General features: G+C 38.0%; 2 protein-coding genes across 5 annotated transcripts; one reads left to right on the plus strand and one right to left on the minus strand.

The window, feature by feature from the left end:
* Positions 1 to 16,613: 16,613 nt before the first annotated feature.
* On the minus strand, positions 16,614 to 78,240 carry NGLY1 (N-glycanase 1). Of its 4 annotated transcripts, none has more exons than XM_010346549.3 (12): positions 78,060 to 78,240; positions 63,857 to 63,971; positions 61,482 to 61,727; positions 50,719 to 50,884; positions 36,235 to 36,454; positions 34,013 to 34,134; positions 32,671 to 32,816; positions 30,177 to 30,287; positions 28,691 to 28,855; positions 25,175 to 25,360; positions 17,749 to 17,926; positions 16,614 to 17,314 (listed from the first exon to the last, which is right to left on the minus strand). In XM_010346549.3, exons 1-12 carry the CDS (start codon positions 78,188 to 78,190, stop codon positions 17,139 to 17,141), a joined length of 1,962 nt encoding a protein of 653 aa, XP_010344851.2. In that variant the 5' UTR covers positions 78,191 to 78,240; the 3' UTR covers positions 16,614 to 17,138. The 4 variants fall into 4 exon arrangements, with proteins under 4 accessions (XP_010344851.2, XP_074261843.1, XP_010344852.2 ...); XM_074405742.1 differs by lacking the exon at positions 78,060 to 78,240 and adding an exon at positions 77,548 to 77,887; XM_010346550.3 differs by lacking the exon at positions 28,691 to 28,855 and having other exon boundaries at positions 78,060 to 78,235.
* On the plus strand, positions 77,955 to 91,103 carry OXSM (3-oxoacyl-ACP synthase, mitochondrial). Its single transcript, XM_003936043.4, has 4 exons — positions 77,955 to 78,080; positions 86,515 to 86,760; positions 87,589 to 88,599; positions 90,661 to 91,103. Exons 3-4 carry the CDS (start codon positions 87,620 to 87,622, stop codon positions 91,061 to 91,063), a joined length of 1,383 nt encoding a protein of 460 aa, XP_003936092.3. The 5' UTR covers positions 77,955 to 78,080; positions 86,515 to 86,760; positions 87,589 to 87,619; the 3' UTR covers positions 91,064 to 91,103.
* Positions 91,104 to 144,179: the final 53,076 nt, after the last annotated feature.

Raw genomic sequence — 144,179 nt, forward strand, 5'->3', positions numbered from 1 at the left:
GCACATTTTAAATAAGTTTAAAACAAGCTAATTTCCTACATTTCTTCCCAGTCTTTGGAATGTGGGCAATTTGACACTCAGCCTACAATTAGAAAATATAGCGTGTGCAATCAGAAAAGCTAAAAAAGCTTCTATGAATCAAAGAAATATGCATATTACACTCAATTATTCAGAAGTTAATCATCCAGAATCATCCAATATTAGCCCGAACCATTCAGATCTTCTTCATTTCCCTCATTTTCAGTCACTGATCAGCAAGCTGTGCACATCTTCCAGGAGTACTTACAAAAATTAAGCTAAGAGACTTTCTTATCAGATAGTATTTAGGACCCTAAAACCTAGTTAACGAAATAAGCAGTGGTTATCAACTGGGGTAATTGAGAGGATGTGATACCTCAGAGCACCCTAGGAATTGTCTCTACCAACTCATTTGTTTTGTTCAATTTGTAAATTTGACTACAGGAATCATTTTAATCTTGGCTATATAATTATTCTAAAGTGCATATTAAGTCTTGCTTGAATTTAATCACAATTTTTGGAAATCCTAAATGGGGCAGTGGAGAAGAGGAGAAAATTCTTTCAGTCCAAATGCAAACATTTAACATTTCATTGAAATTTTCTCTTCAATATAAAGTGATTAAACTGTATGCTCAATGTATTCAGCTGATTCACAAACATTAATGCTGCAGCCAAAAACCCTGACGTTACAATCCTGTTTGGTAATGGTCTTACCCGTGGGCAGCTCACAGACAGATGATTGGCAGGTCGGCTGGGTCTAAAAATAAAAGAATGAGAAGAAGAGTTGAGTATCCACAGGGAAGTAGAAAATAAGAAGACTGATTTTCCAGTGAGGGTTATGGAAATCAGTATCTTCTATTTAAAGACACACATTGTGAATGATCTAAGTTTTAATTAGGTGCAAGTTAGATTGTGACTGTGAATTATTTCACAAGACAAAAGTGTAGTTAAAGCTTTAATCACCTCAGTTTATTTCACTGTCAACAATCATTTTACAATGCCACACAGTGCATTAACAGTGGAAATGAACACGACCCAGAAGAAATACAGTACCACAGTGATAAGTTCAAACTTACAGACTCACATGAGTGAGCTAAAACAAAACAAAAATGTCACATTTTGAAAACCAATCAGTGGTTAGCCCATCAGGCACTCAATGTTTCTGGAAGACCTACTATGTGCTAAGAATTAAACCAAGATTTTTCTTGTGGAGAGTGAAGGGGGAATTTGAACTAAGGATGGATCTGATTAAGTAAATATTTATAGAAGATTACAGGTCACTTTGCAGTAACATGTAGACTATATTGGAAGAAGGTGATATTAGAGGACAGAAGCCAATGAGGAAGGGATGAAGAATTGGGCCATGTTATGGGGATAGAAAGGAATGAGTGGGCTGGGCGTGGTGGCTCATGCCTGTAATCCAAGCACTTTGGAGGCCAAGGTGGGCGGATCACCTGAGATGGGGAGTTCAAGACCAGCCTGACCAACATGATGAAACCCCATCTTTAAAATAAAAAACGTGGGGGGGTCGATGAGTGGAAGATAGAAATATTTTTAAAGAAGAATAATCAAGATGGACCTCATAAGAGTTCATGATGTAAATTGGCATTATTGATAGAAATAGGAAAGACAGGAAAGGGAATCCCTTGTAGCTGAACAAGTAAATTTGGCCTGGTATGGAATCTCTTCCATTTAAGATGATGGTAGTTCATCAAAATGGTTGCTGGATCGATTTAATTTACCATAAGAATCCAAAGTATATGTGATTTCTTAGCAATGTCACCTACTATAATTTTATGCAGTCATGAGGCTGTTTGAATAGATGCAATCTATTAATCACATTTTTACACATTTGCCTTCTATTAATTAATACTAGTCAGATAGAATACTTATCACAGAAAGCTGAGATTTAACTGTATCTTTGAAACCTACTTTCTTATACAATGAATGTTGTCTACAGCTTGTCAATATATGAACAGTAAACAGATTCAAACTTTGCCTATGTTGACAACTTGCCAGGAGATTGGGGGCTAAAACTATTTCGCACAATATTGAGTTAATCACAGCATGCCATAATCTTTAAAACAGCTCACAGATCCTAGTGTGTTCAGCTCAGTGTGGATCTCTAAATTCTATACTTTCATGTAAACAAGCTATACTCCAGAACCACCAGGCCTGCACTTAGCCATTGAACTCTTATTTTAATCTCACTTCCCCTTCAAAATTACTGTCTTTCTGCAATGCCAAACATATCTGTCACATATTACAGAAGTTCTTTCCAATTCTCCTGATATTCCTTTGTCTTATGGTACATGAGATTAAGCAATAGATTACTTTTGGTTTTTTAAGCACACGGTAAGTAGGAAACAAGGAGATCAGGAAATGGTGTATTTGATGGTCTATATGTTTAGACTAGTTAACAAAATTGAGATTGAAATATAAAGAACATCTTGGCCAGATACAGTGGCTCACATCTGTAATCCCAGCACTTTGGGAGGCCGAAGCGGGTGGATCACCTGAGGTCAAGAGTGCAAGACCAGACTGGCCAACACAGTGAAACTTCATCTCTACTAAAAGTACAAAAAATTAGCCAGGCATGGTGGTAAGTGCCTGTACCAGCTACTCGGGAGGCTGAGGCAGGAGAATCACTTGAACCCAGGAGGCAGAGGTTGCAGGGAGCTGAGATCACGTCTTTGCACTCCAGCCTGGATGACAGAGCAAGACTCTGCCTCAAAAAAAAAAAAAAAAAAAAAAGTAAAAAACAACAACAACAAACTAATAAAGCCACTAAAAATCCAGCAAGCTATTGGTTTGCTTCCAATTATACTGCATCTAGTTAGTTGATTACTATGCAGTCATAAATAACAGTGAAAAATACATTATGATTCACAAACATTTAAATTACAGAACATTATGCATAGCAGAATTTTATTTTAGTTTGCAAATATATATTAACTTAAAAATTGTTCTGTTGTAAGATAAATACATATTTTGGTAAAGACACATACCCGAAACCAATTGGTGATTATCTCTGAGCAATGGGCTTACAGGTGATTTTATTTATTTTTATTTATTTACTTTTTTACTTTTTTTTGCAGGTGATTTTTAAAGTTTTGCTTCTCTGTATGTTATTTTTTTCCTATGGTAACATGTATTATAAGAAAGATAATTATAAGAAAAAATAAAAATAATTAAAATTAAAAAAAATTCATAAACCCCAGAGTCACAGCTGCATAAAATAAGTTTTAATTGCTTTTAAGTTAATATTTACTGAATGTTATTTGGGACTAACAATTTCTTCAGAATCGGATTTTCTTGTTACATTTTTGGAAAAAACTGCAAATTTACAAAGACAATGCTATAGTTGGAGCAAATATGAACGAGAAGGAAGACATCTACACAGGAGCAGCCAAGACTGAATTTCTGGAAGATGAGGTTTGACCAGGTCTGGCCGTCCAGTTAGAGAGAAGCTCAGTCACAATGACCACCACCATTCATTGAATCTGACTGTATCCAAGCATCATGCTAATGCTTTTCATATAATATCTCTAGTCCTCACTACACTCTTGAAATGTTGGAGTTATTGTCTCATGTGTCATATAATAAAACAGACTCTAGAGAAGAAAATTACTTAAAGCTATAGAACTATTTAATGAGGCAACACCACTAGACCGGCAGGACATTAGTGAGATCAAAGCAAGAAGTCAAATTGGTCCAGGGAGAGATGGAAAGATGCTGAGAAGCCCTCAGTTTCACTTTAACATTCCTCCTAATCAACGTTTAGTACAACGCTACTTGGCCAATGGTTGGTCCTTCAGTAACCTCCAACTACAGGTAGGGTCACAGTTAATATCACCGACACAACCCATAGGAGAGCAAAGTATTTCGTATGAAGAAAAGGTGCATTTTAAAAGGTTTATCCTGATGACACAGTGGTGGGAGGGCAACCAGTGAGGGAGAGAGGGGGATGCTTGCAACTAGCTCCAGGAAGTGTGCAAAATGCGTAGCCTGTCTAAATTATTCAATACTTAGGGTGAGGGATGGCAGTGAATGGTAATGTGTCCTCCTTGTAACCAACATTTGGCAGCTAGAGGTGAGCATAGACAATAAAGCCACACCAAACTGTCAATCATTTCACTGTTACTCTCTTTGGAACTTGTCACTATCTAAACATCTGCCTATCACTATGTAAATACGTGTGTATTTTGTTTAAAACTCATCTCTCTCTCTCTCCAATATAAACTCCATGAGAACAGGGGGTTTTGTCTATTTTATTTATTGCTATATTCCTAGTACTTAGTTCTTGACACAGATTAGACTGCCAATAATAACTGAATGAATATTATGAATATGGAGCTGGCTCCTACACGGTTGTTAACAAGAAGATTGTCATTTGAAAGACCGGACTGTGTTTGAGAATGGCAGTAGAATATCTGCATGGAAATGGAACCCAGCTGGTCAGAGACATGAAACTCAGACATCACTGAGATATCTGCCAGCCTGGGATTGAACTGTGGGAGTCATTTATGTCTAGGCTGATCAGTAAAACTATGAGATATGTTCAGTTTTATAAAAGGCATAGTGAAATTAGAAAGAACTCTCAAAACTGAGCTTTGGTAAAAGGCCTCAGACAGGAAGAACTGAAAGATAAGAATTGACCATGAAAAAAAAAGTTTTAAGAAAGGTGTGGTATGTGCACTGTTGTCAAGCTATCCCAGTGATGATTTGAACCATAAATTTTAATTGAAATAACACACATGACAATTTTAATGTAACACGATCACTTGTTCAACTGATTAGGGTACCAGAAAGCCAAGTTGAATTATGCTAAGAGATTCAATCAGAAAAGGAACCAGAATTCAGGCTGAGAGAGATCTAGTCCCCCTGACTGAGGGAGAATAAAAAAAAATCCATGTATCTTAAAGACTAACACAAAGAAGAGCTCAAAAGCGGATTTTCAATAACATTTCATGAATTTGTACAATAATCTACACCAAAGTGGATGCAAATTTTTTAGAATTTGTCCTGGAGCAAAACTATTAAATATACCCCAAAGGAGTCGCAGCTCCCTGGAGAGGCAGGGAATCCACTCTGGGTTCTTTTAATTCTGTAGTTTATCTGCTTGCCGTTTGTTGCTTCTTACTATGTCTCTCTTGGGTGCTGTGCTTAGCATAGTAGGGACACCAAAAAACAAAACAAAAACAGAGCACAGTCCCTGAGGGGCTTGTCATCTTGTGTTTCAGCAGAGTGAATGAGTAAAAGACAAACTGCAGTGAGTTCAAGATGAAATAGGATGCAAAGAAATGCGCACCGTTCATCCAAGGCAACATTTTTCTTTCTCTCTCCTTTCTTTCCTCCTCTTCTTTCTTTGGAGGTAACCTTCTGTTCTAAATGAGTTGGAAGAAGAGAACCAGAAAAAGCTGAAGCTACTTTTTTGTTTTTCAAGTTAAAAAAGCAGCCAGCACATAATGACTGAAGGGAAATTACAACAAAACACACAAAAACCCATGTTAGTAAAATACTGGTAAAAATGAGAATGAGACAGGTTAGCAATTAGAGACACTTCCAAATATCAGGCACTGGTCAAGGAATTACTGCCTTGTGTAACCCTGGTCTGTGTCTTAACTCTCTGACCTTCAATTTCCTCATTATAAAAATGTGAGCATTAAGGTTGGAACAGTTCTCAAATGTTTGTCCATTTAAGAATCAGGGACTTGTTAATAAACTAAATTCCCTAGTTTCAGCCCAAGGATTCTGACTTGAAATCTTCTATTTGAGACCCAGAGTCTGCATTTTAAACACATCCCTCATATGGTGTGATGTGTAGTCCTTGTTCTGGAGAACACTGCTTGAGAGATGATGGTCTGTGCAATGCTCCCTTACAAAAGGAAAATAGCAGAAATATTAACTACACATCTTGTAATTTATTTTCCTTCTCTTTCTATTCATGTATTCCCCTTGTAATACATTCACAAATAGTTTACAGGAGGAATTATTTCAGAAATAGAAGTGTAATTTAATCTGTATGCAATTTGGCATGAAATAAAAATTGTGCTTTTATCAGAAAATGCGGCTTAAACACAACACTGCATTCAAACTGAGAAAAATAATTAATTTGCACTCACAAAGCAAAATGAAGTTTCCAAAAGATTTCATGAGTTATGGTTTATGATGTGGAGATGAGAGTTCGAGATATCAAATGGAAAATGTTTTCATTCTCCCACTGAAAATATGGTTTAGGAGTCATGGTTATTTAATATGCATATATTAGGCATTCATGCAGCTCCTGTGGGCATCCAGGGACTGGCATGGAAGTTTCTACAAAGAAGTAGAAGGAGGGCAGGAAGTGAGACGTCCTGGTCCTTGGAAGCCCTGTGACTGCTTCAGTGTAGATGTACACTCCCATACATGGAAAAAGTGGTACTTGAGTTTGTGCCTTATCCTTTGGGTAACTTCTCTGCCACCTGGTATTTTCAGGCTAATAGTATTTTATTTTGAAAAATACCACATTTCCCCTTTGTGGCAAAGATACACGGCTTGATTGCACGACCATTCAGTGCTAACACTCCTCATTCTGTCAGATGATTTGGATCCAAGTGAAATTATAGTCCTCATTTCCTCAGCCATGAATTTTTTGAAATTCAGCTACTTCATGATTCGTTTCACAAAGCTCTCCTGCCATCATTCCCCCTCAGCATTTAATCTGTTTCAAATTTAAGTTTACAAGGAGTTCAAGAGCTTTGACAGTTCCATAATTATTAAGTGAAGATCAAAGACTCTCTCTGCTTTTTTAAGTATTTTTTTTTTGCATCTGAAAGGGATGACATACACGTCAGATGATAGTCTTTCTGCCCAAGGAATTCAGCATGAGAATACCTCCCTTTTCAAGCATTTACTTCTCTCTAAGCCTAAACATTTGCCAAATTATAAAAGCATGCTGCCATCAAACATAAAATTTTATTCACTGTTATGTTTCAAGGACTTCAGGAATTTAGCACACCATTTTTTTTTTCTACCAGAAACCACTGTCCCTTTTCTTTCCACAAAGCCCTTTTTCTAATAAGATTGGTTTCAGTGCTTATAAAGAGGTACAAGTCAAAGGTTATCTTTCTAAGTAGATCTTGTAGAGAATATGGCTTTGTTGTGTTGTTTCTGACAAAAAATCATCAATGAATTCAAAAGATGGATAACATATGGAGAAAATATTATAGAAATATATAACAGGCAAAAGATGAATGTCCAGAATACAAAAGGACCTCCTAAAACCAACAAGAAAAGGACAAATAATACAAGGGAAAAGAAAGCAAATATCTGATCACGGAACAGAAAGCCCAAATGATCAATAAGTGTGAAAAGATACTCAAACTCACCTATAATCAGAAAAAAAGAGTAAGTAACAAATACCATTTTACATAGATCATACTGGCAAAGATTATAACATTTAACAATACTGCACATAGGCTAGGAATGTAGAGAAGCAGGATTTGAGTAAGTTAGCATTAAACATCTTGTAGAACAACTGACAATAAATTTGAAAATACACATATCCTATGACCCATCAGTTCTATTTCTACGAATATATCCTAGAGAAACTTTGCACTTCTCTGCAGGAGGATAAAGCATTAGCTGTATTGTAATAAAGGATAGCATTGTTACAACTACTTGTAATAAACACTAGGAATATCTTAAATGTCCATCAAGTTGGTAAGGGAGAGAGAAATTGGAGCATTGTTACATGATGGAATCTATGCAGCAGTTAAGAGGAGTTATCAAGACCTATATGTGTCAACATGGACATAGAAAATGATTAAAAAAGCAAGTTTCAGAACCTTATGTACTATATATATTTATGTAGACTTAAAACCATACAAACCAACATTATATATTAGTTAATATATGTATATAGCAAAAGATCATAGAATAAACAGAATTCCCGATTACAGGTGCCTCTGTGGGAAGTAGGAGAAATGGGACTGAAAGAGGGTCTGGCCAGGCATGGCAGCTCATGCCTGTAGTCATAACACTTTGGGGAGGTTCAAGACTAGCCTGGGCCACATGGTGAAACCCTATCTCTACTGAAAAATACAAAAATTCACTGGATATAGTGGCGCATGCCTGTAGTCCCAGCTACTTGGGGAGCTGAGGCAGGAGGATTGCTTGAACCTAGGAGGTTGAGGCTGCAGTGAGCCGGGATTGCGCCACTGCACTCTAGCCTGGGTAACAAAGCAAGACCCTACCAAAAAAAAAAAAAAAAAAAAAAAAAAAAGGAAGAAGGTTGATACGGTTATGCCTTGTGTCCCCACCCAAATCTTATCTTGACCCGTGATGCTCAGATGTTGAGGGAGAGACTTGGTGGGAGGTGATTGGATCATGGCTGTAGTTTCCCCATGCTGTTCTTGTCATTATGTGGGAGTTCTCATGAGATCTGATGGTTTTATAAAGGGTAGTTTCTCTTGGGCTTTTTTTGGTGAGACGGAGTCTCACTATGTCACCCAGGCTGGAGTGCCAAGGTGCCATTTCAGCTCAGTGTAACCTCTGCCACGCAGGTTCAAGAGATTCTCCTGCCTCAGCCTCCCAAGTAGCTGGGACTACAGGTGTGTGCCACCATGCCTGGCTACTTTTGTATTTTTAGTAGTGCTAGGATTTCACAAAGTTGGCCAGGCTGGTCTCGAACTGCTGCTGGCCTCAGGTGATCCACCCGCCTAGGCCTCCCAAAGTGCTGGGATTACAGGCATGAGCCACCTCGCTCGGCCTCGCTTGGGCTTTTTATGCTGCCTCTCAACTGCTGCCATGTAAGATATGCCTGCTTCCCCTTTCGCCATGATTGTGTTTCCTGTGGTGTCCCCAGCCATGCAGAACTGTGGGTCAATTAAACCTCTTTTCCTTATAAATCACCCAGTCTCAGGTAGTATCTTTATAGTAGTGTGATAACGGACTAATACAAGGGTCTATAGGACTAATACCAGGGTCTCTAGGACTAACGGACTAATACAAGGGTCATCTTTATACGTGCTGTTTTGTTTTTCATTAGAAGATGAAGCAAATAAAACAATGCTAATATATATTACTTGAGTGGAGAGCGCACTGGTTTATATTATTCTTTGTACTTCCCAATATTTTGTTTTTTAAAATGAAATAATAGCAGGAAGTAACTGGGGGAAAAAACAAAGATACTAATGACAATTCTTCTTCTTTTTTTTTTTCATAGAGTCTTGGTCTGTCGCCAGGCACCAGGCTGGAGTGCCGTGGTGCGACCTCGGCTCACTGCAACCTCTGCCTCCCGGGTTCAAGCAATTCTCCTGCCTCAGTCCTGAGTAGCTGGGACTACAGGTGCATGCCACCATGCCCAGCCAATTTTTGTATTTTTTTTTAGTGGAGATGGGTTTTCACAATGTTGGCCAGGATGGTCTCGATCTCTTGACCTTGTGATCCACCCACCTCAGCCTCCCAAAGTGCTGGGATTACAGGAATGAGCCACCGTGCCTTGCCTACAATTCTTTTAAATTAAGAGAGTGCTATGGTGGAGCTAGCTAGCTCTGCAGAGCTAGTTTTACAAAATGCAGTGGTAATATTTACAAAGCATTCTGAGAATTACTCCTTGCAAAAATCCAAAGATAACTACAAGGACTGAGCATATTGGCTTCACAGAAAATTGAAAGTTGAGAAAAGGTACAAGTTATAGAAATTAAGACATCCAGATTGGTGAGTCTTGGTCCTATATTTTGTTTGATAACAGTAATGAGTCCTACAATTTTATATAGCTTACTGATGGAAGTCTTTCTATCAATTCAAAGACAACAGCTTCCCCGAAAGCTAATCAACATGTCAAATCATCTTAAGAATTTGTAATATAAAACATTATGTTAAACTTGACTAAAATACATACAAAACAGTACATTCCTTTATAGGCAGTCACAAACTCTAACATGTACAAACAGATAACGTTCATGAGTGAAGTGATTACAGGTGAAAATAAATGAATCAATGTGTAAATAAAATCATTCAACCAATTTAGTCTATCTTGGATTTTATAATCTTGATAGACATGGGAAGAGAGGAATATTTCTCTAAGAACAGTAGTATAAGTCTTGGGGTAAATGGTGACTGACGCTAAGCTTCAGCACTGGAGCCAGAGACAGAGGTGTGGGGTTTATGGTGAATGGGAAGTACAGGTCCTATACTGGTCCTGTCTTAAAGGGGGCATGGGTACTAGTCAGGCTAAGCTAACTGCTTCCATACAGGAATTATGAACCACAGTGTCGTTATATGATCCAATTTTTCAATATTAGCTAAAAATTCCAGATTTTATGTTAAATCTTGTAATGAAATATTAGTTAAAAAAAACTGAAGTCAAAATGTAAACTCTGGCGCGCACTGCATTCTGCACCACACGAGGATTCAAAGACCTAAGAGTGAACAGTGGGGGACAAAGAAAAACACAAAGACAGACATAACATAGAAAGAGCTGGGCCAGGCGGTCCAAGAGATGAGGACGTCATCTCTTTGGTCCCTACCTGTCTCAGAGCTCTTTATTTTGTGTGTTCATAAAGCACATAGCAGAGGGAGGGTGCAGTTATTGAGAACAGCCTGTGAATATTATTCTCATACTTCAGTTAATGTACTTTAGCTAACAGCTATCTTGCAGCAAGGTTTGTGAAAGCTGGTTGTCTCTCTAGGCCTGTCTCTGTTCCACCCCGAGACATACACAACCTCCTATTATGGTTTCAATTCTCTGGAGTTCACCCGAAGTTCACAGCAGCCTTGCTGCTGATCCCCCCAGAGGGGGTGGGCTACTTTGGCTCTCTACAGTGAATTATTATATATTGAAAGAAATATTACACAGCTGTACAAAGAATGAGGAAGCTCTTAAAATACGGACGTAGCATGATTTCCATAAAATACTAAGTAAAAAAAGGCAAGGTGCAAAACAGCATCTGAGTACAGATTAGTGCCTACGGTGATAGAAAGGGGGAGAAATGCTTTTTGCTTTTATTTTCAAAATGGGAAAGATGGAAATATAAATTCAAGCTAATGAATGTGGTTACACATGAGGGTGGGGTGGTTGGAAGAAGGAAGCACAGAAAGAAGAAAACAGAGATGGAAGCAAAACTTCTGCACTTATTCTGATACACAGTTATCACTTTGGAATTGTGTGTATGCTTTATGTAAGAAAGAAGTAATAAAGAAAATCACCAAAACAAATGAAGCTAAGTATTGCGCAGGGAGTGATGGGTCTGAGAGTCCGTGTACCAGATGCCCAGGAACCCCCCAGTGAAGCTCATGATTGGCATGCCATGCCCACCACTTATACTCTAGCAGTCAGCCCTCCCACCCAAGGGAGGGGTCTGGCAAAAAAAAAAAAAAATCATGAGTGAGAAAACCCAGGCCAGTTACCTGTTAATATAAGTTTAGTCCTTAATTATAAATATAGTGGATCAAACATTTAAGGAAAACATAAGAGAACAAAGGTGAACAATGTGATATAATTCAAGAGAAAATAGAGACATTTCAGTAACAAAAGAGACTTCTAGAATAGTTCTAATTAGTAATCTCAAGAGATGGAGAAGATAATTACTCATCAATCGCAAGCTGATGTGAAGAAAAGCAATCATAAAGAGTTGGATATTAAACATGATTATCAAAGCAAAGAACCCATCCAATAGAAAAAGGTATGAGTGTGTTTACATATAAATTCAATTTTATATATTGTAAATATATTAACATATAATTTTATATATACTACATAAATATATACAGAAAATTTATATACAAAACAAAAATGGCCAGTGAACATTTAAAAACTGTTTAACCTCAAAAGTAAACAGGGAAATATAGACATGAAAATCCATAGGAAACCTTTGGAAGGACACATGCAAAATTTTTGGCAGTTAGCTTGGAAAATAATATAGAGCATGGGGAGAAGAGGCAGTACTTTTGCTTTATAATATTTTGTTATATGATTATAAAACAATTTTGTTAATTCCAGAGCAAGTCTTTAGAAAACTAAGAGAGACGAGAGGAAGGTCTCAACTTCTGAGTCTGTTTTTACTGTGGCTTAAGAAATAGGAAAGGTATGTTGAACACACAGGCATTAAAATACTGGCTCCCACTTAACTCCTCAGTTTCATCACCTATAAAATGGGGATAAGATACAGTGCCTACTGTACAATGCCATCATGATAAAATGAGACACTGAAAGTCACTAGCACTTATTAAAAACTCTAAACGTGGTGACTATAGGTTTAGGTCTATTCTAAATCTCTTACCAAAAATAAAACAGTGTTTTAGTCAATATGAAGAATATAACTGAATATATGCTAAGAGAAATAAAACCAATCATGACCTGTATTGGTTTCCTCTTCTTCTTCTTCCAAAAGGATTTAAGGAAGGTACCCTACCTGGATCTGCTATTAGTTTATGAAGGTGTACTTGCTGATACTACAAAATCAAAACACAACTTGTTGTTGTAGAGGAAAAAAAATCTTTAGAAAAGCTTAACTATAGTTAGAAAAATCAATTTAAATTGTGACAGCTTCTCAACTTGAAAATTTCTATTAAAGTTTCTGTATTTCAATATTAATACCTTCTAATTTCAATTGTAATACCTTCTCAACTTGAACATTTCTATTGAAGAATCTATATTCATGTAGCACATACTAAAACAGCAACCCGCTTGCCGGCCTGATCCTATAACCTTGCAACTTGATGTAGAAATGAATCTTGCCTACACCACTGTTTCACTGAATTTTTAGGACAGGTCATTTACCTTCTCTGGGCTTGAGTTTTCTCCACTGAAAATTAAGAAGTCTGGGTTAAATTATCTCTAACAACCCTTTCCATCTAAAAAGTGTTCTATAACAAAGTGTTCTCTGGCCCTCCTTTAATCAGAAGCACTTTTTTTCCTTGTAAATTGATCAAAGCATGTTTTACTTCTTGTTCACCACGAGAATGTGGTTTTCAGCAAAGGACTTTCTTAAAAAATAAAACACTGCAACAACAGCGGTGTCTGTGGAATTCATCATGACAGGATCTGACCTGAAACCACGGTATAGATTCTTTTTAAATAACGTGCAATGGCAGTGGAAAGTTTATCAATCAGAAGATCCTTAATGAAATGTACGTTAATATTGGTGGCTCACTGAGGGCTCTGTACTTAATCTGCCATTCTTTGCCTAAGTGACTTTTGCCTTACCAGCTTACTGTCATTAGACTTTTCACATTATTGAGAACTGTGTTGTCCCATACCTTCTGTATCATTTCCAAACTTTTTTGTATGATGAAATACCTATTAACACATATTGGGTATGCTCAGGGTTGAAACTGATGAAATACATTTAAGAAAAGTGTTTTACATTTTGGTCTTTAATCTATCTTAATTTTTGTACAAGGTACAAGTTTTAATTTTCTGCATATGGCTAGCCAGATTTCCTAGCACTATTCATTAAATAGGGAATCCTTTCCCCATTGCTTGTTTCTGTTAGGTTTGTCGCAATGGTTATAGATGAGGTGTTCTTTCTGAGATTTCTGTTCTGTTCCATCCGTCTTTACATCTGCTTTGGTACCAGTACCATGCTGTTTTGATTACTCCAAACTTGTAGTATAGTTTGACGTCAGGTAGCTTGATGCCTCCAACTTTGTTAACCATTTTTCTTAGGACTGTCATGGCTATACGAGCTCTTTTTTGGTTCTATATAAAATTTATTTTTTTCTAATTCTGTGAAGAATGTTAATGGTAGTTTGATTGAACTAGAATTGAATCTATAAATTACTTTGGGCAGTATGGCCATTTTCATTATATTAATTCTTCCTATCCATAAGGATGTTATGTTTTTCCATTTGTTTGCATCCTCTCTTATTTCCTTGAGCAGTGGTTTGTAGTTCTCCTCGAAGAAGTCCTTTGCATCCCTTGTTAGCTGTATTCCCAGGTATTTTATTATCTTTGTAGCAATTTTGAAAGGGAGTTCATTCATGATTTGGCTCTCTGCTTGTCTACTGTTGGTGTATAGGAATGCTTGTGACTTTTGCACATTGATTAAACCTAGGCAATACCATTCAGGACAGAGGCATAGAAAAAGCCTTCATGATGAAAATGCCAAAATCAATTGTAATAAAAGCAAAAACTGACAAACTGGATCTAATTAAACTAAAGAGTTTCTGCAGAGTAAAAGAAACTATCATCAGAGTGAACAGGCAACCTACAGAATGGGAGAAAATTTTTGCCATCCATTCATCTGACAAAGGGCTAATATCCAGAATCTACAAGGAACTGAAACAAATTTACAAGAAGAAAACAAATGATCCCATCAAAAAGTGGGCAAAGGATATGAATAGACACTTATCAAAAGACATTTATGTGGCCACTAAACATGAAATAAAGCTCAACATCACTGACCATTCAAGAATTGCAAATCAAAACCACAATGATACCATCTCATGCCAGTCAGAATGGCAATTATTAAAAAGTCAAGAAACAATAGATACTAGTGAGGCTGTGAAGAAACAGGAATGCTTTTACACGGTTGGTGGGAATGTAAATTAATTCAACGATTGTGGAAGACAGTGTGGTGATTTCTCAAAGATCTAGAACCAGAAATACCATTTGACCCAGCAATCTCATTACTGGGTATATCCCCAAAGGAATATAAATCACTCTAATATTAAGGCACATGCACACGTATGTTTATTGCAGCATTATTTATAGTAGCAAAGACCTGGAACCAACCCAAACACCTATCAATGACAGAGTGGATTAAAAAAAATGTGGTACATATACAGCATGGAATACTATGCAGCCAGAGAAAGGAATGAGATCACATCCTTTGCAGGGACATGGATGAAGCTGGAAGCCATCATCCTTAGCAACCTAACACAGGAACAGAAAAAAAAAATGCCACATGTTCTCACTCGTAAGTGGGAGTTGAACAATGAGAATACATGAACACAGGGAGGGGAACACACACCTGGGCCAGTCATGGGGTGGAGTACAAAGGGAGGGAGAGCATTAGGACAAATAGCTAATTCATGCAGGGCTTAAAACCTAAATGACAGGCTGATAGGTGCAGCAAACCACTATGGCACACGTGTATCTATGTAACAAACCTATACGTTTTGCACTTGTATCCCAGAACTTAAAGTAAAATAAAGAATATGTATATATATTGAAAAATATTCAGAAAAAAAGTGTGCAACTACCTTTTCTTTTTGACAGTTTAACTCTATAACGACATAAAACATTTGGACTCCAATCATTTTTTTCTGCTTAAAGCCACAGTAAAAGTTGGAATGCATCCATTCAGTTGAGTTCCTACATTCTATGACCATCCTTATAAAACTGCTTGAAAAGTTCTAGGTTTTCTCAGGCCAGTTAACAGGATTAGCCCATATGATCAAGATACTCACTGTCCCAATAGATACCACAAGACACGTAAGTGTCAGGTCTCTCCAATCTTAAGTACTTGGCTACTATAGGCTAAAATAACTTAGAGAGTTCCAAAAAACGTTCTTATATTCAAGACCTATTAATAATTTCAGATGCATACATTACTTCTTTTGAAATATAACTTTTAAGCAAAAAGTGATTCTAAACAGAGTTTTACTGCAATCACAAAGCAAATATAAGCTGGAAGCAATGGTGCATGCCTATAGTCTCAGCTGTTTGGAAGGGTGAGGTGAGAGGATGGCTTAAGCCCAGGAGTCCCGAGCAGCCTAGGCAACACCGAAGATCTCATCTCTAAAAAGAAAAAAAGAATAAAGCAAATGTAAGACTTTCATTTCAGCATCTTATTTTGTAATACATGTCATGTTCTAGGTAAGTGGCACAAGGTAAGACTCTCTGAGGATGTCCTTTTCTTGTATAAAGAGTTAAGAACTCACTTTGCAGAATATCACAAAGGATTTTGGAGGCTTGGGGCTGTGTCATTTTCACCACTGCTTCCTCTATAGTGCTATCACAATGCTTTATACATAAATGCTTAATAAATGTTCACTAAACTTAAGAGGTTATATAGAACATACATAAAAACTCTTGATACAGTATATACTGTATAATATAGTTACATAGTTTTAAAGTCAAAAATATTTTATTCAATGAGGTAAAAATATAACTCAAAGGCGGCTGGGTGTGGTGGCTCACACCTGTAACCCCAACACTTTGGGAGCCCAAGGTGGGTGGATCACAAGGTCAGGAGACCGAGAGCATCCTGGCCAACACAGTGAAACTCTGTCTCTACTAGAAATACAAAAAAATCAGCCGGGTGTGGTAGTGCATACCTATAGTCCCAGCTACTTGGGAAGCTGAGGCAAGAGAATTACTTGAACCTGGTAGGTGGAGGCTGCAGTGAGCTGAGATCATACCACTGCACTCCAGCCTGGTGACAGAGCAAGACTCCATCTAAAAAAAAAATAAATAAATAAATATGTATTTTTCAAAGGTAAGGCATTTTCAAAATGTCCACGTATTATGAAATTTAAAATGTACCTTTTAATTTATGCTATTGATGTTAAACGTTTTCATAACTCATATCTATTCAAGTATTTTTCAATGTTCAGCAAAAAGTAAAAAGTTTTATTTAGCCAAAATAACCACTAAAAAGATGTAAGGCAAAATAATTCATTTTATTTCTTAAATGCCTACATATTTACAATCATATAAATTTTCATGCATTATATAATTTATGAGATACTATACTTTCACATTAAAAATTAAAAATATTAGGAGACTCTAACTCAATCACTTATGAAGAAATTAATGGCTGATCAGAAAATGTCAAATTACTATTATAAGCCCAAGATTTTATCATAATCATGAATAGCATTTAATCATGAATACTATCATTCAACTTTTAAAATCATACTTATAGTTTTTATATTAAAATCCCATATTGTGTCAACAAGACTTTACTCCAAATTATAGTCACATATGGAAGAAAGACTTTTAATTCAGGATTTTATTATAGTCCACAGTATAAAGATAATTTTTCATGAGGGTTACATGATGGATAGCTAGCAAAAGAAATATGCTAGCACAGGGTGGTAATTGCCAACTAAGCATGCACTGAACCAACAGACTACTTCAGTAACTCCTTGATTACTGCCAGCTTTTTTCTATAATGTTCAAGTTCTCAAAGGTCACTGAATTTTATAATTATCTCCAAACAATTTTCTTCATGGTCATTTAAGCTTTGTCTAAACAGCTGGGTGTGCTGCCAGGCGATATCACCATCTCCTCCGCTTAATTCTGCTTCCAAAATAACTTCAGTGGCACCAGAAAAATCAGCATAGGAGTGAAGATTTTTATCTGTTAGAGGGAAAAAAAATTAACATTTTGCTTTTGGTAATTTAAAGAACACAGATAGTTTTGAAATGCATTTTATATAGGCTGATGTATAAGTTAAACCTTTAAAAATATTTAAACCTTTTAAAAATATTTAAATATTTTAAAATATCTAAAAAATTTAATTATTCTTTATGGAAGAAATACATCCTTTGAAACAAACAAAAAAAAAAAAAAGATTTTTTTCCTTGGATTGTATTTCACAACAGAAAACATCAGCCTTTCTGTTACAATGGCATCACACAGGCTTTTGTTAACTTTTTTTTTTTTTTTTACTGAGATAGTATCAATAAGTCTTGGGTATGAAAAAGTTAGCGCTACATTTCAAGTAAGTACAATTAGTCTTCAGATTGGTAAATATATATATTTCATGATTAATTCTCTAGTCAAATGCTTACCTCCTGTCAGTTCTACTCGTGCTGTATCAGATCGCAATTTCCACTCTACTGTTCCAGTCTGAAAAGTTTGACTACTTGTTCTAATAGAAATGCTATCTACTTTTAGGCCAACCGATCCACACTCAAACTTCCAGGAAATATAAGCAAAAGATGATCCTTCCTTTCGGGCCAGATATACCTATAAGGAGTAGGGATGGGGAGAAGGGAACTGTCAGAAATAATGAAATAGTACAGAAAACAAACTTAGTGAAGACTATTACTGTCACAGGGGAGTATACAAGTGGTTATTTAAAAACTAACTTTTCCCTGTTGAAAAGGTTCTTACTGCGAACATTTTTTTCTGACAATTTTTCCCGTGGCATCTTTTGCCCTAGAAGAAAGGTATTATTTGAATGCAGATGTCCCCAGTAAGCGTAGCTCTAAAGGACTGCATACTAACCAAATTTTCAAAAATCATATTCTTTTATATTAAGAAGTTCAACTCTTTAAAATGAGTTTTATGATTAATCCTGCTGAAAAACAAAGAACTCTTTTAAATGCAACTACTCCTTAATTTTTATTTCTTTTCTAAGTTTGGATTTTCATGTAAGCTTTCCTAGCATGAAATATAGCCTCTAAATCAAGAAAATACCTCAGCCATTGCTAACTAATGGTTTAAAAGGTGATATCCATGCTCACTTCTATAAATTCCATGTTCTCTGTGCCTTCATTAATGCCCTTTAGCACGTTAAGTGTATGCTATTTAAGGCATCTAAGTCTACTGGCTGTTTCCAGCTCATCCTCTCTCTTACTTTCGTCTACAGTCCTCAAAACACTGTCATGGAAACTGACATCCACAGCCTTGGTCTTTCACAGGTCACTCTATTCAACCATGCTCAAACCCCTAAGACTATGACTCTTCAGCTGTGCATCCTTTATGTCTAAATTTCCACAAAAATCTATGTATTTTTAAAAAATAATTCTCGAAAAGAAACTACTTATTCACTACTAATGCACTTACTACTATAGTTTGAACCTTACACTCAAGTGTAATCATAGCTCACTGCAGCCTCGAACTCTTGGGTTCAAACGACCCTTTTGCCTCAGCCTCCAACCACCATGCCTGCCTAACTGAAAATTTTTTTAGAGATGACGTCTCTATGTTGCCCAAGCTGTTTTTGAACACCAGCCTCAGTCTCCTGAGTTGCTGAGATTATAGGGGTAAGCTATTGTGCCCAGCTCTAATCAGACTAGTGTTTTAAAATCCCACTTTCTTTGTCTGCCTGGTTTAAAATGTACAGCAAGTACCTGGCTATTGCATTAAGTCGAATCTATTAGCTTTAAAAATCCTCCTCAATTTCATCCCACCTTGAACTGCCAATGGCCCTTTATATTCTTTTATACTATACTGTACCTTTATACTGCCAATACTCTGACCTACCTTCAACAAATCATAAGCTCTCTGGGGGCACAGTTTCTGGATTCATAAAAGCATTTAGGGCCAGGCGTGGTCACTCACACCTGTAATCCCAGCACTTTGGGAGGCTGAGGCAGTTGGATCACTTGAGGACAGGAGTTCAAGACCAGCCTGGCCAACATGGTAGAACCCTGTCTCTACTAAAAATACAAAAATTAGCTGGGCATGTTGGCACACGCCTGTAATCCCAGCTACTCAGGAGGCTCATATATGACAACTGCTTGAACCAGGGAGGTGGAGGTTGCAGTCAGTGAGATCGTGCCACTGCACTCTAACCCGGGCGACAGAGCGAGACTCTGTCTAAAAAAAAGATAAAAATATTCAGTAAATATTAAGTATTTATTAAGTATTAAAGATCTGTATATACGTTAGACTTGATCTTTTTAGAAATATCTAACTCATACTCTAGCTCGGAGGCAAATAGTTGAAAATACCATATAAAATACATCTGCTATGGAATATCCTATTACATGTACTGTTCTATATTCTGGTCTTTACTCATCAAGTAAAAAATCAATCACTGATAGTATTCTAGTCACTATCTATTTGACAAATAACCTATAGCTATTTTTCTTCCAGGTGTGCCCATTAATCTTATAGCTGTTTGTAAGGAAGATGTGGGACTCAGGACTCCACCAGTGTTCCCTGGGATTCATTAGTTTCACCCACCCTAAACTATCAGGCATCTGGGTTATGCACAGGTTAATTGCTCCTTTAAAGGAGTGGCTAGCAAAGGGGGATATCTGAGAAAGAAAAGTCAAACAGAGAGGTTACTGGAAGAAAGGTGAACTAAAAGAAATAAAAGACTTGAGCAAAGTAATCTTAAGACAGAAATATTAAGAGATACACTCCAATTTATGTTTCAGTATCCATTACTGTATCTTGTATATTTTCAGAGCTCACTAGTTTCAGATGTCCCTCAAAAGTGTGGATCTAAAATATGATAGGTTGAAGTTAGGTAAACTTCAAATATCTAGCTTACTCCAGTAAGTGCCTTAATTATGAGTGGGTCTGGGGCAGACTGCAGTTTTAACTGCAAGAGAAGGTTTCTAATAGCTGTTGAACATGCCTGAGAGCATCTGTTAAAGACAAAATTTTCAGTCCTAAAGGCATCATCAGCTTTTAAGACAAGAAAGTTAAAGAATAAGACAGAATTTATGATTCAATACTTAAATGTTTAAACATTCAAACATACTATGAGCAAAATAAAAAAGGTCTCATGTTAAAGAAACAGTATACGGAGATAAAACAGACGCGATTTATACAGAAAATTCGTATCATCTTTTTTGTACAATATATTCTGTGAAAGACTCATTTTTAGAGGTGCTAGAAAGTTACCAAGAATACGTATACTCAGTTGGTAAACTAAAAAGTACCAAAACAATAGGTTTTTTGTTTTTTGTTTTTTTAAGAGATAAGGTTTCTCCATGTTAGTCAGGCTTGTCTTGAACTCCCGACCTCAGGTGATCTGCCCACCTTGGCCTCCCAAAGACCCACTGTGCCCTGGCAACAACAGAATTTATAAAAAACCTCCAACTGGCTGGGCGGGGTGGCTCATTCCTGTAATCCCAGAACTTTGGGAGGCCGAGGCAGGCAGATCACCTGAGGCCCGGAGTTCAAGATCAGCCTGACCAACTTGGAGAAATCCTGTCTCTACTAAAAATACAAAATTAGCTGGGTGTGGTGGCACATGCCTGTAATCCCAGCTACTAAGGAAGGCTGAGGCAGGAGAATCGCTTGAACCTGGGAGGCAGAGGTTGCAGTGAGATGATACCGTGTCATTGTACTCCAGCCTGGGCAACAAGAGCAAAACTCCATCTCAAACAAACAAACAAAAAAACCTCCAATTGTGGTCCTGTCTATGTATAATACCAACACAATCACAAATAAACTATAATTTATTTAAAAGGAAAAAAAGCACTCACTCACTTATCTGGTGTAGAGAAAAAAATTTTTTTTTACCACCACTGATTGTTCCTAATGTTGTGAGTTATTTGATACACATTTTTGCCTGTTGGTTTTTAAAAAAAGTTTCAAGTGTATTGTGTGCATTCTATAATCTTGGTTTTGTAATCTGCAGGTCTCTAAGAGGTGAGTGTCGCTACCCAACTTAAGCAGGAGTACTAGTAAAGTCAGAAATCATGGATGTTTTCTCCTGTATTCTATATATACCACTCCACTCCTCCTACCACCAGTGACCCACTCTTGCTCCTTTTCGATGTCGGTAAGCACATACAGGCATATACTTCTGCATGAGAACAAGACCTGTGTGTCTAGGGTAGATCATGTTAGAACTGATTGCGTTAGAGGTCACTCAGCTGGTTCTACTGCAGAACTGCTTGCTTGCTTGTTTTGGGGAAACCCCCCTACATATTTGGTCACAGAGGTCTGAGCTGATTGTTGTAAAGAGAACAGAAAAAAAAAAAAACCACACACTTGAAGTATGAGGTATTTTTTACTACTCAGACTCAGGGTGTTAGTGGCTCTTGTTTCTGTCTTCTTTCCCTCAGTAACATAAATAAACACATATTCTTCTACCATTTACCCCATTAATCTAAACAGTTGGCCCACATGTCTTTCACTTATACCAGCTGCTTGAGGCTTGCCTCTTAATTCATCATTACATCTGATGCCAAGCACAATATTTGACAATGTCTGTATTTGCTGAGTGCTGAATGAATTCCTGACATAATGCCAAGCATAAAAAAAAAGCTAAAATGACTGTAGTGACAAAGAAAGGAGTAAAACTGATCAAAACCAAAAAGGATCTAAGAAAGTGTTTACAGTGCTCTACATAGCCCTAGGGTGATACAGAATTTACGTCACATACATTTCTACATTCACCAATCTTTAATACTAAACACTTATTATGTATCAAGCACTAATGCCAGATATACGAACACTGAGAGTACAACAGTGAGTAGAAAAAGACAGGGTCTCTCCCTGAGAACTGTTTACAATCTAATGGGAAAGAGGCAAGTAATTTATTCTCATATGTATTTGTTGAATAAATGTCATTGAAGAGAGGTACATGGTGAAAGGAATCTATAAAGAGGGAAATGGATTCAGTCTGCTGGGACCTGCGGGAGTGAGGCTTGGGCCAAGTGGTGAGGTTAGGAATAAATTAATCCAAAAAGAGAAGTAGAGGAGGTTCTGTGGAGAAGGGAGAAGGGGCAATACATCTGCAATGCAGAGAGCAAGGGGTAGCACAGTGCAAGGCAAAGCCAGAGGAGAAGGCAAGGATCAGATTTGGAAAAGACTTGGAGCTATGTCTTACTCTAAGAGCGGTAAGTTAAGGATTAAGGTTTTGTAAAGGTTTCTTTAGTGATAGCATAGATCACAGCTTTGAAAGGATTAGGGCAGATGGAGGGAGATTAGTTAGGAAGCTATTCACATTGCTTTCATCAAGGTGTTATCACTCGCCTCCCAAAAAGCTTACCGGTTCTCTTGATTTAGTTTTTATATTCTTTTCATTTCAGATATTACCGAACAATGTTATTTGCTAAATACTGAGAGGTGAAGAATCTGTTCTAAAACTCTGAAAGCAGGCTGCATGTGATCTGTCACGATACCTAGTTGGAGATTACTGAGAAAAGGTGTGGTGAGAAATAGCTTTACTATTCAACAGAGCCAGAAAATCCCTAATTGGGGGCGTGCTAGTACAGAACCAGAAATACTGATTTAGACAGAATATCCAAGTTATGACAACTGTTACTTCCAAGTTATCATTCTCTATAAAGTGTCTAGTACTTTTCATTTGATACTAAATATTGTAGCTAGAGATGAATTAATCCAACTTAAAAAAATGGTACCATTCATAAAAATATATCAAGACATAAGTTTACTTGAATTGGGGTGTGTTTTCTATTTAATGACCTTTGTCTCTCATTTACATTATTCAAATCTTACTCATACGATAGATCCTCTCTGGCTGCAATGGTCTATTTGGAGATCTCGAAACATGTCACATACCCTATACCTCTTTTGTTTGTTTGTTTCCTTGCCTGACGAACACCTACTCATCCTTCAGCATCCAGCTCAAATGTCATCTGCTCGTTTGCCCAACTCCCATAGCCAGAACTAATTACTCCCACCTCGCTGTTTCCATAGCAATGTGTTGATATCCTTATTATAGCACTCTGCATCATGGTTAAGATGGCTGTTTATGCTTTGGCTTCCCTTGTTAGATCGTGAGAGCAGGAATCATCTTTTTGTCCATGTAACTGAGAACAATGCCTGGCGCAATAGTACCAGTTTGCTGATGAACAAATGAGTGTATAACACAAAGAAGAAATACTCTATAGAGTAGCTCTGTTTCTTGGCATATCACATCTTCTGTAACACATCACTGTTTTTCCCATCATTACTACTTTATTAACATTGCTAGTTAGGAGGAAACACGTGATTTTTCTCCATTTCAGCAAGTATAGACTAGCCATTGGATAAATAACACTTTTATTTTATCTTGCTTTCTGTTCAGAGAAATTCTTAGGCTACAGATAGCCTTCCAGAAGATGTTCATTCTCTCTCATCTCTATACAAACGAATTACACTTATCTTAAAATTTTTTTTTTTTTTTTTTGAGACAGAGTTTCGCTCTTGTTACCCAGGCTGGAGTGCAATGGCGCGATCTCGGCTCACCGCAACCTCCGCCTCCTGGGTTCAGGCAATTCTCCTGCCTCAGCCTCCTGAGTAGCAGGGATTACAGGCACGTGCCACCATGCCCAGCTAATTTTTTGTATTTTTAGTAGAGACGGGGTTTCACCATGTTGACCAGGATGGTCTCGATCTCTCGACCTCGTGATCCACCCGCCTCGGCCTCCCAGAGTGCTGGGATTACAGGCTTGAGCCACCGCGCCCGGCCTGATATCTTAAAATTTTACATTTTATTTTTATTTTCATGCATTTCTTTAAAGGAAATTCCAAAATTTCTAATAATAATAATCCTGTAAGTTATTCTTTAATACCAAAAGACCTCAGCTTTTTTAGTATTAGGCAATGTAATTTAAACGGAACATTTCTATGTTTAAAAAGCAAGTTTGGTTTTGGAACAAAAACTTATGATTGAAAAAGAGAAAAGCAGAGACCTTCCCACTGTATGTCTTCTGTAATTTGATTAATGCCTAGTACAGTGACAGCATATAATAGATGCTCATAAACACTAGCAGCTGTTTATCTGTGACTCAATTTTGTAGTCTAGCTAATATATTTCACAAATGAATAACTTCCCACTCAAGTAACTTGATAAATTAACTTTAAAAGCTTCCTATAAGTTAACTAATTCCATGAAAATCTATCAATATGATCAGATCTACTGAGGTCATGTGAATAGCTTTAAGTTTATTTTGGTGTGTTTCTAAAGAGCGCGTAGTTTTAAAGCTAAGCCTCTTATTTGTTATTGTTAGCATGTGACTGATGACAATATGCAACTTGGTATAAGAGAACTGCCATGGTCCTAACCTCTTCTTATGTTTTTAAGATACAGAGAAGAAATAACTATTACTGCTGCTCAATCACTCACATTCTTTGAAGTGAAAGGCTGTTAGATGTTTAACTTATTGAAATTTTGAACTGAATCTATTATACTCCCTAATAGCCTGCATTTAATGGGCAATCAATACACATCTGTTACAGAGATTAAGAAGGACTTAATTAGCAATATACTATATATATATATTCATGCAAAAACCAGTCACATGGATTGATCATACATTTGATTATTTTTCCCCATGAAAGAATTAAATTCATCCTCTTTGATGAAAACAGATACTTCCTTGATATAAATGTAAGAATTTCTAGTGGACTTTTGATTACACATTGGGGATAGAATTTTCCTTCCCAGGTTAAAGGATTACTGGAAATAAGTTTGATATATCAGTTTTCACATTTTGTACAACTGAAAAAATGCAGCCAATCTGTATTTTTTTATACCATGACAAAAGTTTTAAATGGTTTTATGCATTAAATTACCATGTGCCAGTCGGTTTCAACTTTTCTGAATATAGATTCCATTTTCCACACGCCATTCTCCCATCCAGAAATGGTTTGATTGTTATTTGAAACTCGAACATAACAATCTTTCACAATATTATAACAAAGGAGGAGCTGTTTAGAAATCTTCTCATTTTCAGAGGGAATAAACGAGGTTTCTTTTCTCTTAAAAAGAAAGCAGAATTAGTTTTTCAACATTATGAAAGATGTAAAAAAGAAAAAGAAATTACTAAGTAGAGTTGTAAAAGAATCCTTCAAATTGAAAAGAAAAATTGGTGCCACTGGAAAATTTGGAAATTATTTTATAAATTAAATATAACCAGTATGATGTTGTTATAGCTTCAAACATTACTAGGGAGAAAAACAAGAAGTATGAGCTCTGACTTAGGTTTCTGTGATTTTGCGCTCAATTAATTCATTAATTTTTCTTCTTTTCTACCACCACCACTACCTCCTACTTGGACTTCTACAATTGTCTCCTGAGGCTGACCACCAGTTTTCAACTCCTGCCTCTCCTATCCATGATCCATATAGCAATGAAAATGATTTTTGAAAAAATGTACACTGGGATAAGTCACTTTCCTGCTTAACTCTCTTCAGTGACTTCAACTCCAAGCTCTTTACCAAGGCTACCAGTCCCTATAGGTTCACTCTGCTTGCTTCTCCAACCAAATTTCCTGTTATTCTTCCCTTTCATTTCTACACTTACATCATATTGCTTTTCCTTTAGTAAAATCCAGTTCATTTTGCCTCATGACCTTGACACATGCTGATTCCTTTGTCTGGATACTGTCCTTTCTACTCTCCATATACTTGACTCTTCCTCATCCTCAGTCCTCAACCATTTCCTCAGTGTCCTTTCCTAATTCCCTAACTGGGAGAGCAGCTGAGAGGTATAGCTTGTAACAGTCTTCTGCATGTGCAAAATTATTACAAAAGCTTGTATTTTTACCTTAAAATTCCAGGCAATCTTTGCATTCTAGTCTAAAATAATATTGATATTTCATAAAATATTTTAATTCTAAGATCAAAATAAAACTTTTCTTTCTGGAAATGACATAACCGATGTTCTTTCTGTTTCCAACTGATTGCAATATTTAGTTCCAAAAGTTTTTAGATTAATGTTTTTCTATTTACTTTTAAAACAAATATCCATTTCTAAAGGAAAAAAAATGATTTCCTTTTAAATCCATGGCCCTAAAATGGTCTTTAGCAATTAAGAAACTTAACAAAAATTTCAAAAGGGAAAACAATGTGGTATATAACCCAATTCACATTTTTAAAGTTATTCAACTTCCATGCCATGCAAGACGTAGCACTCCCATTCATAAAAAGAAGTGAAGACCTGGCTGGGCACGGTGGCTCACGCCTGTAATCCCAACCCTTTGGGGGGCTGAGGAGGGTGGATCATGAGGTCAGGAGATTAAGGCCATCCTGGCTAACAAAGTAAAACCCACATCTCTACTAAAAATACAGAAAACTAGCCAGGCATGGTGGCACGCGCCTGTAGTCCCAGCTACTCAGGAGGCTGAGGCAGAGAACTGCTTGAACCCAGGAGGCAGAGGCTGCAGTGAGCCAAGATCGCACCACTGCACTCAGCCAAGATCGCACTACTGCACTCCAGCCTGGCAACAGAGTGAGACTTTGTCTCTCACACACACACATACATACACAAACAAAAAACAAAACAAAATGAAATAAAAACCTAAATGATAACCATGTTTTAAATTGAAGACAGCTGTGAATTAAATTGGTTCTTTTTAACTGCCTGTATTTAGATTTATACTTGTAACGTACTACATCGGCAGTGATTTGAATTCTTTGTTAAATTTAGATCTTGTAATCCCATGACTGAACCAACGCTTTTAACTGCCTGCTACAGATGATGGGATAAATTAAAAAGCAAACATAAGATTTATTAGGGATAATACACTCCTTTTAAACATATTCTGTTACTAGAGAAAGGAGTTGCAACAATGGCAAAATTTAGAAAAAGTAGATAAATAAAACTTTAGTTTGGAACTGCTTGAGACTGATACTGTGATGAGTTATTTTCCTTTCAAGCATTTTTTCATTGCATATTTCCTAAACATTTACATTAAATGCTCACCAGTAACTCAACTTTAGCTCACTAAGGGCAAAGGACAGTCTACTATAATGTCCTAATGCCCGTTACACTGATTTTTACCTAGACTCTTAACTTTAGGACCTACCTATAGAAATAATATTTCCACTGTCATTTAATTTTGGGAGATTAATCATGTGATATCTTAAAATAGGTTTTAATATAACAGTAATCATACCACCAACAGTAATTTCTAGCCAATACAGATATATGCAAGCATATACCAAGAAATATAGACTTTCATCAGCTGAATTATCAAAATCCTGTATTTTCCTCGCTCTATAAAGTTCTCATCTGGCGAGGAAAAAAGTAAAACAGCATTCTTCTAAATGCATTAGAATCTCATTTTAAAAGACCTAATTAAGCGCTTCACAAGAGGCTATCCAAAAGTTTAAAGAACAGGTATTCAACCTAATTAGTCATTACCAAAACGCAAATTAAAATCATGATACTACTACATGCCACCAGAATTGCTAAAATGAAAAAGACGATACCAAGTGTACATAAAGATGTCAAAAAATTTCATATACTGCTGGTGAGAGTATAAGCTGGCACAATCATTTTGAAAAATTGTTTGGCAGTATCTACTAAGGCTGAATATACTCATACTCATTACCTAGCAATTTCACTCCTAGGTATATATCCAACAAAATGCCTGAACATATTAACTGAAAACATAAATCTGAATGTTCGGAGCAGCACAATTTACATCAGCCAAAACTAGAAACAACCTAAATAGCCATCAACAGTGAAAAATTACATTCATACAGTGAAATATTATACAGTACAGAAATGAGAACATACCATACATGTTACAACATATATCTCACTGACACAAAGCTGAATGAAAGAAGCTAAATACAAAACAGCACATGCCATATGATTCCATTTATATAAAGCACAATAACAGGCAAAACTAATATATAATGTTAGAAGCCAGCATAATGATTATTTTCAAGGGTGTAAGGCAGTGACTGGAAAGAAACTCACGCTTCTTTCTGTGGTTCTAATGATCTATTTCTTATTCTGATTGGCAATTTCATGGCTGTTAAATTTGTAATTATTAAACTGTACACTTATAATTTGTGTATTTTCCTGTATATTCTTCAGTAATCATTATACTGCACTAAAAATTTACATAAGGTTAAAAAAAAAGTTAAATCTCATTTTAAAAACTCTTTGCTAACTCTTACACAAGATTATGCTATGTTAATCAGTTATTGATTCTCTTCAAATGTATGCATCTTAAAATAATTACTCTAAAGATAACTGAAAGGTCATAGTCAATGCAGTTGGAGCACAGTATAGGAATTGCATAGTAAAGTAAGCACGAAAGTAAAAGGATCATCATGCTAGAATGAATTCAATACCTCTAGACCCATTTCACCTCGGGCTACTCTCCAAGCCACTGACCCAGATATTCTTCCACCAAGTTCTCCAGGTTTAGGGGTTTTGGGAGAAATAAATTCAACAAGCTCCACAATTATCCTCTGGAGAAGTTCTTTCCTTCTGTTCTCTGACAAAGATAGTTGCCTCTGTAATTCATGTTTTTAAAAAAAGTTGTTAAGATTAGGGGAATGTATAGGTCCATCTCTAAGCAGGAATATACTTAAAACACTTGCATTTTAAGAGGTCTTGAAACAAGTAATGAATTTTATTTTCAAACATATATTCAGAAAATAAAAAGGACATTGTGGAAAACTTAAATAATTTTATAAATTTTACATTGGGAAATCATTTAATGCCGATTTCCAACTCTCCATGACCTCTACTGTCCTAGATTTATTTATAATGAAGGTAGCAACTTGTTTCTGGATAAGATAGACTGGCTTGTGTCAGAATGTCTTGTGGAGAAAAGCTAAAAAGCTAGTGGAAACACACACCAAGAACACTCACATATAAACACCTGTTTGAATGCAACAGAAAACTACCAAGGCAGCCAGAACTTGAGAAGTCAAGATTCCAAGAGAAGAAATGAATTGAGGTGAAGGGTACATACTGCACTTCTTTTCCCTTCTAGTCATTTGTCAATTTTTAAGTGGCGTAAGAAGAGGCCGGGAAGCCAAGCACAAAATGGTGACTAAAGTGCTGGAAATCAAAGCAGAATTTGTAGCTGAATTACAGCGCTGGAGTAAAAATAAACTGAGGGTCAGGGTCTTCTAAAGCAAAGGGTACTAGCAAATACTCCAGGTTTTCAGGTAAAGATCTCTGAAGGGCTACACATTAGGGGTAAGAGCAAATTCAAAACAGACTGAAACCTCCCTGGAATCATAATTACTGATTGGATTCATGTGCTCTGCCCTGTTCTAACTACCTGTGACACCAAAATTCATAGCTTATTAAGTTATTAAAAAAACCAAACATACAGAGTTAAAATTTTCAGTACTATCAAGGAGGTATAAAATAAAAATTGAACCTTTCATTTTGGAACCGCAGCTCCTCTCCTCAGAAGTAGTCATTGTTAATAATTTCCTGTGCCTTGCTTCAGAAATTTCCTCACGTGGATGTGTGTGTGTGTACATACATACTACATAAATATGAGTGTGTGTTATTATATCCAAGGCACAGTTACATTGATACATAAGACAACACAACATACTTTTTATGTTGGGTACTATAAATATTGAAATTTTGTTTCACAGAATTTTGAGATGAGACAGTTTAATCCGAAATAACTCATAATATTTAAAACGAGTCATCAAAATTTCCAATGAACAAAAAGATATAACGTATTAAAATATGCTTGCTTGCAAAATAATGCTACTGCTTTAAGAATTTCAATGGGCTAATAAACGGCTATTCTCGATTATATAAAAAATGTCAACACTTCTTTCAAAAATGACAGCCACCACACACCTGCTTATTAAGCCCATTAATAGTTTCTCGAAGTAATGCTTCTTTAACCTTAGTTCTTCTGGCAATCACCTCTTCGTGTTTACAGGAATACCGCCAAGTGACATCGACTACCTAAAACAAATTTCAGAATACAAATGCTTAGCAAGATTACAACCATCAACCTTTACTTATTAAATATTTTGAATGTACGTAATTTTTAAATGCAAATTTTTTTTTTGAGACGAAGTCTTGCTCCGTTCCATAGGCTAGATAGAGTGCAGTAGCACGATCTCAGCTCACTGCAACCTCCACCTCCCAGGGTCAAGCAATTCTAGTGTCTCAGCCTCCCTCCCAAGCAGCTGGGAGTACAGGCACGCACCACCATGCCTGGCTAATTTTTGTTATCTTTTAAAGTAGAGATGGGTTGGCCAGGCTGGTCTCAAACTCCTGGCCTCAGGTGATCCACCCACCTTGGCCTCCCAAAGTGCTGGGATTACAAGCATGAGTGTCGTGCCTGGCCTTAAATGCAACTTTTAAAATACTATCCTTTGTTTAAAATTTAAAAGCCATGGGGCCAGGTGCAGTGGCTCATGCCTGTAATCTCAGCACTTTCGGAGGCTGAGGTGGGAGTATTATTTTAGGTCAGGAGTTTGAGACCAGCCTGGCCAACATGGTGAAACCTCTCTGTCTCTACTAAAAAAAGTACAAAAATATTAGCCAGGTGCGGTGGCGAGTCCCTGTAATCCCAGGTACTTGGGAGGCGGAGGTAGGAGAATCGCTTGAACCTGAAAGGTGGAGACTGCAGTGAGCCGGGATTGCATCACTGCACTCCAGCCTGGGCAAAAGAGTGAGACTCTGCCTCAAAAAACACTAGTTTTTTTTTTAAATAAAAATAAAATAAAACAAAATTTGAAAGCCTGTAAAAGAAACTGAAGAGAATATATCACTTATTCATTCCTAAACAGTGATAGTTTAACAGAAACACTTTAAAAAAAGTGAAAATTTCAGAACATTACCTTTATAAAATTTGCCTGCAAATCTGATTCCACAAAATTCAACAAATCACAATTTTATCCATTTTTATTGTATTAAATTATAACATTAATTTTATAAGTTTATAAGTTTTATAATATAAAACTGATTTTTTATACAAGTAGAAAATTCAATGGAGAAAAAATAATCTTTTCAATAAATGGTGCTAGAACAATTCATTATCCATATGTTATTTAAAAAAACTTCATACCTTGGATCATACAAAAAAATTAACTCAAAATGAATCACAGACATAAGTGTGAAACTAAAAATATAAAACTTCTAAAACAAAACATAGGAGAAAATCGTTGCGACCAAGGACTAGGCAAAATTTTTATTTTCTTTTTTGTTTTTGAGATGGAGTCTTGCTCTGTCACCCAAGCTGGAGTACAGTGGCATAATCAGGGCTCACTGCAACCTCTGCCTTGCAGGTTCAAGCGATTCTTCTGCCTCAGCCTCCCGAGTAGCTGGGACTACAGGCATGTACCACCATGCCCGGCTAATTTTTGTATTTTTAGTAGAGACAGGGTTTCACCACATTGGCCAAGTTGGTCTCAAACTCCTGACCTTGTGATCCGCCCACTTTGGCCTCCCAGTGTGCTGGGATTACATGTGAGAGCCACCACGTCCAGTGAAAAATTTCTTAAATATAACATCAAAAAGCGCAATCCGTGAAAGAACAAATAGGTAAACTGAACACAAGTTTCTTCTCTTCAAAAGCCATTAAGAGCATGAAAAGACAAACTATGGATAGGGAGAAAAATCTTTGCAAAGCACATATCTGATAATGGACTTATATAAGAATATATAAAGAACTCTCAAAATCTAACAGTAAGAAAACACAATACCCAATTAAAAAAAATAAGCAAAGGGAACATACAGATAGTAAACAAACATATAAAAAGATACTCAATATTATTTGTCATTAGGGAAGGTACAAATGAAAACCATAATGAAATGCCACTACACACCTATTAAAGGGGACAAAATTAGAAAGTCAAATCATACTAACTGTTAGCAAGGACATGGAGAAACTGGAAACTCTCATGTACTGATGGTGAAAATGTAAAATGGCACAATCGTGTTGGAAAACAGTTTAGCGGTTTCTTAAAAAGTTATATGTATATCTACCATATAGTGCAGCCATTCTACTCCTAGACATTAAGCAAAGAGAAAAGGCAGCATATGCCCATAAAAAGACTTGTATGCCTGAATGTTCACACCAGCTTAATTTGAAATCATGAAAAAAACTGGCAACTACCCAAACAGTCATTAACAGGTGACACGGTCAACTATGGCACATCTATACAATGAATACTGATGGGCAGTGATGATTTTGGTCTATACAAATGATAAAACTTTTCAAATTGTACAATTTAAATATATGCAGGCTATTGTATGTTAATTATACATTTATAAAATCGTCAAAAAAGAAAAATATATATTTTATTTTTAGAAAAAGTTTTTTTCTTTTATGCCCTACCTCATCTTTAGAAAATGCTATTACATAGGAAAGCTTCTTGCCCCATCCTATTTCATAAAGGAGTGGCTTGTCACAGACATCTTCACACGCATCACAGTGCAGCCACCGCTGCTGAGAGGGAGAATAGACTTCTGTCCAGACATGGTCTACTCAAGTAAGAGACAAGAGAGCAATGGAAAAAAGGCAATGAAACCAGAATGACTATCAATAACTATATAAAAACTCCTAAGAATCATAGAGTAATGTGTAATATCTCTAAATTTTAGTTAGTAAGTGAGCATTTTGTGGCACACAGGATTTTAGAATACCTGCATTAATTTCTCTGTCTCTTTGAAATCCTTAAAATGTTTTTCCAATCTCCTTTAATTTGGTCAGTTTTAGGCTTAATGTATGCTATAACTCTTAAGAAGGTAGACATATTGGACAGCAGCATAAAAAAAATCATTCTGCGTTTACTATCATGAAGGAGTTAATGCCACTTTTGCAACTGTAGTCTCTCTGGACTTTAAGAACCAGAACCAGAAGGAGGTCTAACAGAATCTTCGGTCAATATATGCTCTATATTTGATTTTAAGAGAACACTAACTATTAAGGGAAGGTTTCATTTAATTCTTTAGAAAAATGGAAAGACAAGGAAAACAACTTTTAAACATGTAGACCACACAAGTCATTTTAAAATAAGGATAACACAAATATCACATGACTTTTATTATATTATTTTTGTATACTGTGATTTAAGTTTACTAAATCTTTTACAGTAATTTCTATAGCAATGAAGATTTTTTTTTTTTTTTTTTGGTATGGGTTTGAGTGAAGCAATGAAGATCTCTGGTACATAACATGTTTTTATCCAGATATAAACAGCATCACTATAAACACCATGGTAAATTGCTAATGAACAGACCAATAGGGTGTTCATCGTTCACAATAACCTACTGGATATTTCATAATAGCTAAAAGAAAGTAATTCAAATGTTTTCAGCATAAAGACAAATATTTAAGATGGCAGATATCCCACTAATACTGATTTGCTCTGTAGAATTTATACAAATGTATTATTAAATTATCACAAGTACCCCCTCCCCCACATATGTGTATCTATTATGCATCAGTAAAAATAAAATAAAGAGAAAAAAAGAATATTTACAGTGCAAAGCACCAGGCACAGTGCTCGGTGTTTTATAAAACTCTTGTGATCCCTTCAAAAAACCTGGAAGGTTGGTATTATTACCGTTTTACACAAGGCAAATGGAAGGTCAGACTAACAACGCTGAAAAGTAACAGAGAATGATGGGGTCAGAATGTAAACCCAAATCTGTAAGCCTGCAAAGCCCTACTGTACCTGTGTAATCCCAAACATAGCGAGCTTCAAACCCTAAAGCTCGGCAGCACAGTGTAAAACAATTGGCCCACTCGCCACACCGTCCACATCTTGTTTCCAAAAGTTTCTCAGGGTTATTATATCTGGTTTGAAAAAAAAAAAAACAACTTTGATTTATGATCAAAATCAATATTTTTAAGAGAAATTACATTACCTCTATGCTAAACAGAAATGTTTCTTAATTTGTTTTTAAATATTGATTTAGGAATCTAGAATATATGAGGTACAGTGTTGGAATATTTGGTAAAGAATAATTAAACAGTAGTTCTGCTTTAGCAGTGTTCACAATCCTGAGAAAAGAAATGAACACAAATAATTTTAATATATGGCAGAATGTAATTAAACAATACAACAGATCAGATTTAGTGTTATGTGAAAGTGGCTGGGGAGGACAGCTTATATTTGATCTGGGTTTTGAATAACATAAGATCTGGACAAGCAAAATCTCTAGGAAATTTGCCTAAAGCATTAGCACTAAAGTGGTGTAACTAGCTCACTGTATTTAAAAGGTAAACAACTTTAACAAATCACTCAACAAAAATTTTAGCTTAGTTTAATTCAATTTTATCTAAAATACTATTTTTCTAACAATCAATTTGATAAAAATTTTACTCTTTTGAAGTATTTAAAGGTGCCTGCTAATTTGGAGTTGTTTTTTGGGATTTATTTGTAACACTCTTTTCAGAAGTTACTCCAATTATAAAATTAGCAGATAATTCGAGAACACTAAATTTTGTATTTTGTGTTAAGATGGGTTTTGAACTGATACAGCTGAGCAGGAAAAGTGCTGTAGCTGAGCAGAGAGGTCAGCCACACACTTTGGAAGGAAAGAAAACAGTGAATGGGCTCTGTAATGACAAGTCTGTTAAGCAGAGGCTTAACAAAGCATTTAAGCTAAATAAAATGAATTTAGAAGTTAGGTAATTAAATAATTTTTTTTTTTTTTTTTTGAGATTCAGTCTCACTCTGTAGCCCAGGCTGGAGTGCAGTGGCACAATGTCAGCTCACTGCTACCTCAACCTCCCAGGTTCAAGAGATCCCCCCTGCCTCAGCCTCTTGAGTAGCTGGGACTACAAGTATGTACCACAATGCCCAGCTAATTTTTATATTTTTACAAGAGATGGGAGTTTCACTATGTTGGCCAGGGTGGTCTTGAACTCTTGACCTTGTGATCTGCCCACCCTAGCCTCCCAAAGTGCTGGAATTAGAGGCATAAGCCACCTTGCCCAGCCAATAATTTTTAAAAGTTGTAAATTCGCATTACGGAGGTAGAATTAGAGCATCCTATGCTTCTACCTTCTATGTATACTACTGGTGTATACAAATCAAAGAACCAAATTAGCTTCTAATTAACAGTGTTCATCATCCCAGCCCCATATAGGGAAGAGCTAGAGGTTAAAACAAGCACATTATTAGAAAATATGTCCCTAAGCTAAAAAAAATTAGGTATTTTTAAAACACGGTATCTTTGCTTGACTGATAATACAACCAAACTTTATAAGCATCACCAGTTCAGAAAATCTGACAACAGGCTTATAAATTAAAGAATGGAAATTAATTTAAAATTTAAAATTTCTTTAGTTTAAAATTTAGAGATACGAGGAGTAGATTAGGTTGGGCACGGGAAGCACCTAATTAAACTTCTGTGTTTAAAAAGAAAATAATATAATCATACTGAAGTGTACTTTTACCTTCTATATTATCATCGAATGATTATTTTAAATATAATTGTATTTACTCTCACAATAATCAGTATTATCATTATTAGTTATAGGACAGCTAAAAATTAGGTATCAAAAACGATTAACAAGACTTATAGCATTAAACATGTATGACTATACTCAAGTTATACTTTAGAACAAGAGACAACAAATTTCTTATAAAAGACAGATGGTGACTATTTCAGACTTTGTGGGTCCTATCATTTCTGTCACCATTATTCAATTCTGCTGTTGCAGCATAAAAACAGATCATAAGCAAATGAATCAGCATGGTTATGTTCTAATAAAATGTTACTTACAAACAGGACGTTGGCTGGATTTCAGCCACAGTTTGCTCACCTGTGTTTTAGAGGAATATATTTCTGATAATTAAAAGAAATATTTAAAAGTTCATTTAGTAAAAATTCATTTCTAACTATTTCACTAAGAGATTGCTCTGACTTTACTGTCCAGGACACCCACCTTGGGAATCGATTGCTGAACTGGCAGGCATCGCAGTAATGATCTTCCACATTGTTTGCACCCCACTTCAGCTCATCATCACTGGGCAGTAATCTCTCTCTGGACCTTGTCTGTCCACCACATTTGCTGCACAAAATGTTATTCACCCAGTGAAAAAATTCTTCCTTAAACCAGTGTAAAAGCTCCAGCAAAAGAAAGTCCTCATCACTTATATTAATACCTGAGAAATTAAGAGAGAACCAAGTAAGATCTAAAGCTGACAAAATCTAAAAATACCCACACATATTTATTCTCAAATACAAATCTGAGAAATATGAAAATGTAAGATGATTTTAGAGGTTTTCACTAATAAGAGGCAAGAAAAAACTGTCAGTTCATTGTGCACTAGGCTGAAATACAATGACATGAATAACTGCACATCAAAAACAGTAGAATGTTTACCACTTTATATATATTCTCTAACTGATATTATGCATTAACAAATGAGCTGAACACAAGGACCTCTTAGGGAACGACAGTCAGTTTGGAATTGATCCCAAAGTACAAGGGAGGTAGAAACACAAATCTGACTTTGAAAAACATTTAAAAATGGGATACATTATCAAAACCTAAAATGCAATTAAAAAAAAATAGGATACATTAAATTTGCTATCAGGTATATTCACAAGTAAACATGAAATGATCACAAAAGGCAGAAATCACAGAATTCCAGATATATAAAAACATCATACTATTAGCTTTTCTATTAGGGCTTCAACTGTACAATATAATCTATCCATGTATACTCATTCCCAATCACATAAAAACACATCCATATCTCTAGTATATATAATAACCCTAGCAAGTTAAAACATGACAGATAATATTATACCCACTTTTCCATAAACAGATCTCTCTTGATCTTATTCAAGACCATGGTATCTCTGGGAAGAAGGGAAAATCAACTTAAAAACATATATGGGGGTTCTCATTTCTATCTTTAATGCTTTATGAGTGATAAAACATAAATATGAAGGACATATATAGCATAATGTTAAAATCTAATGAACCCTGATGTTGGTCATAGGCATTTGATATATTATACTTTGTTCTTGTATTTATGTTTGATGTATTTCAAAATAAAAAACTATAGAAGAAAAACTACAGAGAACATGAAAAGGCCAGAAATATTAATGCTCCTGGAGGGAAAACTCCGTATGTTTAAAGTTGTTAACCTTCCACAAATTAATCTATAATTTAACATAATCCCAATTAAAATTATAAAATATTTTGTCATAAAATTTGACAAGCTAGTCAGGTGTAGTGGCTCACATTATAATCCCAGAACTTTGGGAGGCCAAGATGGGTGGACCACCTGAGGTTAGCAGTTCAAGACCAACCTGGCCAACATAGTGAAACTTCGTCTCTACTAAACACTACAAAAATTATCTGGGCGTGGTGGTGGACACCTATAATCCCAACTACTTGGGAGGCTGAGGCAGGAGAGTCACTTGAACCTGGGAGGTGGAGGCTGCAGTGAGCCAAGGTTGTGTCACTGCATCCAGCCTGGGTAACAGAGCAAAATGCCATCCCCCTACCAAAAAAAAAAAAAAAAAAAAAAAAAAAATTGACAACTACAAAATCCTATGTGAAAGAGAAAATGCACAAAATAGCCAACACAACTTTGAATAAGAATCATGAGGTAAATTTGCCTACAGTGTGTCAAGATGTATTATAAAACTCTCATAATCAAAACATTGTGATATTAGTGAAGAGTAACAACAAACAGATCAATGAAACAAATGAAAGAGTCCTGAAAGACAGATTTCTAAGCAAATGCACAGTATTTAATAAAGTTAGCATTTTAAAGCAGCTCTAACAGGATGGACTGTTCTATAAATGCTCTTGGGACAAATAGCTATCTAAGTATCAGATCCCTACTACACTTCATTAAAAAAAAAAATCTATCTCTCTGGAATACTATAAAAGTGGTAATAGAAGTTTATAGGTGAATATGTTTATGTTTTTGCCATTGGGTTAGGGAAGGTCTTCTTAAGCAAGATGTAAACTATAAAATCAATAACAACAAAAAATATATAAACTTTTGAATTTCAGAAGTTACCCTAAAGAACCCTGAGAGGAAAAAACTGAACATGTCTAACAAAGAAAGGATAAATTTCTAAATACATAAAGAACTTCTACAAATCAGTGAGACCATTAAGAAACTCATTAGAAAAATTCACCAAAATCCACAAAAGAAATTCAATACTTTCATTACATGGAAACAAATACTCTTAGACACTTCTAGTATAAATTGGAAGGCAATTTGGCAGGATCCATTATAGTATAAAAGTATTATACATACTTGACATTTCGGTATCTATCCAAGAGGAACACTTGTGGATGTGTGCCAGGAGACATGCTTTACAAGAATCTCCACTGTGGTAGAATTTAGAACAGAGAAAATAGGAACAACCTCTATGTCCATCAGTAGAAAATTGTATAAATAATAGTATATGTATAATCAAAAACACTATGGAGTTAAAAAGATGTCCATCAATAGGGGATTATATAAATAATAGTATATGTACTATCAAATACTATGGAGTTAAAAAGATGTCCAACACACATTTGCAAATGAAAACACCAAGGAGCTGAATATACCTGAGATGATAAATTTTATGTAAACCTCACACAACTTAAACTATTTTTATAGATAATTATTAACAGGTATGAATACCCAGGACAAGGCATGAAAAGGAATATAACTGAATGGCAGGGGAGTCTGGTCTTTCCCATATAATATGAAAGTTTTTCAACAGGAAGATATTCATGAATTACTTAGATCAAAAACAAAGTTTTAGAAACAGACGACTGTCATTCTCCTCCTCAGTCTAGTACCTACCATGCAGCAGTTAGAGTGGTCTTTTTAAAAGCACAGGACAGATTATATGATGCAAAAAAACCCTCCAATGGATTTCCATCTTGTTGCGAATAAAATTCAAAGTCCTAACTCTTGTTCTTTCAGCTGCCCTCTGTGGTAGGCAAAAAACTCAAAAGATATCCATTTCCTAATCACTAGCCTATGAATGTAGTTACGTTATGTGGCAAAAAAAGAAAGGTCTTTGCTGATGTTATAAAGCTAAGGATCTTTAGATGGGGAGATTATCCTGGAATATCTGGATAAATGCAATCACAACCTCTTAAGAAGGAAGTAAACGGAGATTTTACACACTGAGAAGACAGTGTGAAGATGCAACAGAGAAAGATTTGAAGATGCTGAGTTTAAAGATGGGACTGATGCAGCTGCAAGCCAAGGACTGCCAGCAGCCACCACTTTCTCCCCTCCAAAAGGAGCGTGGCTCTCGGGACACTTTGATTTCCCCCTGTGATAATAATTTTGGACTTCTGCCTTCTGGAACTTTAAGAATAAATTCTTCTTATTTCACCAAGCTTGTGGTCATTTGTTATGGCAGCTCCAGAAATCTTAAAATACCCTCTTACCTCTCTGACCTCAAACCCTATCTCCTGTCTTGTTCACTGCCTATAGCCACCATGCTCTCCCTGCCATCTCTTAAACTTGCCAACCTCACTCCCACCTCAGAAGGCCTTTGCAGTTGCTCATGCCTTCTACCTAAAAGGGAAATCATTGCTTTTTGGAAAAGCCATTCCTAACAATCCTATATCAAACAGCATTTAACTAGTCACTCACTCTCTGTTGTTATCCCACTGGTCTTCCTAACACTTTTTGCGCACGTGCACGTGCACGTGCACGTGTGTGTGTGTGTGTGTGCGTGCGTGTGTGCACGTGTTTGTCTGTCTCTCCCCATAATGGTAGGTGCTTATTGTTCACTGCTATATCCCCAACACTTTCTGTTTGTTATACACTAGATGCTTAGTAAATATTTGAATGATGAAGGGACTGAACAAACATGCCTCAGAATATTACTTCGGACTGTAAATGTTCACCAGATAGTCATTATCAAGACCAAGAGGAAGGAAAAAGAAAACTGCACATTTCTACTTCTATGTTACATACTCCAGGTATAAATCAACATGTTTCCCGCTGGTAGTATGACTATCAAACAGTAACACCCAATTAAGGGTCAATGTTCCTCATTTAAGCAATATCCTTCACTAGGTGCTCAGAGAAATAAAAGTAGATTCCTAAACAAACAAACAAAAGTAGATTCCTGTATAAGAGCTCAGAAGTCTCACAGATATGGAGGTTAAACAGTAGTTTGACTTAGATGCTAAATTCTGTGAAGATAATATTTGGGGTTTATTTCAAAAATGTAAGAATTCACATTTCTAAAGTTAGCATCTTCAAAAATACCATATAAATGTAGATTTCTAGTAACTTATAAGTGACAAAATAAAATCAACAAGTTTAAACCCTAACTCTGTCCTCTGAAAACCTCTTCAATGTACAAAAGAAATAAGAAAATAAAAACATCAGTAGAGGTAGCCTCATTCATGTTCTCCATCTCATATCTTCATATACAATTTAGTAGGCCACCATATATTTTGTTACCAATTTTCCAAAATGGGTTCTTCCTCCTCCAAAAAGGTGTTTTACCAGTATCTGGAACATGTAATCACGACAAACCTTCAGTCTACCAGGGCAAAGCTATCAATCCATGCTTCTCTCTCACATTCAGCAGTGCCACAAGGTCCCTATTGCTGCATCAAACCAAAACACTTTCCCCAGTTCACAGACCCAGAATATGATTTTGTCTGGAAAGGAAAAAACAGCCCAATGCATTAATGAAGAAAAATCACCAACCTGGCCAGTGGGGACTTCGTCATCATCTCAGTGCCATTCACTCCCCGCGGCAGAAACGGATGATGACCATATAGTATCCACTTGCCACTTATTTTTCATTTATAGAATTTCAATTTTGGAGGGATGACAATGCACCAGCTAAAAAACCTACAGATCTCAACTTCCCTTGTGGCTAAATCACTAACCTTCATGTGACTACTAGAAGGCTACTTCAAGAGAAGAAGCTCAAATTAGAGATAAAGCCTTTATGCTTTTTCTCCATTTCTTCTTCCTGATGCTTGGTCTGCAAATGCAATGGCTGCAGCTGCAGCAGCTGTTTTGGACTATGAGATAATGCAAAAGATGAAAAACATGTACATCAGCGCCAAAAGACAGAAGGCACCTATGTCTTTGATGATAGCTCACCATTAGCACCACACTGATTACCTCCATAATTTCTTACATGAGAAAATAATCTCTAAGCCACCAGTCATTTTACTTATAGCACGATCTAACCCTAACTAATAGATTCATTACGCCTATCATACCACTTATTTCATTATATGTTTAAGTTTCCTTCACTTGTTATTCTTCCTCTTCCCATATCCTGTTGTTTCTAAAACATCACCATCTGATAGAATTTTCAGTAATAATGGAAATAATTCCTATTTCTACTGCCCAATGGGATGGCCACTAATCACTTGTGGTTGAGCAACTGAAAAGTGCTGAATTCGACTGAAGAACTTGATTTTTCATCTCACTTAATTTAAATGTAAATATCCACATGTGGCTAGTGCTACACTGTTTTCTAGAACCTCTGTAATCCTACCTCTCCACCCTGTCCTCTCAATTTTAGCAATCTCATTTACTTGCATGGCTTTACCTATCATCCGAAAGTATATTTCAAGGCTTGACTTCTTATCAAAGTTCCAGGCCTATGTTTTCACTTGGCAGTCCAGATAGTAGGCACCTCAACTCACTCTTTCTTTCCCTTCAAAACCTGTTTCTACTGACTCCCTGAATTTCCTGTTGCCTAGATTCAAAGTTACCCAGTCACCTTTGGCATCTTCTTTATATATACATGATGCCTTATCCTATTGACTGCAAATACCACATATTCTATAACCCCAACAACTTTCACATATATCTTCTCCCTTGTAATCTCAACCTTTGTTCACCCTCTTATTCCTCTTACGTAAATTTGATTACCATTGTGTTTTAACTGTTCTATCCTTGCACTCTTCTGATTTTAATTCATTTTACAAGCTATTATTAATCTTTCTTAAATACAGTTTAATGTCACTCACTCTAAGCTTCAATAGTTAATCCTGCTGAATTACCTACTCAAGAACACCTGATTTCCCTGAGAAATCATTTCCTGCTTTCTGACGAACAAGGTTATATAATAGTTCTATGTTCATTATAGTAACAATATAACATTAGTCTTTTGACCAAGACATGTTTCTTTTGAATTTATTTGGTCTTTACTATTTCAAACCTTATTAGAAATATGCTTTGTTTCATTTTACCACTAATTCTTTTTGAAAACATTTAAAAATGAACTCAGTATACACTGCTGTCTGAAATTCAATGTCAACCAAAATATGTTTCAGCCTACTTGATCTTCCACTGCTTTATATACACCCTACCCTTCACACAGTCTAACCGCATTACTCATTGTTCCCAAATAGAGCCTATCTTTCTCTGCCTCTATGCATGTTGATCACTACACTTAGAAAATGCCCTAACCCTGTCTTTGCATGTACTTTGACATATTAGGTTATAAATCCTACTCATCCTTCATGGCCTTTAAAAAAAAAGCCCAATCTTTTACAGATTTTTATAATTTTCACTACTAATCTGCTGTGTCCTTTCTTTCGTATTTTAGTTAAAACTTTTTAAGTGTGAAAGTATACATAGATCTTAAAAGTCATACTCTAATGTGATGAAGTTATTGATAGTTATCTTCTCCCTATTTTCCAAATTTTCCACAACCCATGTAGTATCTTTATAAGTAGTAAGAAAAAATGCTGGAGCAAAAGTCAGCAGGGAACATCAGCAGATTTTTAAGGGAAACGGCCTTTAAGCCTTAGCTAATGGACTTGAAGGATTCTTGGTCCATTGATAAGATCATTCCCACTGTGAGGACAGATGGACAAATGCATCAGGATAAACAAAGCATTCACCTCACCAATGCACTTTATTGTAGATTCTTGTTCCTCGAGCAATTTCCTGGTTATTTGCTCAGAGAGAGAGAATATGATAGACACAAACAGGAACATTCTGTGTCTATGCTATTTCTCACCGCAATTTATTCACTTAGCAACACAGTATTTTAAAAATTATACTTCATACATTATATTTGTGAGACTCTGCTTTACACTCAATTGATCTGTATTTTTTTTTTTTTTAAAGACAAGAGTCTTTCTCTGTCACCCCGGCTGGAGTGCAATGGTGCGATTTCCGCTCACTGCAACCTCTGCCTCTTGGGTTCAAGCAATTCTTCTGCCTCGGCCTCCCGAGTAGCTGGGATTACAGGTGTCAGCCACCATGACCGGCTAACTAATCTGTGTATTTTAATTCTTGTCTTCTATTCAACTGCTTAAGGCAAGGTTATATTATTATACTGTGTCTCCCCTGCAAAAGTTCCCTGTTAATTCAAAAATCTGTGCTATATCTTATCTGAGTGACTGATCTTGCTGAATGACTCTGGTCCAATGCATGTTTTGTCTCTTCAGAATTTTTTTTTTTTTGAGTCATTTGAATCATTTATGTTCTTATGTTCAAGTCATTGGCTGAGCCCAATGATTCAAACACACAACATGCTCAGTAAGTACCTGATAAAGAGGCATTTCTATAAGGCATCATATAAAGGAGCACAGTACTTTGAAGCTGGACAAGGCCTGTATAATCACATATTAATAAGCATTCTTATTTTAAACACAGAAAAAAAAAAACTACAAGAAAAGATTAGCAGGCCTGTAGTAGAAGTACAGTAAGTCTAAGGCTCAAGCAAGTCATCAAAAATTTAAAAATGCATAATATAACTCTTTTAAAAAGACAAAAATTGGCCAGGTGTGGTGGCTCATGCTTCTAATCCTAGCACTCTGGGAGGCCAAGGTGGGTGGATGCCTGAGGTCAGGAGTTCGAGACCAGCATGGGCAACACAGTGAAACCCCATCTCTACTAAAAATACAAAAAAAATCAGCCAGGCATAGTAGCATGTGCCTGTAGTCCCAGCTAGTTGGGAGGCTGAGGCAAGAGAATTGTTAGAACCTGGGAGGCAGAGGTTGCAGTGAGCTGAGATTGAGCCACCACACTCCAGCCTAGACAACAGAGTGAGACTCTGTCTCTAAAAAAAAGAGACAAAAATACAATGAGTAGTAAAATATATAAATGACGTGAAAATTGATCAAATGGTTAAAAGAGAGAGAGAGAGAGAGAGAGAGAGAGAGAGAGAGAGAGAGAAAGAGAAAGAGTTAAGCCTTCAGAGGGATTTCTGATTTCAGCTTCCAGTTTCTACAAAGCAGAGGTCAACATTCCCACCTTTAAAACAATTAAAAGCTGAACCACAATCAGTGACTTTTTTGGACCCATTAGAGAACTGAGGTCACAGAGTGAATCATCACCCCAACATCCAAAAAGACAGATGTAGAGAATCACAGCCAAAATCTGCTTACATGTAACAGAAATCACTAGAGCCATACACTGGTAAGGACATTTAAATAGCAATTTTGACAAACTGCTGGAAGCTACATAGGGACTACCTTGGAAATAAGAAATTCAGTCTTGGGAGAGGTCTCCACACTTTTGTGCATTTTGCCTGTAGGAAGCCCAGCAGGTTTTCACAATGAAGAACCAAGAAAAATCCCTTTGTACCTCTAGGAAACAGGGAAAGAGTAACAATTGCAAGGTATACATACCCAGAGTGTTCTCCTCAATTAAGGCCTACTCTCCAGGGAAAAATATTTTACCACTCTTCTCTGAACTGGGGGAAGGACATATATTTCCCTGATTCCAGCTCCTTATAGCCTTCCTGTCTCACCTATGTGAGTAAAAAGGCTAACAAACACTTGAGAAATGCACAGGCCCAGAGACATAGGCCCCCTAAAACTCTGAGATTTAATCAAAAGATTATAGAACTTTCTCCTTGATAACTTATCATCACATCAATAGGGTTCCGGTATTAATAACAAGGGATTACAACTAAATGAACAACAAGCAAGATAAATGCAGACTCTAAGGAGGAGCTCTTAGGGAAGCCTAAAGACAATGAGGGATGGCCGGGCGCGGTGGCTCAAGCCTGTAATCCCAGCACTTTGGGAGGCCGAGGCGGGTGGATCACGAGGTCGACAGATCGAGACCATCCTGGTCAACATGGTGAAACCCCGTCTCTACCAAAAATACAAAAAATCAGCTGGGCATGGTGGCTCGTGCCTGTAATCCCAGCTACTCAGGAGGCTGAGGCAGGAGAATTGCCTGAACCCAGAAGGCGGAAGTTGCGGTGAGCCGAGATCGTGCCATTGCACTCTAGCCTGGGTAACAAGAGCGAAACTCTGTCTCAAGAAAAAAAAAAAAAAAGACAATGAGGGAGACAGGACAACACTGAAGGAATTTACCTATGACTATAGCAAACACCAAAGCAACTCTAGTTAGATTAATTCCTAGCTAGATCAGCATTAACCTCATATGAAAGGCCTGTTTACCTCAGTTCCTATTATCCAATACATCAGGCCCAGCTTTTAACAAAAAATTTCAAGGTATATTGAGAAGTGAAAAAAAAAATCAGTCTGAAGAGATGAAGCATGCATCAGATCAGAGTCATTCAGCAAGGTCAGTCACTGAGATATAGCAAAGATTTTGGAATTAACAGGGAACTTTAAATATGATTACTAAATTAGGGGCTTTAATGGAAAAAACAGACAACACGTAAGAACAGATGTATAGTATAAGCAGAAAGATGGAAATTTTTTAACACAAAAATCTAAAGGAAATGCTAGAAATCAAAAACATCGTAACAGTAACGAGGTCTGCAAGACCTTTGATGGTCTCATCAGCAGACTTGACATAGCTAAAGGAAAAAAGTTGGTGAGCTTGAAGATAGGTTAATAGAAACTTTCCAAACTGAAATTCAAAGAGAAAAGGCCAGAACAAAAGAACGGAACATTCTAGAACTGTGGGGAAATTTCAAAATGGAATGGAACACTTAAGAACTGTAGCAAACTGAGTCGCAGAGCTACACAAAAGTAAAGTAAAATATACGTTGGGACATCAGAAAGAAAAGAGAGAAGGAAGTAGATAAAATATTTAAGTAATAACGTCTGAGAATTTTCTAAAATGAATGCAACATCAAACCACAGATCCAGAAAGCTCAAAGAACACTAAGCACGATGAATACCAAAAATTCTTTAACTAGGTAATACTGTATTCAAACTACAGAAAACCAAAGACAAAAAGAAAAATATTGAATAAGGAATAAGTATAGAAAGTACAGTAGATGGGCCGGGCGCGGTGGCTCACGCCTGTAATCCTAGCACTTTGGGAGGCCGAGGCAGGTGGATCACGAGGTCAAGATATCGAGGCCATCCTGGCCAACACAGTGAAACCCCGTCTCTACTAAAACACAAAAATAAGCTGGGCGTGATGGTGGGCGCCTGTAGTCCCAGCTACTCGGAAGGCTGACTCAGGAGAATTGCTGGAAGCCGGGAGGCAGACGTTGCAGTGAGCCAAGATAGGGCCACTGCACTCCAGCCTGGGGCCTGGTGCCGGGCAAAAGAACAAGACTCTGTCTCAAAAAAAAAAAAAAAAAAGAAACTACAGCAGACTTTTCATCAGAAACAATGCAAATAGGAAGATAGAGTGAGATACTTAAAGTTTTGAAGAAAAAACCCACCTACCTAGAATTCCATATCCCAGTAATACTGTCTTTTAAAAGTGAAGAAGTACTTTCTCAGGCAAACAACAACTGAGGGAATGCACCTCCGGCAGACATGCCATAAAAGGAATGTATTACAAGAAGTTCTTCAGGGAAAGGGAAAATGATATAGGACAGAAACCCAGATCTACATAAAGAAAGAAAGAGCATCAGAAAAGAATAAATAAAAGTAACATGAAATATTGTATTTTTCTTATTCTTTCTTAATCTAAAAAATAACTTTAAATAAAAACAATAGCAATGTGTTGGGTGATTACCATATATGGATAGGTGAATGAATGGCAACAATGTCCTAGGGACAGGAGGAAAGAATTAGAACAATTCTGTTAAAAGGTTATCTGCAACCATACATGAAGCCCTATAGTGTTTTTAAAGGTGGACTTAGATTAATTTAAAATGCTTATTATAAACTAGGAGAACTATGAAAAATATTTAAACAATGCCCCATGAAATACAGCATTAAAAAATGACTTCTGGGACAAAAACCAATTACATAAAAATTCAAAGTAAATACTATAGTTGGAAAAAATTAACAACCGAAATCTTAAGACCATTAATAATAACAATAATAAATAATTACTCAGTGAAGAACTAGGCAGGTATTATTCTGATTTGTTTAAACGTATTATTTCTTTCTTTTTTTTTTTTTTTTTGAGACGGAGTTTCGCTCTTGTTACCCAGGCTGGAGTGCAATGGCGTGATCTCGGCTCACCGCAACCTCCGCCTCCTGGGTTCAGGCAATTCTCTTGCCTCAGCCTCCTGAGTAGCTGGGATTACAGGCACATGCCACCATGCCCAGCTGATTTTTTTTTGTATTTTTAGTAGAGACGGGGTTTCACCATGTCGACCAGGATGGTCTCGAACTCTCGACCTCGTGATCCACCCGCCTCGGCCTCCCAAAGTGCTGGGATTACAGGCTTGAGCCACCGCGCCCGGCTGTATTATTTATTTCTAAAAATTATCATTCTTATTTCTGCAGGAAGAAACTGAGTCATAGAGATTAAACTGCTTGCTCAGTGATGCACAGGAAGTAGAAGAGCTGAATTTATACAAAGATTTGTATACATTTGGCTCCAAAACCTACTCTTAATCAATAAATAATGTCTTTCTACCTTTCTACTCATAAAAGTGAGTCGGGCGGGGCACGGTGGCTCAAGCCTGTAATCCCAGCACTTTGGGAGGCTGAGGCGGGCGAATCACGAGGTCAAGACATCAAGACCATCCTGACCAACATGGTACAACCCATATCTACTAAAAATTCAAAAATTAGCCAGGCGTGGTTGCATGTGACTGTAGTCCCAGCTTCTGGGGAAACTGAGGCAACAGAATCGCTTAGGCAGAGGTTGCAGTGAGCCAAGATCACGCCACTGCACTCTAGCCTGTTGACAGAGTAAGACTCTTTCTCAAGAACGAAAAGTCAATGGTCTAACCATGTGGATTAATTCTGAATACGGTCTCTGTTAGAATCACATTAAAATTCACGAATTCCAATTCAGTAATGATGCTATCATATATTCTGTGGGCTAAAGTTCTACTTTACCTAAAAGTATTCACATACCAATGATTAAACTGCAAATACATATTCAGTTTTTAAAAAAAGTTTTTAAAAAGAATGTTCAAAAGAATAAACATTTCTCTAAAGAAGATAATCAAATCATCAATAAACACATAAAAAAATGCTCAGTATCATGAATTAGGAATGCAAATCAAAACTACAGTGACATACCATTTCATTTCCATTAGGATGGCTACTATTGAAAAATGAGAAAATAGTAAGTGTTGGTAAGAACGTGGGGAAATTAGAATACTTGTGCACTGTTAGTGGGAATGTAAGATGGTACAGTCCCCATGGAAAACTATGGTTGTTCTTCAAAAAATTAAAAATAGAATTGCCTTAAGATCCAGCAATTTCACTTCTGGGTGTATACCAAAAATAAATGAAACCAAGATTTCACAGTAAAGTATGTGCACACCTATGTACATAGCAACGTATTCACAATAGCTAAAACACTGAAACAACCCAAATATCCGAGAATGAATGAAAGGAGATGCAAAATGTGGCATACACATACAGTAGCATATTATTCTGCCTTAAAAGGAAGGCAGCTCTCTCTTCCTCGAGGCTGCCTAGGCAGGTGGCAGCCATCTCCTCCTCGGCATCATGGTCACCTTCAGACCCCTTGTAAGCCCAAGATTGTAGAAAACGGAACCAAGAAGTTCCTCTGATACCAGTCTGATCGATATGGCAAAATTAAGCATAACTAGCAGAAACCCAGAAGTATTGACAACAGGGTTCATAGAAGGTTCAAAGACCAGATCTTGATGCCCAACATTGGTTATGGGAGCAATAAAAAACAACGCACATGTTGCCCAGTGGCTTCCAGAAGTCCTGGTCCACAACATCAAGGAGCTGGAAGTGCTACTGATATGCAACAAATCCTACTGTGCTGAGATTGCTCACAATGTTTCCTCTAAGAACTGCAAAGCTATCATGGAAAGAGCTGCCCAGTTGGCCATCAGAATCACCAACTGCAATGCGAGGCTGCAAAGCAAAAAATAAGAGTAGGCAGCTCATGTGCACGTTTTGTGTTTAAATAAAGCTGTAAAAACTGCCAAAAAAAAGAAGGAAATTCTGCAGTATGTTACAACCTGGATGTATTAGTTTATTCTTATACTGCTATGAAGAAATACCTGAAACTGGGTAATTTATATAGAGGTTTAACTGACTCACAGCTATGCATGACTGGGGAGGCCTCACGAAACTTACAATCATGGCAGAAGGCATCTATTCAGAGGGCAGCGGAGAGAAAATGAATGCAAGCAGGAGGAATGCCAGATGCTTATAAAACCATCAGATCTCATGAGACTCACTCATTATTACAAGGGCAGTGGGGAGGAACCACCTCCATGATTCAATTACCACCAACTGGTTCCACCCTTGACACGTGGGTCCCACCCTTGACACATGGAGATTATGAGGATTACAATTCAAGGTGAGATTTGGGTGGGGACACAGAGCCAAATCATTATCACTGGATAAAAGACATCCAGTGATGAAAGACATCACAAAAGACAAATACTGTATGATTCCACTTACATGAGATAGAATAGTCAAAATCACAGCGAAAACGTAGAATAGTGGTTGCTGGAAGCTGGGGAAGGGTTATTATTTAGTAAGTATAGTGTTTTCGGTTTACAATCTAAAAAAAGCTATAGATGTTGGTAATGGCTGAACATTATGACTATATTTAATAACACTGAATTATAAACTTAAAAATGGGTAAGATGATAAATTTTGTTATATGTATTTTACCCCAATTTAAAAACTGAAAAAAGGTTTCCAAGTCATGGCACTAAACAAAAAAAAAAAATTGAAAAAAGGTAATATGTGTCCATGAGGTATATGCAATAAAATTATACTATTATTGCACTTCTTAAAAATTCAAATTGAAATAGGTTAAATATTTATAATGCATAACATTGTAAACAATGTAAAAGAGCAAAAGGTACTACAACTGTCCCTTAGTATATGCCAGGGATCGGTTCCAGGACCCCCACCTATACCAGAATCCACACATACTCATGTCCTACATTCAGTACTGCAGAACCCACGTATATAGAAAGCTGACTCTCTGTATATGGAGGTTTTGCATCCTGTGAATCCACATTTGGTTTAAAGAATCCACACATAAGTGGACCCATGCAGTTAAAACCCGTGTTGTTCAAGGATCAGCTGTATTTCAGTATTTCTGTTTATTTAGCAATGATTTACATTTAGCAGTAAGTGATTATGTAAAGCTACTACCTTTATCCAATTTTCTAGCTCTTGATAACTTTTCCTGTGATTTCCTTTTTAGTTCTTGGACTGGAATACAAGCCAATGCTTTCTCCTGAAGAGCAGGATTTTCATAGACCAGCACATGTTGAATGTTGGACTGAAGAACTGCTAGAATGGCTGAATCAGCAGTAGCCTAATAGGAAAAAAAAACCTGAAATTAACTTTTCACTATATGCTACAAAAATAATATATAATAAAACACACTATAGTTTTATGGTTTTACAGATAGAAGGGAATGTACAGATTCACTTAAATACAATAATTATACCCACAACCTTTATAACATTACTATTAGGAGACAGCCACATCTGTGTCAGAGCCTAAGAACTATCTATTTTTTTTAACCTTTGTATATACTACTGAGGATATAAACAAGGATATGCAGAATTCTTGAATACAAGCATAAATCAATACATTGCTCTGATCTATGCGTCCAATGGCCCCTTCCACTTTAAATCCCTGTAACGTACAACATTAGCAAAAGAGGTGTGCTTTTAAAAGAATTGGGAATTTTGAAAAATTCCTGAAAGAGAAAAGGCAAATATGAAAGGACTAAAGGAAGAAACCATGGCAATATACCCTCTAGAGATGGTGGTGATGAAAAGTAAAAAAAGTTTCCAGAATAATCCCCAAGGGCAGAGAAGCCACAGGATCTACAGAATAGGAAGTGTCCTCGGAGCAAGCATTAGGGAGGGTGGTTGGACTCTGGAGGAACAGTTAATTATTTTGGCTTCTCCCTCCTTGTCACCTTATCAACAAAGAGGTCTGCTTTTGAGCTGTGAGTGTGCATGCTCAGAGTACCAAATGAAAAGGGGAGTAGCCACGCTCAGAATTGATGTCTCTGGCACATTCCACTGTTCAGCAGGTACTGCCTTTCCCCACAGTTGTCAGAAGCAAATGCAGTATTCACACATAAGCTGGCAGGATCTCTCAAATGCATATGGATCTACAACAACTGTGGAGGGGATGCATTAGAATCAGTATCAGGAGAACTAATCCTGTAGCAAGGACAGCAAATACAGAAAAAAAAAAAGAAAAAAAAAAGATGTTTCAGTAGTATACTGTATTCAGAGGAAGACTCAACTATAGATCTCAGATACAAAAATGTAAACATTAAATTTAAAGAAGCAGCCAGGCACTTTGGAAGACCAAGCTGGTGTGCCTGCTTGAGTCGAGAGTTCTAGACCAACCTGGGCAATACAGCAAGATCCTATCTCTTAAAAAAAATTTTTTTTTCTTAAGTAGGTGGGCATAGTATTGTGTGCCTATAGATAGTCCCCGCTACGCAGAAGGGTAAGGTCGGAAGATCGCTTGAGCCCAGGAGGTCAAGGCTACAGTGAGCTGTGATTTCACCACTGCACTCCAGCCTGGGAGCTGTGGTCTCAAAAATAAATAAAAAATATAAAATAATATAAAATAAAGAAGAGAGCATAGATGGTGTCAAGCAGTAGAATAAACATGGCTAGTGTTCAGTCAATTAGTAAGAAAAGACATTTTCTGAGAATGAGGCATAAAAAGAACAAATAGATATTAAGGATAAATCCAAAACTTCTCAAATCCAGTTAACAGAAATTTCAGAAAGACAATAAAAATAATGGAAGAGAGCAAATGCTCAAAAAAATAACAGAGGCCGAGTGCGGTGGCTCACGCCTATAATTTCAGCACTTTGGGAGACCAAGGCGGGTGGATCATGAGGTCAGGAGTTCTGGACCAGCCTGGCCAAGATGGTGAAACCCTGTCTGTACTAAAGATACAAAAAAAAAAAAAAAAAAAAATTAGTTGGATGTGGTGGCACGTGGCTGTAAACCCAGCTACTCAGGAAGCTGAGGCAGGTGAATCACTTGAATCTGGTAGGCGGAGGTTGCAGTGAGCCGAGATCATGCCATTGCACACCAACCTGGGTGACAGGGTGACACTCTGTCTCAAAAACAAACAAACAGACAGACCAAAAAAACCCAGAAATAAATTTCTCATAGCTGAAGAGGTAGAATATATGGAAAACAAAACAAAAACAAATTCTAAGCATATAATGGTGACATTTTATGACAGCAAGGCTAAAAACAAAATCCTAAGTCTTTAAGAAGAAACATTAATTACATATAAAGAAAAAATAATTTGATGTCAGATACTTCCTTAGAAACAATGAAGCAAATTTTTTGAGAATCTGAGGGAAAATAATTAGCAACACAAAACTCATCCCCAAACTAAGCATGTAGATGGGCAAAGTAAATACATCTTCTGATACGTAACAGTACAGAAAGTATATCACTCTCAAATCCTACCTAAAAGAATTGTTAGAAAAGTTATTATAGCCAAGAAGTATAATATAGCCTACATAAATTTTTAAAAATCAACACATACTCAGGAGGAGGATAGAAAATAAAAGCAGTGGTGTAAGTTTCGATTGATATAAATAATCACAATTGTAAAACAAAATCTCAATTTTTTCATAAGGAACGCAGCAAGGAAAGGAGCAGAACAGAGGTTTTTGTCTTATGGTAAGAAGTTGGTAGAAAAATACAAAATTAAAAATTTGCATTACAGAATCCAGGTCAATAATTAAAAGACTAAAAAGATTACATTTAACTTCTTAACTCTTAAAGGGATAAACCCTATTATAGAAAAAAACTTGGTCTAAACAAAACAAAAAAGGGAGAAAAGAAAAAAAAAAGCAAGGATATAGACAACACAAAATAAGATATCAGAAATAAGCTAAACATATTGGCAATTAGAGTAAATGTGAACGGGTTAAATATTCGTATTGCAAAGAGACAGGTTGAATAACAACCCAAAAAACCATTACCAAATACTTACATGTCAGGTACTGTATTAAGCACTGGAAAGGGTGCGCAAGACAGACATGATCAATTAAAGGTCTATGAGGAAAAGGTATTAAACAAATCATGACAGACCCACCACAGTAACTCAAAAATATTTGTCTGTGTGTGAATGTGTTAGATACTGGAAAAATAATGGAGACCAAAATAGACATGGGCATTACCCTCACACAGCAGGTAGTCTAAGGATATAAAAACAAGCAAATACTGATAAACAATGTTCATTTACTCAACTATTTATTTATCCTTTATTTGCTACGTGCTGGCGATATAATAGTTAAAAGTTTAGTCATAGGCATGGTAAGTATTATTAAGCAAATATACAGCATAAATGAGACTTTACAACAAGGTCCTTGAACCTGGACTTTCTTGAAGAAATATTTGTGACAGCATAGGAAAGATGAGAAGAAGCTAACAAAGAGGGAAGGAAAAGACCATTCCTGTCAGAAGGAACAGCATAAAGAGAGCTGGGGATTGCTTAGCATATTTTGAAAGATCAGAGATGGGTGTTTAGTACCCAGAGAACCAAGGTGAAAACAGTAGAGAGGCAAACATAAGGATGACGCTGGGCTAGTAAACAACTAGATCTTTCTGGTCTCTTTTCATTGCAATAATTGGTAAGGCATTAAAGAGATTTAAGCAAGAGTAAAATGATCTGATCTGTTTTCAGAGTATCACTTTAGCCATTATGTAGAGTATGAAACGAACTTAGGAAGTAAAATCATAAAGTTTTGGTGACTATACTATCAAGTCAAGAATATTTGGAAAAGGAGAAAAACACATTAGAGATGAGTCATTTTTTTTTTTTTTTGGATATGAGCAACTGGGTCAGCACTTGAACCACTTGCAGCAGAAGAAAAACCATGAAATGACCAACTCAGTTAAAGACTACCAAACAGTAAAAACCAAGTGAAAAAAGTCAATTAAATTTGCCAACATGGAAATTACTGATCTTAGTAAGAATACAGTCGCACAACAGCGTTAATAAAGAAAACTATTTGCAAGAGACTGAGTCATATAAGTGATGTGCGACAGTGGGCTGGCTAAGCTGTACCAAAGGAGGATGTACGAGATGGTCCACGGGGACACTGACAGTATGAGAACTTCTATTTATGTTGTTTCTTGTCTGATAAATAAAACTATTAAGTTATAATACTATTTACTCTCTGGATTAACAATGCCTCCCTCACAGACTGAAGAAGGTACCCTGAGGTAAGACAAAAAATGTTATACAGTCAAAGGGTTAACAGTGGCACCCTTACTCCTACTTCTGCAGCTGTCATGTGACAAAGCTGTGCAGTTCAAATGCGCTGGGTTAAATGGAATTACAGATTATATTGTTTTAACTAAATTAATCCTCAATTTGTCTGAAAAAGTTTAAAAATAACTCTAGGCACTGAGGTTATTACTAGTAATAAAAGCACACGTTAACAAGGAGAAAATGGCAGGGCAAACACATCATCTGCTTTTTTAACAAGAGCCCTTCAACAGCTACATTTTAAAATGTAAATGTAAATTTAAATGCAAAAAAAGAAAATCACTAACAATCTAATGAGATCTAACAAAGCCCCCTAAATTCAAAACTATCAAGGCTATTTTAAATATGGATTTGTCTGCATTCATTAAATAATATACTATTAATAAAGTTTTTGGTGGGGTGTGGTGGCTTATGGCAGTAACCCTGGCACTTTGGGAGGCGAAAGCAGGCAGACTGCTTGAGACCAGGAGTTCCAGAACAGCCTGAGCAACATGGCAAGACCCTCATCTCTACAAAAAATAAACATTAGCTGGGCTTGGGACACACACTTGTAGTCCCAGCTACTTGGAAGGCTGAGGTGGGAGGAGCGTTTGAGCCCAGCAGGTCAAAGCTGCAGTGAGCTATGATCATGCCACTGCATTACAGCCTGAGTGACAAAGCGAGACCTTGTCTCAAAATAAACAAATAAATTTTTTTGAATTAAACATATTATTTACTGTTTAGACCTTTTACGTTGTTTTATAATTTGTACAGTATATTGCCATAGTAGTACATGTATATAACTTACAAATAAACGAACAAAAATATATTGAGAATATATGCTCAAAAATATTTTACTGATAGGACATATAATTAAAGTATGGAGACCCACTAGAAAAGTATGTAAGAAATAAAGATTCAATAATGATTACTGGAAAAAGGGAGTGAGAAATACAGGACATGGAGGACCAGGGATATTTGTATGTTGCCTTGTTTCTAAGACTGGAAAGCTTAAAGGTAAAGTTCTTAAACACTGCTTGTTAAAAACGTAGATTCCAGACTTCATCCCCTTCCATTTTGATTCAGCCGGACTGGAATTATGTTCAGAAATCTGAATGTGATGCCAGTGGAAGAACCTTAAATGAAAACTGGCCTAAAGCAAGGTTTAAATGCCACTAGAAAAATTCCCAAGAAAAGAATAGGTCCAGGACAGGGCACCGTTCATGTGAGATTCCACAGTGAACAGAGTAGAATGGATACAGGGACACAGGAGCAACTGGCCTTTATTAAGAGCAGAGGTGTTGCCTCCATTACACAAGAGATGGGTGCAACAGCTGATAGAAGAAATGCAGAGCTGGTGATGACAAGACTAGGGAATTCGCCATGGAAACAAATATGCTCCTTTACTAGGATTAATATAGAGACGCACAAAAAATGAACTATCTCCATTTTTATTTGAAAGAATTCATATTAAAATGAGGCACTTATAGTGCCTCATTTTCTTTTTCTTAAATGCAGACTTTCATTTACCAAGAAAGTAAGAATTCATCCAGAGTATTTTTATTTTCAATTTAATTCTTTTCAATCTGGAAATTACCTCATTCATTGTAGTTTTAATGGCACTCAAATGATCTTAAACAATAAAGTTTATTTTCTTGACTTATTTCCTTACATATTCATTGGCACAACTCTGAAAAAACTAAGTCATAAAAATAGAAAGTTGCTGATTACATGGCGATTACAGCAGCTGGGTAACCATGTACTAATGTGACATAAGGCAGCAGTTAATTGAGAGACTAAAGTTACTTGGAGTACAAATGCAAGTCTAAAATGTGAAATCTGTTGGTTTTAGATCAAAGAATTTTTTTCTTCACTAATCACACTTCCAATTATTTTGATTTCTGATGTAAGATATATTTAAGACTCTTCATAAGAAAAAAGTACAATGTGTATAATTTTGTCAAATCTTGGGAATTAATCAGTGGAAGCTGAATTAGCAAATTCACTTCTTTAGTAAAAGAAAAAAACAAATCAAGGGTTAAGCCTACTTGCCCTCTTTGTAACTTTATGCAACGCTTTATTCTGAGGCTTTAAAATTTAGAGCCTGTTTTTAGACATAAAAGTTCTGTTATTTTAAATATGTTTTAATCGACTTGTGAATTCAATAAACTTATTTCTTTAAAGAAAAAATTTTCTATTTATAAAAGTAATACATGTTGTTGCAGAAAACACTGCAGAAAATATTGAATAGTATAAATAATATGAAAGCATCCATAATTTCATCACTTAGAGTACATTATGGTTAAGATGTCTGTGTATGGTTTCTGAACCTTTAAAAACATAAACATATATATGTGTATGTGGTTCTAATAAGAAATAATCAAAATATTACATATATACATACAACATATGTTGTTTAATTTTGGAATTCTCAGTTTACCTTTTTTCCATATAATAATGTTCTTCATGTCAAAACAGACCACATCTTCATTTTTAACAGATGCTAAGTATGCTGATATAAGGATGTAATGTAATCCCCTATCAAAAGGCATGTAGGTTATTAGTTAACCTTTAAGAGTGATAGGTTCACCAGGTGAGGTGGCTCACGCCTGTAATCCCAGCACTTTGGGAGGCTGAGGCGGGTGGATCAACTGAGGTCGGGAGTTTGAGATCAGCCTGACCAACATGAAGAAACCCCATTTCTACTAAAAACACAAAATTAGCCAGGCATAGTGGTGCATGTCTGTAATCCCAGCTACTGGGGCAAAAGAATCGCTTGAACCCAGGAGGTGGAGGTTGTGGTGAGCTGAGATAGCACCATTGCACTCCAGCCTAGGCAACAAGAGCGAAAATCCATCTCAAAAAAAAAAAAAAAAAAAAAAAAAAAAAAAGAGTGATAGGTTCATGAAGAAGAAACTGGATGCTTAAATCTTAAGTTCAAATAGCTTTCTTCTCTTACAAAGCTCACAGATAGATCTAGACTAACAGGTTGCCTTATTGTTGGTTTATCAGAGAAAATTAGTTTTAAAGTCAACCAGCTCATTTTATTATTTAACATTATCTAATAATATGACTTTTATAATTTCAACGAAATAATCACAAATTACGATAATTGGTTCAAATAAACACATACCCATATATAAACTGGTAGTCATTTCTAGAGTGATAAAGAGTTGATGAAAAGTTCCTAACAATTTCATATATATACTCAAAGTAGCCATGTGCTAAATAAAAGCATACATTTAGATTAGCTGAGTAAAAAGTACTGAATGCATACTTCAAGCATATCATGCTTCAGAATCACATTTTCAACCTAGATGAAGTTGTGAAGCTGGAAACATAATGCTTCTAACATTCTGAAGTACCATGTCATTAAAAAACTGTCCTTGCTGTTTTGAATGCTTTTGGAAGGCAAAGGGTATAAAAACAAAGGATTATCAGAAAGTTATTTCCATTAGGAACACTAAACACTTAGTATGTACAACCAGCAAATTTGAAATCCAATTCAGTCATTAGGGAAATGCAAATTAAAAACCAAATGAAATACTACTTAACAACCACTAAAATGGGTATACTAAAGATAGTAACAATAGTTGGTGAGGATACTGAGAAATTGGAAGCCTCATGTATTTCTGATGAGAAAGTAAAATGGTACAATTTTGGAAAACAGCTTGGTAATTTCTTAAAAACATAAATATAAACTTACCATACAACCCAGTGGTTCCACTCCTAGGAATCTACTCAAGAGAAATAAAAACATATGTCTACACAAAATTTGTATGTGAATGTTCATAGCAGCATTATTCATAACAGGCAAACATGGGAAACAACCCAAACGTCCATCAACTGATGAATGGAAACAATATGTGGCATATCCTTAAAATGGAATATTATTCAGCAATAAAAATGAACAAAATACTGAAATATCCTACAATATGAAGAACTTCAAAAATATTACACAAAATAAAAGCCAGAAAGAAAAGATTCATACTATATAAGTCCATTAATATAAAATGCCCAGAAAAAGTAGCAAAATTAACTTTCTAACAATTACCACCATTATCACCATTTTTTGGGTATCAATATATTCCAGTGCCTTGTATCTTAAAAGAAAAACTTACTGGTCGGGTGCAGTGGCTCATGCCTATAATCCCAGCACTTTGGGAGGCTGAGGCGGGTGGATGATGAGGTCAGGAGTTCAAGATCAGCCTGGCCAAGACAGTGAAACCCTATCTCTACTAAAAATACAAAAATTAGCTGGGCACGGTGGCAGGTGCCTGTAATCCCAGCTACTCAGGAGGTTGAGGCAGGAGAATCACTTGAACTTGGGTGGGGCAGAGGTTGCAATGAGCTAAGATCACACCACTGTACTCCAGTCTGGGCAACAGAGTGAGACTCCATCTCAAAAAACAAAAAAATAGAAAAAGAAAGAAAAGCTTAATGGCAAATGTCAACATCAGTGATTAAAATCTGGACTCATACATCAACATTTTACTTGATACAGTTTTATCAACAACAACAACAAAACTAGGATTCATCTAGTTTATACACAGGTTAAATGCTTTTAAAAATATTTCTCTTGCTCCCTGACTTTGGTATATTTTAATTCTTAGTATCCCTACTTAAAATGGGCAGGGTAGAAGAAAATTGTCAAACTCTGTAGTATAGCAACTAATGATGTTAAAAGCATAACTAACAAAATATTTCAAAAAAATACGCATATTCCTGTGATCCATGAATAACCAAGAGTTGTCTAAGAAAAACAAGATTCATTCTAATTTCTCTCAACTTCTTTAAGAAATATAGAAGAAGATACTTCATTTGAAGGACTAGAGTAGTAAGAATGATATATACTAGCCTATTAATAGCATATATCTTTGAGAAAGTTTATTTTCCTCTACACTAGAACGTGTTTTGGCAATAGAATGACATTCTGTTTTTAGTGTAGTGTCTAGAGGCTTTCTGGTGACTGACAGGATTTTAAAGACTGAACTATATCTGAATTGTAAGATTAAGAACTAAAAATAGGGCTGGGCGTGGTGTGGCTCATACCTGTAATCCCAGCACTTTGGGAGGACCAAGGGAGCTGGATCACTTGAGGTCAGGAGTTGGAGACCAGCCTGGCCAACAAGGAGAAAAGTCTGTGTCTACTAAAAACACAAAAAATTAGCTGGGCATGGTGGTGGATGCCTGTAATCCCAGCTACTCAGGAGGCAGAGGCTGGAGAATGTCTTAAAACCAGGAGGCGGAGGTTGCAGTGAGCCAAGATGGAGCCACTGCACTCTAGTTTGGGTAACAAGAGCAAAACTCTATCTCAAAACAACAACAACAACAACAAAAGCAAAAATTAGCCTGGAGTGATGGTGCCTGCCTGTAGTTCCGGCAACTCTGGAGGCTTGAGGTACAAGAACCACTTGAACCCAGGAGGCAGAGGTTACTGTGAGGAGAGATTGTGCCACTGCAATATAGCCTGGATAGAATGAGACTCTGTCTCAAAAAAAAAAAAAAAAAAAAAAAAAAAAGGAGTTTAAAGAAGATGTAGAAAACGTGAATGGATTTCCTGAGCCAAAACACTAACAAAATACTTAGCCCAGGAAAGAGATATTTTGTAAAATAAAATGTTTGCAATGATTTTTGCAGATTGGTTAGCTATGTGCATTTTAAACTGTAAAACTACAATTAAAAAGATAAAGTAGGACATCTTAAAAAACATATTCTAACACTGTAATTGGAAAACTTCTAAGAAAAGGTATTAAAAACCAAGAAAGATGTAGAGTGAGCTTCTGTAATTGCACCAACCTTAACTGGAAAACTGATGCAGACCTAAGGTATTCAAAATGGAATGCACATGATCTCAGGGAGGGACATGATGCACTGAGGTGCTTCTTAGAGTTACAGAAATATCGCAATAATTTTTCTGACAGTAAAAATTTAGGAGAATACATAAGGACCTTGGTCAAAAGGGATTTTTGTAAACAAGATAATTTCCTATCAAATGGAATCATAGGTTTACCAAGAATGCCTGTAAGTTTGATTTTAGTTCTTCACAAGTATATATGGTGTATACTAATAACAAAATTTCACTAATTTGCTAGCATCCACTATCAGTAAATTAATCCATTCTTAATTACCTTAAACCTAAAAAAGCTACCTTTTTTTAATTGAAGTAAGTTTTTGATAATGGTTGTGCTCTTGGAAATAATAACCCCACAGTGAATGGCAGCAGGTACAATTTAGATCAGAAGTATCAATGCAGTAGAGAAAATTTACTAATTTGATGGCCATACATACACCTGTTCAAAAAGTCCATTATTTGTTTTAGGTTAAAGATATATGCTAATCTGCATAACTGATGTAAGTACCAAGGCAACAATTCATTCAAAATGACTAATTAAACATAACTCAAGTGGCCTCAGAAGCAATAAGCCACAAACTAAAATTAAACAATATAAATAAAAGACAGCCATTTTTCCTCCTTTTGCTAAAAATTTGACAATTTTTTAAAGAGCTGAAGAAATCTGCATGTGTTAGAGTGATAAGAACCAAGAATAAAATATGGGGCATAAATTCAGGAATAAATTATAACACATTCCAAAGTTTTTGCTGTTTCAACACTTTGAAAAAAACAGTTAAAGAAGGTTTAATTCTAACATTACCGTTGAAGCAGACGGTGGATTTGATGACTGCCCTTGATGGTTCCTTATGTGCTGGTTTAACCCACTGGGATTTGAAGACGGTGTTGTAAGAAGCTGGCTACTGGCTGCAGGTTGCGAAGATGACTCTACTTTGTGGGTCGTATTTGAGCCATCCAATCTGCTACTTCTCTCTATGGCAATCAGGTCACGAATTTTTTGCAGCTGCTCCACTGAAGCTTTTTTAGGAAAGATGAGATGCGTTTCTCCCTGGAATTTATAAAGAAAAAAAATGTGAACCTTTGCTTTATGCAGTCATTCTTTTGTACACAGACACACACACACACACACACACACACACACACACACACGGTGGGGGAGGGGGAGAGGGCGAGCAAGAGGGAGAGGGAGATGGGGGAAGAGAGAGAGAGAGAGAGAGAGAGAGAGAGAGAGAGAGACAGACAGACAGACAGACGGACAGAGAGGGGTATAATGAAGCCAATAGTATAGAATGCATATTTCTACAATCATACTGTTTTCTTACCATTATGGTACTTTTTAAATACAGTCTAAGGTAAATAATACCTCAATATAAACCAGAAAATTAAGAAAATATATTTCCTTTTTAGTATTTAATCCTTAGCCTATTTAATGGGGTTTAAAGGACCTTCAAGAAAAAATATTTGATTTTCTAGGAACAGTTAAGTCAGAAGGCCTCCTAAGAGTTGCAAAAATGCATATTCCTAATCTCTCTGCAATAGTATATGACACTACTATTCTCTATGAAATTCCCTATAAAATAATAAGTAGAGATACAGCCACACAAAAGAATCCAGGGTCACATAAAACCAACAAGAAGTTAAATAACGGCCGGGCGCAGTAGCTCATACCTGTAATTCTAGCACTTTCAGAGGCCAAAGGGGGCAGATCACGAGGTCAAGAAATTGAGATCATCCTGGCCAACATGGTGAAACCCCATTTCTAGTAAAAACACAAAAATTAGCTGGGTGTGGTGGCGCATGCCTATAGTCCCAGCTACTTGGGAAGCTAAGGCAGGAGAATCATTTGAACCTGGGAGGTAGAGGTTGCAGTTAGCTGAGATGGCACCACTGCACTCCAGCCTGGTGACAGAGTAAGACCCCATCTCAAAAAAAAAAAAAAAAAAAAAAAAAAGAAATAAAGAAAAAGAAGTTAAATAACCACCTTTGAATCTTCTTTTTTTTTTTTGAATCTTCTTAATCTGAGTCTTTTTTTTTTTTTTCTCAGAGACAGGGTTTCACCATGTTGGTCAGGCTGGTCTCGAACTCCTGACCTTGTAATCTGCCTGCCTCGGTCTCCCAAAGTGCTGGGATTACAGGTGTGAGCCACTGCGCCCAGCCTTAATCTGAGTCTTTAAAGAATAGCCACATGATTAGAAGTCTGTGTATGGGGTCCACTAATTTTTCCCAAGATAACAAAAAGTACACCCCGATAGTGAATCCAAAACCATGGACAGTTAACAGAAACAGGAAGGTCATCCAAACAAAACAAATAAAAACTGTATCTTTGAGTAGCAATTCATTTAAATAATAACTATAAGATGCTAAGAATGCTTTAAAATAAAATGCTACAACAAATTCTATAATGTAAAACAGTCAGTAAATTATAAAACAAGAAAAAAGGTGAAATGACCATGTATTTGATCAAATTTCCAGGTATTGAGAACAAACAATGTTAAAACAGTAATTTCTCCAACTAGAAATGAGATAAAACGTTGCAGCCCAGTGCTCACACCTGTAATCCCAGCGCTTTGGAGGGCGAGGCAGGTGGATCATGAGGTCAGGAGTTCAAGATCAGCCTGGCCAACATGGTGAAACCCTGTCTCTATTAAAAATACAAAAATTAGCCAGATGTGGGGGTGGGTGACTGTAATCCCAGCTAATAGGGAGGCTGAGGCAGGAGAATCGCTAGAACCCAGGAGGTGGAGGTTGCAGTGAGCTGAGATCATGCCACTACACTCCAGCCTAGGCAACAGAGTGAGACTCAGTCTCAAAAAAAAAAAAAAAAAAAAAAAAAAAGTTGCTACATCATGTAGCACACAGACCTGCAGATCATGAGCATTTAAATTAAACTCCACAACTGACAGTATTATTGTATTTCCCTGATAATGGTAGACCTATAGGAATCAACAGAGCAAGACATTACTCAATGACATGAAAGTCAATTCCATCCGAATCCTTTGTAAATTTTAAACTATATTGACTGTGATTTTTAAATGTCCAACTGGTGAAGGAATAACTATTTCTATAGATTCCTAAAATGAATTAATTAAAAAACATTATCTTATTCAATTATTCACCAACATGATAATGACTGCTTTGTGAATGAAGAGGGGAGGGGAAATCCTTGAACATACTTACCTCTTCAAAGCCCATTTCAAATAAACATTCAACAGCTCCTCTGACAGGCAAGAGTCTAGTAGAAAAAGCTGTGTTTCCAATCCGGATGGATCTATATTTTTCATCATTAGGATTTCTGACAAAAAACAAATATAATGATTTATATTTTTCAGTGTTTTTGTATTTTAAATATTTTATTCTGACTACATTCGTACATGGTAGCATACACTCCAACTTCAAAAAACAGGAAGCAGTCTGGAAAAGTAGTCCAATTTTGTGACTCTTCAGTACACATCTAGTAATTTCACACCTGATAATATTAATGCTGCCGTAAGGAAAATCGATGTGACAACTTAATTCTGTGCTGTTAAGGCTAGACACCTTTATGGGTCTTTTAGTTTGTTTTAAAAAAAAAAATCCATATAATCTCTGAACAGGGGCAAAAAATTTAATCTGTTTTGTTGTGATGAATCCTCATCATATAGAATGATGCCTAGCACATAGATAGTGGTTAACAAATATTCGGGAAACAAATGAAAGAAACTAAAAAGCATATAAAAACAGGTTGGCCAGATGTGGTGGCTCATGCCTGTAATTCCAGCACTTTGGAAGGCGAAGGCGGACAGATGATGAGGTCAGGAGATGGATACCATCCTGGCCATAGTGAAACCCCGTCTCTACTAAAATACAAAAAATTAATGGGTGTGGTGGTGCACACCTGTAGTCCTAGCAACTCAGGAGGCTGGGGCAGGGGAATCACTTGAACCTGGGAGATGGAGGCTGCAGTAGGCCAAGATCGCACTACTGCACTCCAGCCTGGTGACAGAGCAAGACTCCATCTCAAAAACAAAAAACAGGACATGGCTGGGTGTGCTGGCTCATGCCTGTAATGCCAGCATTTTGGGAGGCTGAGGTGGGTGGATCACAAGGTCAAGAGTTCGAGACCAGCCTGGCCAACATAGTGAAATCCTGTCTCTAATAAAAATACAAAAAATTAGCCCAGCAAGGTGGTACACGGCTGTAGCCCCAGCTACTTGGGAGGCTCAGGCAGGAGAGTTGCTTGAACCTAGGAGGCAGAGGTTGCAATGAGCTGAGACTGCATCATTGCAATCCAGGCTGGGCAATGGAGCAAGACTCCGTCTCAAAAAAAAAAAACACCAAAAAAACCAAAAACCAAAAAACCAGGTCATAGGTCTTCAAAGACTTTACTTTCAACAAATATGACCTAGGCATACCTTTATAGTCACTTGATTTTCTTCCCTACACCAATGACTGTTTATACTGTAAAAGTTCTGCTTCAGTTTAAGACACATTATTTATTTATTTATTTTGAGAAAGAGTCTCACTCTGTCACCCAAGCTGGAGTGCAGTGGCATGGTCTCAGCTCATTGTAGCCTCTGGCTCCTGGGTTCAAGCAATTTTCCCATGTCAGCCTCCCAAGGAGCTGGGATTACAGGGGCAGTGCACCAGGTCCAGCTAATTTTTGCATCTTTTTAGTAGAGACCAGGTTTCACCATGTTGGTCAGGCTGGTCTCAAGCTCCTGACTTCAGGTGATCCACCTGCCTTGGCCTCCCAAAGTGCTGGGATTACAGGCATGAGTCACTGTGCCTGGCCCAAGATACATTCTTGACACAGAAAGTATCGCAAAAGGAAGATATAAATTTCTTTTATCATAATTAAGGTTTTGAATAGTACGCTTGGGACAAGTAACCAGCACACAAAAAGCTTTCATTTGAGATTTTTAATTTCCTTGATAAATGAGAAAGATTGTTTAAAAAAATCATTGAAAGAATGTAAGGTTAAGATAAAAACAGTATTATATTCAAAGACCCTCAGAACATAGTTTAGGATGATAAGTTTCATATCTGACACCAACTGCCTTAAAGTGATAGTGACTTCTTTAAGCACTATGTTAAGAAGGATTCTGAGGTAGTGTCTGGGATCCATAGGAAGATGTACTTCCATAGGAAGACATCTGCCTGGAATATGGCATGGTGGGTGGGAAAATGCTAGCAAATGACATATCAACTTGTCTTATCCACACATATTCTCTAGGTATCCTGACATAAAAACAAAACCAAAAACCAAATATTTTAATTGCATAAGTTTTAACAAATTTTGCATTTTTCAACAGTCAACTGCCTATTGCCAGTGTCATAAATACTAAATGAACATTTTTAAACTTTTCCCTAGTTTCAAAAATCATACAAGTTTACTACAGAGTATTCAGAGACAAAAGTTCTAAAGAATACTATTCAAAATTTCCAGATTGGTGCTAATCTACAAATTATTTGCTACCCATACACAAGAAATACAGATTTTGTTTGTTTGTTTGTTTACAAGGGCATACAACTGAAACAAGAAGTATAGAAATTGAATGTTTAGTATATAGCAATTTGATATTGCCATGAAATTTTCAGTGTATTTTACAAAAGTTATAGGTCCATAAAGGACTGGAAATTAAAAACAAAAACATGTTCTTTACCATATGTAATTTGAGAATCAAAAATGGTTGTGAAACAGAAAGAAAATTTTATTCTCAACTCTTTATTCTGTGTATTAGATTAGGGTTTCTCAGTCTCGGCACCATTAAAATGTGGGGCCTTTATTCAGTGGAGATTCCCTGTGTACTGCAGAACATTCAGCATTCCTGGCTTCTATGCCACACTGAGTTACAACTGAGCCTCTCTTTCTTATAACTTAAGAAAACTGAACTATAAAATAATCCTGTATTTATCAAAGCTAGTTTTAGGCAAATGAGGCATGTCTTTTCCTGACAATGTATTTCACAGGGTGATAAACATGTCAGTACCACCAGGATGATAATATCTTACTGGTTCAAAACTGCTTGAGCTATTTTAATCTATTCTTTTCCCAACAGCTTTCAGATCTCTACATGCTCAGTCTTTCTCTGAGCTGATTTTCTATTCTTATAAAATATATATCAGTTGTTCGCATATAGTTTGTTTTTTAAAAAACAAAGTCTTGCTCTGTCACTCCAGCTGGAGTACAATGACGCCATCACAGCTCATTGCTGCTGAGAACTCATGGGGTCAGCAATCCTCCTGCCTCAGCCTCTGAAGCAGCTAGAACTACAGGAGAGCTACCACGCTTGGCTAATTTTTTTTTTTTTTTAAAGAGATGGGGTCTCATTGTGTTGCCCAGGCTGCAATTCTTCCACCTGGGGTGTCCTAAAGCCCTGGTATTACAGATGCGAGCCACTTTGGCCTTTGTTGTTCTGATATACGTTGTTTCAATTTAACTATTGATATACAGTACAGTATAGATTTTTCCCTTTAGTTTCTAGTGAGCATTCTGTTGGTTTGTTTTTTATTTTTTAGACAGGGTGTCACTTTGCTATCCAGGCTAGAATGCAGTGGCATGATCATGGGCTCAAGCAATCCTCTCACCTCCACCCACCTAGTAGCTGGGACTACAGGTATCTGCTACTGCGCCTGGCTAATTTTTTTATTTTTTGTAGAGATGGGGTTTTGCCATGTTGCCCAGGCTCCTATCCTCAAGCAATCCACCTACCTTGGCCTCCCAAAGTGCTGGAATTACAGGCATGAGCCACCAAGCCCAGTGAGCAATTTTATTTTTGTATCATCTCTGGACCTCACATTAATCTATTTTTCTCAGTAAAAGTATACTGCGAACAAGGTCAAGCAATGACAGCCACATCCAGATCTTCAAATTTTATCTTTTTCCTATTAAATATGTTGAGTAACCTGACCATGGTTTTGTGGACAGACTGATACCAAAGGCCTGACCGGGAAGCCCTCAAAGATTTAGAGGGCTGTAGGGACATTAGACCTCAAACCCGTCATATCCTGTTTCCTATCCTTGGAAAAGCAACACAGAAATACTTTCTTAAACTCTTAACTTCTCAGCATTATTCCAGTGTCCACTATCCTTGAGCTCACTGCCACACTCCTTATCTTTCAGAATCTAAGGAAACCCTAAGAATTACCTTCAGTGTGACTTGATCTTCTATTTACTTTGCTATCTAGAACTCTCTGTATTTGCTATAACACTTTGCTATGCTTTCCCCCCATTTTTACTGTCCATTAACTATTTCTGCAACCTGTAATATTTGTCTTGTTAGCAATTACTGTGTAGCACATTTGCTTGGGAATTTTTGTGAGTTGTTGATGATGTTGAATGCATGGGGTCCTGAAAGAACAGTAAAATTTCCTGTATCTCACTCAACCATCACTTTGAACATATTCTGGTGTCTTCCTAGTTGTCTTACCCCCTTCGTTATTTACCAAATTTAACTCATAGACAATTATTCTTAGGTTTTATAAATGAGTGGTTGGATAATGCCATATTTTTCCCTTCAAGAGTCACAATCTACCATATTTCTGAGACTGTAAACTATGTTAATAGAAGGCAACAATAATAGCATGTCAAAAGAAAGAAAAACCTAAGTGTTCATCTCTATTTTTCGAATTTCAGAAACACAGAATTAGATATATCTGGTCATTTACTAGCCATCTTCCTCTTTCGAATGCACAAATTCCAGGAAAAGTCCTCTCTAGTTTCTTTCCCATTTCTCAGAAATGAAAACTTAGTACAGGAATGTATCCTATAATGTGGTATTTTTATTACTAATCACAAAAGTTGGTTTGTGGGTTATTTAAGAATTTATATCTAGTCCCTCTGAAAATCTGTTATTCTGAGACACACCTAAAATTTTCAAAAACATTTATCTGTCTCAAATATGGGAACCATCTCTGGCTCTAATACTACCATTCTCTGTTGTGACAAGGGAAACTTGTACATCTCATCTAGTCTGTTTAAAATGCAAAACCAGCCTGGTGCAGTGGCCCATGCCTGTAATCCCAGCAATCTGAGAGGCCAAGGCGAGCAGATCACCTGAGGTCGGGAGTTTGAGACCAGCCTGACCAACACTGAGAAACCCTATCTCTACAAAAAATGTAAAATTAGCTGGCTGTGGTGGCGCGCGTCTGTAATCCAGCTATTCGGGTGGTTAAGGCAAGAGAATCCCTTGAATCCAGGAGTCGGAAGTGAGCCAAGATCGCGCCATTGCACTCCAGTCTGGGCAATAAGAGCGAAACTCCGTCTCAAAAATAAAAATAAAATGCAAAACTAACCGTAACAATAGATGATATCATCAGCAGCTACATATTATGAACCAGGTCCCTTATTCATTTTTATGTTTTGCAACAATCCTATCATATAAGTATTTGTCTTCCCTTTTACAAAAGGGAAAACGGAAATCCAGAAAGTTTACACAAATTGCCTATGATCATACTCTCAGGAAACAGTTGACTAGGATTGAACCAACTCGTCTGATTATTAAGCTCACATAACATCTACCACAAAAGCTGCCTACAAACTCAAAAAACCTCAATTAACTATCCTCCCTCAATTTCTCCAGGTACAATAGTAGCCTAGATTAGAAATCTGAAGTTATATGCTTTGGAGAGGGGACCAAGATGGCCGAAAGGAAGCTTCTCTGGAGTACAGCTCCTGGCAAGTGAGACACAGAACCAGAGTGATAGCCGCGCCTCCGAACGAGGTACCAGGTTCGTTCCAAAGGGATGGTTGATCAGTAGGATTAACCCAAAAAAAGGCGGTGAAAGCAGCCCAAATGGGGCCAGCCGAGGCAAGATGGGGCACTGCCCCTCCTGGGAAGCGTATCTGGTACGGAGCATCGGGGAGCTTCACATCCTTGGTACTCTGATTCAGATACAGCGCTTCACTGACCGGCAGCACATAGCCCAGGAAAACGCCTGGCTGAGAACTGCCCTCAGTTGCAGACCCGGGCGACAGCCCAGGCCGGCAGCCCCAGCCGGACCGGTACCTTATCGCAGACCAGGGCAGAGACTTGGACTAACACGGAGAAAGCTTGCCAGGAGTAAATGCCCATCCTACAGAAGAAGGGAAAGTTTAAAGCGGGGAGGGGAATACGGCCAGACAGGTCCTACCCCAACAAAATCCAGCAAACGGAATCCCTCTCCCAGGAGAGTTTCGCAGTTAACACATCAGACAGAGAGCTCCATCCGGCAGATAGAAAAAAGCCTGCCATTGGGAAGGTGGGGCTAATCCCACCGGCATAAACGGAAACCAGGCAAAGAACAAACAGCACCCAGGCTGAGGCCTAGGCAGCCCAGCAGCGCCTCCACAGGCAGACAACGGACACTGTCTCAAGCAGCACACACCTGCGTTTAAAAAAAAAAGGGGAGAAATAACTCCAACTTTAAGAGAAAGGACACCCACTCAGAGATCCCACCCGAAATCACCACCTTCAAAGATCAAAGACAGATAAAGCCATGAAGATGGGAAGAAACCAGTGCAAAAAGAATGAAAACATCAAAGTCCAGAATGCCTCTACTCCCCAGAGAGATTACAACGCTTCACCAGCAAGGGAACAAACCAGGTTGGAGAATGATTTTGATGAGCTTACAGACGCAGGCTTCAGAAGATGGGTAATAACAAACTTCTCTGAGCTAAAAGAACATGTTCAAACCCAATGCAAAAAACCTAAGAACCTTGAAAAAAGATTAGATGAAATGCTAATTAGAATAACTAGCCTACAGAAGAATATAAACGACTTGATGGAGCTGAAAAACACAGCAGGAGAACTTCGAGAAGCATACACAAGTTTCAAGAGCAGAATCGATCAAGCAAAAGAAAGGAAAGAGATTGAAGAGCAACTTAATGAAATAAAAAGAGAAGGCAAGAAAAGAGAAAAAAGAGTGAAAAGAAATGAATAAAGCCTCTAAGAAATACGGGATTACGTGAAAAGACTTAATCTATGCTTGATTGGTGTACCTGAAGAGGATGGGGCAAATGAATCCAAGCTGGAAAACACTCTTCAGGATATTATTCAGGAGAACTTTCCCCAGTCTAGCAAAGCAGGTCAACGTTCAAATACAGGAAATACAAAGAACACCACAAAAATACTTCTTAAGAAGAGCAATGCCAAGGCACATAATCGTCAGACTCACCAGGGTTGAAATGAAGGAAAAAATGCTAAGGGAGCCAGAAAGAAAGGTTGGGTCACCCACAAAGGAAAGCCTATCAGATCCACAGCCGATCTCTCGGCAGAAACCCTACAAGCCAAAAGAGAGTGGGGGCCAGTATTCAATATCCTTAAAGAAAAGAACTTTCAACCTAGAATTTTATATCCAGCCAAGCTAAGCTTCATAAGTGAAGGAGAAATAAAATCCTTTATGGACAAGCAATTACTGAGAGATTTTGTTGCCACCAGACCTGCCTTACAAGAGATCCTGAAGGAAACACTAAACACGGAAAAAAACATCCAGTATCAGCTAACGCAAAAACAAACCAATTGGTAATGACCAACGATGCAATAAGGAAACTGCATCAACCAATGGGCAAAACAACCAGTAACAAAATGGCAGGGTCAAATTCATACATAACAATATTAACGTTAAATGTAAATGCCCCAATCAAAAGACACAGACTGGCAAACCGGGTAAACTGTCAAAACCAATTGGTGTGCTGTATTGAGGAGACTCATCTCACATGCAAAGACACACACAGACTCAAAATAAAGGGATGGAAGAATATCTACCAAGTAAATGGAGAGCAAAAAAAAGCAGGGGTTACACTCTTGATAAAATGGACTTTAAACCAACAAAGATCAAAAGAGACAAAGAAGGGCATTACATAATGGTGAAAGGATGAATACTACAAGAAGAGCTAACTATCCTAAATACCAAAAGAGACAAAGAAGGGCATAACATAATGGTGAAAGGATGAATACAACAAGAGCTAACTATCCTAAATATATATGCACCCAATACAGGAGTACCCAGATACATCAAAGAAGTTCTTAATGACCTCCAAAGAGACTTAGACTCCTGCACAATAATAGTGGGAGACTTTAACACTCCACTGTAAATATTAGACAGATCAATGAGACAAAAAATCAACAAGGATATCCAGGACTTGAATGCAGAACTGGAACAAGTGGACCTAATACACATCTACAAAACTCTCCACCTAAAACCCATGGAATATACATTCTTCTCAGCACCACATCACACTTATTCTAAAATTGATCAAATAATTGGAAGTAAATCACTCCCGAGCAAATGCAAAAGAATGGAAATCATAACAAACACTCTCTCAGACCACAGTGCTATCAAATTAGACCTTAAGATTAAGAAACTAACTCAAAACTGCACAACTTCATGGAAACTGAACAACTGGCTCCTAAATGTCAACTGGATAAACAATGAAATGAAGGCAGAAATAAAGACGTTCTTCAAAACCAATGAGAAGGAGGACACAGCGTACCACAATCCATGGGACACATTCAAAGCAGTGTCTAGAGGGAAATTTATAGCAATAAATGCCCACATGAGAAGCGAGGAAAGATCTAAAATTGACACCAAATGTCAAAAGTGAAAGAGCTAGTGGAGCAAGATCAAAACAACTCAAAAGCTAGCAGAAGACAAGAAATAACTAAGATCAGAGCAGAAATGAAGGAGATAGAGACATAAAAAACCCTTAAAAAAATAAATACAGGTATTGATCGACTTACGACCTATGCAACTTACGACTATTCGACTTTATGACCACAATCGCTAGCCACGACTGCTCCGTGTCTGGCAGCGCAAACGTTGCCCAGCTGGGCGTAGGACAGTGCGGACCAGCTTCTGGCAGCACTACCATCTCCGCGTGCACCATTTCAACTGTACATGTAGCCTACTCAACTTATGACCAAATCGTGTTACGACCGTTCTGCGGTCCCGACCATGGTCGTAAGTCAAGCACTACTACTCCTGTATATTCAGGAGCTGTTTTTCTGAAATGATCAACAAAACAGACTGCTAGCCAGATTAATAAAAAAAAAAAGAAAGATGAATCAAACAGATACAATAAAAAATTATAAAGGGGAAATCACTACCAATCCCACAGAACAAACCACCATCAGAGATTACTACAAACAACTCTGCACATAAACCAGTAAACCTGAAAGAAATAGATAAATTCCTGGACACTTGCACCCTCCCATCCCTAAACCAGGAAGAAGTTGAAACCTTGAACAGACCAATAACAAGGCCCGAAGTTGAGGCAACAATGAATAGCCTACCAACCAAAAAAAGTCCAGGTCCAGATGGTTCACAGCTGAAAATGCCAGATGTACAAAGAGGAGCAGGTACCATTCATTCTGAAACTATTCTAAAAAACACAAAAAGAGGGAATCTTCCCCAACTCATTTTATGAGACCACTATCATTCTGACACCAAAACTCGGTAGATTCAACAATAAAAGAAAACTTCAGGCCAGTATCCATGACGAACATAGATGCAAAAATCTTAAATAAAATACTGGCAAACTGATTGCAACAGCACATCAAAAAGCTTATCCATCACAATCAAGTATGCTTCATCCCAGGTATGAAAGGCTGGTTCAACATACGCAAGTCTATAAACGTAATACAGCACATAAATAGAACCAAAGACAAAAACCACATGATTACCTCAATAGATGCAGACAAGGCCTTTGACAAAATTCAACAGCCCTTTATTCTAAAAATTCTCAATAAACTAGGTATTGATGGAACATATCACAAAATAATAAAAGCTATTTACAACAAACCCACTGCCAATATCATACTGACCTGGCAAAAACTGGAAGCATTTGCTTTGAAATCTGGCACTAGACAATGATTCCCTCTCTTACCACTCTTATTCAATTTAGTATTGGAAGTTCTAGTCAGGGCAATCAGGCAAAAAACATGAAATAAAGCGCATTCAGTTAGGAAAGGAGGAAGTCAAATTGTCTCTATTTGCAGATGACATGATTGTATATTTAGAAAACCCCCTTGTCTCAGCCCAAAATCTTCTAAAGCTGATAAGCAACTTCAGCAAAGTCTCAGGATACAAAATCAATGTGCAGAAAGCACAAGCATTCCTATACACCGATAACAGACTAACAGAGAGCAAAATCAAGAGCAAACTCCCATTCACAATTGCTACAGGAGAATAAAATACCTAGGAATACAACTAACAAAGGAGATAAAGGACCTCTTGTTCACGGAGAACTACAAACCACAGCCCAAGGAAATAAGACATAAACAGATGGAAAAACATTCCATGCTCATGGTTAGGAAGAATCAATATTGTGAAAATGGCCATACTGCCCAAAGTAATTTATACATTCAATGCTATCCCCATCAAACTATCAATGATTTTCTTCACAGAACTGGAGAAAAACACTTTAAACTTCATATGGAACCAAAAAAGAGCCTGCATAGCCAAGACAATCCTAAGCAAACAGAACAAAGCTAGAGGCATCACACTGCTGGACTTCAAACTACACTGCAAGGCAACAGTAATCAAAACAGCATGATACTGGTACCAAATCAGAGACACAGACCAAGGGAACACAATAGAGGCCTCAAGAACAACACCACGTACCTACAACCATCTAATCTTTGACAAACCTGACAAAAACAAGCAATGGGGAAAGGATACCCTGTTTAATAAAAGGTGTTGGGAAAATTGGCTAGCAACGTGCCCCAAGCAGAAACTGGACCCCTTCCTGACATCTTACACTAAAATTAACTCCAGATGGATTAAGGACTTAAATATAAGACCTAACACCATAAAAACCCTATAAGAAAACCTAGGCAAAACCCTCCAGGATATATGCATAGGCAAGGACTTCATGACTAAAACACCAAAAGCAATGGCAACAAAAGCCAAAATAGACAAATGGGATCTAATTAAACTTCGGAGCTTCTATACAGCAAGAAACAATCATTAGAGCGAACTGGCAACCAACAGAATGGGAAAAATTTTTTGCAGTCTACTCATTTGACAAAGGGCTAATATCTAGAATCTACAAAGAACTAAAACAGATTTACAAGAAAAAAAACAAACCCATCCAAAAGTGGACAAAGGATATGAACAGACACTTTTCAAAAGAAGACATATATGAAGCCAACAAACATGAAAAAATGCTCATCATCACTGGTCATTAGAGAAATGCAAATCAAAACCACATTGAAGATATCATCTCATGCCAGTTAGAATGGCAATCGTTAAAAAATCTGGAGACAACAGATGCTGGAGAGGATGTGGAGAAATAAGAACACTTTACACTGTTGGTGGGAGTGTAAATTAGTTCAACCATTGTGCAAGACAACTCTGTGGCGATTCCTCAAGGATCTAGATACAGAAATTCCATTTGACCTAGCAATCCCATTATTGGGTATGTACCCAAAGGATTATAAATCATTCTATTATAAGACACATGTACACGTATGTTCATCACAGCACTGTTTACAGTAGCAAAGACCTAGAACCAACCCAAATGCCCATCAATGATAGACTGGACAAAGAAAATGTGGCACATATACACCATGGAATACTATGCAGATGTCAAAAACAATGAGTTCGTGTCCTTTGCAGGGACATGGATGAACCTAGAAACCATCATGCTCAGCAAACTGACACAAGAACAGAAAATCAAACACCACATGTTCTCACTCATAGGCAGGTATTGTACAATGGGAACACGTGGACATGGAGAGGGGAGCATCACACACTGGGGTCCATTTCGGGGAGAATAGGAGAGGGACAATGCGGGGGAGGGTGGGGAGGGATAACGTGGGGAGAAATGTCAGGTATAGGTGATGGGGGGATGGAGGCAGCAAAGCACATTGCCATGAATGTACCTATGCAACAATCTTGCTTGATCTGCACATGTACCCAAGAATCTAAAGTACAATTTAAAAAAAATGCTACTTAAAAAAAAAAAAGAAATCTGAAGTTACATTTTATCATTTTGTCTCCTCTCATTACAGTTCTACTCCATCTACTCAGTCACTGAGAACTGTTCATTCCTGCCTACAATACTTTTCCCCATTCCATTCGTGGATTTACAGTTATGATTACCCCTAAGATTCATAATTGGAATCAATGCCTTGTGTCTTCTCCCATTATTACTCTACATGAAACTCTTTCATTATGCTTTTCTCTCCCTTTTTTTTTAAGACACAGGGCCTTGCTTTGTCAACCAGGCAGGCGGGCTGTGTTGTGAACATAACTCACTGCAGCCTAGAACTCCTGCACTCAAGAAATCCTCTAGCCTCAGCTTCTCTCAGCTGAGATTATTACGTGTGTGCCACCATGCCCAACTAATCATTATGCTTCTCTTTGACTCTAGAAACTCAAGTTGCTTTCTTTTGCCTATCACTATCACCTAAGACAAACTAAAAAGGGCAGTTTTTCATACATTCTCCAATTATATCAGTTCCAAATTCCGAATTCCCTTTTAAGATAAAAACTCTTTAAAAATCAGAAACACGGCTGGGTGTGGTGGTTTACACCAGTAACCCCTGCACTTTGGAAGCGAAGGTGGGTGGATCATCTGAGGTCAGGAGTTTGAGACCAGCCTGGCCAACATGATGAAACACTATCTCTACTAAAAATATAAAAATTAGCTGGGTGGCAAGTGCCTGTATCCTTACCAGCTGCTCAGGAGGCTGAGGTTGGAGAATCTCTTGAACCCAGGAGGCAGAGGTTGCAGTGAGCTGAGATCACGCCACTTGCACTCCAGTCTGGGCAACAAGAGCAAAACTCCATCTCAAAAAAAAAAAAAAAAAAAATCAGAACTATAAACCATTAGTAAAGACTATAACATTAACTGACGGCATGCCAAGTTTCTTTTAGGAGTTTAGTAAACATTTGTAATGACGATTATGATGCTAAAGGTCATTATTTGCATGCAGCGGTTTCCTTTCTCTAACTTAACCTCAGCATTTTCGGTTTCACTGGATTTAAAGCGGAAGTGAGTCTTCATGACAAGGCCACCTCTCTTTTCTGCATAGTGGGGTTTAAATAACTTGATGGCTTTCCAGGTGGCAAGTCTCAGCTAATGGGCTCTGGAGAACCCAGCCTATGAGTTCATTTATGGAGTTCTTTGGCATCCTTGTACTGTGAAGAGCTGTAAGGCCTCAAAGGGTAAAAAGGGTGAGTTGAGAAGGTGTCACAGAGCACAAAGGTGGTCCCCACAAAGGTCACAATTACACAGCTGTGAATAGGCTACATGCTGCATCCTTCATAGCATCTGCCACAAAATAAAGGCTCAATATTTTCCCTTATATTTGCTTTAAAAATCATTACCATTACCTAAATGAACATTATTACCTACATGGATTTTAAAAACTGCACATGTAACCAATGTCTAAAAATTGGGTCACATGAAACGTATAACCTTGAAACTGAGAAGAATTTCCTCATAGACTTCATGACAATATACCAACCACTTAATGTATATCAGGGGCTGAGGGGAACAGAGAACCTAATTAATCACGGTGACCTAATAAATGAGGTAACACCACTAAAGCAAGAGGCGGTCCTTCAGCCTCAGTTCCATTTCCCTCCCCCGACATCATGCTCCTCCTTAAGACACATCATTTGATCTGAAGAGTTGAGGTGGGTATTCATTTAGAATGAATAATCAAACATGCCTCCCAGTTCCCAAAATCTACGAAGTACCGTAGGCCTCTAGAAGATCAATGTTGCTCACAGGAGAATGAAGCAAATTACTCTCATCCAAGGCGACTACCTCCACGAATTTTGAAAGGGTTATGCAGAATCCAGGTATTAAAATAAAAACCGTAACTTCAAAGTACTACAGTTAATGTTTCAATCAACAAAAGTGGGCAGAGAAAAACATGACAAATGTAAAAACCCACCACTTCAGAGGCGTATGCTTTAGTACTAGGAGAGTCTCCGCATGGGAAGAAAACATCACCTTGTCAGTGACTCACTTCTGATAAGCATGTGGAAATGTAAGCCAGTCCGCTCGAAAAAATGCACGCCAGGGGAACGACACGCGGTTACCGGCTGTGTCCTGACAGCCGAGGCCGTTAAACGACCAGAAAAGCGGCATGTCCGAATCACGCCTTCCCACCTCTCCCCGCCCCGCCCCGCTTCCGGGGCTCCAGTTCACCCGCAGCACCCAGACGGCAGGTGCCAAGTCACCACTGCAAAGAAACTTCCTCTTCCCGAGCGGGGAGGGGCCTGGCCCGGTGCCGACGCCCTCGGCCGGTGGGCTCGGACGTTAGGAGCAGAACCCGCTCCAGGTCCCGCTGTGTCCGGGCGTCGGTGCCCTCCGGGGCTCGGGCCGACGCACCCAGTCCCGGGCCGACCAGGCGCCGCGGCCCACCTGCCCCGGTACCCGCCGTGGGACCCCGTTGCCCTGCACCTGAGGATGTTGTCAGCATAGGTGAGCAGCAGCTTGGAGGCCTCCAGAAAGGTCTCCGGAGTGTTCTGACAGAGCTCGGCCACGGCCGGGGACGCCGAGCCCGAGGAGCTGCCGAGCGCCGCCGCCGCCATGCTTGAGCGCCAGCGGCCGGCACCGCCCCCCGCGCTCGCGTCCCACACTGAGCAGGCGCCTCGGCGCGCGGCGGCTACCGCAGCCACCGGCGGGGGCGGAGTCCCGGGCCGGGAGCCGGGAGCTCGGCGGGGTGCGGCCGCGGCCCCTTGGGGAGGAGCGAGGGGCTGATCAGAAGGGGTGGGGGCCTCGGGCGGCAGGGGCGGGGGCTTCGACCCGAGGTGGGTGCGCCGTCGGACAGGTTGGGGAGGGGTTCCGCAAGGAGGGGCGGGGCCTGGGCGCCGGAACTGAGGGGCGTGGCCGGGAGGAGGGCGTTTCCGTCCTCGGGACCCAAGAGCTCGGCTGGACGGGAGGCAGGCTTCTGTCTAAAGGCACCGGGCGAGTGGTGCTGGCACGGTCCTCTCGGAAACCCGGATCCCTCTGCGCCCTGGGCCAGCCGACCTGATCCAGCTACTAAAGCGGAGAAACCGCATGTACCTCCCTCCTTTCCCTACAAGTAAAACGACCTTAAAGCCATCTCCTTCGCTGGTTGTCAGGCCGTTCTACACAGATGGGGATGAAAGATCCCAGAAGAAAGGAGCAACAGACATCAAAAACAAAACCGTGGCTATAAACTGGGCTGGGTTTGTTACATGAATTCTTTTCAGAATTTTGAGAATGTCTGAAAATCAAAGTGCCAGCTCAACTTGTATATGATTCCTCTGTTTCGCTCTTGTTGCCCAGGCTGGTCTGCAATGGCTTCGGCTCACCGCAACCTCCGCCTCCTGGGTTCAGGTAATTCTCCTGCCTCAGCCTCCTGAGTAGCTGGGATTACAGGCACACACCACCATGCCCAGCTAATTTTTTGTATTTTTAGTAGAGACGGGGTTTCACCATGTTGACCAGGATGGTCTCGATCTCTTGACCTCGTGATCCACCCGCCTCGGCCTCCCAAAGTGCTGGGATTACAGGCGTGAGCCACCGCGCCCGGCCCAAGAAGTATTTTTAAACCATACATTGCAACATAATAATGGGTTGTGGATTCCGTTTACACCATAGCGACCAGGGTAAAACATATGCATAATAGAATGTCGTGGGCGGGGAGGGAAGAGAATAAAAATTTGCATCCCACACAGTAAGGGTAACTATTATTTTGTGACTTGTTTTTTAGGTAGATCCTAGGTGTTTTATTCCTCTTAGAAGATGCATCTCTAATTACTTTAGTCCAGTCTCTGCCCCACCATGTCCTTGAAAGTGTGCTTTACCACTGGCTTCTTTCTTTGCAGAAATTCCTTCTCAACCTCAACAAATATTTTTCTTGAACTTATTTCTTAAGAAGTGATTTGCGCTGGGTGCAGTGGCTCAGGCCTATAATTCCAGCACTTTGAGAGGCCGAGGCGGGCGGCTCAGGAGGTCAGGAGATCCAGACCATCCCGGCCAACATGGTGAAACCCTGTCTCTACTAAAAATACAAAAATTAGCTGGGCGTGGTTGCGTGTTCCTGTAATCCCGGCTACTTGGGAGGCTGAGGCAGGAGAAATGCTTGAACCAAGGAGTCTGAAGTTGCTGTGAGCCGAGACGGCACCATGACACTGCAGCCTGGCGACAAAGTGAGACTCCGTCTCACAAAAAAAGAAAAAAAAGATAAGTGGTTTTCCTTGTAGGGCACGTTGGGAGCCAGATGTAGGACTGAGTGCCCCACAGGCTCGTGGGGTGAGCCTTATGCTGTGCTGAGGCGCAGGATCTGAGAAATAAAGAGACAGGACACAGAAGTACAAAGAAAATGCAGCTGGGCTCTGGCGGGCGGGGGGCATGCCACCTATAAGTGGAGTCAGGCAAGGCCGGTGAGGCAAGGCTGGCGAGAGGCTGGCGAGGCCCCAAATGTCCAGAAGCATGAGTATTTATTGTGTATAGGTTAGGGGGTAGGGCAGTGAGTGAAATGATCTTTAAGGATAGTGATAGGGTCGTGAGCAATAAAACATAGGGTCCACCCCCATTAGGTCACCTAGGCCAGGAGGTGGACAGCGTGCAGCAAGGGGCCCGTTCCCATGAAGGCAAGGGCCGTGTGCAGTAAGGGGTCCACCCCCATTAGGTCACCGAGGCATGGAGGTGGGCCGTGTGCAGTGAAGAGGGTGCCGTGTGCGATACTTCTATCTATGGGAAAACTACTTCTAAGAAGATTTATGGAAGGATGCTTTAAGTCACATAGCAGTGACAGAGCTGTCAAGGTTACCACCACCTTCTGGCAGCTTCCAGTGGATTCTGTGGAAAGATGCTTTTCAAGCAGCACAGTAGGAAGAGCTGATAAAGTTCACAGTCACCAAGGTGGATTGCCGTTCTGAGGGCAGCCTTCCACAAGAACTGGAGCAAGGTCCTACAACTCCTTTATCAGGAGGAGTGGCTCTCGCTCCAAGCCTACCAGACAGCGGGTATCTTTACAATACTGAGCGCTGCTGCCTGGGCCATGGATTCTTGTTCTGGTGTAACTGTTTTGCCCTTAATTCATGCTCTGCACCATGTCTGCTCTAGGCATTTCTCCGATTATAAACTAAGATATAATTATAGGTATATATGTAGGGAAATATTCTTCAGGTACTCATACTATCAACTATTAATATTATATATAGAGGATTATATAAAGGGAGCCTTCAAGCCCTATTTCTATAAACTAATACATGATTATGTAAAGGATATATAAAAGGAAATACCTGAGTAGTAACACTGTAAAGTGAGATATTCCTCAAGCCCTAACTGTGCCAGGGTTCTGCTTAGCTCTCATTCCTAGGTGCCTATATGGGGGGTTACCCACATTTCCTGAGTAATCTCTTTTAAATTTCTTGACGTTTCATTTGTTTGCTTTTAAGACTTGAAATTTTTTTTCCAGAATCTCCAAGCAAGACCCTAAACCATGCCATCCACTTCAATGACTATTTGTCTGCCAGATAGACATACAATTTTTAATAAATATGTAGCTCTTTGGACCAGCTTCCAAGAATAGTGTGTTCAACAGATAGATAGTAGTATGTTGCTGGCTTCTACAACTAAAATTTTCAGTGGCTTAACACAAGAGTAATTTCTTTCTGGCTCATATAACTGTTTAATAATGCAGGTGTCATAATGTCAGTGGACCCAATCTCCTTCCATCCCATAGAACAGGGGCCAAAAACATTTTCTGTAAAGGGCCACATAGTAAATGTTTTAGGCTTTATGAGCCGTAGGGTCTGTCTCAACTATTTAACTCTGCTTCTGCAGTTGTAGCTCCACAGTCAATACTTGAAATAAATGGGCATGGCTATGGTCTAGTGAAATTTTATTTACAAATCCAGATAGCCTGCTGGATTTGGTCTGCAGGCTGTAGTTTACTAATTCCTGCTATAGAGCCTCAGAGACTTCTGCAATTAGTTAATGCACAAGTGGACACACACACAAAAACAGTCACACCTACTTTTAATCTCATGAGCCTAGAAATAAAAATGACATACAGCATTTTCTCTACCATATCATTTCTAAGAATGAGGCCTCATCAAGATAAAAGGGGGCATTTCAGTAAGGCCAGATTTACAAAAAATAAAATAAAAAACAAATACATAAAAAGGTAAAAACGGAGAGTCTGGGAAATCTAGTCTCCTTCAACTGCACAATGGACTGGGGGCTTGGGTCTAGGAGTATAGCTATCACAAACTTTATTCCTCTTCATTTGGGTTTCTTTTTTCCATTGATACATTGATTTATCCTGTACTAATTATATGAGAATATTATATATTATACAGTATTTGTGACTTTTTAAAAAAAGCAACGTAACTCTTTTTTTTAAATAAAATTTTAGGGGTTGGACATGGTGGCTCATGCCTGTAATCCCAATAATTTGGGAGGTCGAGGTATGTGGATCACTTGAGCCCAGGAGTTTCAGACTAGCTTGGGCAACATGGCAAGACCCTGTCTCTACCCCCACCCCCCCAAAAAATCATAGATTGTTTATACAAAAAACACCAAAACGGAAATGCTCTGGTGTTAATGCAGAGGTGTCAAGTGAAGGGTAGAAAGCTGTCAGCTCAGGCTTCCCTTTGACAGACAGAATGGCCATAGGGTACTTTTGTGGGGCAACAAAATGACTTTTTTCTCTTCACAATAACTTGTTTCCTCAACTAAAACATCCTCTCTCTGTAAGTTGTCATTAGTTTTATCTTCCCTATTAGATTAAAGGTCTCTTGTGCCATCTGTCTCAGACTGCTTTGTATACAGCGGGTACTGAATAGTTGTTGGTTAATCACTTAATATAATCACATAATAGTGAATCACTATACAAATTCCTGAATGACTTCAACCCCTCCCCTTGCTAATGGTTTTTATGGAGGCTAATTTTTTAATATAACCAAATCAATCCTGGGAAAAATTTAGAGGGTTCTTTCTTTTTTCTATTTTTTTTTCTTTTTTTTTTTTGAGAGAGTTTCACTCTTGTTACCCAGGCTGGAGTGCAATGGCGTGATCTCGGCTCACCACAACCTCCACCTCCTGGGTTCAAGCAATTCTCCTGTCTCAGCCTCCCGAGTAGCTGGCACTATAGGCATGCGCCACCATGCCCAGCTAATTTTTCTATTTTTAGTAGAGAGGGGGTTTCAACTTGTTGACCAGGATGATCTCAATCTCTTGACTTCATGACCCATCCAACTCGGCCTCCCAGAGTGCTGGGATTATAGGCGTGTCTTTTTTCTATTTTATTAAAGAATGGTGTTAGCCAGGCATGGTAGTGCACGCCTGTAGTCCCAGCTACTTGGGAGGCTGAGAGGCAGGAGAAGCGCTTGAACCCAGAAGGCAGAGTTTGCAGTGAGCTGAAATTGCGCCACTGTACTCCAGCCTGCGCGACAGAGTGGTACTCTAGCTCAAAAAAAAAAAAAAAAAGAAAAAAGAAAAAAGAAGAATAGTGCTATGATATGTCAACTCTAAAAATGATGTTTTTAATAAAGGTGAAATCCTGGAAACAAATATTTTGGAACAAAAAAAAAATCAAAGAACAAGAATTTCAATGCTGATTTAGTATTAGACCATTCTTCAGTTGTTTGAAACAATGATTGGTATAAAGAAAGTTAGAGTAGCTTATTCAGCTTTTCTAAAGGAAACTGAAGAATTAGAATATCTCTAACTTGACTGAAGTGGAGGAAGCAGCCAGGAAAATGAGACAAAATCCCTTATAATGGATTCCCTTCATAGTGTTATAAATGGTGGTATTCAGAAGAGATTATAGTTACTCAAGAACTTTAACAGAAGTGTTGCTAAAGAGTTATTTGGAAGGACTTAAATTTCAGATGATTTTTAAATTTTATTTATTTTTAAAAGAGACGGGGTTTCATCATATTGGTCAGGCTGGTCTTGAACACCTGACTTTGTGATCCACCTGTCTCAGCCTCCCAAAGTGCTGGGATTACAGGCGTGAACCACCGCGCCTGGCCCTTAGATGATTTTTTTAAAATAGTGATTTCTAAGATTTTTGGACTATACATTGTTATCACAGTATTAATGCTATGGCATTAGTTTTGACAAAAGTCATTTGGTAAGAAATGCACAAAAAGTGCATGTGTACTATCAAATGTAAGGATAAATGTTGATTTATTCATTCCATAATTCATTCATCCGTTGTATATTTGTGAAGTGACTACTAGATGCCAAGCAGTGTGAAGGAGACAACTATGGTCCCTACTCTCATGGAAGTCATAGTAAGTTTAGAGCAGTGGTTGGACAAACAGCAGCATCACCAGGAAACTTGTCAGGGAAACAAATTCTGAAGCTCCATCTTTAAAGGCGGGGCCCAGCAACCTGCATGGTAACAAGCACTTCAGGTGATTTTGACTCACAGTAAACTTTGAGACCTACTAGTTTAGAGGGAGGAAAATTTCACTGTGGGCTGCAGTGTCAGTGAGGAGGGGAGATTTGAACAGAAGCCTTAAACTGAGAGGTTAAGAAGGTGGTAAAGGAGAGGACTTGCTAGCTGTGAGAGACTCCCCACCCTCCTTAAATCATGTACAACATCCTAGTTATGTTTCCTTCTCAACATCTCCTCACCATTGCCTTCAGAACCTCATCACGTTTCATCTATTCTTAGCTTTCTTCCCTGTGTCCCTTTCCACATCCTTCCAACCCACCCTGTTCTTTTGTGCAATAGTGATCTTTCTAAAGCATCCATTTGATCATGTTGGTCTCCTGGTAAAAAGGTTTCTATGGCCCCCCTCTACCCACATTCTAAGTTAAGAACCAGGCTGGTAACTTAAATTTTTAGGTGACTTTGTTCAAGGTGAAAAGGAGTAATAGAGACTCTGGTGAAGGGAATGAGAGAGTTTACCATGTCCTTTCTAAAGCAGTTTAGATTCAATAAAATAATGTTCATTGACACCTGTAATCCCAGCACTTTGGGAGGCCGAGGCAGGCGGATCATGAGGTCAGGAGATCGAGACCATCCTGGCAAACATGGTAAAACTCTGTCTCTACTAAAAATACAAAAATTAGCTGGGCGTGGTGGCACACGCCTGTAGTCCAAGCTACTTTATATATTTGGTACGTTTCCTGCTATAATACCATTGGTATTATAGCAGGCTGAGGCAGGAGAATCACTTGAACCCAGGAGGTAGAGGTTGCAATGAGCTGAGATCGCACCACTGCACTCTAGCCTGGCAAGACAGAGACACTTCTGTCTCAAAACAAACAAACAAACAAACAAACAACCACCCACCACCAACAAAAATGAATGGTGCACTTCAAATTATACCCTGGAGGCCAGCATATGCTGTCTGAACTACAGGATTAAATCTAAAGTCCTCAGTATGGCACCCCAGGCTTTTGTGATCCGGCCCCTGCCTTGCTCTCATGCTTTTACTGTTGCTTTGTCCCATACCTCAAACATGATGCTGGCCACATACTTAACAGTTTTGGAAGATACCATGGCACTTCATTCTCCAGGCTTTTGTTCTACTCCTCCTGCCAGGATGCCCTTTCCCACCCAATTTACTGGACAAACATTCATTTCCAAGATGCAGTTCAAGGATCATTCCTCTGAAGCTTTTTCTGACTTCACTAGGTAGCACAGACCTCACTGTCCCTTTTGTGTTATAATAATTCTATTATAGCACCTGTTTCAATAGTTTGTACTTGTTTCTATGGCTGTCTCCCTTTACTAGACAATGAACTTCTTGAAAGCAGGAGCCATACCTCTACTCATTTTTGCATTCAAGCATAGAGAGGAGGAAAATGAATGGTTGTTGAAAATAGGAAAGTACAGAGATGAGAAAAGTTAGGGTCAATCAAGACATAGTGTAGTGAGAAAATCAGTTTACTGGGTGGAAAGCACATTTAATAGAGAATGGGAGCCTTAACTAGAAAGATAGTTTTGAATCGGATTACAAAGAATTTAAGGCAAACCTAAGAAGTCTTAACAGAAGGGTAGGATAAGCAGAGCCCATTTGAAGATTTTGGTGCAAGGAAACACAATGGTATTATAGCAGGAAACATGGTACCAAATATATAAAGCTATAAAATATCATAAAATTTCCCACCCTTTCCAGAGCAAAGAAAAGGTGATAAAAGGTAGGTATAAAAATGATGGTCTTTTTACTTTTAGTCTTTGTACTTTTCTGCAAGATTTAATTTGTCACTTCTTATCCAAGATGATTTTGTGATGTTACAAAAGAAAAACAAAAAAGCACATTAAAACTGTATGTTCACCAGGTACAGTGGCTCACAGCTGTAACTCCAGCACTTTGGGAAGCTGTGTCTCTAATCTGGTGATAATTTTTTTTTTTTTTTTTTTTTGATTGGAAGCAAGTTTGTTAGGAAAGTAAAGGAACAAAGAATGGCTACTCCATAGGCAGAACAGCCTGGTGACAACTTTTAAGAAGTAAAAACTTTATTACAAAAACATTTGTTTATTGTAGAAAAGGTATTAAATAAAGCTAAGCAAAAATGAGGGAGATCACAATCATTACACATCTTGCAGACCTTTAAATAATTATTTTTGAAAAAAACAGATAGGTATTGTTTTGTAACTATGTCTCCTAACAAACAGTCTCAACATCTCATTAATAGTCACCTGTAGAGTTATTTTAAACGGCTGCATGGCATTCGGAGATAGACAACCAATTTCCTGATGTTGGCTATTTTGGTTAGTTCTGCTTTACTCACAATTACTAATAATTCTGCGAGCTACAGCAATAACTCTGGGACGGCAGTACTTTCCTTTCTTAGAATTCCAGTAGGGTACAATGGGGTTCTCTGACAACATGGGAATATTTGGGCATTATCACTGCCAAAGAAAAATGCCGTTTTGATGGGTGAAAATGCTATTTCATCGGGTTATGTGCAGGTCCTTGATTATCGGCGAGTCACTGAAGTTCCGAGAGAGGTGTCTCTTGAGGCACACAGGTCCCCCGTCGCCTCCCACGGTCTGACCTCCGCCACGGGGACGCCGCTCAAAGTCAACAGGCGGGAGTCGAACGTGACCCGTGCGAGGGAGCGCACATGCGCGTACGTGCGTGCGCGCCTGCGCGTGTGCTCCGCAGCGTCATCGCCCAGGACGGTGGCGGCGCGTCCTGCGCGATCCCTGTGACAGGTATCGCTCGCTACCTTCCTCCTTCTCCCCTCCTTTCCTCCTTTAAAATCACATCAAGTCGGGGTTGAATTTCGAGAGGGGAGTCCGAGGACCTGGGGCTTGATTTTTCTCTCTCCATGCTGCTTCGGGTGCGTCCGTGTGCGGCGGTGCCTGAGAGGCGGCGCAGGGAATGGCTGCACCGTTCTAGTCCCGCCTTTGGCCTTCGTAGCACCCTTGAAATGATCAGCCAGTCCTAACCACTACTTCCATAGATGATTCAATTGGAGAAGTTTAGAGGAGTGGAAAGACTTGTCCCCTTCCCCCAGTCGCAAGCTTGGTCACAGAGTCGATTGCCAAATCATGTATCCAGACGACCAGTCTAGGGCTCTTAGCACTGGGTGGCCTTTTGAAAGGGTGGTTATCCTTAAGTATTGAAGATTGATAAAGCCACTTACCTACTTAAAAGAATATGCCCTGAAATGTGTTTTCTGTGCCACTGACACCAGAAATGCTATTTAGAAGTTATCCTGAGAAAGGATGCTTCCTGCAGCTCATATCAGGCTAGAGGTGCCTTTATATTTTTCATTGAATTACTCTGTTTTGGTGAATCGAATGAATCGTCACTTCATTTCTTTGTCTTCAAATGTCAGAGGGCACTTAAAATCTTAAAAAGGAGATAAGTTTAAACAGGTGGTTTGATGATAAGGTATAAATTAAAATTATGGAACATCTTCCCTGTGCTCATTAGCAGCTCATATCAAGTACCCAAAGGAACACCTTAGATGTTTTTCCTTAGGCCCTTAAGCTATTTAAAAGAATACCTCCTAGGTGTGTTGTGGTCTGTTACAGGAATGTGTTTCTGATCATCTGAATCTTAATCATGTCCAACTGCCTGCAAAATTTCCTGAAAATTACACGCACTCATCTTCTGTGTTCAAGATTATGCCAGCAGTTAACAAGAAGTAAAAGGAAGTTTTTCGGAACTGTGCCAATGTCCAGATTGCATAGGCGAGTTGTCATTACAGGCATTGGCTTAGTGACTCCTCTTGGTGTTGGAACTCACCTGGTTTGGGATCGTCTTATGCGAGGAGAGAGTGGAATTGTTTCACTGGTCGGTGAAGAGTATAAGAGTCTCCCTTGCAGTGTTGCTGCTTATGTGCCAAGAGGTTGTGATGAAGGTCAGTTCAATGAACAAAACTTTGTGTCCAAAGCAGATATCAAGTCCATGTCTTCTCCCACCATCATGGCTATGGGGGCTGCAGAATTAGCCATGAAGGATTCCGGCTGGCATCCTCAGTCAGAAGCTGATCAAGTGGCTACTGGTGTTGCAATTGGCATGGGAATGATTCCTCTTGAAGTTGTTTCTGAAACTGCTTTGAATTTTCAGACAAAAGGTTATAATAAAGTTAGTCCATTTTTTGTCCCTAAGATTCTGGTCAATATGGCAGCAGGCCAGGTTAGCATTCGATATAAACTCAAGGGCCCCAATCATGCGGTGTCCACAGCCTGTACCACAGGAGCTCATGCTGTGGGAGACTCTTTCAGATTTGTAGCCCGTGGTGATGCTGATGTGATGGTGGCTGGAGGTACAGATTCTTGTATTAGCCCTTTATCTCTTGCTGGGTTTTCCAGAGCCAGGGCTCTGAGCACAAACTCAGATCCCAAGTTGGCATGTCGACCATTTCATCCAAAGAGAGATGGTTTTGTAATGGGAGAAGGTGCAGCTGTGCTGGTGCTGGAAGAATATGAACATGCTATTCAGAGAAGAGCCCGCATCTATGCAGAAGTTTTGGGCTATGGACTCTCAGGTGATGCTGCTCACATAACTGCCCCTGATCCTGAAGGAGAAGGTGCCTTAAGGTAAAGATGGGTTATTTCCTTCAAAATGAAAATATGTATCCAAATAAGACACTTCTAGGGAAAATTGTAGTATCTGGCCTTGATGTACAGTATCTCTATTGTTTTTCTCTTTTAGACTAAAGATTTTTAAATTCTTTGCTTAAGACGTTTGAAGTATTTCAGAGCATTTGAATATCCTTACAAAAATTGCATTTGAATTAAACCTAATAGAGTTACAAAAAAAGACCATGTATGTCTTTGCCAATTTGTCATGCCTCCATCTGTACTTAAGCATCAGTGTGCTCCCTCACAAAGTCGTCCTCTTTGACCCTTCATCAGACTTGGAAAGTAAAGTCAACCCTTCTAGATGTGTGTGATCTTTGCCCCATTGCAACAGACTGTTCTTTTCAAGTCAGCACTTCTCAAACTATAATCACCTAGGGATATTATCTAAAATGCCAATTCTGATTCTGTAGGTCTAGGGTTGTGATTGAGATTCTGTTTTGTTTTGCGTTTCTAGAGACAGAGTCTCGCTGTGTTGCCCATGCTGGTCTTATTGCAGTCTCTAACTCCTGGGCTCAAGCAGTCCTCTCACCTCAGCCTCCTGAGTAGCTGGGACTACAGAAATGCACCACTGAGACCAGTTTATTTTTTTATTTTTTGTAGAGATGGGGTTCTCGCTTTATTTCCCAAGCTGGAAGATTCTGTAGTTCTAACATGCTCGCAGGTGATGGTGATCTTGCTGGTTTAAGGGCTATATTGAAGTTAACTGTTATAGATGAGTACACGTAAAATGGAAAAAAAAAAAAAGTCCCTGGTAATGTGTTAATGGATAGTTAACAGTTTAACTTTCTTAAGTCATATTATGTTTTATGCAGTTAAATTAGCCAGAGTTAGCAACCTTTTCTGTAATGGGAAAAATATAGTAAATATTTTTGGCTTTGTGGACCATGGAGCCTATTGCAACTAATCAACTCTGCCATTGTCATGTGAAAGACATAGACAATATGTAAATAAGGGGGCATGCATGTGTTCCAGTGAAACTACAAAAATAGGCATCTAGCTAGTGCCATAGTTTACCTACCCCTAAATTATACTTTTGAATTTTATTTTACTTTTTTTAAATTATTATTTTTTAATAGAGATGGGGGTCTTGCTATGTTGCCGGAGCTGTTCACGAACTCCTGGCCTCAAGCAGTCCTCCTGCCTTGGCCTCTCAAAGTGCTGGGATTACAGGCATGAGCGACTATGCCTGGCCTGCTTTTGAATTATAGTGAGTAGCTGCTGGTGCTAAAAATGTCAAGCATAGTAACAAACTAGGTGAAATGGTTATGTTCACAGGAAATCTTTCAGCATACTTCAAATTATACTCTGAGCTGGCTGTTAATAAATATATATTTATATATACTATACACACACACACACACACACACACACACACATACATACATGTATATTTCTTTTAGGAACTAAGAAGAAGATGACATTCAAAAGGATTTCAGAGTTTCCTTCAGGTATATTTTTTACTTTTAAGTTTGTTTGGCTTGGCTTGCGTTTGTAATTCTTTGTTTAGAACTCTTATAGCCAAAATGAAGAGGATTTTGAAAGGTTATTTGAAACACTGAAACAGTAGATTATTGGGAAACATGCCAAGTTTTAAATTAAATATGAAAGAAAAAATTAGAATTATAATTCTCATAAAAAGTTGCCATACTCAAAAAATCCCTAGAAGAAAAATTATCCTAGTCTTGAGCCAACATGGTTTTTTACCCCCAAGGAAAAATGCCAATGCAAATAAATGAAGTTATATTTTATTTGAGATTAAACAATCTTGCATTGGCTTGTGTGTTTAACTCTTGGTGATGAAACAGTTTAAGGTAGTGAATGTGACTCATTATTCCTATGCAGATGGCATCCTAACTCACATGGTAATCCAAGATGGGGTTCTGTTACTAGAGCAAGGGTTTCTTTTCATCCAGTATGCTCAGATACCTACATTTGTTTCACATAAGCCATAAAGATAAAGAGACTTTTGTTAAAATTAAACTTAGTCCTGATAAATGTCTTTTCTTGTTTTATTAGGTGTATGGCTGCTGCTTTAAAAGATGCAGGTGTACAACCTGAAGAGATATCCTATATCAATGCACATGCTACTTCCACACCATTGGGAGATGCTGCTGAAAACAAAGCTATCAAACATCTCTTCAAAGACCATGCATATGCCCTTGCAGTTTCCTCAACTAAGGGAGCAACAGGACACCTGCTAGGAGCTGCAGGGGCGGTGGAGGCAGCTTTCACCACACTGGCTTGTTATTATCAAAAACTACCACCTACTTTAAACCTGGATTGTACAGAACCAGAATTTGATCTCAACTATGTTCCACTAAAGGCACAGGATTGGAAAAGTGAGAAAAGATTTATTGGACTCAGCAACTCCTTTGGTTTTGGTGGTACTAATGCAACACTTTGTATTGCTGGAATGTAAAACAAATCATTTGTAATTAAATGTTGATTTTTAAATGTTATATGTGAAGAAATTATATATTTATACATTGATACCCACATATCCTTTATGTTAGGGTTTCTCAACCTTGGCACTATTGATATTTGGGTACAGTAATTCTTTGTTGGGAGAAGGGAGATTGTACTGTACATTGTTAGGTGTTTAACACCATCCTGATCTCTTCCTAATCTAGTCCAATAGCACTCTCTTCCCCAATTGTGACAACCAAAAGTGATTCTAGACATTGCCAAATGTTTTCTGGGAGACAAAAATACCCCTCCCCCCGACCCATGAGAACCATGGACCTTCCTATTACTTTAGGTCAAAGAGTTTTCTATAGCATTTGACCTGCTCCTGTCCCTTTCACAGATATTTAGTGACAAACTCCTCTTTGCTAGGCAGGATTGCTGTACTATAGAACTCCAGGTGTGCCATTCCCATAGAATATATAGAAAGGACTATAACGAAGTTTGCATCAGCATTGTTTGAGTAAAACTGTCAGCCAGTAATGATCTAGTTACCTGTTATATACCTAGCCCTCTTTTCTTCATATTATCCATATTGTAATTCAGTATAATGAAATTTCTCTAAACTCCCAAGCCATCAGTTCTCTGAAAGATGAAACTGAAATTGATTTGACATTTCGTATTTTTTTTGTCTTTATGTTGGCACCTAGTCATTAACAGAGATAAAAGTCAGAGAGAACCTTCCCACTGTGATCAAAGTCCCACAACTGGGAAGGAGAGAGGCACAGGAATGAAAGAGGATTGGGTAGGAGGGGTCTTAATCTGAACTACCATTCTAATAAAGTTTTGGCCAGCCTGATGAGTGGCAAAATCTTTTATTTTTTATTTTTTTTATTTTTTGAGGCAGAGTCTTGCTCTTGTCACCCAGGCTAGAGTGTAGCGGTGCGATCTTGGCTCACTGCAACCTCCACCTCCCAGGTTCAAGCAACTCTCCTGCCTCAGCATCCCAAGTAGCTGGGACTACAGGCGCTTGCCTGCCACCACATCTGGCTAATTTTTGCATTTTTAGTAGAGATGGGGTTTCACCATGTTGGTCAGGCTGGGCTTGAACTCCTGAACTTCTGATCTGCCCGCCTCAGCCTCCCAAAGTGCTGGGATTACAGGCATGAGCCACCCCGCCTGGCTTAAAATCTGTTAAAGGAGTTAACAGATCTCTCCGGAATGGGCCTGCATTAGGACCCATAACACGCTTCGTCATAGGCTGTGAGCTGTCCACGCACAGCAGGAGATCTGAACTGTCCATTTCTCATGGCCATTATAAACTATCCCTTGCACCACAGAGATCTATTTCTCCAAAGAGGTTCATGAAACAGCTCCTTCATGGTTCCTGTGGGCCTCTCTTTCTGAGGAATAAAATATGTATGAGGGTAGTTAGTAGGATAAATAACAGCCTCTAGGACTGCAGTTGGTCTCAGGTCCACAAATGCTATTCCCCTTCTCTCTAATCCACTATTCATTCTAAATTCCTTTTACCCTCGGCTGTCATCTTGTCAGGCCTTGGTGGCTTCCCTAGTGTTGTAACCCAAACCCTCATTCCTCAGGAATGTAAGTCCTTGGCAATCACACCATTCCCTTTTCAGACAGTGGCTGCTGCCTGTATCATAGAGCACTGAGATCAGGAGGCAAGGAAATGCCAGGAGATACCCACATAGATACCTAGATTCCACATATATTCTCCCTGTCCGAATTGTGTGAACACAACACTACCTTCTCCACCGGATTAGGGTCAACTATCACAGTTAGTATGTTGACTTTATGGTTCTTGGGCACAAGAACTTCAAAGTGTCCTAGTGGCACCTACATCTTATTCAATGTAGTACTTCTTGTGTCTCCTGGCAAGAGTGTGTATCCTTTGGAGACCAGGACTTCCAACTTAAATTATTTATTTATTTAGCTGAAATAAAATCTTATTTAGTTGCAATACATCTCTGCAATGCCCAGAACTGTAAAATGGGAAGCATGAAATTCCTTATTGTGATTGGATCACTAGAAATGACAGTAAGTGGGGCCACTCATGTTTCCCAACTCCCTTTGTTTCTGAACCTACATGTTCTTTTTATTGCAAACTTAATCCTATATAAAAGTTTTTGATGTAAGCACATGCTGCATCCTGAGGATGGTACCAGAATTGTCATTGAGCTGGTGATTCAGGTGTGCCTTTAGAAGGCACTTCCAGCATCTTTGAAGCTGCATCTAGATGACATGATATGTGATACAAATTACGGAACCAAGGTCATAGGACCATTTTGTTTGCTGTACAATAGGTCCCCCTGCTCAGCTACTATGTCATAAGGGATTCCATGCCTGTGGATTATTTATTCCATAAGCTTGCAGATAGTGGTGCTGGCTGAGGCTCTGTGAGTAGGAAAGGCCAACCCACATCTGAAATAGGTATCTATACCCATGAAGATAAACCACAGGTACTTCCTTTTGAGGTCAGTTGGACACTCAGAAGCAACAGTAGCAAGATATTGTTACTTACTATTGCTATGTCTTTCTGGATATAGCAAGTAACAATATCTTGTTATAGCAAGATATTGGAAAGTGGAAGTCCGTATTGTTGAGCCCACAGGTAACCTTCATTTTTCCCACTGTAGGCTCTTGATTCACATGCCTTTCATGCAAGTTATATGGTAGCCAGTGACAAAGGCTGGCTACTGTCAATTGGCAAAGTCATTTTGTCTGCTTGGCTCTTCAGTTCTTCTACCTGGATGGGTACTTTCTGGTAGGTATAAATGTGTGATGCAGAAGTCTTTACCCTTCAAAACGGGTCTATATGTCCATTCACAGGCCTCTACTCAAGATATGGTTCTGCTCTTTCCATCCTTTTTTTTCTAGACTGCTGACTAAAGGCCAGGCCTTTGGACACTGCCCAGGAATTTATATATGTTCTTACTTCTTGAGCCACTTTTACTGTATGAAGTGAGTGACCAGATGAAGCCCTTCCTATTGAGAAGATTTTTCCTTCCCAATATCTTTCAAGGCCACATTCAGGGGTAGCCTGATTGTGGATGCAGCTGCCATTCATTTTCTACTTGAACTACTGTAAAACATGGTTTAGGAGGTAGAATCAGCAGGATATGGTAATTGATACCTTCACCTCCATCCCTCCCCAATTCCTTCCTTCTTAATCTTTCCTATTCTCCATCCCCACCCAGAATATAAATTCTACCAGAGGAGAGATTTTTGCTACCTCTTTCACTACTATAGTTCCTGTGTCTAGAACAGTACCTGGTGCAAACTTGGTCTCAATGAGCATTTGATGAACAATGAATGAATCTCAGTAAATTGTTCCACCAACCACCTATAGCTCAGATCACAAGACTAGTAAGAATCATCCTTGATTTCTCCCATTTCCTTTTTCCCTTTCCTAATCCTTCAACAAATCTAGCCAATTACATTTTCAAAATATGCCCTCACTGCTCTCCATTTCTACCACTGTTGTCCTTTCTTCCCTGAACTGCAAGGGCCAACTTTTTGGTCTTCCTGCTTCCCCTTTCCATTGCTTTCTAAGTATTATTCATTCTTGTAATAGCTGACAAATTGACCTTTTTACAGTGTAAATCGGATTGTGTCATTTCCCTACTGAAAAGCTTCTGATGGCTTCCCACTTGACTTAGGTTGAATTCAAACACCTTAACAAGGTCTATGAAACCTCACAGGTCTTCCCTTTTTAATCTTACCTATCTTACCTCATACTGCTCATGCTTAAACTGTGCTAGTGTATCTGCATGTGTATCCTCAAAAACACCAAGCTTATTTCTGCTCTTGTCTGAAATACTTTTCTCTTTATGTGAAAATTGGCTTCCTCTTTCTATTTGACTTTCAGTACAAATGTCTCTTCTTGAGAGAGGCCTTCCCTAGTTACCAATTCCAAAGTAACCCTTTTTCTTCTTTCCCAATCCTTCTCCACCCCACAGCCCAGTGGTGCTATTTTTTAAAATATATATTTTATTGTGTTTTAGGTTGTGGGGTACATGTGAAGAACATGCAAGATTGTTGCGTAGGTACATACATGGCAGTGTGGTTTGCTGCCTCCCTCCCCATCACCTATACCTGGCATTTCTCCCCATGTTATCCCTCCCCAACTCCGCACCCTTGCTATCCCTCCCCCACAGTGGTGTTATTGAACATCTCTTTGCTTTTCCAGAGTGGTGCAAAACGGGGGATTTGGGCTTGATAAGTAAGCCTGGATCTAAATCACTAACACAGCCTAATTTTTTTCATGAAAATAGATTCAATCTGTAAAATGGAGTCAGTATATTACCTGTTTAACAATGGTCTTGAGACTCAAATCTTGTTACTTAATATACTAATCTTCATATCTTTTTCACTATTAGAAATTACCTTGTAAAAATATATATTTATCTTTGGGGCTTTTTTCTTCCATCTGGTAGTATATAAGCTTCACGGCAGAGAGATCTTATCAACGTTGTGAACAAAAATGCTATTCCCATAACTCAGCAATGTGTGTAGCACACGCATGTGTACACATGTCACACAAGCACATATACCAACAAAAACAGGAAAATTTTTGTTCCAACAGTGACTGAAAATATCCGTGTTATAGGAAGGACAACAAAGAGGAGAAGTTCATTCATGGTTTTAGAAAAGTAAGAGAGCTGTCATTACCGTCAAGAGTGAGTGCAAGGGGTGGACTTTATAGCCATAATTGGTGGAGGCACCAATGCTCATTCTCTGTCTAGTTACTTGAGACTCATGTTAGATCTTTGATACTAAAGAGGAAAGGATGATGAGTATCTTGGTAATATCTTCAGAATTGCTTAGAACAAGCAACATATCTTGAATTCTAAGAGACTAAATACATTACCTTGAACAAAAATGCCTCTAGCTTAGGAATCAGCTAATTTTTTTTTTTTTTTCTGTAAAGGGCCAGATGGTAAATATTTTTGGCTATGTGAGTCATATGGTCTCATCTGCATCTTCTCAACTCTGCCCTTAGAGTACAAAAGCAGCCGTAGGAAAAAAGTACAAATACAAATGGGTATGGCAGGTTTTGGCCTTCAAGGATCCAGATTTGGCCAATGGGCTGTAGTTTGTTTTTTTTTTTGAGACGGAGTTTCGCTCATGTTACCCAGGCTGGAGTGCAATGGCGCGATCTCGGCTCACCGCAACCTCCGCCTCCTGGGTTCACGCAATTCTCCTGCCTCAGCCTCCTAAGTAGCTGGGACTACAGGCACGTGCCACCATGCCCAGCTAATTTTTTGTGTTTTTAGTAGAGACGGGGTTTCACCATGTTGACTGGGATGGTCTCGACCTCTTGACCTCGTGATCCACCCGCCTCGGCCTCCCAAAGTGCTGGGATTACAGGCTTGAGCCACTGCGCCTGGCCCTGGGCTGTAGTTTTATGACTCTTGCTCTAACTCTGCAAGGAAGTACATTCTCTGAAATGGTTAGTCAGCTAATTTTTCTGTGTCAGTGTCCAGAAATTTTGCAGTATAAGATTATACAGCTGAATTTTGATACTGTAATAATCATAACAACAATAACAACAGCACCACAAATAGCTAGTGTTTATGTGCCAGGCATTGTTTTAAGTACCTTTCTTAATATGAGCCCACTTAATTATCATAATACCTATGTAGTTTAAGTAATATTGCTGTCCCCATTTTATGGATAAGAAAATCTGGTATAGTGAGCTTAAAAAGCTGGTCCAGTCACACAGCCAAACACTGGCAAACCAGAGACTGAAAACTATTTTCTGACTCCAAAGAGCAGGCTTTTGACCTCATGAACATACCACCTTCCCAAGGAGCAAGCATTGAAATCTTATATCGGGGGGCAGAGCTAACCCTTTGGGACCCTGTTCTGAGTTGGGAGAAGGAATGATTCAAGTTTGATTGGCCATTTCGTTTTGTTTCTTTGGAAAAGAAGAAAGATGTGATCTGTTTTGTTATTGCAATTACTGACAAATAATTGAAGTGGGTAAAGTCTGATAACCAAATCACAACCTAAAAATTAAAATATTTCTCTCTAGGTATAAATATTCTACTCTTTTCAGGTTTATGGTTTGTGAATCTTTATAATTTTTAAAACATTTTATCATAATACTTTAAGGGAAGGATTCTTTACAGGTAAAAACACCAGTGGTATATTTTTACATATATAAAACTGTCATAGGTATTTAATATATATATGGTTTATACCATAGGTAAAAGCACAGATGGTATATAATATGTCCTCATATATGCTCATTTTAAAAATATAAAATAGTGCAGAAGCACTATGTCAGTCCTTTCTCCACATCCCTGACTGCTTGTTAGTAATACTGTGCAACCTCACAGTGCACTAAAATATGTGTTGCTATTGTGATCTGGTCTAATGTCAGCAAACAGCATATAAGAACTTTCTTTATCCTTTCACTGCTTAATTTTACCATGCCCAAGCTCTGTTAAAGGTAGTCTGGTGGTGAATAACCTACCAGAAGATCTCTTTGCTTTTCCACAGTGGTACAATACCAGAAATGGGAGATTTGAGCTTGATAAACCTGGATCTAAATCAGTATCACTGAGCCTATTTTTTCTCACGAAGTTAGAGTCAATCTGTAAAATAAAGTTAATATATTACCTGTTTAACAATGGTTTTGATACTCAAATCTAGTTGTTCAATATACTAAATATAATCCTCTGTACAAAGAGTAGATATTACATTTAAAGAGTCTTGTGGTCTTTTTTATATTAATGAATTATCCAGGAGCTTGATTGCTAAGTACAGAAAAATGATTGGTTTTTTATTTTATCATTTGTGTATGTCCATATCAATTTATTATTACTACTATTATTATTATTGTGTTATCCTGTGGCCTATTTTTTTTTTTTTTTTTTTTGGAGGTGGAGCCTTGCTCTGTCGCCCAGGCTGGAGTGCAATGGCACAGTCTAGGCTCACTGCAACCTCTGCCTCCCGGGTTCAAGTGATTCTCCTGCCTCAGCCTCTCGAGTAACTGGGACTACAGGTGTGTACCACCGTGCCTGGCTAATTTTTTTATTTTTAGTAGAGGCGGGGTTTCACCATGTTGGCCAGGCTGATCTCAAACCCCTGACCTTGTAACCTGCCTGCCTCAGCCTCCCAAGGTTCTGGGATTACAGACGTGAGCCACTGCACCCAGTATGACCTATTATTAAATGGAGAAGAGCTTTGTCCAGGTAAAAAGAACCATATCCAGACTTAGGAATTTCCCCTAATAAGCAGTCTAAGGCATTGAAATACCAACAAAGAAGCTTATGAAATTCCTTCTGTAGACATGAAAGGTTAGAAAGCTGCCTTTCTTGGCTAGCTTAGGCCCACCCCATTTTAGCAGTAGGGGTGGATTAGATGACCTCTCAAGGTTCTCTTTCTAGCTATGGTTTTTTTTTTTTTTTTTGAAGTCTACTTAAAGATTATGCTAATTTTGCTGATTGTGAAATCCTTTGTACACAAGGATGGATAAAAACACTGGCTCATGATCTGAATCTATGTCTGCCTGGTTAAAATGGTATACTTAAAATTAACAGGACTCAAATGCTCATGTTTTATACAAGCCATTGGGTCTTTTTTTTTTCTTCTCAAGAAGTTTTTTTTTTTTTTTTTTTTTTTTTTTTTTTTTTTTTTTAAGTTGTCTCTGGTCTAAAGCACAAGGGAGAAGGCTGATAAAAAATGCATTCAGTTATAGAAGGAATTAGATTATTTTAATAACTAAGCTCAGTTATATTGTGGTTCAGAAAAATGAATGAATAATAAGGTAGAGTGCAAAGATCCAGGAGGTAATCCCCCAGACAAGACACTGCTGGAGCAGCATATTAACTAGAAAAGACCCATTGTTAGAGGAGAGCAGAGAGAGAATTCTCCAAATCCATAAATGTCTTGTATTTAACAAGTAACTTGTATAATACTTAAGGAGAATAGGCTCTGGAGCTAGCCTGTGTGGCTTCAGAGAGTGGCTCTCACCTTTATGTATTCTGTGACCTTGGGAATTTATTTAATCTCTTTGTTACTTGTGTTTCTTATCTGTATGGGTGATAATAATACTACTGTATTCGGATTCCTAGAGGGACAGACTAATGGAATACATATATATATAGATAGAATTTATTAAATATCAACTCACATGATCACAAAGTCCCACAATAGGCTGTCTGCAGGCTGAGTAGCAAGGAGAGCCAGTTCGAGTTCCAAAACTGAAGAACTTGGAGTCCGATGTTCGAGGGCAGGAAGCATCCAGGATGAGAGAAAGATGTAGCCTGGGAGGCTAGGCCAGTTTCTCTTTTCACATTTTTCTGCCTGCTTATAGTTCAGCTGTGCTGGCAGTTGATTAGACTGTGCCCACCCAGATTAAGGGTGGACCTGCCTTTCCCAGCCCACTGACTCAAATATTAATCTCCTTTGGCAACACCATCACAGACACACCCAGGATCAATACTTTGTATCCTTCAGTCCACTCAAGTTGACATCTAGTTATACAAGTACCTATTTCTTAGAGGCGTGGTGAAGATTGAATGAGTGAATACATGTAAAGTGATTAACATGGTGCCTGGAATATAGTGTGTTCAATAATAGTGATTAATTCAAGATACTAAGTATTATTGTGTTTGCCTTTTGTTTTTGTTTCTTCACTTTTTATTATGGAAAGTTGCCAACATATCCCAAAACAGAGAAGTGCAGTATGATGACCCCACTATGTACTTATCAGCAGTTATCTATTCACAAGCAATTCGGTTTTACCTAAATGCCTACTCCTCCTTGATTATTTTGAAACAGATCTCATACATCAAATTATTTCATTTACAAATATTTCAATGAGTATCTCTAAAACAGAGGTAGCAAACTATAGCCCAATGTCTGTTTTATAAGTAAAGTTTTCGGCCGGGCGCGGTGGCTCACGCCTATAATCCCAGCACTTTGGGAGGCCGAGACAGGTGGATCACGAGGTCAAGAGATTGAGACCATCTTGGTCAACAAGGTGAAACCCCCGTCTCTACTAAAAATACAAAAATTAGCCAGGCGTGGTGGTGCACGCCTGTAGTCCCAGCTACTCGGGAGGCTGAGGCAGGAGAATTGCTTGAACCCAGGAGGCGGAGGTTGTGGTGAGCCGAGATCGTGCCATTGCACTCCAGCCTAGGTGACAACAGCGAAACTCCATCTCAAAAAAAATAAAAAATAAAAAAAATAAGTAAAGTTTTCTTATATTAAAGTGAAGGGTTACAGAATAAGCCACTGTGGCATAAACATTATTTTGAGCTGAAAACAGTTAAGAATAAGCTTTTTTTTCCCCTGAATTTTCTTGTCTCCCTAAAAAGCCTCTCAAAAGAGCTCAATGTTCATAAATTCCTCTTCCAGGAGTTTTGCAACCAGGGAATATTGACTCTTAACAGTAGAGAGAAACTGGCTCCACACCTAAACAAATTGTCACAAAACTATCCTGGTTTCCATATAAAAGCCCATTTATCTTTCCTAAAAGTAATTTGTTTTTCCATGAATACCTCCCTCCACTTTTCTCCATTAAGATAGTATGTAAGTCACAAATTTTAATGGCCACCTTAAGTCACATTTTCCTATGAACTCCCATTTACATATATGAGTAAAATCTTCTCTCTTGTGAATCTGTCATTTCCCAATTTATTAATAATTCTCAGGCCTCCAATCACTAAAACTAAGAGGAACTTTTTCCTTACTGACAACAGCTATGCTAGTTCATTTACTTACTGTGCGTAGCTGCTTTTGTGTCATGATAGTGGAGCTGAGTAGTTGTGACAGATACTGTATAGTCACCAAACCTAATATATTTACAATCTGGCCCTTTATAGAAAATGTTTGATAATTTTTACATAAAAGATAAACAGACTCTCCTTAAAAAAAAACCCTAGTCACTTTTACACCTAAAAACATTAATAACAATGCATTGATATAAGCAAATACCCAACTGGTATTCAAATTTTCTCAAATGTCTTATATACTTAAAAAAATGATTTATTAAAAATTGGGATCCAGGCTGGAAGCTGTGGCTCATGCCTGTAATCTCAATAATTTAGAAGGCCAAGGAGGGATGATTGCTTGAGGACAGGAGTTCAAGATCAGCCTGGGTAACATAGCAAGACTCTGTCTCTATGAAAGCTTAAAAAATATATATATCCAGATGTGGTGGCACATGACTGTCGTCCTAACTTCTTTGAAAACTGAGGTGGGAGAATCACTTGATTCCAGGGGTTTGAGGCTCCATTGAGCTATGATCATGCCACTGCATTCCAGACAGTAACAGAGCAAGATTCTGTCTCTAAAACGACAACAAACAAACAAAAAACAAAAAAAATCAAGATTCAAAAGAGGTCAATACATTTGGAAAATGTAGCTCTGAAGTAATTTGAAATAGGAAAGGATCAGTCCTCTTTCCCCTTGCAATTAATCTGTTCAAGAAACAGGTTATTTTTCCTGTTGAGTTTTTCATGCTCATATTTTACAGATTGCAAGTCAGTGGTGTCCTCCATCCCTTGTATTTCCTGTAAATTGGTAGTTAGAATTGGAGACTTTACTTGATTGAAGTTTATGGGAACACATACCATTCAAGAGTAATGTGTACTTCCATCAGGCAGCACATAATGTCTATCTGTGATGTTAGCAGATAGGCAGAGTTTTGACAAGTTCTGAATAAAAATCAGCAATGCAGGTGATCCCTCTTTGAACAAGAGAAAGATCTGCCTACCAAAATACTGTAAAATTATTAAAACATACCTTTGTTTATCACAGTAGCTATAAATAGATGGAGATTAGCAGTCCTTCACAGAGGACAAGCCTCTGAATTGTGCCCATTTTAATGACCTTTAAAATATAACTGGAATCCATCCACTTATTTTACTTCCCATGTTCCTATCATCCTGTTCTGTGCTACTGTCATCTCCTGTCTGCCTCACTGATGTAGCCTCTTAACAGGTCTCCAGGTCTCCATGCTTCTGTACTGGTTTGCCTACAACCTATTCTCAAACCAGCAACCAGAATAACCCTTTTAAAATCCAAGTCATGACCCGGCGTGGTGGCTCATGCCTGTAATCCCAGCAGTTTGGGAAGCTGAGACGGTTAGATCACGAGGTCCGGAGTTCAAGACCAGCCTGGCCAAGACGGTGAAACCCTGTCTTTACTAAACATACAAAAAGTTAGCCAGGTGTGGTGGCAGTTACCTGTAATCCCAGCTACTTGGGAGGCTGAGGCAGGAGAACTGCTTGAGACATTCTCAAAATCAGTTAGCAAATGGCAGAGCTAGGATTTCTGGCTCCAAATTTTGTATTCACTATACTATAGCAAACACCAGAAAAAATCGTGATGAACTAAGTGGGATGAAGAATCCAGGCAGCCATATCTATAAGATGAAAATTAGGCAGGAAGATAAATGGAGTCTGGAAATCCCAACTTACCCATTTATTTTTCTGGAGCTGGGTAACAGGAACATCTTGGTAGGACAAGAGAAACAAGGGAAGTTCAGTACTTTTGCAGGCCAGTAGACCGATTAGAAGAGGTAGAAAAGGGGTAAAGTTGAGAGTCCAGCTGGGGTGCACTTTGCTTGGAAGCACCTGATTCTTTTGTTCAAACTGATTTTCAGAGGGCATAGCCTCAAAGGCATCAGAAAAGGGTATAGAGAAAGTCACCTTGATCTGGTCCATGTCTCTCCACCTTTCCTTGCATGGGACAGCTGGACCCAGCAGAACTCAAGTTACTGTAGGTAACTTTGCTGTGGTTTAGACCAGAAATGTCTAAAGCATGAGGACTCCATTAGTTTATATTCTAGTTTTTGGGTGTGTACTGGAGAAAGAGTGAGACAGAAAGAGACAAGGTTTTGGGTTAAAAAAAAGTTCCTTTAAGGCCGGGTGTGGTGGCTCACGCCTGTAATCCAAGCACTTTGTAGGCCAAGGTGGGCGGATCAACCGAGGTCAGGAGTTCAAGACCAGCCTGACCAACATGGTAAAAACCCTTAAAAAAAAAAAAAAGTTCCTTTAATTTCTGACTCTGTCATTTACTATCCAAATTATTTAAGTTCTCTGAATACAATTTTTCTTATCTGCAGGAAAGAGTTAACATTTCTTACCTTGTAAGTGTTCACTCACTAAGGAATTATTGGCATCTATTATATACAAATAACTGTACATAACAGGTGTTATAATATAAGAAAATGTATATGAATATATATATGGCCTGACTATAGTTGTTTAATAGTAGCAGCTATTAGTGTTGTTATTTTTATTACCAGTGCGCATAAGTAATCAATGATAAGTATGTTGGAACAGTAGTAGCACAAATATCACATCAGTTAGCCTTCTAGCCATGATTCAAGAGTATTCCTGTAGAACTTTATCTGCCATGGTTAAAGATTTTTTTTCTCTCTAACTGAAAGTACCACATCATTCTTCAATGGTTATGTAACCTCAAACAACCTTGGTCAACTGTATCCCAGAAGAAAATTAAACTGGTTGTCCTGAATACCATTCCATTCCATGACGGTTGATATGAATTTGCTAATAATTTTCACCTGATAAGGAGGCAGTCAGTAGAAAATTAGAAATTTTAATGAAGATTCTTATTAGCTATTCCTCACAAATATTGGGACTATAATCAACTCAAGATTCTTGGCAAAGCAATCCTCATTTCAATTCTCACAAGTAATTATTATTTAGTGTTTATATTGCTTTGTATTTTTTTAAATGTTTTCGATTACTTTTTCCATTACCCTTTGGAAAAAAAACCCCAAAACCATAAAACAAAATCCTTTGAGGTGTCTTAGCATGTTAAACTCCATTTCACAGATGGGGGAATATGGGACAGTTCCTGAGCAAACACCAATATATCCCGTTATGCTAACGAAAATAATGCCAAGTTCTCTCCTAATGAGTAGCTACAACCAGCACCTACTGTTAAACAAGAAACATATTTACACACAGACACACACACACACACACACACACACACACACACACACACTTGGATCAATGCTTGCAATGCTCAGTGAGAAAAAAGGCTTTATGTATGACTTCTCTCCAGAAAATTTATATATTCAATGAACTCATGATGAAGGTGGTGATTTCATCCCCTCCCTGCTAGATTTCTGCCTTTAGAATCCCCATTTTCCTTCTTGCCTTCTACTCTTCTAATTCAGTTTATTCACCAACTTTTGCTGTGTAGCAACCACACAATTCAGTTGCATACAGCTCTAAATATTTGTTTCTTGCTCATGCACCTATAGGTTGGCAGAGCTGATTCTGCTCCCTCCATGCTGAAAAGACAGTATCTACATGGGGTCTATTTTTCTACTAAGTGCAGTATCATAAGCTTTATGCATAAGCACATTTTAAGCCTTTTTTGACAATCCCATTGGCCAAAGCAAGGCCCATGGCTCCTCTCAAAGTTGAGGGGCAAGCAGGCTTATTCTAACCACCAAGAGGCCATAAAAAGGGTTTTGGATGTATTTTTGCTGGGTGCTAAAGGAATATAAAATTCCACAGACACAGGCAACATCTTCCTCTTTTCCTCTTTCCCCATCCTTTTTCTGACTTTCCTTTTAAAGCGTAACAGCCTGTGCAAAACAGGGTCACAGTAAGATACAGTCCCAGCAAGACCATGATCCCCAAGGAAGTGCCATGTAGAAATGTGATACCCAGAGAGGCTACCCAGGGATTTCTCATGGGTGGTAGATTTACAACTAAAATACTTTAATTTTCTACCTCTGTATTTAAACATGTTGCAATGTGACTTTGAAGACCTCCTTGTCAAGAGGCAGAGTCCATTTCCCTACCTTTTGAGTCTGCACTGACTGGTGACTGACTTGCTTTGGAAAACAGCAAGCAGTGCATGTGGTGGTATGCCAGTTCTGTGCCTGGTCATCAAGGGGCCTTGTGTGCTTTTGTTTTCTCTTTGCTACTACCATGTGAATCAGCCTGATCTAGCTGGCGAAAGGTGAGAAGACCACATGGAGCAGACCTGAGACCTCCTATTTGTCTTTGCTGGAGCCATTACTAATTACCCAGTCCACAGCCAACCTACCAGCTAACTGCTCACAGGAGTGTGCTCAGATCAACAACCTGCCTGACTGACCTAGAGACATATGAGACATAAGACATGAGGGATTTTTTTTGTTCATTTTTTGTCACTTGAACCACATGAACTTTTAAAAAATATTTTCCTTTAAATTTCAACTTTTGTTTTAGATACAGGGTTACATGTGCAGGATTGTTGCATGGGTATACTGTGTGATGCTGAAGTGCGGGGTACTGATCTTGTCACTGAGGCAGTGAGTACAGTACTGAAGAGTTTTTTCTACTCATGCCCCCTTTTTTCCCTCCTCCCTCTAGTAGTCCACAGTGTCTCTTGTTCCTGTGTTTGTGTCTATGTGTGTTCAATGTTTAGCTCCCACTTGTAAATGAGAACATGTGAGATACGATTTCCTGTTCCTGCGTTGACTCTCTTAGAATTGTAGCCTCCAGATGCATCCACGTTGCTGCAAAAGACATGATTTCATTCTTATTTAGGGAGGTGTAGCATTCCCTTGTGTGGATGTACCATATTTCCTTCATCCAGTCCACCACTGATGGGCACTCAGGTTGATTCCATGTCTTTGCTATTGTAAATAGTGTTGCAGTGAACATATGAGTGCATGTGTCTTTTTTTTTTTTTTTTTTTCCCCAGAGCCTTGCTCTGTCACCCAGGCTGGAGGGCAATGGTGCAATCTTGGCTCACTGCAACCTCCATCTCCTGGGCAAGTGATTCTCTTGCCTCAGTCTTTCAAGTAGCATGAGCCACCACACCCAGATAATTTTTGGCTTTTTCTTTTCTTTTTTTTTTTTTGAGACAGGGTCTCACTCTGTCACCCAGGCTGGAGTGCAGTAAAGGGATCTTGGCTCACTGCAACCTCCACCTCTGAGACTCAAGCAATTCTCCTGCCTCAGCCTTCTGAGTAGCTGGGATTACAGGTGTTGCACCACCACCACCCAGATAATTTTTGTTTTTTTAGTAGAGATAGGCTTTCACCACGTTGGCCAGGTTAGTCTCAAACTCCTAACATCAAGTGATCTGCCTGCCTCAGCCCCCAAAAGTGCTCAGATTACAGGTGTAAGCCACTCCACCTGGCCCAATTATTGGTATTTTTACTGGAGGTGGGGGTTCACCATGTTGGCCAGGCTAGTCTTGAACTCCTGGCCTCAGGTGATCTGCCTGCCTTGGTCTTCCAAAGTGCTGGGATTATACGCATTTGAGCCACTGCACCCAGCCAAGTGCATGAGTCTTTTTGGTGGAATAATTTATTCTCCTTTGGGTATATACCCAGTTATGGAATTGTTGGCCATACTGCCCAAAGCAGTTTATAGATTCGATGCTATTCTTGTCAAACTACCAATGTCATTCATTCTTCACAGAATTAGAAAAAAACTTTCTAAAATGTGTACGGAATGAAAAAGAACCTGAATAGCCAAACCTATCCTAAGCAAAAAGAACAAAGCCAGAAATATCACACAATCTGACTTCAAACTATAATATAAGGCCACAGTAACCCAAACATCATGATACTGGTGCAAAAACAGGCACAAAAGCCAATGGAACAGAATACAAAACTCAGAAATGAAGTGACACACCCACAGCCACCTTATGTTTGACAAGGCTGACAAAAATAAGCAATGGGAAAAGGACTCCATAATCAATAAATGGTGGTGGGATAACTGGCTAGCCATATGAAGAAGATTGAAACTGAACCCTTACCTTTTACCAAATACAAAAATTAACTCAAAATAGGTTAAAGATTTAAATATAAAACTCAATCTGTAAAAATCCTGGAAGAAAACCTAGGAAATGCCTTTCTTGACATCAGCTTTGGCAAAAAATTTTTGGCTAAGTCCCAAAAACAATTGCAACAAAAACAAAAATTGATAAGTAAACCTAATTAAAGTAAGGAGCTTCTGCACAGCAAAAGAAACTATCATCAGAGTAAATAGACAGCCTACAATATGAAACATTCATATTTTATATTGTAGGCTATTTGTGAAGACAGCCTACAATATGAAATATGAATGTTTGTGAAGAAAACATTCACAAACTATTCATCTTACAAAGGTCTAATATCCAGAATCTATAAGGAACTTCAATCAATAAGCAAAAACCAACCCTTTGAATGAATGGGCAAAAGGACATGAACAGACACTTCTCAAAAGAAGACATACAAGCAGCCAACAAACATGAGAAAAATGCTCATCATCACTAATCATCAGAGAAATACAAGTCAAAACCACACCAAGATACTCACACCAGTCAGAAAGGCTAGTACTAAAAAGTTAAAAAACAACAGATGCTGGTGAGGCTGCAGAGAAAAAGTAACGTTTATGCACTGTTGGTAAGAATGTAAATCAGTTCAGTCACTGTGGAAAGCAATTTTTTTTTTTTTAAAGAGAGATGAGGTCTTCCTCTGTCACCCAGGCAGAAGTACAGTGGCACAATCATAGGTCACAGCAGCCTTGAACTCCTGGGCTCAAGAGATTCTCCTGTCTCAGCCATCAGAGTAACTAGGATTATGAGTGTGCACCACCGATCTGGCATGTTATTTTAAACCACTGAAGTTTAGGCGATTTGTTAGGAAGATAAACTAGCATAAATGATATGGAGAGGAGAAAGGGAAATAATGGGTAGAAGAGATGGTTCCCTGGCAAAGGCCCCACCATCAAGCCTGGATACCTGTGGCCCTAGGCAAGAACAGGCATTCCTGTATTCATGCCCCCAAATTTGCCTTTTAGCCCCCATGTCCCCATCCTGTACCCATATAAAACGCTGAACTCCAGGCTCCAGGAGCAGACAAGGAGAAGAGGAGATGAATAGATGAACGGCATAACAGTGAGGCAGAGAGGGAGAGAAAAGAAGGAACGTTGGGAAGAATTTGGCTGGGGATGGTCAGAGAATTGGCCACGGGATGGCCAAACTCCAGGGGAAGATCATCTTCCCACTCCATCCCCTGTTCAGTTCCCCATTGGTCCTGCTGAGAGCCACTTCCACCACTCAGTAAAACCCCTACAGTCATCTTTCAAGTCTGTGTGTGACCTGATTCTTCTGGGATACTGGGCAAGAGCTCGGGATACAGAAAGCTGTCACACTGACCCCTGCCTTTGCAAAAAGGCAGAGGTTCCAATAAGCTGGTTAACACTTAGCCATCCATGGAAAGTAAAACTAAAAGAGTGCACTGTAACACTTGCCCACTTGGGCTTTGGGATTAGTAGCCACCTACCCTTATATGCTGCTATGGGGCCAGAGCTCCAGAGGACTTGCTCCAGTTCCTGCACCTGCCTGTCTGCATGCACCCCTTCCTGTAAGGGGTTTGAACTCATGGTGGCCAAACAGACAGTCATATCCTGTTACATGTCTTTTGATGGGAGGGGGCCAGGGAACTCTCCCATTTCAAAAACAACCTGGAACTTCCCACCTTGGGCTGCCTAGAACCATAATATCATCTTCCCAGATCTTGCATATTCTTGGGGCAGGCTAGCGGTAATGAAAACATGCCTCCAGAATGCTTTCTCAAACCTGCACCTCCTCTTTTCACATCTGACTTTTCTGCAGTTAAGCATCTATAGTGGGTAGGCATTTCTTTAGGAGGATTATGTGATTCTAACTGATTTTGGAGCATGTGATTACTGACACGATAGAAAGCAAAGCACAGTGTTTTCTCTTCAAGCTGTCAGATGCATTCCAATTTCTGTAACAATGGTAATTAATCTTAGCTTGGTAGAAAATTCATTTTCTTTGAGGAATCAGTGAACTATAGAGAAATTTGTCAGTAACCATTGTTGAGGATTTTCGTTGTCATGGAGGAGGCACAATAATTTTACACTGACAGCTAATATATTGAGGAACCAACCCAAGGTGGAGAAAGTGATTTGGGATTATTGTGCATTTCTGGAAATACGTGATAATAGGGCTGAAATAAATAAAACAGCAAGAAGCCCGATATCGAAGCTTTACTTTTTTCTTCTCTATTTTTCATCATTAAAATGCAATATAAAAATAGAAAAGAGATGAGTATGGTGTTCATACTCTTTACAATTATCAAACATATTTAAGAGCAAGACCCTGGGGGTTTGAGGAAAACATTACTTGATGGAAGTGTCAGGAGTATGGCCCACATTTCAGTTACTCTATAATTCCCCTGTAAGTTTTCTGTGGTTTGGTGCTCTGTTATCTGTATTTTTTGCTCATAACTGAACTCAAATAGATTACTTTCACATTTCATGGGTGTGTGTCACTAGTTTTATGTTCACAAGTTTTATGCTGCACTACAGTAGTTGAACTCTGCTACTAGTTTTAATTAGTCTATTGAAACAATGGGGAATATATCGCAAGTCAAATCTGTATAAAAGAAGGATGTAACAGAATGTTTCATACCGTTTTTCCATATACTGATAAAGCTATTCATCTACTTTGAGAAAGTTTCTCAGTTGTGGTAGTAGATTTGTGCCATTCCTTTCATACTTTGCCTCATGTGCTTGCAAAGGGGCAGAGATATTATTTCTCTTTGTGGTATCAGCATATGTAAGCACATTTTGGGGTCATATCAGTCATTTTCAGGTAACAAAGGGGTCAGTTTCCAGCAAGTTTCTTTGTCGGGGCAAAGAGAACATGAGGGAGCCAGGCTTTCTTTTCCTACTGAGACTTGCTTTTAAGTTTGCCCAATACAAAGCCTTTGCCTTCCAGTATTTCATGGGATGTTTTGTAATTCTCTCTGAGCCCTGGAGCTTAACAGGGAGTTGATCACAAAGGGACTCACCCTGCACGACAATTCATTTTCAAAGAACTCATAAAGGGAAGAAAATAAATATTGCTACCAAGAATGTGAGTGCAATAATTTTTGTCTGTTTTATTTATTGCCCTACTAGGGCACCTAGGATAGTACCTGACATATTAGTAGAAGCTCAATAAGTGTCTGTTCAAGAAGTCAAAAGAAATTAGTAGCGGACAGAGACCAAGAGGTTTAGGTGACTTCTCATACCAGCAAAAGAAACCCTGACTAGTTACCTTTTCTTTAGATTCCCTGGCAGAAGTCTACAGGCTTGAGAGAAAGGGTTACTTATCAATTCTGAAGATAAAATATGCTTTATGCTTTCCTTCATCTTCCATGTATCTAAATCCCTTCCTCTCTTCCAACTTATCCATTAAGGTTCAGGTCAAGCTCAACTCCAAAAGCAACATGAGGTCTTTTATAATTACCCTTCTCTCATGATCTCCTCCTTATCCAAACATGTGGGCTCCCTTATAATTACTCTTTTATTAGAACACATGCAGCCAGGTATGTCTGTGGTGTCACACAAAGTTTGATACGCCTGCCATGCAAATGAGCAGAGATGTTTAGTGAAAAATTCTATATATGTAGTAGAGCTCATGAGGGAGAACTGGGCTGGAGAAGCAAATACAGGGGTCATTAATATGCAGGTAGTTATGAAAGTCACAGAGGGTGAGATTACTCAGAGAGAAAGTATATGCAGATTTTGATCCAGAAGGTCTGGGGTTTGGCCCGGGATTCTGAATTTGCCTCATGCTCCCAGATGGTGAAACTGCTTTTGCCTGTTTATGGTGCACACTTGGAAAACCAAGGAGGTAGATGATTGAAACTTGAGTAACAACAAACACCATTTAAATAATAGGCAAAAGGGAAAAAAGCTACAGAGAGATTGTTAAAGAGTGGCAGAGATGGAAGAAGTCAAGAGGGATACTGGCATCATAGAGTCAATGGTGGGAAGATTTTCAAGACAAAAGATGTGCCCAACGCTGTCAGAGGCTGGTGAGAAATAGTAAGTTAAAGACAGAACAGGCTGTATTGACTTTTCAGGAGGAAGAAACTGATTATTTTAGGGCAGTTTTAATGGAGTAAGGAGGATTGATTGCTTCAGTGAAAAATGCAGAGAAAGCAAGCAGTAGCAATAAGTGGATGTGGTATCTTTCAAGCAAGAGAAATTTGAGCACTTTTATAAGCTGAAGAGAAAGAGGAAGCAGAGAATAAAAAAGGTTGAATATGCAAAGGGAGTAGTTGATGGAGCAATTCCGAAGAAAATGGGAGGTGACTGGAAAGAAACTCAGATAACAAGCAAAAAGGATGGGTCAAGAGTATCTAAGTTTGCAGGTTCAATTAGGAAACAGTTTTAGTGAAATTGAATTCTTACTTGAGGCTTCCATTTCTCTGTGAAGAAAGATTAGGGTTGCCTATGGAAAAACAATTTTTTATAAACAGTGGTTTTAAGGAACACAGTGAAGATATGAGCAGCTATTGAAGAAAATGGAAAAGGGAATTGATTGGGGACAGGATTTCTGACTAGTACTGAGTTTCCACTTGAGGTTTAAGTCTTGAATTTGTAATGGTACCAATGCTCATGATTATGTTATTTTCTCCAAGAGAGAGCTCATCAACCTGAGGGTAAGTGCTGAGTAGGAATTCACATTTGTGTTTTCACAGGGTAGACATGAAAGTCTGTAAGAGGTGTCTGAGATCCTTGGCACACAGGATTGGATGGACCCATATTCACCTGTAATATTGCAACTTGCCATTTAAATCCCCAGGATGGATTTTTTACTCTACTTATTGTAGTGGTAAGTAGGGTTTTAGATGTAGGGGAGCCTTCTTGTTCCTAGCCTAAAAAGACTTTAGGGACCTACCATCAAAAATTACAAACCAAGATGTTTTATTTTCCAGACTATTACCGTTCAATATGCAGCCACTATCTAGCCAGCCACATGTGGCTACTGAGAATGTGAGCACTTGAAATGTGGGTAGTCTGAATGGAGATGAGCTATATGTTGGTATAAAATACACGTGGGCTTTCAAGACTTAGTACTAATACAAGTAAGTTAAATATCTCACTAATAAAAACAGTGATTATAAGTTGAAATGATAAGATTTGGGGGTATATTTAGATTAAATTAAATACATTGTAATTTTTTTCACTTTATTTTACTTTCTGAAATGTGGCTAGTGTTTCAACAGTGCCATTCCACATTCTTCTCTCCTTTAGGTCAATTAATTTTTACTCTCAATTACTCTTCACTTCTCTTTGTTATGTTAATCATTGTTTCAATGGTATAGCTAATCCAAATATTTTCTTTCTACCTGAATTCAGATTATAGCTGAGTTCACCATCTATTTTTTGTTTGCTACCATTGGAGGAGCAACTGAAGCAATTTGGAGCAACAATCCAAGGGGCATCCTTGCATTAACCCCTGCATATTTGTCAGAAATCATCTGAATTGGCAAGCTGCCAGTTATGCAAAAGCTGAAGTCTGATCCAAACAATGAAACTAGCTTTTTTTTTTTTCTTTCTGTGTGCTGAGCTGATTCACTTTGAATGAAAATGGATTTCTCCTAAGATTCACATAGTAAGCCAAAAGAAGGATTCTGACTGGCCCTACTTTGGTCGCATATACATTCCTGAACCAATCACTGGGTCAGTAGTTACGTGGCACTTGACTGACTCACTTTGGGTCACCTGCCAACCCTGTGGCTAGTGGAAAATTTGTTATCAAAAAGAACAGAGGAAAGTGTGTATACGGAGCAGATGAAAACGGTGGTCACTGCAGGCTACTTTAACCAGCATGAAGGCTTCAAGTCTGAGCCTCTAGTTAGTTCAGGGGAAGATTGAGTTCTCTCTCTCTCTCTCTCTCTCTCTCTCTCTCTTTCTTTCTCTCTGTCTCTCTGTCTCTCTTGCTCGCTCTCGCTCTCTCTCTCTGTCTCTTTCTCTCTCTGTTTGGTTTGCATGTCTGAATTCAAATAATTTGGGATCATTCACACAAATATGTGCATCTGAGAGGAACAAATAATCCTGAATTGTAGACTAGACAAACAGAAAATAAATCACTTATGCCTTTCCTGAATCATTTGCTGTGCTTACAGTCTATTCTACAGTATTTGTATGGCTTCACTCTTAAAAGCATAGCTGTAAATGCTGAGTAATTATATTGCTACTGTAGGTGACTAAGCCATTACCCACAATAAGTTAGTTATGACAGGTTAGTATGCAACCTGTCATAGAAAAAGATTGTTTACAGTTATCCTGCAATTAGTACATATGTACTCTATTTCACAAAAATGTTTCCTGCCCATCTTTAAAGGAGAATAAAATCTCTGTTATTTAAAATCATGCTGTAGTATTGCATCAAAAAACCTAATTTTTAGAGTTGGTCAAATGAGGTTCTGGGAGTTCACTTTGAAAGGAAGATAATCTAGATATATGTGAAATTTAATAATTCTTCATCAGGAGATTTTGCTTTTCTTTTATGGTTTTGCTTTTATGGTATGCTTTTCTTGACTTGTTGATTTTGGGATTTGAGGGAATAATCCATCAACAATTGTTGGAAAAATGTGAGAATATCTTTCACTTCAAATTGTAGTTAAATTAATTTTCATAGCCATTTACTGTCCTCAGTCTTTTTCCCATTCATTACTCCAATGCTGTGAGTAAGGTCTTGATAGAGAATGGAGAATCAGAGATATGGCTGTATATGATGGGATTATTTGGTGAATGGTGACTAAACAATAAAGAATTTCACATAAAAGGAAAACTGGGCTGAGCACAGTGGCTCACATAATCCTAGCATTTTGGGAGGCTGAGGTGGGAGGATCACTTGAGCTCAGGAGTTCTCCACCTACTTGAATAGCATAGTAAGACCTCATCTCTACAAAAACATTTAAAAATTAGCCGGGTGTGATGGTGCATGCCTGTAGTCCCAGCTACTCAGGAGGCTGAGGTGAAAAGATTGCTTGAGCCCAGAAGGTCAAGGCTGCAGTGAGCCATGATCATGCCACTGCATTCCAGCCTGGGTGACAGAGCAAGACTCTGTCCCCCCAAAAAAGGAAAAAATAAGTTCAAGAAGCTAGATTTGTGTCAATTTTTTAGAAAATCTTTTCTTCAAGGCTGCAAGATGGTTGCAGCAGCTCCAAACATCACATCTTCGCATTACAGAATCAAAAGCAAGAAGGGAGGAGGAAACCCCTCTCTCTCTTTGTGCCTCCCCTCCTCCTTTTTTCTCTCTCCCTTCCTCCCTCTTTTTCTTTCTCTCCCATCTCTGTCTCTGTCTCTCTCCCCTCCTTCTTTCTTCCTCCTTCCTTGTGACTCTCTTTCTCCCTTCTCCATCTGTCTTTCTCGCTCACATTCCTTCTTTCTCCTCTCTCCTTTAATCAGGAGAAACATCTTTCCAAGAAATCATTCTTCAAACATTTTTTCAAATAGCTTATCACCCAGAATTGCTTACATTTTTACTGCTAGTTGCAAAAAAGGCTGTGAAAGTAAATGTCTGACATTTTTGAATGTCTATCATTGGAGGCAGATTTTGCTGTAAAAGACAATAGTATTGGGAGGTGAATGTGGAGTTGACGTTGACAGTAAACTGTTTACTACATCTCTGTAGTCACTGTTCAGTTCTTTTAATTTTATTTCATCAGATTTATTTTTTTTGATCAGAAACAGAAATAGAATTATAATTTATTCCTTTAATTTAGAAACTATTTATTGAAAGCTTGCTCTTCACCAGACATTGTAATATGTGTTTTGGGGCTACAAATACTAATAAAGGCTGTTCTTGCTTTCAAATAACATACAATCAGTGAAGGAAAACAGGACCTGAATGAAAATACTTTAAATGTAAATTGACATATAAGTACGATTGTACTAGAAAATGAACTATTAAAGTTTAGACTAAAGAAACAAATATCACCTCCAGGTTTTTAAGAACTAAGATAAAGGTATTAACTATTCAGTATTTTACTAGGAAGTCTGGGGTCCATGTATTGCTTGGTAATGATACAAAGCTCCTGCACTGTACATAAACATACAGATTGCTGGAATCCTCATATTTGGTAGGAAGTAGAAGACAATGAATTGGAAATGTGGTGGCTAAACTTGTGTGCAATTCTACTAAGCCAAGATCAATATATCAGACATTTTAGACAATGAACCATCCTTGAGAACTTTGAGTAGTCTTGAGAAAAATTCACCTTGAAACACTAGGCAATTTGGGATCACTGTGCCAGGCTTGCTGGTTAATACATGATTATTGTTTTTGCTCTTTTTCTTTAATACATATTCCTTCGGGTATCTCGTGGCCAGGATGCTTGCAATCGGGGCTCAATCCAAGTTGGCAGTTGGACTGTCCATAGTTTTTGGAGCAAGTTTTCAAGCCAATTGAAGGATGGACCTAGAACACTGACATGGTCATTTCAAATCATTGAAGTGTAACATGAGAGTCTCAAAGATGGGATCAGTTTTCTCTATGAAATCTAAATTTGACTGATAATTTTAGAGGAAAAAGTTGTTTATATCATTTCACACTTAGAGGATATTCTTCAAAATATAAAGTTTTTGGCTCTTTGAGAGTAGACGCTTTGTCGCATATAATAACAAACAAAATAAAACAAAACTCCCACTATCCTTGATATAGTGTGTTGCACATAGCAGAAGTTTGACTAATCTTTTATTAAATGAGTGCCTGTTTCTTAAAGACATCTAGCAAATTATTAAAAATGTCTCAAATTTGAAGATTTTCCTAACTGGGCATTAAGGTCCTCAGAACTAATAAACATTGCAGTTGTAATATAAATACATTAAGCAGTGAAACAGATGTGCTTTAAAACAATTTAAAAATATTGTGAAATAAGACATACAAAAGAAATAAAACATAACAAAAATTTTTGTGCTTTTCACCTAGTTCAATCAAAAATAGAATTTGTTCTGAAATAAATACTCTCTTATAGATAAAAACTAGGACTCTCAATTTAAATTTTGACAATAAATTAGGAATTAAATTAAGAGAAAAGGCCATTTTTTTCTATATTTAATCTTAATGATGGATTATTTGCTTATTCTTTTTGAATGCTTTATTCCTTCTATAAAAATAATACTTATGCATTACAAAAAAATAAACAGAAAGAAACTAGCATCTGAAAGTCTATAATTCAGAGAAAATTATAGATCACATGGTTCAGATATTTCTTATGTGTCAGTATATGTGGAAATGCCTGCATGTATGCATTTTACATGAATGGGCTCATAACATTCATTCTATTCTGTAAGCTTTTTCTTTTATTGCCCTACAATATGTGGTGGACATCTTTGCATTAAAAAAGATCTACAACAATTTTAATAGCTGCCAAATTTTTCATTTTCTTATATCATGATGTGCTTAAAGAGGTCCCTGTTTATGGATATTTAGGTTTCCAATTTTTCCATATTGTAATTATTATATTGATGAACCTCCCATGTACAACTGTGCTTTCAGCTTGTGAAAGTATTTCCTTGAGTAAATTCTTAGAAGTGGACATGATAGATTGCACCAATGGCTGTGATCAGTGTTTTCTCTGTGAGCAGGAGTGTATGTGCCACTCCTGGGCTTAGATGACTGGCTTTGGGCAATGAAATGTTAGAAATGTGATTCAAGCAGAGGTCTGAAAAGTGATTTTGCAATTAGGCTTCTGCCATTGCCATGTGAAGGACATTCCTAGCTAGCCTTCTAGTTTCAGAATAATAGAAGCATAATTTCCCCAGCTAAGCTGATCCAATAACGTTCTGACTAAATCAGAGCCACATGCTCAACCCACAGCCACTTGATCACAAAGCCACGAGCTAACCCACAGGTAGATGAAGACTAAACACTTGTTTTTGTATTCAATGAGGATTTGTGGTTGTTTGCCACACATCATTAATGTGAAAATAGGCAACTGATACAATGAAATTTAACCATTTTTGACATTGGTACTTGGATTTGTAGTTTTTAAAGCCTTGATATATTTTTCTGTTTTTTTTTTTTGAGGTAACAAATGCAGTCGTGCTGAAGTGATAATACACATTAAAATTAGGTAAAAGAACAAACAAGCGAAAACCTCCTTAGTAGTTTCTTTCCTCTTCTCCTCCCCCTCCCTTACTTGCTTTCTTCCTTGCTGCCCTCTCTCCTCCTTGGTAGTTTCTAAACCTGATTTCTAACTTAGCTTTTTGCGTTTATCTTGGATTTAAATATATATATGTATGTATGAAAATATTTTCAATAGTGAAAAAGAAGAGAAGTAATTAACTTTCCATTTACAGAAAGAAAATGGAAAAGTTAAATTACTAAAACCAAGGGAAAATTACCAAATTATGGACTAAGCCTGTTTGTAAACTTGAAAGATGTTAATTTTCTTACTTTTTAAAAAATAAGCTTATTTGGTCTTTCAAATGCTGTGTGATTTTGTTTCTGACCACGTTGAGCATTATTCTCAATAAATTTAGGGTTGTGGCTCTGGATCTTATTTTTAATCATTGCTAAAATGCTTATTTGCTAATACCAAGGTTCCTTATTGGTTCTGGCCTCACTTTTCTAGCTCTACAACTATTAGTCCATATTAATATTTCTGCTGAATTTATTCTATGAATAGAAGTTTTTGTCCATTCTCACTTCAGACTTTAAAACGAGATAGTTCCTATAAGTTAAGCAAGATTGAATTTCACTGCAGATCCCATCCAATTATCTTAGAAATCCAGAGATAATCCTCAGACCTCATTTAAGTGATTAGTATCCCCGTTTTCTATAACAAGCCTTCCACTCAGAATTGAAATAAAGGAATAATATGCACATTTTAAGGTTTTGCCTCCTTCTTCCTTCTCAAAGTCATCCCTTTTTTATTCTTTGAATTCACCAGTCTTGCTTCCTGACTTCTTTACCTCCCCTAACCAATCTGACTCATAATCCATCCCTTCAGCCATATTTCTCACATCACCAAGTTCCTTCATCTGTTTATCCTTCTACTGCATCTATCATGATAGCCCCAAATCCAGAGCAACCCAACTCTTCATAGGAGGATCTCAGTGAAGAGCACATCTACCAGTCTCTTCAGGCTATGGCTTTACTCTTATGCCCAGATGACTATTGGCAGATGACCAGTTTTGAAGAGAAATCACCAGAGCAGATATCCCACAACATTTTTTGTTTCCAACCTTCATGGCTCCAGACTTTCTTCCCCCCATGGCACTCTATAATACCGTTGATTATTTTTCTCAAACTTGATCACACTGATTAAAAACACTCAATGGAACTCTTCTACCAATAAATTCTAAGCATGGCATTCAAGGCTTTTGCAAGCTAGCAGCCACCTATTGTGTAGTTTCATTTTCTGCTTCTCAGCCAGGGGATGGTGAAAGGCACCTGGAAACTAGAAGAAACTGAAGAGGCAATCAGGGTAGAGCTGGCTGCCAGTAAAGGTCAGGCAAATGTGACAATTCGTGAGATTCCATGTTCTAGGGGGCTCCACTCTGGAGGAAGAAGGCAACAGTTTGAAAGTGTAGGGACGTATCTTGGGCTTGGCTTCCCTTAAAGGAGAGCTTGAGATAATAAACTTGTGTGAAATCAGTTTATTTGGAAATACAATCCCAGGAACACGGGTAGAGGATGGAGGAATGCCACAGGGAGGGAGAAAGCCAGTGCAAAGAGTCATTATTGGGTTGGCTCAGTGCTGGAAGTGTCTAGTTTTGGATCTAGCAGAACCCTGTGAGGATTCTTATAAAATGAACTGTTTGCATGGGGAAAGCCAGAAGAGACTTTATTCATTGGCTTCTGTCCCTCATGATCAATGATGGCCTCACTAATGTTGACCCCTTTGGGCTAAGAATTCATAAATCCCATCTAAATAGGAAAAGAATAAGCCACATGATCTCTCTTCACTGACAGTATAATTCCATCCAGAGAAAACCCCAAAGATTCTGCCAAAAGTCTACATAACTCATTAATGACGTTAATAAGGTTTCAGGATACAAAATCAATGTATAAAAATCAGCAGTGTTTCTATATACCAATAATTTTCAGGCTGAGAGTCAAATCAAGAATACCATCTGATTTACAATAACCACAAAGAAAATGAAACACCCAGGAATATAGCTTACCAAGGAGGCAAAAGATATCTACAAAAAGAACTACAAAACACTTCTGAAATAAATCAGAGATAAGTCAAATAAATGGGAAAATATCCCATGCTTGTGGATTGGGAAGTCAATATTGTTAAAATGGCCATAGTTCCCAAAGCAATTTGAAGATTTCTCAAAGAACTTAAAATAGAGCTACCAGATTCAAGATTATTCTTATCAAAGTACCAATGTCATTCTTCACAGAACTAGAAAAAAGCAATTCTAAAGTTCATATGAAACAAAAAATGAGCCTGAATAGCCAAAGCAATCCTAAGCAAAGAGACCAAAACTAGAGGCATCACACTATCCAACTTGAAAGTATGCTATAGGGTTACAGTAACCAAAGCAGCATGATACTGACACAAAAACAGACACACAGACTGATGGAACAGAATGGAAAAATCAGAAATAAAGCTGTGCATTTACAACTAGCTGATCTTCAACAAGGCTGACAAAAATAAGCAATGGGGAAAGGACTCACTATTTAGTAAATGGTGCTTGGATAACTGGCTAGCCATATGCAGAAGAATGAAACTGGACCCTTACCTTTCACCATATACAAAAGTTAACTCAAGATGGATTAAGAATTTAAATGTAAGACCTCAACTACAAAAATCCTAGAAGAAAATCTAGGAAATACCCTTCTTGACATCAGCCTTGGTAAGAATTTTTGGCTAAGTCCCCAAAAGCAATAGCAACAAAAAATAAAAATTGACAAATGGGACCCAATTTAACTGAAGAGCTCTACACAGAGAAAGAAAGTACCAACAGAGTGGACAGAATAAAGGAAAATATTTGCAAACTATACCTCTGACAAAGGTCTAATAACCAGAATCTATAAGGAATTTAAACAAATCAACAAGCAAAAAACAAGCAACCTCATTAAAAAATGGGCAAAAGACATGAACAGACACTTCTCAAAAGAAGACATAGAAGTGGCCAACAAACATTAAAAAAATGCTAATCTTCACTAATTATCAGAGAAATGCAAATCAAAACCATGAGATACCATCTCATACTAGTCAGAATGGCTATAATTAAAAAGTAAAAAACAGCAGATGCTGCTAAGACTGCAGAGAAAAGGAAACACTTTCACACTGTCTGTAGAATGTAAATTAGTTTAGCCACTGTGGAAAGCAGTTTAGAGATTCTCAAAGGACTTAAAATGGAGCTACTATTAGACCCAGCAATCTCATTACTGAGTACATACTCAAAGTAATATATATATAATTATAGCAAAAAGACACATATAGTCATTATGTTTATCACTATGCTAGTCACAATAGCAAAGACACGGAATCAACCTAGGGCCATCAATGGTGAATTGAATAAAGAGGATGTAGTACATAGACACCGTGGAATACTATGCAGTCATAATAAAGAATGAGATCATGTCTTTTGAAGCAATATGGATGGAGCTGGGGCCATAATCCTAGGTGAATCAATGCAGGGAAATACTGCATGTTCTCACTTATAAGTGGCAGCTAAACATTGAGCACGCATGGACATAAACATGAGAATAATAGACACTGTGTGCTACTAAAGAAAAAAGGAAAGAAGATTGTAGACTGAAAAACTATCTATGGGGCACAGTGCTCACTATCTGGATGCAATATACCCACGTAACAAATCTGCACGTGTACTCTCTGTATCTAAAAGAAAAGTCAAAATTAAAAAAAAAAAAAAAAAAAAAAAGAATGTGTGAATTCCAAGTGATTTGGAAGACATCTTGGGCCAGCCTCAAAGGAATCTCTTGGCAGAAAGCAAGAGGTACACAGTCAAGCTTAAGGTGATACAATCCATTTGCCTGGGCGCGAAAAAGATCAAAGCCTGCATAAAACTGCAGGAATGGCTAGAGTAAGAGATGGAGCCAAGAACATTTTGAAATGTGTACAAGAACCATCTGATTCTGGAGGTGACAAGCTAAGCCAGAGTCATTGAGGAAAATACATCTAAACAATGAGCAGTCAAGCAGGACACAGCCAAGGCCTCTTCTCAACACCTTGCTATGGCTCCCTGTTCTCTCATCTTAAAAAACACAAAGCTGTATTCCCCCTGACTTTGTATCATTTTCTACTCCCTACGAACACACATATTCTCACCATACTGCTCTTCTGCCTTAGGACATTTGCACAGGTGCTTTCTGGAGCAGGCAGGCTCTGCCTGGAGCAATCTTTATCTTTTCTTATTTGAGACGGAGTCTTGCTCTGTTACCCAGGCTGGAGTGCAATGGTGCAATCTTGATTTACTGCAACCTCCATCTCCTGGGTTCAAGCAATTCTCCTGCCTCCCCATCCTGAGTAGCTAAGATTACAGGCATGTGCCACAATGTCCGGTTAATTTTGTATTTTTAGTAGAGAAGGGATTTCACCATGCTGGTCAGTCTGGTCTCGAACTCCTAGCCTCAGGTGCCTGCCTTGGCCTCCCAAAGTGCTGGGATTACAGGCATCCGGCCTAGAGCAATCTTTATCTAATGATGTGTGTTAGAGCTATAGAAGGGTAACTCTTCCTTCCTTAGTGTCTTTGTTCCATGCCACTCTTCCAGAGGCTTACCTGATGACCTCATTAAAAATGCCAACCTGTTAGACTTCTAATGCTCCTTAGCTTTTCTTTCTCCCCCAGCGCTCTACCACCTTCCAACAGACTATAAAATCTACTTCCTTATTAAGTTTTATTATTTATTTTTCTCTCACCCTTTGCAGAAGGCAAGACCCTTAACAGCTGGCATCTTTGACTAGTTTGTTGGTGAATGTATCCCAAGTACCTGGAACAGTGACCTTATAGTTGGCGCTCAAAAATTTTGAAATACTTATTCAAAAATTTAATTTTTGATTAACGATATATAACAGCAACACTATCATGGAAGCACTGAAGTGAACTCTTCTTTAGGGAAGGGCTCACAGTTATTCCCTTTTGTGCTTTTTAGGGCCCACACAGTCTGTAATCTAGTTGGTAGGAATATCAGCTGCCTGCTTCTAATCGGAGCAGGTTCAGAGATGGGGTAGAATTATAACCATGACCTTTTTTATATTGAAGTTCCAGGCAGAGCAGTGGTGAAGATAAGCAGTTTGTCATCCTAACATATTTACATATGATGAACCACAGCTGAGAGGTTTTGAAAGGAAGGCAAAATTTGTTCCAGATAGGAGACTAACCATGATATAATTAGTGTATATTTATATGATATATAAATAATGTTACATTTATATTAATATATTAATTTATATATGTAATATATAAATATATAATAATATTTTGTATTTATATAATATTTTTACTTACTGTATATCATCTAAGCAGTAGAACAATTACTTGTGGTAGGTAGAGATTAAGATTTCCACTTTAAAAAGAAATGTTTATTGATGTATTTGTAGTTTTGAAAAACAAACTGAGTTAATTCAGGTAACATATAAAAACCATTGAAAGTGTACAATTCAGTGGCATGTAGTATACTCACAAACATTTGCAACTATAGCTTTTATCTACTTCCAAAAGATTTTTACCACTCCAAAGAGAAACTCTATACTCATTAAGCAGTCTATTACGCTTGTGTCAAAGGCCCTGGAAGCCCTAATCTGCTTTATGTCTTTATGGATTTACCTACTCCAGCCATAATCTGCTTTATGTCTTTATGGATTTACCTGCTCCTGATGTCATATACATGAAATCATATGATAGGTAAATTTTTGTGTCTGGTCTCTCATTTAGCATACTGTTTCCAAGGTTCATCTGGATTGTAGCATGTATCAGTATTTCATTCCTACCTGCGGTTGAATAATATTCTATTGTATGATCTACCAGATTTTCTTTATCCATTCATCGTTTCATAGACATTTGGGTTGTTTATACTTTTTGGCTTTTATGAATAGTGTTACTATGATCATTTGCATACAACTTTTTGTTTGAATGCCTCTTTCGATTTTTTTGAGTATATAAATAGGAGTGGAATGTATATTTATGTTTACTCACTTTATTCTGGAAGCATTTTTTCCTGTAGGAAACAAGCATTTATTGAGGTGGTATTATATATATTAGGTAAATTCGATATTAAATAACATTAAGAAAAGTAAAAATGTGGAAAAGAAAATAATATTCAGATGAGAAAGTGAAAATTTCAAATGAAAATATGTAAGCCACACATTCCACATGCTTCTACAATTAGATTAAGAATTTGATTTGCAGGCCCCTGGCAGGTGTTGAAGGCTTTTCTAAGTAAGAAACAAAATGCAGAAGTAAAATGTTTATGCCAGACATGAAACCTAAAAGACAGGTTTTACTACATAAAAATGAAGAGTTTCTGTATACTAAAAGGAAAGAAAAGCTAGAAAGCAACTAAGAAACTGGAAGGAACTAGTCGCAAATTGGTAACAAAAGGTCAACACAACATGTAAATGGTACCGATAAATTACTTAAAAATACAAAGGAATATATTACATTAAAGTGCAAGTAGACTTTTTTTTTTTTTTTTAAAGAAAGGCTTTTTTGGGGGAGGAATCTAACAGATTGGAAAAAAATTTAAAAAGACAGATAACATTTAGTCATTCTGGAAAAGGTCATTGTAAAACAATGTCATTAAAAAAATGTGGTATGGAGACATCATGAAATACTATGCAGCCATAAAAAAGAATGAGATAATGTCTTCTGCAGGAACATGGATGGAGTTGGGAGCTATATCCTTAGCAAACTAACACAGAAACAGAAAACCAAATACCACATGTTCTCACTTATAAGTCGGAGCTAAAGGATGAGAATTTGTGAACACGAAGAAAGAAACAACAGATACAGGGTTCTACTTGAGGGTAGAGGGTGGGAGGAGAAAGAGAAACAAAATATAACTATTAGGTACTGGGCTTAATACCTGGGCAATGAAAAAATCTGTAAACAAACCCTTCTGACATGAATTTATCTATATAACTCATACCCCAAACATATAAAAAAAACAAAAACCAGTGTATATTTGTAAACCTTTCTTGGGGAGTGCTATGGTTTGACTGTTTGGCCCTCCCAAAGCTCATGTCAAAACCGAAATCCCAGTGTCTAACAGTATTAGGACGTGGGGCCTTTAAGAGGTGATTGGGTCATAAGGGCTCTGCTCTAATGAATGAATTAGTACATTCATGGATTAATGGGTTATCACACGAATGGTTAGTTATTGTAAGAACGAGTCTGTTATAAAAATCAGTTTGGCCCAGTGTACCCGTCTTGCCCTGTGATGCCTTCTGCCATGTTATGACACATCATGAAGCACTTACCAGAAGCTGACAAGATGTGGCTCCTGATCGTAGACTTCCCAGCCTCCAGAGCTGGAAGAAATGCACCTTTTTTCTTTATAAGTTACCCAGTCTTAGGTAGTCTATTATAGTGACAGAAAATAAATGAAGACAGAGGGAAAACTGATAACATGGTATTAGTGGAAGAATAGACACATAAGATTGGCATAGATCAATGGAACAGAATAAGCAGCCCAGAAATAGACTCACACAGATCTTTGACAAAGGAGCAAAGGCAATTCAATAGCAAAAGAAATGATACTAGAACCATTGTAAATCCATATGCAAAAAAATGAACCTAAACACAGACCTTAAGCCTTTCACAAACATTAACCAATTGTAGTGTTAACATAACACTAGGGGGAAAAAAACCCCTCAAAACACTAGGGATACAAAGAATCCTAAGATCTACCAGTAATAAAAGCACAGACTATTTACAAAAGAAAGAAAAACAGAAGATATGAGACTTTTCATAAGCAACACCAGATGCATAAAACAAATGTGCAATATAGTCAGAATCAATGGGAAAGTTCTCTGACGGAAAAAATGAGAGCAATGGAACTTGTATATATGGCATCAAGCTATGAGACGAACTATGGCCCTATGTAGCTTTTAAGTCTACATTTAAACCCAGACAGAAAACCAGAATTTAACCTAGTTTGCTTAACCTAAGTCTGAGGATGGGTGTACAATAACATTTTAAGGAAGAGAAATGAAAGCAGGGCATGCTTTGGGCAAAATGACAAGTGCATTCAGTCTTGGCTAAGCTTAATTAAGTAATGTGAGTTTGGATACCTATAATTTTCTCAGCTGGATATTTATTCTCTTTATACCAATTGTGGCAGAGCAGTTATCAAACACACTCACTTCATCTCTGTGCCATACTTTACTTTCTATAGAGCTTCTGGCAGCTGACGGAGTATATTTTGCAGAAAGCCCCCTGGTCAGTGTGATAGTTCAGAGCATGACAGGTCCTTCTGTCAGAAGACATGATTTGAATAGAAAGCTTTTGCTCAAAAACAATGTAGTTTAGCCTAGTTAGTTAATCAAAAAGTATAATGCTAGGAGATGCAATTTCATCACGTGGAAAACTTTTGATGCATTATCTCATCTACTCACCAAATGCAGTCTTCCAGTGAAAATCACCCCGTCTACTACCAGATGGAATTTTATGCAAGCACATGTAGAAGTGTGCCAGGATAGTAAAAGGAGAAATTTCAAAGCACAGCTGCCAGCTCTGCCTAACATAGGACTGGAAGAACCAAATTTATAAGCGGGTGCTTGCCAGACAGCAGACCTCGAAGTTAAGCCAATTATGTAAATGGACCTTGAAGAATGATTTGTACCAGGCACAGTTTCGATTGAAAGCCCTGCTCTTGTAAAGCCTTACCCTGGGTCTAGACTGTTTGAATATTTTTTGCTTTCTCTCCAGTTTTGATTTGATTAGATTTTTCTGACTAGTGGAGAAGCTCTCCCTCATCAAGCAACTGTGGGCATGCAGAGTGACACCTTTGTTAAATTGATAACTTTCAGGAGGACATAGAATCAGCAGAAACAATGGAATTTTCATTACTGTGGTATATTTTTAAGTTTAAAAGATAAGAATTCTCAAGAATTGATTATGTAAATTTTAAAGCAAAGAATCATCATGCACAGTGATTTATTTTCTGGTTCCTTGAAGCCAAATCAAATCCCAGGGTAAGATGATCATGAAACATTCCCCTGAGACTGTGAACAAATTCCCTGTTTTTGGGTCTAAAAGTTATCTTGGGGACCCTAATCATTGAAATAGACTGATCTCTATGGCAGAAGAGAAATACAAATTTTAGAGGAGTCGAGACTAAAGAAGAAAAAAAATGTGTGCTCAACCTCAGGAGCTCCATCTTCAGGAATGAAAGGGGAAGATGAGCAGAAAGCTGTACAGATTTCAGACCAAGCACTCAATGTGCTTGGTGCATTCTTCTTCTCAAGTCCCTCAAACGTTCAGAGGAGGCTTCCCCTTTACCCAGGATGCTGCAGCTGCCCTTACCCACAGGGTCAGTCAAATCAGCTCAGTTGTAGACATTGTGCTCCTGTCCAAAGTTTCATTTGCAGAAAGATTTGTTTGCCAAAAAAAATGAGGGAGCACCGCTGCCTAGATTGAGAATGACTTTAGGAACCTTAGTTTTGGGGCCACATAATTGTTCGATTTTGTTTCGAAATATATTTACTTTTATGATTCCTTTTTCTCTTTCCCAGGTGTTCAGCAATAAAATTCCACTGAACTGCAGTTGTATCTAACAGCTCTTCTCTAGGAATACCAAAGGAAACATAAAAAGCAGAATGGGTAGGTATAGCTATTGAACTGCTAGAAACAATAACATGATTTATTGAGGTGCCCAATTATAAGTTAATATTCAAAATCAGAGGATTTTTTTTTTTTTTTTTTTTTTTTTTTTTAAGATGGGGTTTTACCATGATGGCCAGGCTGGTCTTGAACTCCTGACCTCAGGTGATCCACCCACCTCGGCCTCCCAAAGTGCTAGGATTACAGGCGTGAGCCACCACACCTGGCCTAATCAGAGGATTTCTTGCGTAAACAATGAGAGGTTTTATATAAGCTATACAGAAATTTATATAGGGAATTTAATGGAAGAAAATCTTCTATTCATACTGGTATCACAAAATAAAATATTCAGAAACAAAATTAACCAAAGATGTAAAGGGCCTTTTGGAAGAAAACTGTAAAATTCCATTGTAGAGACATTAGAGAAGTCTTGAATACATAAATTAAATCCCTTGTTTTGAGATAATAAAACTCTCAATATTTACCATGCTTTTGCCATTTAAATACAAATTGTGGACATTTTTCCCATGGCAATAGATGAATTACGACCATTGTTTTTTCAGTTCCACAGAATCTTATTGAACGAATGTGTCCTACCTGTATCAGTTCTTAGTAGTGAATATTAGGTTGTTTCCAATTTTTCCATGTTAGAAACAATGTTAAAAGAACTTGCTCTTATTTATATTTCTTATGTCCATGCTAGTAATTAACACCTTTCTAGGAGTGGAATTCCTGGCTCAAACAAACTGCCAAGATTTACTAATATACATTCCTACTAATGCTGTTTTAGAATGCCTTTTTCTCCACATCCAGCTGAACACTGAGTGTTCTCTTTTTAAAAATTTTTTCTCAATCTATTAGACTCCTTCTAAAATATATATTTTTCAAAGTGCCTGCTTACCCTTCAATATACTGAGTTGTCTTTTAAAATATTATTTGTAGGTGCCGTTTATGTATTAGGCTGATGGAAAATTGGTTGTGGTTTTGCCATTAAAAATAATTAAAAGTAATGGCAAAAACCACAATCACTTTTGCACCAACCTAATATTATGTGTATTGACCTTAGGTTACCAATATTGCAGCCATTTCCTTCCAGTTTTCTTGTTATCTTTTTTTTTTTTTTTTTTAAGATGGAGTCCTGCTCTGTGCCAGGCTGAAGTGCAGTGGTGCGATCTTGGCTCACTGCAACCTCCACCTCCCAGGTTCAAGTGATTCTCCTGCCTCAGCCTCCTTAATAGCTGGGATTACAGGCACCTGCCACTAGGCCTGGCTAATTTTTTGTATTTTTAGTAGGGACGGGGTTTCACCCTGTTAGCCAGGATGATCTCAATCTCTTGACCTTGTGATCTGCCCGCTTTGTCCTCCCAAAGTGCTGGGATTACAGGCATGAGTCACCGTGCCCGGCCTCTTGTTATCTTTTAACATTTTCTTTTCTTTTGTTATACAGATATTCTTCATTTTTATGTAGTCACACTTTTTTTTTTTTTTTTTTGGTTTCATGGCTTGTGTAAAATGTTTTACTTCTGGGTTTCATTTCTTAAAAAAGCCTTCCACATCTGCCAGGTGCTGCTGACAAATGAAATTCTCAATCTAACTATAGCCACCATGTGGAACCTATGGCTATATGTTTATGTCTCCAGCAGCTTCTGTTCCAGGTAGGCAGATCTTGGCTATGAGTCTCTGGATGTCCTTGCCTCTCTAGATTTCGGGGCAGTTATTTGCCCTGCTACCTAAGTCTCAAAGAGGTCCAACTTAAGTCATGGATTTTCAGTTTGTTCAGCTTTTTGTTATTGTAAGACAGGAGTAATGACTTCTACTTTTTCTATATATCAGGGCTGAAACTAAAAGCTATTTTAATGTAGGTGCTGAATGATTTTACATAAATGCAATTTAGTAAGAAAAGGAATTCTGAATGAGAAACAGGTCATGAGGGGTGGCATATCAATAATTAATTGTGGATATGTAAAGTTGGAAAGAGCTTTTAGACAACCAAGGTATTACGTAAGTGATTAAAGTGATTTAATACATATATGTGTGTGTACATATCTGTGTGTATAAACACACACACCTATAGGTGTATATCTACATGTGTGTACCTGTGTGTGTGATAAAGAGTCAGGGAAGGGGTTTGGCTGGAGATAAAATTTTCTTTTCTTGTTTTCATGTATTTTTTAAAAACTTAGCAAGAATGAGAATTTGAAAAAATGTCTGAGTTTGCATAAGTATGGTATTTATGGTCTCTGGTAGTTTTCTGACACACCCAGCTAAAGCCTTTATTTAGCACAGCCTGGAAGAGTCTAAATGATTTGGTACATGCTATTGCCCGACTGCCATTTCTACCCTTATCCCTTTGTTCACTCAGTTTAAGTCACACTGACCTCTTCGCACTTTCTTCAGTAAACAAGGTTTGCTCCTGCCCTTATATATTTTGCCCTTACTTTTACCTCTGCCTATAATGATTTTCCTTTCCTCTATAACAATTTTCCTATAACAATCTTTCTTTAGGACTCAAAAATCACCTACTCAATGATGCCTTACCTGAAATTGATACCTAAAATGCAACCACCTGTCTTGACACCTCATATTCCTCTTCTCCTTAGTATGTGTCACTATGTTGCATTCTCTATCTGAAACATATTGTTTATGCCCAATTTCTTCCATGAGATTTTAAGCTCCATAGGGAAAGAAAGTACTTGTTTGGTTCACTATACACTCAGTTTTAGGTCTATATTATAAAGGTAAAAAGAAATAAGCAAAAGTGATTTTAATAATATACTGTGTTTAACCAATTATATTTTTATTTCAACATGGAATCTCCACAAAATTATTAGAGATAATTTACATTAATTTTTATGTCTTAAGTCTTCAAAGTCTGTGATGCATTTACATTTTCAGAACATCTTCATTTGGATAAGTTACATTTCAAGTGCTCAGTAATCACAGGTTTGTACAGTAGAGGCTACTGTTCCGGACAGTGCTATGTGGCTGTGTGCTATGTGCCATGCTAGGATTGGGAAACTTTTCTTAGAAGTGAGATATTACTAAAGGGTTTTAATTGGAGTTTAGGAGTGACATAATTACTTTTGCATTAACACGAATCACTGTGGCAGTGGAGTAGAGCGTGAACTGGAGGGAATAAAGAGTTTATTTTATTTAGGGCAATTAGTTTAGGCAGTTAACAGACAGATTTCCTGAGAAAAAAAACATATGCACTTGAATTAGGGTGCTAGCAGTAGGGAAAGATAGAAGAGAGAAGCATCAGAAGACATTTAGCCAGCAAATTCCAGGAGCCTTGACAGTAACTGGATTCAAAATAGGCAAAATAACTTTATAAGTCAGATAATAATTTGATAATATTAATAAAAAATATAATGATAAAACCTGTCCCTTAAAAGACAGAGAACAGGTTTTATTGAAATATTATTTTGAAGAATGCTACCTTTATTTCCAGATATGGGTTCTGACTTGTGTGGAGTTGTGGGAATACATTGGCTGTGCAGAACCTTTGGTTTCTAATGGCCAAATTGCCAGCAGATGCAGAATAAGGATTCTCCAGCTCATGCTCTCTGACACAAACAATGGTCTGGCAGCTGTGCGTGAACAAAAGTGCCTTTGTGGGAGCTTTGGGATCCAGAAAAGAGGTCACAAAACCCTGGTGAAGCTGAAGACGGAGGAGAGCCACTCTGAGAAGGCAAGCACCTGTCCCAGGGACAGGCTCACTGAGCACAGTTCTAGCTACAGACCCAAAGCAGCCCCCTCCCTCTGTGGATGTGGCTCTAGCCCTGCTTGGCTGCAGTTTTGTAAATAGCCCTATCCAACAGACCTAGGAGGATCCACACCAATCGGTGCCTCTGGTAACGGGACTACCAGCCACAGACCTGACTATGCATCCTCAAATGGCCCTGTGACTTGGCTTCAACCCTGCTCTACCCCCAGTCTGGAGTCAGTGCTGCCTTTAGAGGGATCTTGTTAAACACACATTGTCCATGCCCCAGGTTATAGATCTACCAACCTTGGCCTCTTCTATGGCTCTTAGAGAGTCCGTGTGACCCAGGGCTCCTGCCCTACTCTCAGTCCTGCCCACTCAAAGACCAATTAATGTCTGTCCACGTCCTTGGGAGCACTCCTGCTGCCTCAGTCCCTGCTGTGGACCCTAAGTCAGTCCTGGCTAATGACCCTGAAGCAGCCCTGAGACTCAGTTCCAGCCTCCTTCTGTCATGGTCCCAGAATAATCTTGCCTGCTCACACAATTGGTGGCAAACATACCCCTCATGGTAGGCCCACTGACCTTGAGCCTGACTGTGAACCTTGCTGCAGTCCTGTGAGCTGAATCCAGCACTGCTCTACCATGGTACTAAGGGAAGTCCTTCCTACTTAGAGACCTAACCAGGGCCCTGATTGAAGAATGTTCTGTCAAAGACCAGGTGGAACTGTTGGAGCCATATGCTTAGCAAGTATTCTCTGATAGCAGACCCACTCTCTGCAGACTCAACTGCAGAAACAGAAGCAGCCCCACGACCAGGCTCTAGCCCTGTTCAACTGTGGTTCTGGCGGTGGTTCCATCCATCTGGGGATCTGGCAGGAACCATGCTTGTCTACACCCCTGCTAACAGGACTGCCAGCAGCGGAACTACCTGTAGACCAGGCCATAGCCATGTGACCTAGTTCTAGCTCCACTTGACTGTGACCCAAAAGGCAGCTCTATTAGTCTGAGAATGAGGCAGGAGAAGGTCTTTACCTGCCGATAGCAGTCTGTGAAAACAGGAAGACGTGTTTGCTCCTTCAAGTGATCAGATATCTATACAAAGCTATGTGAATCACGAAGAGCCAGGCAGACATGACAACACTGAAGGAAATTAATAAAGCTTCAGTAACCAAGTACCAAAAAGTATAGATCTATGAATTTCTTGAGAAAAAATGGAAAATAATTGTCTTACAGAAGCACAGTGAACTACAAGCTTAATAGACAGCTAAATCAGTATCTCAGGAAAACAGTACATGAACAAAATGAGAGGTTTAACAAAGACATAAAAATCATAAAAAAGAATAAAAGAAATTCTGGAGCTGAAGAATATAACAAATGAAATAAAACATGCAATAGAGAGCTTCAACAGCAGATTAGATCAAGCAGAAGAACTAATCTGTGGGCCCAGAGGCAGGTCATTTGAAATTATCCAGTCACAGCAGAAAACAGAAAAAAAAAAAAAAGAAATGAAAAAGAATGAGAAAGGCTACAGAATTTATGAGGCACCTTTAAGCTAGTCTGCTTGTATGTTATGTAAGCCTCAAAAGAAAAGTACAAGAGAAAAGAGCAAAAAGCTTATTTAAAGAATAAATGACTGAAAACTTCCCAAATCTGGGGAGGAAGATAAACATCCAGATTCAAGAAATTATAAATTCCATATAGGTTGAACACAAAAAGGCCTATGCTGAAACACATCACTTTATAAATTGTCATAAGCCAAAAATAGAGAATTTTGAAAGCAGCAAGAGAAAAAGGACATGGCAGGAACCAACTGCAGACCAGGCCATAGCATGTGACCCACTTCTAGCCCCACTTGACTGTGATCCAAGAGGCAGCCCCATCAGCCTGAGCATTCTCAGCAAGAGAAGGTCTTTACCTGCTGAAAGCAGTCTATAAAAATAAGAAGAGGTTTTATAGACATAAATGGGAACTTCTATACAACTATCAGCAGATTTCTCAACATAAACCTTGCAGGCCAGGAGAGAGTGGGATAGATATATATTGAAAGTACTGAAAGAAAAAAAAATCCTGCTAATCAAGAGTACTATACCCAGCAAAATTATTTTTTCAAAATGAAAGAGAGAGAAAGTCTTTTACAGACAAAAAAATAGAAGGACTTCATCACCATCAGAACTTCCTTACAAGAAATGCTAAGGGGGTTCTTCAAATTGAAATAAAAATATACTACAGAGCAATGTGAAAGCATAAATGTCACTAGTAAAGGTTAATATATACACAAATATAGAATAATGCAACAATTTAATGCTGGACCATAAATTACTTTTAAAACAAACTTAAAAGTTACAAGATAAAACTGTTAGTTTTAACTATGGCCACACAAATTTGTTAATGGGTACACACTATATAAAGAAGCACACTGAGTTTAAGAACACCAAGGGTGTGGAATAAAAAGGTAAAGCTTTTGCATGCAATTCAAATTAAATTACCAATTTAAGATAAAAATTCATAATTACAAGATATTTCATACAAGTCTCATGGTAGCCACAAAAAACCCTGATATATATACATACATATATGTATATAGAATAAAGAGACAAAAATCAAAGAATCACTACAGATAGTCATCAAATAACAAAAAAAGACAGCAAGAAAGGAAGGCAGGAACAACACAATAGCAAAGGTGACAGAAACAATTAACAAAATATCCATAGTAAGTCCTCATCTGTCAATAATTATCTTAAAGGTAAATGAATTAAATTCCCCAATCAAAAGACATAAAGTGGCCCAATGGATAAAGAAACAATATCTAGTAATACCCTTTCTATAAGAGACGCACTTTAGCTTTAAGGACAGACACAGGCTGAAAGTTAAGGACTAGAAAAGATATTCCATACAAATGGTAACCAAAAAAAGCAGAAGTGGTTACAGTTATATGAGACAACATAGACTTTAACTCAAAAGCTGTCACAAATAAGGTCATTATATAATGATAAAAGAGCCAATTCAACAGGAGAACTAAATATTTTAAATATACATGCATTTAATATTAAAGCACCTAAATACAAAATGCAAATATTGGCAGATATGAAGGCAGAAATTGACATCAATACAATAATAGTAGAAGACTTCAATATCTCTTTCTCAGTAAACGGATAGAACACAAGACAGAATCAATAAAGAAACTGCTGACTTGAGTAATACTATAGACCAAATAGACCTGACAAACATATAGAACTTTCTACTCAACAGCATACATATACATATTCTTCTCAAGCACACAAGGAACATTCTCTGTGATAGATCACATGTTAGATTACAAAGTAAGTCTTAACAAATTTAAGATTGAAATCATACCTGAAACTACAAATTCATAATAGTAAGAATATGAAAAAATTTACAAATATATGGAAATTAAATCATATACTCATGAGCAATTATTGAGTCAAAGAGGAAAACAAAAATAAATTTTTTAAAAATTCAAGAAAAATGAAAACACAATATACCAAAATTTATGAGATGTAGTAAAACCAGTACCAAGAGGGAAGTTTATAAATGGCTTCATTAAAAAATAAAAGGCTGGGTGCTGTGGCTCACGCCTCTAATCACAGCACTTTGGGAGGCCAAGGTGGGTAGATCACAAGGTCAGGAGTTTGACTCCAGTCTGGCCAACATAGTGAAACCCCATCTCTACTAAAAATACAAAAATTAGCCAGGTGTGGTGGCACTCACCTGTAGTCCCAGCTACTGAAGAGGCTGAGGCACGAGAATAGCTTGAACCTGGGAGGCAGAGGTTGCAGTGAGCTGAGACCACATCATTGCACTCCAGCCTGGGTGACGGAGTGAGACTCTGTCTCAAAACAAACAAACAAAAACATTTTAAATAAACAAATGAATAAAGAAGAAATGGAAAGTCCGAACAGACCAGTAACAAATACCGAGATTGAATTGGTAATCAAAAACCTTCCATAAAATAAAAGCCCAGGACCAGATGGCTTCACAGGTTAATTCTACCAAATATTCAAAGATTTAGAGCTAATCCATTCTAAACCCTTCCAAATAATAGAAAAAGGGGAAATGCTTCTAAATTCACTCATGATGTCAGCATTATCCTGATACCCAAATCAGACAAAGACACCACAAGAAAACTGCAAGCTAATATCTCTCATGAACACAGATACCAAAATCTTCAATAAAATACTAGCAAACTGAAAAAAACAGCACATTAGAAGGATAGTGGACCATGAACAGGTGGGATTTATTCCTGGGATGAAAGGATATTTGAATACACACAAACCAATCAGTGTAGTATACCACATTAACAGAATAAAGGACAAAAATCTTATGATCATCTCAGTCAATGTAAAAAAAGTTTTGACAAAATTTAACATTTATTCACTATTTAAAAATCTCTCAATAAAACAGATATAGAAGAAACTTACCTCACCACAATAGAGACCAAATATTAAAAAAAAAACCCACAGCTAACATTATACAGAATGCTCAAAAATTGAAAACTTTTCTTCTAAGATCAGAAATAAAACAAGGATGCCCACTCTCTCCACTTCTATTTATCATAGTACTGGAAGTTCCAGCCAGGGTGGTTTGACAAGGAAAAGAAACAAAAGTAATACAAATTTGAAAGGAAAAAGTTAAATTCCCTCTGTTTGAAGATGACATAATCTGACATAGAAAACCATAAAGACTCGGCCAAAAAACTGTTAGAACTGATAAACAAATTTAGTAAAGCTACAGGATACACAACAAACATACAAAAATCAATTGTGTTTCTATACACTAATAACAAACTATCCAAAAAGAGAATCTAGAAAACAATTTCATTTATCATAGCATAATATTGTAACATATTCCTAAGCATTTCTTAGGAATAAAATTAACCAAGGAAGTGAAAGATCTGTATCCTCAATCTATAAAGTACTGATGGAAGTAATTGAAGAAGCCGCAAATGAATGAGAAGATATTCCATGTTCATGGATCAGAAAAATTAATATTGTCAATATGTCCATACTACGCAAAATGATTTATAGATTCAGTGCAATCCCTATAAAAATTCCAATGGCATTCTTTAACAGAGATAGAAAAAAAAATGCTTAAATTCATATAGGATCACAAAAGACACCAAATAGCTAAAGCAAGCTTGAGAAAGAAGAACAAAGCTGGAGGCATCACACTTTCTGATTTTAAATGATATTACAAGGATTATAGTAACTAAAGCAATATGATATTGCCATAAAATAGATACATAGACCAATGGAAAGCACAGAGGGCCCAGAAATAAACTCACAAATGTATAGTCAACTAAACTTCAACAAAGGTGCCAGGAATACGTGATGATGAATGAATATTCTCTTCAATAAATAGTGTTAGAAAAACTGAATATCCACATGCAAAGAAATGGAATTGGGCTTTTATCTTATGCCATGCACAAAAATCTATTCAAAATGGATTAAAGATTTAAACATAAGACCTGAAGCTGTAAAACTATCAGAAGAAGGCATAGAGAAAAAGTTCCTTGACATTAGCCTTGGTAATGATTTCTTTTTTTTTTTTTTTTTGCCAAAAGTACAGGCAACACATGGACTACATTAAACTAAAAATCTTCTGCATGGTAAAAGAAAGAAACAAAATGAAGAGACAACTTATGGAATGGGTAAAAATATTTGCAAACCATATAACCTATGATGGATTATTATCTAAAATATAAGAGTCTGCAATAGCAAAACACAAAAAACCTAAATAAAACATTGGCAAAGAAACTGAATAGACATTTTCTCACAGAAGACATATAAATGGCCAACAGGTAAATAAAAAGATACAGAACATCTCTAGTCATCAGAGAGGAATGCAAATCAACACCACAGTGAGATATAACCTTAGAGTTGTTGGGATGATTATTATCAGCAAGTTGAAAGGTAACCAGTGTTGGCAAGGCTGTGAAGAAACGGGAAATTTTGTACATTGTTGGAGGTACAGCCATTGTGGAAAATGGTATGGATGTACCTCCAAAATTAAAAATAGAACTACCATACAATCCATCAATCCCACTGCTGGGTATATATCCAAAGAAAATAAAATTACTTTCTCAAACAGATATCTGAACTCCCATATTCATGCAGCATTTATTCATTTATTCAAGCTATGGAAGCCAATGTAAGTGTCCATTGATGAAAGGATGTGTAAAGGAAACGTGACACACATGCACACACATACACAGGAATATTAGCCTTAAAGAAGAAGAAAATCCTGCCATTTGTGATAACATAAATGAACCCAGAGCATATTTTGCTATGTGAAATAGGGAAGGAACAGAGAGATAAATACTACATGATCTCACTTATATGTAAAACATAGATATAGAGAGTAGAAGATGAAGCATAGGAAAAATGGTGAGATATTAGTCAAAGGGTATAAAATTTCAGTTGTAAGATGAATGAGTTCTGGAGATCTAAAGTACAGCATGATTAATGATTATATATCGCATACTTAAAATTTGTCTAGAGAGTAGATCTTAAGTGTCCTCTCCATGCCACACATAACATAAAATAGTTGGTAATGGATATGCTAATTATATTGATTATGGTAATCACTGTATACATATATCAAAACATCACAACGTATACCTTCAATATATACAATATTTATTTGTAAATCATACTTCAACAAATCTGGAAAAAATAAAACAAATCTAAATGGCCACATGATGGTGCCAAAACCTTGGTTAGTTAATATGTCTTTTCGGTGGAGCTTGCAAATTCCCTCTTTTATAGAAATGTTTCCACCTTGTCTTAGCTATTTTACTTAAAAAAGAAATCCATTAAAGATAAATGAATTTGTGTGTGTATGTTTTCAAAGTAATGGTCTATTTCTAACAACGTTCTCAAGTCAACTGCAGACCTTACTTCGCTGTCATTATTTTATACTTTTACTCATAAAACTGGAGTTTTCTAAACCCAGTGTAGCACATTCTCAAAATGGTGCAGAAGAGGGACACAATTCTATATTTATTTATCTAAGAATGAGACCAGTAGGATATCAATATAAGAGCATTCTCTTTTTGGGAGGCATGGAGAAATTTTTCTATAGCACTTTTGGAAAATATAACAAGTTTCAACAAGAGATATTTATAAAGCAGTTGAACTAGATACCTAGATATAACATTTAACATGATGTGTTAGAGGTAGTTCTATACCCCTATATATTCTTAACGAATCCTATGTATCCCAGGATCCTTAACTAATCTGGAAAAGTATGAATTAATGAAAATCCAAACCACATGGTAAAATTCTCTCATTTTGTTTTCCAAATTAACTTGCTAGTTGCTGAATAAACAACACAGAGTGGAGAAATTAAAAAATACTAGAGATATAATTTTTAGCACCTTTTAGAGACTCAGGTAGGGATTGTTTATTCACTCGGCAAACATTATCTGAGTGTTTACTATGGGCTAAGGACTATGACTTTAAGATTGGCAGATTACCTTTAATGCCATAAAGTACCACCTTCTAGAACTGTAAATGCCGCAAGTACTCAAGCTGATGAGGATCACCAAGCATAAAAACTTACATGGTATCAAAGTCTAGAATCATAACTCTCACCCAGTCTTAAGAAGCCTGTACCATGTTTTGGTTGCAAGGTGCCAGAAAACAGCAAAATCAGGAAACATATGTGCCATTAAATTGTTTCTAAGTGCCACAAAATATTAAGATATGACCAGTGCCACTGACGTCTAGGACAAGCTCTACCAGTTGCTCGACCAGAGGTCAGCACACTATATCTTGCAGGTATAATATCTACTTTTTAAAGTGAAGTTTTGGCTAGGCATGGTGGCGTGTAACCCTAACACTTTGGAAGGCTGAGGTGGAAGGATCGCTTGAGGCCAGGAGTTTGACACTAGCCTGAACAACATGGGGAGATCCCATCTCTACAAAAATTAAAAAATTAGCCAGGCATGGTGGTGCCTGCCAGTAGTCCCAGCTACTCCGGAGGCTGAGGCAAGAGGATCACTTAAGCCTGGGAGGTTGAGGCTGCAGTGAGCCATGGTTGTGCCACTGCACTCCATAAGCCTGGGTGACAAAGTGAGACTCTGCCTAAACAAAAGAATAATTTTATTGGAACATAACTGTGCCCATTCATTTACACATTGTCTGTTGCTGTTTTTGTGTTATAACAGCAGACTTAAGTAATTGCAACAGAGACCTTTTTTTCTGCAAAGCCTGCAATCTTTCCTATCTAGCTGTTTAAAAAGGTTTGCTGACACATGCTGTCGATTCTCAAATGCCACCCATCTATAAACACAAGTGTCATTAATTCTTAGAACCAGATTTTCTTCACATAGTTTAAATCAAAACTATTACCGTGCAACTAACACCCAGAACACAACTGCTTCAATAAGTAGACAAGCAAAAAACCATCTTGGGAGAAGCGAGAAAGCACTGGCAAAAGCTGCCAAGAAAGTTTGTAGACGATATCTTTGTGTTTCATTCAGCGTAAGATTATAGAATATAGATTATAGGTTTCTCACATAAAAATTTTTATGTTAATTCTCAATTAAATTCTCATGTTGTTACTGACCATAATTTTCACTTTTCTCAGGAATATTGTTTCTGAGCAAGAAGAAACAAAAAGAAGAAAGTTATGTATATACTGTACTTTGGGCTCTGGGGTACATGTGCACATCCTGCATCCTGCAGGGTTGTTGCATAGGTACATATATGCCATGGTGGTTTGCTGTCTCCATCCCCCAACCGCTCCCACCCCGTCACCTACTTCAGGCATTTCTCCCGGTGTTATCCTTTCCCATCCTCCCCCCATCACCAATGTCCCTCTCCTCCCCTCCCGTCCACCCTGTCCCCACCCCACCTAGCCCAGTGAGTGTTGTTCCCTTCCCTGTGCCCAAGTGTTCTCATTGTTCACCACCTGCCTATGAGTGAAAACATGGTGTTTGGTTTTCTGTTCTTGTGTCAGTTTGCTAAGAATGATGGTTTCTAGATTCATCCATATTTCTACAAAGGACACGAACTCGTTGTTTTTATGGCTGCATAATATTCCATGGTGTATATGTGCCACATTTTCCCTGTCCAGTCTATCATTGATGGGCATTTGGGTTTGTTCCAGGTCTTTGCTATCGTAAACAGTGCTGCAACAAACATACGTGTGCATGTGTCTTTATAATAGAGTGATTTATAATCCTTTGGGTATATACCCAGTAATGGGATTGCTGGGTCAAATGGAATTTCTATTCCTAGGTCCTCAAGGAATCGCCACACTGTCTTCCATAATGGTTAAACTAATTTACACTTGAAAGTAATATTTTTAACATATATGAATTCTTCTTGGATATCAGTTCTCAGTTTTGGAAGTGCTGATTTCATTAACCTTGAAATATTGGAGTTTGTATAAAAGGTTATGAATATAAATGAACTCAATGTTAAAACCTGTCAACATCTACTTTAAATAGCAAAGTAAATGCTGTTAGAAATAAAAGGCTGTTGTGGCAAGCTTGGTGACTAGGTTGATGCGAGTGCTGGAAGGCACAAAGATTATGCTGTCTAGTGCTCATCAGATACTTGCTTTTTAAAATACAAAGAAAAAATTTCATGTCTGGCTTTGTGTAGCAAGGTTAGAGCTGGACCAATGGGTCCTCAGATACAGAAAGAACAGATTGGCTGATATCTAAGACTTAGATGTCAGTCTGAAAACAAAATGTTCTCGAGAGTAAGCAAGAAATCTAAACTATTTATACATTAAATATTCCACAAGATCCTTGGCTACCGTCAAAGACAAACAACAAAAGACATGAATTAGAATCCAAATGATGTTCAGCTGACTGTGTGACATTAGGCAAGACACTTAACTAATCTGAATCGGGGTTCTTCATGAATAAACTGAAGTTAATCATCACCATTATCATTACCTTCATTATCACCACTATCATCATCATGATATAACCTTCACTAGGATTTGGAAGTTATTTATTATAAGTCACTGTTACATAGATCATCTCTTTTAATCCTAACATAAAACGTTTATTATTGTCTTTATTTGACAGATGAGGGAATCGAAACTTAAAGTAGAAGTAACACTCTGAAAGTGACACAAGAGTCAATGACAGAGTTGGGCTGCTCCATGACCCAGTCTTTTAACCCCGTACTAATGAAAACTCTTTTCTGGTATTCTGGTATATCCATACATTACTGGTGGCTTTTTTTTTTTTTTTTTTTTTTTTTTGACAGAGTCTTGCTCTGTTGCCCAGGCTGGAGTGTAATGGTGTGAACTCTGCTCACCACAACCTCCGCTTCCTGGGTTCAAGTGATTCTCCTGCCTCAGCCTCCAGAGTAGCTGGGATTACAAGCATATGCCACTGTATCTGGCTAATTCTAGTGGCTTTTTACAAACAAAATATTTTGTCTTCTGTGTATTTTTTCTGCATATTCCAAATTTTCTCCAATGAGCATACATTATTTTCTCTGTTTTCAATATTTATTTATCTGACACATAATTGTACATATGTATAGGGTAGTGAGTTTTTATACATACCAGACATAGCAATAAAATCAGGGTAACTAGCATAATTATCACTTCAAACATTAAAATTTTTTTTATGTTGAGAACATTCAAAATCCATTCTTCTAGCTATTTAAAATATGCAATAAATTACTGTTAACGCTAGTCAACCTACCGTGCCATAGAATAGTAGATCCTTCTCCTTCTATCAAGCTCATTACCAGTGGCTTTCATGTAATTTTTTTGAAAGAAGTTGCCAAAGCATATTAAGAATCAAAAAGTATTACTGTCCTTTTATGTGGTAATCTCACTTCTGGGAATATTGTTAGGAAATACTCATATAAAAGTAAAGTAAAAAAGACATTCATTGCAGTATTTATAGTAAATAACTGGAAACTTCTTAAATGTCAAACAAATGAGAAAAGATTAAGTAAATAATGATATATCACACAGCATCTTAAATATTTACCATGAGGTCTATTTAGTAGTAAAGTATAACACATGGATATGCGAAAAACTGGAATATGCAATTATATTCCTATTATGATGCCAAATCTGTAGAATTCTGCATAAATATGAAAAAGGCATGTGGGAATATAAAGAAAAATGTCAAATACTGTATCTTGAAGTGGTGATATTTCCAGTGAATTTGTCATTTATTATTGTCATTATAATCTGTACAGATAATGAGCAAATTTGAAACGTAACATATATACCTGCCCTATGTACCTCACAGGATAATTGTGAAGATCAGCCAAGAAGATGAGTAAATGGTATAAACTTGACAAACTGTAAGATAATTGAAATACCATAAAAAACACCAGGCTGGTCTGGTTAGGAGGAGAAATCTTGCATTCAGACTGAACAAAACCCTGGGATCCCAGGACAAGTAGGTTTGGCTGTTCCTCTCATCTACCCTTGTGATTTGGGTCAGAGATCCGCAAACTATGGCCCAAGGGCAAAATCCTGTCTACACTCAGTTTTTGTATCATCTCTGAGCTGGAAATACTTTTCAGATTTTAAGTGGTTCAACAACAACAACAAAAAAAAAATGAGAGATTTCATGATCCATGAAAATTATATGAAATTCAATTTTCAGTGTACATAAATAAAGTTTTTTTTTGGGGAACAGAGTAGCACCCATTTACTTACTTATCCATGGATGCTGCATGCTGTGGCCGCAAAGTTGAGTGGTTGCCATGAGACCATATTGCCCACAAAGCTTAAAATACTGGCTATCCTGGCCCTTTACTGAAACAATATTCTGACTCTTGATCTAGGCAACTTCGGTTCTTCACATCTTGTCTTGGCCTCATGAGAACTTTATTCTGGAGATGTTTTTTCCCAGTTGAACTTAAGTGGTTAGAAATACTGCCTTTTCCTAGTAATTAGGCTTTAAAAAATGTTTTCAAAACACTCCAGAACACTGTAAACAGGTTTACAATGCAATGTTTGCTAACTCACAAATATATGTTCTGGTAGGTGCTCAGTGGGAGAGACAGAGGACCTTCTTGGGCATCAAGATCTGCTCAAAGTTTGACCCCTCTGGGCCTCTGTTTCCTCATTTATCATAATGAGGAATACCTGATGATTTCTGAGGCACCGTTCTACGTTTCTACAATGGCGTGTTTTATTTTAAAGGTTGGTGGTTCCTCGTGGCTATTATATGAGTGCTTTCGCTTCTTTGGTGATCTGCCTGTCTCTGGGACAATTAACCAATCAAGTTTAAGGCTGGTGATTAAAAACTGAAATGCCTGCAGTGACTAGACAGGTGAAATAAATGAGAGAACCCACCTGAGTTAATAAAGAATCTGTGGTACACATTGAGGTGTGCTTCAGAGTACAGCAGGTCCTGGAATAAATTTGTTTTCTTCAGTACCATTTTATTATAATGCCGACGAGAAAAAAAAAATTGATTTTGAGCTGGGGCCACTGTCTTGATGATTTCGTGTTCTCCTCAAGTCTGCATGGATTTTCTCCAGATACCCTGGTTTACTCCTACATCCCAAAGATGTTAGGTTCACTGGCATATCTGAACTGTCCCCGTTTGAGTGAGTGTGGATGTGTGTGGGAGCACATCCTGTGATGGAATGGCGTCCTGTCCAGGGAGGGTTTGTTCTTGGACCAAACTGAGGGTCACGCTGCTGTTTCTTGTAGCCCAATAATGAGACTCAGATGAACTGGGGAGGAAGACTGTTTTTATTTATGTAACCGGTTACAGGGAGAAGGCCTGGAAATTATTTCCAGAACAATTCAAAATTACAGTTTTCCAGAGCTTATATACCTTCTAAGCTGCGTGTCTACGTGTAAGTGTGCATTCATCTAAAGACATAAATGATTAACTTCTTTTAATCTATAACTAGGGTCTGAGTCCTGAAGACTTTCTTCTGAAGCCTTAGTAAATTTACTTAATCTAAATGGGTCCAGGTGTGGGGGTGATTACCATTCTCTGGTCTCCTGGCAAATCATGGAGGTTTGGGGAGTTCCTTTAGACCTGCAATAAACTTGCTTATGGAGGCCTGGGGAGTTTTGTTCAGACCTCCCAATAAAACGTGTTTAATCCTAAATGGGTCCTGTTAATTCCTTCATTATTTGTCGTGCTTTAAGACCCAGGAAAGGCCTAGGCAAAACTCTTGGTGGGCTTTTGTTACATTCCAGCCTTTGTGTAAGGGCACTGGTGCAATCAGCTTTTAATGTTTAACCTAGCTCCTCAGTCAGTGCTGGGACTCTTGCAATGGAGGCTTGCATTAGTTGAGACCTGGCCTGCCAGGGGTTCCCACCTCGTGACCCAGCTGCTAGAATGGGCTATGGTCACCCATGACCCTCAACTGGAATGACTGGATAAATAGTTATCTTACTTATTTTTGTTACTGTTTCTGATTTGTATGTATAGTTCACATTTATTTCAATGTTTAATATTAGAAGTCTTTTCACCTTTATTTAGATGTTGGATGTTTTTGTGACCAGAAATATTCCATAGGAACTTAACTCTTGTTTATGTCAATTAGCCTGTTATAAAATTGGTTTTCTTATGTAAGTACGGAACCAACTTTAACTGACTTAACTCTATTATTAACAGGATATTAAATTATTTTACAGGCACAGAGTGAAGAAATTGCAAGTCATACAGCGGAAGCATGCACAGAAAAGATTTCAACCTCAAATAAAATCTGGCACTGAAGTTTCACTACCCTCATGGAAGAAATGTATCAAGACTTGGTCAGAACTGAAGGCCAGAACACTTTTAAAAGTGAAGGGGTACAAGCTCAGGAATGGTAGGTGTTAGGATCCCTTACCATACTTTACCGTATATGGTCTTGTTTAAAGTTCTTCCA

The sequence above is a fragment of the Saimiri boliviensis genome, chromosome 9, assembly GCF_048565385.1.
Source record: "Saimiri boliviensis isolate mSaiBol1 chromosome 9, mSaiBol1.pri, whole genome shotgun sequence".
Lineage (NCBI taxonomy): Eukaryota > Metazoa > Chordata > Mammalia > Primates > Cebidae > Saimiri > Saimiri boliviensis.

Excerpts from the sequence above, each read along its gene's own strand:
- NGLY1 (XM_010346549.3), bottom strand. The coding sequence starts at position 78,190 with ATGGCGGCGGCGGCGCTCGGCAGCTCCTCGGGCTCGGCGTCCCCGGCC. Across the intron at positions 63,972-78,059 it reads TATGCTGACAACATCCTCAG|AAATCCTAATGATGAAAAAT; the intron begins GTGCAGGGCAAC and ends GTTTTTTGTCAG. Across the intron at positions 28,856-30,176 it reads TTAATGGGCTTAATAAGCAG|AGGCAACTATCTTTGTCAGA; the intron begins GTGTGTGGTGGC and ends CATGAATTACAG.
- OXSM (XM_003936043.4), top strand. The coding sequence starts at position 87,620 with ATGTCCAACTGCCTGCAAAATTTCCTGAAAATTACACGCACTCATCTT. Across the intron at positions 88,600-90,660 it reads GAAGGAGAAGGTGCCTTAAG|GTGTATGGCTGCTGCTTTAA; the intron begins GTAAAGATGGGT and ends TTGTTTTATTAG.